General features: G+C 44.9%; 12 protein-coding genes and 1 long non-coding RNA gene across 19 annotated transcripts; 8 read left to right on the top strand and 5 right to left on the bottom strand.

Moving 5' to 3' along the window:
* On the top strand, positions 2,781 to 3,828 carry LOC8054319. The gene has a single exon (XM_002465490.2). It carries the CDS (start codon positions 3,006 to 3,008, stop codon positions 3,621 to 3,623), a length of 618 nt encoding a protein of 205 aa, XP_002465535.1. The 5' UTR covers positions 2,781 to 3,005; the 3' UTR covers positions 3,624 to 3,828.
* Positions 5,578 to 6,677, bottom strand: LOC8054320. The gene has a single exon (XM_002468117.2). The coding sequence runs from the start codon at positions 6,546 to 6,548 to the stop codon at positions 5,910 to 5,912; it is 639 nt and encodes a 212-aa protein (XP_002468162.1). The 5' UTR covers positions 6,549 to 6,677; the 3' UTR covers positions 5,578 to 5,909.
* Positions 33,145 to 38,270, top strand: LOC110433065 (phosphoenolpyruvate carboxykinase (ATP)). Of its 2 annotated transcripts, none has more exons than XM_021454674.1 (11): positions 33,145 to 33,225; positions 33,405 to 33,674; positions 35,033 to 35,235; positions 35,341 to 35,494; positions 35,588 to 35,773; positions 36,068 to 36,366; positions 36,626 to 36,799; positions 36,913 to 36,978; positions 37,095 to 37,443; positions 37,555 to 37,723; positions 37,846 to 38,270. In XM_021454674.1, the coding sequence occupies exons 2-11, from the start codon at positions 33,439 to 33,441 to the stop codon at positions 37,987 to 37,989; spliced, it is 1,980 nt and encodes a 659-aa protein (XP_021310349.1). In that variant the 5' UTR covers positions 33,145 to 33,225; positions 33,405 to 33,438; the 3' UTR covers positions 37,990 to 38,270. The 2 variants fall into 2 exon arrangements, with proteins under 2 accessions (XP_021310349.1, XP_021310352.1); XM_021454677.1 differs by having other exon boundaries at positions 33,166 to 33,248.
* Positions 39,269 to 44,714, bottom strand: LOC8078835. The gene is made up of 5 exons (XM_021454668.1): positions 44,227 to 44,714; positions 40,956 to 42,548; positions 40,792 to 40,868; positions 40,553 to 40,691; positions 39,269 to 40,020 (listed from the first exon to the last, which is right to left on the bottom strand). The coding sequence occupies exons 2-5, from the start codon at positions 42,376 to 42,378 to the stop codon at positions 39,557 to 39,559; spliced, it is 2,103 nt and encodes a 700-aa protein (XP_021310343.1). The 5' UTR covers positions 42,379 to 42,548; positions 44,227 to 44,714; the 3' UTR covers positions 39,269 to 39,556.
* On the top strand, positions 45,350 to 49,822 carry LOC110433070 (protein CHAPERONE-LIKE PROTEIN OF POR1, chloroplastic). The gene is made up of 5 exons (XM_021454683.1): positions 45,350 to 45,530; positions 46,416 to 46,608; positions 46,716 to 46,816; positions 47,174 to 47,618; positions 49,352 to 49,822. The coding sequence occupies exons 2-5, from the start codon at positions 46,457 to 46,459 to the stop codon at positions 49,500 to 49,502; spliced, it is 849 nt and encodes a 282-aa protein (XP_021310358.1). The 5' UTR covers positions 45,350 to 45,530; positions 46,416 to 46,456; the 3' UTR covers positions 49,503 to 49,822.
* LOC8078836 (beta-galactosidase 6) lies at positions 55,331 to 61,124 on the top strand. The gene is made up of 17 exons (XM_002465491.2): positions 55,331 to 55,716; positions 55,838 to 55,933; positions 56,230 to 56,342; positions 56,459 to 56,618; positions 56,768 to 56,911; positions 57,030 to 57,224; positions 57,421 to 57,508; positions 57,905 to 58,023; positions 58,202 to 58,363; positions 58,458 to 58,675; positions 58,770 to 58,876; positions 59,009 to 59,118; positions 59,234 to 59,341; positions 59,420 to 59,527; positions 59,701 to 59,912; positions 60,289 to 60,625; positions 60,710 to 61,124. The coding sequence occupies exons 1-17, from the start codon at positions 55,519 to 55,521 to the stop codon at positions 60,815 to 60,817; spliced, it is 2,583 nt and encodes an 860-aa protein (XP_002465536.1). The 5' UTR covers positions 55,331 to 55,518; the 3' UTR covers positions 60,818 to 61,124.
* On the bottom strand, positions 62,093 to 65,686 carry LOC8054321 (protein FAR1-RELATED SEQUENCE 6). The gene has a single exon (XM_002468119.2). The coding sequence runs from the start codon at positions 65,329 to 65,331 to the stop codon at positions 62,392 to 62,394; it is 2,940 nt and encodes a 979-aa protein (XP_002468164.1). The 5' UTR covers positions 65,332 to 65,686; the 3' UTR covers positions 62,093 to 62,391.
* LOC8078837 (probable E3 ubiquitin-protein ligase LUL2) lies at positions 72,941 to 76,620 on the top strand. Its single transcript, XM_002465492.2, has 3 exons — positions 72,941 to 73,846; positions 75,249 to 75,750; positions 76,039 to 76,620. The coding sequence occupies exons 1-3, from the start codon at positions 73,317 to 73,319 to the stop codon at positions 76,213 to 76,215; spliced, it is 1,209 nt and encodes a 402-aa protein (XP_002465537.1). The 5' UTR covers positions 72,941 to 73,316; the 3' UTR covers positions 76,216 to 76,620.
* LOC8054322 (zinc finger CCCH domain-containing protein 18) lies at positions 79,356 to 81,658 on the top strand. The gene is made up of 2 exons (XM_002465493.2): positions 79,356 to 79,503; positions 80,331 to 81,658. Exon 2 carries the CDS (start codon positions 80,363 to 80,365, stop codon positions 81,536 to 81,538), a length of 1,176 nt encoding a protein of 391 aa, XP_002465538.1. The 5' UTR covers positions 79,356 to 79,503; positions 80,331 to 80,362; the 3' UTR covers positions 81,539 to 81,658.
* Positions 86,949 to 89,159, bottom strand: LOC110433191. Of its 4 annotated transcripts, XR_002450618.1 has the most exons (6): positions 88,805 to 89,158; positions 88,566 to 88,732; positions 88,156 to 88,391; positions 87,837 to 88,074; positions 87,478 to 87,655; positions 86,949 to 87,347 (listed from the first exon to the last, which is right to left on the bottom strand). It is a non-coding gene; the product is annotated as an uncharacterized LOC110433191 (long non-coding RNA). The 4 variants fall into 4 exon arrangements; XR_002450614.1 differs by having other exon boundaries at positions 87,478 to 87,650; positions 87,837 to 88,391; positions 88,805 to 89,159; XR_002450616.1 differs by having other exon boundaries at positions 87,837 to 88,391; positions 88,566 to 88,714.
* On the top strand, positions 91,058 to 95,450 carry LOC8054323 (chorismate synthase 2, chloroplastic). Its single transcript, XM_002465494.2, has 13 exons — positions 91,058 to 91,370; positions 91,915 to 92,065; positions 92,402 to 92,478; positions 92,578 to 92,636; positions 92,757 to 92,840; positions 92,986 to 93,078; positions 93,791 to 93,871; positions 93,965 to 94,096; positions 94,232 to 94,334; positions 94,510 to 94,604; positions 94,716 to 94,781; positions 94,928 to 95,012; positions 95,100 to 95,450. Exons 1-13 carry the CDS (start codon positions 91,229 to 91,231, stop codon positions 95,252 to 95,254), a joined length of 1,323 nt encoding a protein of 440 aa, XP_002465539.1. The 5' UTR covers positions 91,058 to 91,228; the 3' UTR covers positions 95,255 to 95,450.
* LOC8054324 (protein TPR3) lies at positions 101,703 to 110,255 on the top strand. 3 transcript variants are annotated; one of them, XM_021450970.1, is made up of 28 exons: positions 101,703 to 101,859; positions 102,156 to 102,357; positions 102,511 to 102,653; positions 102,736 to 102,915; positions 103,000 to 103,113; positions 103,235 to 103,393; positions 104,119 to 104,296; positions 104,403 to 104,523; positions 104,624 to 104,739; positions 104,851 to 105,007; positions 105,107 to 105,216; positions 105,295 to 105,364; positions 105,444 to 105,517; positions 105,628 to 105,723; positions 105,801 to 105,896; positions 105,997 to 106,124; positions 106,229 to 106,463; positions 106,574 to 106,738; positions 106,813 to 106,890; positions 106,988 to 107,134; positions 107,513 to 107,620; positions 107,759 to 107,938; positions 108,016 to 108,144; positions 108,221 to 108,316; positions 108,410 to 108,595; positions 108,687 to 108,853; positions 109,386 to 109,644; positions 109,945 to 110,255. In XM_021450970.1, exons 3-27 carry the CDS (start codon positions 102,574 to 102,576, stop codon positions 109,594 to 109,596), a joined length of 3,381 nt encoding a protein of 1,126 aa, XP_021306645.1. In that variant the 5' UTR covers positions 101,703 to 101,859; positions 102,156 to 102,357; positions 102,511 to 102,573; the 3' UTR covers positions 109,597 to 109,644; positions 109,945 to 110,255. The 3 variants fall into 3 exon arrangements, with proteins under 3 accessions (XP_021306645.1, XP_002465540.1, XP_021306646.1); XM_002465495.2 differs by having other exon boundaries at positions 104,854 to 105,007; positions 109,945 to 110,254; XM_021450971.1 differs by lacking the exon at positions 109,945 to 110,255 and adding an exon at positions 109,799 to 109,874.
* LOC8054325 (patatin-like protein 7) lies at positions 117,029 to 119,368 on the bottom strand. The gene is made up of 2 exons (XM_002468120.2): positions 117,793 to 119,368; positions 117,029 to 117,697 (listed from the first exon to the last, which is right to left on the bottom strand). Exons 1-2 carry the CDS (start codon positions 118,906 to 118,908, stop codon positions 117,431 to 117,433), a joined length of 1,383 nt encoding a protein of 460 aa, XP_002468165.1. The 5' UTR covers positions 118,909 to 119,368; the 3' UTR covers positions 117,029 to 117,430.

Genomic DNA, 124,137 nt, shown 5'->3' on the forward strand with positions numbered 1-124,137 from the left:
TCTTTTTTATTTATATTTAATGTTTCATGCATGTGCCGCAAAATTCGATGTGACAGAATCTTGAAAAGTTTTGGAAACTAAATAAAGAGTAAGGAGACTACTACTAGGTAATAATAACAGAGAATCGGCAAAATGTCACTAGTACAGAGCAAACTGGAAAATGAGCCTAAGAAAAGACTATTTGGCGAGCCGCGAGCCCCAAAAGACTATTTGCCGCACGCGGGGCGGTCATGTTTTCCGCGGATGATTTGCCGTCGAGGAGTTTTTGGTGGATGCTTTGCCATCGAGGTCGTTGTCTCTTCCGGCAGATGCTTTGCTGTCGAGGTTGCTTGGACGGATGCTTTGCCGTCTGGAGGTTATCATCTACGGCTACACATCAATACTGGCGACCAACGTGTTGAGTTATTTTGTGTTAGGTTCAGTTGCTTGGGGTTGTCATGTGGAGGATCCCCCACCTTATGTTTCTTGATTTCATTTGTGTTGTGGACTTCGTTGGTAATCCATGAATTACTTACGAATCCATTGTTTTAGTTATTTTGTCGTTTCATCAGCTTTCCTGTTTAATGAAAAACGTGTAAAATCGCGGTCTCGAAAAAAAGATCAATATAGAGTTGGACACTGCTACACAGTACTATAAAGTCCAACTGTGCAACGCGCTATTGTGCCACTTGCAGACACGGTGACAAATGAAGCAGCGATTGATGGGTGTTCTGTTGTCTTTGCGTCATTGGTTTGGACATTCTGGAATAAAACGTTTTGCAATTTGGATTGCACGACATCTATCTTGAAATATTGAAGGAAACACAGCAAGAAATTCAGCCTCTCTTTTTTTCTCATGATTGCAAGGACGAATGGACGATTCATGCACGCTCACGCCAACACATTTACAGTGAGTACAACCTCCGTCTATGAATGATTGATGTTCCGAACAATAGGCTTGTCTTTGAAAATAGCACAAACTCTTTGATCGGGATGCCATACTGAACAAGTATGGCCCTGTTTAGATTGGAGATGAAAATTTTTTAGGTGTCACATCGGATATGTCGGAAGTATATCGGAAGAGGTTTTTAGAAACTAATAAAAAAACAAATTACATAGTTCGTTAGGAAACTGCAAGACAAATCTATTAAGCATAATCAATCTATCATTAGCACATATGGATTACTGTAGCACTTAAAGCTAATCGTGGAGTAACTATGCTTAAAAGATTTGTCTCGCGATTTTCAACTAAACTGTGTAATTAGTTTATTTTTTATATATATCTAATGTTTCATGCATGTGTTTAAAGATTCGATGGGATGGATGAAAAAATTCTGAGTGGGGGAACTAAACAGGGCCTAAATATTTATGGACCTGTATCCGCAACTTCTGGGCCCACATAAATAAAAACCACCAAGAATGCTCACTTGTGCTTGTGTTAGCGCAGCCTTCTTGAAACCAATTTGGCCAACTGCCAAGTAAACCAATTATTGACCCCTCGCCGAAGAAAGCTCTCCTTATTCCTTGGAAATGCTCGAGCAACGATAGATTGTAGCCGTCTACCAAAATATGGCATTACATTACTGTGACTTGCAACATTTGATCTCCATTGCAAGCGGCGCTTTTTTACCATAGTCTCATTCTCTTACCTGTCACTTTTTTACAATGACGAAGAAAACTAGAAGACGCCGTCTTGTGTTGATTGTGCTTCAGTTGAAACCGCGCATGAACGCTTTTGGTATGGCTGATAAGCCATGGTAGAAAGCACTGTTAGCTGATTTGTTGTGAGAGAAAAACACTGTTGAATAGCTGACAAATTCTTTCGCACAGAATTTCATGGTCTGACATGGCATAAAGTACTGTTGGCTGATTTGTTGTGAGAGAAAAATACTGCTGGATGACTGGCAGATTCTTCCGCACACAAGCTCTCTAACCCGTTAGCTTGTCTTATAAGCCGTACTTTTTCTATCAGTCAATAGTGTTTTTCTCTCACAATAAATTAGCGAAGTATTTTCAGCCATGAATTTTCATACCGGCTGAAAATACTACTTAAAAATAAATGATAAATAGTTATTTATCACTACTTAAAAATACTAGGAGAAATCAATCCTTTTGGTAGTGTATGGTAGACCTTTTGCTCCGACCACTACTTAGCTCGCGTAACAGTCCCTGGCTCAAACACAATTTCAAAATAAATGATAAATAGTTATTTCACAATTTGCGGAACCCAATTTGTTGGAAACAAACAACAAAATAAAACCTCATGTCCAATCTAGTTTGTTCTTTTCTGGTTATTAAGTTAGGACTGGGATCAAGTGGTCAACATGCTGTCGTATGCCCCTGGACCCTGGTTAACTAGACAGTCGTAAGACAAGAGTAAAACGTGTTCTGAAGTCTCGGAGAAGGAGATTTGCCGATAACTGGATGATGCATAATTCCATGGCGATAAAGCCACCGAAGACCTAGCTAGCGTCATAGTAAACTGCACAGGGTGGGAGACCCCGAGTCCACCCTTTGGTCAATCGCACACCAAACAGTCCAATGATTACGTTGGCTATGCATCGATCCTTCCTTTAGAGCAAATCAAGATTATTTTTATCGCGTTGCTAAGGCGACACAAACCTTTGCAAGTCGAGCTGTTCAATCTCAATTCGTCCCTAGCAAAAAGGAAAAAGATCTCAATTCCTCCACACTCAGCAGCGGTACGGTCATCATCTAATCTGTGCACTGTCCGTGTGCACTGAGTACAGAGGAATATATGATACGCAAGTGGCAAAAGCGGCTACGAGGTAGGGGGCAAAAAAAATTGACTTCGACAACTTGACCTGGAGATAGGAACACAGAGGGAGTCGTGTATATATACGTGCCATGGATCATTTGCTGCCTTCATCACTCCATCGAAAACCAACAACGAGACACCACAAGGATCGATAGCCACAGCACTCAGTAACTGCATCCCCTAGCTAGCTAGTTTCAGATCATCCAACAAATTCGCGTTAGCTCCTGGATCAATCCATCGATAGCCCATGGATCAGCAGCAGTATTACCCGAGCGCACCACCGACCCCGGGCAACATGGAGGCGGGCCTCGTCGCCACGGGCCTGCCTGTGCGGCGGCATCAGCAGCTCGGCGAGGCGGCGGCGCCCGCGGACGACAGCAGGGACGGCTGGGCGGGCAACGACCCCAACACGCTGATCGTGGTGGCAACGCTGATCACGGCGCTCAACTTCCTGCTCGGCCTCAGCATGCCCGGCGGCTACTGGCAGGCCGACCAGACGTTCGTGAGCGACGGCGGCAGGATGGTGTACCACCGCGCCGGCGACCCCATCATGCGTGACCTGCACCGGCCGAGGTACTGGGTGTTCAGGGGCGCGAGCTGGGTCGGGGTGGCGAGCTCCATGGTGATGACGCTGAGCCTGCTGGTGCGGATGCCCGTGGGCTCGCGCCACGTGCTGTGGTCGTTCGCGGTGGCCTACTCCAGCCTCGTGCTCACCTTCGTCGTGTCGCAGTCCAGGACGCACCTGTCGCTGGACATCATCATCTGGGTGGCCGTCCTCGCCTTCATCTGGCTCGTCATCGGCCTCCACCCGGACCACCGGGCGCGCATCATCCGGGTGATCTTCTGCTGCAACCGCGACAACTGAAGCCTCTTGCTGCTTTGCCTGCCTGTCTCCTATCGTCTTCGGATCATGTTCGGATTCGGACAGTGGATTGAAACTACTACGTAGTATTAGCACTCAGTAGTTGCTTGCTTTAATATGCTTATCGGTTATGCGATGTTTGACTGGCTTGCTGGTGAACTCAATGTAAACTATATATGACCATCTGTGTGATGAAATTTGAAATGCAATGCGTGTGGAGCACTGAAACCGAAATCTGTCCTTGCACGAGCGGTGTAGGACAATCGTACATATACTTTACGATATCTGAGAAAGAAACCTCATATATCACTTTTTTTCTCAACCGTTGTTACGGAGCATCAAGTAATAAGCACCAAAAGACTAATCTGTTGTCTTCTGAGCGCACTAAAATATAATTAGTTAAAATAAGATAAAATTTCACATTGGTAGTTTACGGAGAATCTTGAAAAGTTTACGGAGCATCAATGTGCTGCTGACCAGGTGCAACGCGCTAATGATCACGGCCACAACCGAGAGCTCCTGCTGCAATAGCTGTGAGAAATCGAAGCAAATAAAAATTACTGATGTAACTTACTGCACGTGCAGTACGTAACTGAATCTCTGTCCAGAAAATGGAGCGACAAATTAACATCTAGCACACTGCTACCCTTGTATTGTATAGCAAGCAGTAGGCCAGTAGCACATTGGTAGTGCGATTTGATTGGCTCACAATATGCCAATCAAAGCAAACAGTACTATGGAAGCTTCAAATCCAGGGATCCCAGTCCTCATTTCTTTTCTTCTAGACATGTGTCATTGCATCATCAAAGCATCTATAGTAGAAAGAATAGCATGATCGATTAGGCAAGCTTTCCTAAAACCGAGAGTGGGGTAAAAGAAGTGGCAGGGCAATCATGATTACATTGCAATTGTCAACAGAACAGTAGATAAATGCTTTTATCTTGAGTAACACTGTTGTTTTACTAATCGGCTAAGAAACAAGATTGTAGGGCCAGTAAGAAAAATAAAATAAATATACGATATTCATCCATTTTGCCATTACCCTGTCGACATCTTGACTTAATCAAAGTTAGGTCAATAAGAACGTGATAAATGTTTTCTGTTTTTGCTCTTACATACCAGACTATATAGATGTACAACGGGTCGGGCCGGCACGGCCCGCAGCCCGATCGGACCGGGCCGGGCCAACACGGGGCGGGCCACGTCGGGCCACGGGCCGACCGGGCCGGGCCACCACCGTGCTGCGGACCGAGGGTGCGGCCCATGGTCCGGCCCGTGGGCCATTTTCCCGGGCCGTGCAGCCCGTTCAGCCCGGTCAGGCCGGGCCGGCCCACAGCCCAACAAGCATCTCATGTCTTAATTTACCAGTTTTTTTTAACAAAGGTCAATTTTTTTCACAAATCACAACATATGAAAGAAGCAGCATACAATTTCATTGTTTCAAGCAAAACATATCTCAATTCACAAGTTATATCAAAGAGAAAGAGCACAAAATCACAACATATAGAACAAAATGAGCGGGCCATGTCGGGCCACGGGCCGACCGGGCCGGGCCACCACCGTGCTGCGGGCCGAGGGTGCGGCCCATGGCCCGGTCCGACAACGGGCCAGGCCGCCCGTGGCCCGCAAACACCGGACCGGGCCGTGCCACGGACCGGGCCAAAAGGCCGGGCCACGGACCGGGCCAAATTTAACGGGCCAAATGTACATCTATACCAGACTAAGAATGAAGGCAATAAATGAAATCAAGAAGACAAAAACAGAAAACGTTGAACCTAGTTAATCCATGATTGGACAATATTTCTGTTTTTGCGCTTGCAAAATTTCTTATAACAAGGCCTTGAAAAATCAAAAGCCAAAAGCAAGGTCCGAAATAACGTAAATATTGTACTGCACGAAAGCAATGGCTTCTGACATTATGAGGAACACCCCCATAAGACACGTGTACTCGATCAGAGAATAGTAAATCCAGATAATTTCAACAAACTCTTCTTTTCTTACATTTACATAACCACGCCAACTTATGTATATGGAAGCAGTAACACGCTCAAACAAGGATACAGTTTCGAATTTCGATATATATCAGATATCACAAGAAGGATAGGTAGAGTACAACACACCGCTTGCACATAAAATTTTACCACATATCTTTGCGGCTTCTCTCGTGCCTAACTATAATTTTCACTGAGCTCAGAGGAAATCCATTTAATTAAGCAAGCATCGCATCACCAACGAACAAGCAAAAGTTGAGAGGATTGAACGGTACTGCTGCCGAAAAAAAGGTTCTGTTTAGCTGTCCCGGCTGCTGCTGCTGCAGCAGAGCACCTTCATGACGCACGCGCGGTTCTCCTCGCGGACGCTGGTGATGAGCCAGGAAACGAGGAGGACGGCGAGGCAGAGGATGATGTCCAGCGACAGGTGCGTCCTGGTCTGCGACGCCGCGAAGGTGAGGAGCAGGCTAGCGTAGGCCACCGCGAACGACCACCGCACGTGGCGCGAGGCCACGGCCATCCTCACCAGCAGGCTCAGCGTCAGCACCATGGAGCTCGCGACCCCCGCCCAGCTCGCCACTCTGAACACCCAGTACCTCGGCCGGTGCAGGTCGCGCATGACGGGGTCTCCGGCGCGGTACATCCTGCTGCCGTTGCCGTCCCCCGACGGCGTGTCCTGCGGCCAGTACCCGCCGGGGACGCTGGAGCCGAGCAGGAACGCGAGCATCGTGATCAGCGTGGCACCCACGAGCAGCGCGCTGGGGTCAAGGTCCTCGCGGCTGTTCCTGTCAGGCGCGGCCCCGGCGCCGTGCCGCTGCTGGATCACGGTCACGGGCAGGACCTCCTCCGGCGGCAGCGGCGGTGGGTACGGAATAGTGTGGCCCATCTCAAGGTTGCCCGGGGCCGGCAGCGCGTCTGGGTTCACGCGCGGGTACATGGGCACACGACTATGGACGACAGGAGAGACGGTTTTTGGTCTGGCTGAAGCTGGCGGAGCGCCGGAGCCTACTGAGTGGTGACACGATCAATGGGCTAGATTTGGTTTCCAGGGAGCGAAACAGGGAAGAGAACAAGAGGGCACATATGTACACTCTGCCAGGGCTCCCAGCTCCAGGTCAAGTCAATATTTTTTTTGTCCCCTACCCCCAGCCACTTTTCCCACTTGTAGTTTTCTACTCTGCTGCGCGTCTAGACACGGTGTGAACTGCGAAAGGTGGACGAAATGTTCAACCTACCGCGCACGGAGGGACCAGCATATCTCTACTTTATCTGAGAAGGATTAAAGGTAATCATCAACACTCGTGATTAGGCATGCCTCATCAACAACAACAACAACAACAACAACAACAACAAATATCCCTACTCCCTGTGACTCTCAGGGACGAAAATGCTCATAGGGAAAATTCAGCCCAGCCCGGCCTGGCAACAACGCCACGGCCCACGGTGCAGGCTTCTGTTCAGCCGAGTTTCTCATTTGCTTCTTTTGGTCAGAAGCATAACAGTTAACATGCGCCTCGTTACGAGTGGTGTGGCCCAAGCGAGCTGGCCATGATAATGACATGATGAGACCTGCTGCGCTGCGGCCCGAACGCAGCGGCGAGGCCTTTTAACGTCTCATCAGTGGGCGACCTATTGAGATGAATCTTGGGCTGGGCCGACTATAAAGCTCGGCCTCGATCATGTGCGCACAGATTGGCTGCTGACAGAGTCACAGGTTCCAAGTGGAGACCATGACGAGGGCAAATGCAATGGTGGGTGTATAATGCCACAAAATTTTAAGATAACAAATAACATATACGATGGATAATGGTTATCTCTTGAATTATCTTATAGTAACTAGCAATTTTATAATTTATACAAAGAATAAATAAAGTTGTTAGTTGCATGGCAACAACTTATATAATGGTACAATATTTGTGTCATAATATACGATGGATAATGGTTATCTCTTGAATTATCTTATAGTAACTAGCAATTTTATAATTTATACAAAGAATAAAAATAAAGTTGTTAGTTGCATGGCAACAACTTATATAATGGTACAATATTTGTGTCATAGTCCTAAATTTTAGAACATGAGGTGGTTATTTTGCAAAATAACAACCTCTTCATTTTTGTTCTCTCTTTTCCTCTACAACACGGCGGCGGAGCTAGGAAGTAATACATAGCAGGACGGTCAAAAAGTTCTGATATATATGAACTAAGTGCAGCTCATCTGTTTAGGTTTTCTGAGATGCATTTGTTGCACTTACAACCTTGATTTTTATTATTAGTTAAACCTGTATCGATTAAAATGGAAAAAAATGATGAAATGCAAGTAAAAATTTTGGTAAAAACAAAAAAATATTAAATGCGTCCTAATATGATAGGTAAAAAAATTCATAGTTTATAATATTTTATTATAATTGCATTTTGTGTGATTGTATAGTCCAAAAGACATAAAAATATATATGGCAAGAGCCTTTTATCATATATTTCTAATATAAATATAGTAAAAAGTTTTTATTGTGATATCAGCGGGCCATGCACCCCCTCCTCGCCCCACACGGCCCCCTTGGCTCTGCCTTGTTATATCAACAAAAATTATGTGGCACTATATGAGAGGAGTGTGAGACCGCTAATGCAGCAATATACTTGCTTTGAGCGCTTTGAAGTCAAGAGCCTATGGAAGATCGCTGAGGAGAACAACTTTCACATGCAAGTTACATATAGGTGATGCAATGCTCTGGAAATTTTGGATCTCACCAAGGCAATTTTGTTCCCAACTTCGATCTAGCTTGCCTCACCACCGATATAGACCTGCTTTGTCACTGGACAACCTGGCTACGGCGTCCACGCCCCGCCCACCTACTCCCAATCAACGATGGTCACGACATCTCGCCAGTTAGCCGTCCTAGCGTCGTCAACCACATACTTTCAAAACCATAAGTTCCCTTCTAGGGTCTAAGCGTTGCTTAGGTTTTCGTAGAGTTGGAATCATGTTATGTCTGCATCTCGAGGGTGCAGTTTTGCCTGCGTTGTTTCCCCTGGCCTGATCACTGCCATGGCATTGTTTGGGAATGGAAGAAAGGGGATCGTGGGGGCTATGGAGTCAAAGATAGAAGTGCCAAGGATAACATTGTGGATCTCTTATTGAAACTTAACCTCATCGAGGAGGGGGGAGGAGGTCGTCCTATAGTTCAGTGATGACGAGGAGGAGGCTGAGACGCCGGTGGTGGAATGGGATGTGGTGGGGAAAGTTCTCTCATCATCGATCGTGAATGTGAATACTATCCACTCAGCCATGAGGCCTGCTCGGGGAATTCCTGCGTGCTCAAGCTCCAGGCGATTGGAGAGAGAAAAAATGACAATATGTTCGTTGCGGATGGAGATTGTGAGGATTATGGCGGGCACACCATGGATGGTGGGCAGGCACACCGTGATCTGCAGCCATACCTCAGCCATACGATGAACGCCTTAGTGTGTTGGAAATTGTGTTTGATCGGATGAAGATCTGGGTCAAGCTCTTAAACCTACCTTTGGGTTGGATGAATCAACAGAGGGTAAGTTGAGCCATGAGCCTGATGGGCAATGTCATGGATGTTGATGGAGATGGGAAAGCCATTGGGACATTCTTGCGAGTCCGAGTGGCAATTGAGATTGACAAACCTCTCTACCGAGGTGTTTTTTCTTTGGTGTATGCTAATAGATCTTGTAAACTCGTAGCTCATACTCTAGCTAAGCCTCAGATGACAACAGGGTGGGTGAGTGCCAATCGGCTCCGCTGCATTGCTAAGGCCTTGTTTAGTTCACCCTAAAAATTAAAAACTTTTCAACATTTTTCGTCACATCGAATCTTGCGGCACATGCATGGAGCACTAAATATAGACGAAAACAAAAACTAATTGTACAGTTATCTGTAAATTACGAGATAAATCTTTTGAGCTTAGTTAGTCCATGATTGGTCAATATTTGCCAAATAAAAACAAAATGGAAAAAGTCTACATAACCCCCCAAACTATCTAAGGTGGAATACTTCATCCCCCAAAGTATAAAACCGGATATTCTACCCCCTAAACTTTCAAAACCGGTCAAATAACTCCCTAAAGTGGTTTTAGAGGGTGGTTTTGTTTTTTCTTTTTTATTTATTTTCACGGAATCTTTGAAAAATCATAATAAATCACAGAAAAATCATAAATTGAAAATTTCAATTTTGTTGGACTTGTGATGAGTAGATCTACACAATGAATATATAATATGGTATACTTCAGTACAATGTTTTTGTTGTAGATTTAAATCTATGTTTTTCTATAATTAAAAAGAATAATTCATATATGTAGTTCCTATGGTTCAATTGTGGTAAATTTTTTATGGTGGGCTCACTATTGTATGCTTGAACTATGATAAAAGTTTCGTATCCATTGGATCAAGTATAATTTAGTTATAGATTTATTTAGCTTTATTCTTGTTAGATATATGCTTTATCTATAACTAAGTTATATATGATCCAATGAGTATGAAATTTTTACCATAGTTCAAGCATACAATAATGAGCCTACCATAAAAATTTTACCACAATTGACCATAGGAACTACATATATGAATTATTCTAATTAATTACAGAAAACATAGATTTAAAGCTACAGAAAAAACTTTGTACTAAAGTATATCATATTATATATTCACTATGTAGATCTACTCATTAGGAGTCCAAAAAAATTGAATTTTTTATTTTATGATTTTTCTGTGATTTATTATGATTTTTCAAAGATTCAGCGGAAATAAATAAAAAGAAAAAGACAAAACTACCCTTTAAAACCACTCGAGGGGGTTATTTGACCGGTTTTGAAAGTTCAGAGGGTAGAATATCTGGTTTTATAGTTTGGGGAGTTAGGTAGACTTTTTCCAAAACAAAATGTTACAGTATCCCAACAAAAAAAAATTGGGAACTAAACAAGGCCTAATCTATTGACCGAAGATTTGCCGTGTGAAACTGTGAGTACCCGTCGGGGAAAATGAGGCCCCGTTTAGTTCGCAAAAATTTTCAAGATTCTCCGTCACATCGAATCTTTGGTCGTATGCATGGAGCATTAAACAAAGATAAAAATAAAAACTAATTACACAGTTTATCTGAAATTTGTGAGATGAATCTTTTGAGCCTAGTTACTCCGTGATTGGACAATGTTTGTCAAATAAAAACGAAAGTGCTACAGTAGGCAAAAAGCCAAAATTTTGCGAACTAAACAAGGCCTCAGCAAGAGCCAACAGGTGACCTTCCCAGGGCAACGCCTTGTTCTGTTTTCCTGCCCAAACAGTGAGGGAAATAATGAAAACGAAGTTGTCAACAGCAAAGAAGACGGATGGGTCCTGTAACTTTGTGGTTGGTGCAGCGGAGAAATCACATTGATTTCTTGATTGTGCTTTTTTCACCGGCACTAGCAGCCCCTTCCACACGGACTAGTGTTGATAGGCAAGGGAGTAACTGCAGTTTTTCGGCGATACTATTCCTTGCTATCACGTTTATGTGATCGAGTACCTTGCGATGATACTGAGGCAGTCAGGTGATAGTAAACTGCAGAAGTCGCACATTATTCGTTTGGCTGATAAACCATGATAAAAAATATTGTTGATTGATTTGTTGCGAGAGTAAAGTACTGCTGAATAACTGATAGATTTGACTGATAAACTCAAACGAACAGGCTTCACTGAGATTTGATGCAATCTAAACAACCATTCCTGGTCCCGGCGGAGTTGAGCAACTGATCAACGCGGACAGCGACAGCGAGCAAATGAAGGCATTTCGCCTCCCCCGGTCTGCCTCCGCTCAGGTTCGGTATGCCGTTTCTTCTATGCGTGGCCAGCGTGCGTGGCCATAACTTTTGTATGTATACTACACGATAACAAAGGCAAGCAGAAGCAGAGGTGCCGTGCCTAGCCACTGAGGCTGACGTTTCTACGAACAACCATACCATGGTATGCCAAAAATTTTTGGATTTTAATGTTGTAACATTTTCGTTTTTATTTGACAAGTATCGTCCAATCATAAAGTAATTAGGCTTAAAAGATTTATCTCACGATTGACAGATAAACTGTGCAATTAATTTTTTTTATTTATATTTAATACTTCATACGTGTGTCGTAAATTTGATGTGATAAGAAATCTTTAAAAGTTTTTTATTTTCGGAATGAACTAAACAATGCCTGCATTCATGCAAGGCGTCCACGGCCAAATCCGGGGGAACAACGGGGAGTGCCCTGGTTTGGTAAAACCTGGAAAATATCTCGAGCCGCAGCAGCAGCACATCATCGACGCTTTATGTGCTTTTGTGCCTATAGTACACGGTGAGTGCAGGTGCCAGGTCGCGCCCACTGGCTTCCACTTTTTCCACGAGATCACCGGCAGCCAGCACGCTCCGAGCAGGCGAGCAGCAAGGCTGCACGCCTGAAGTACTGGGCGCTGCACCGCAAAGCCGTTCTCTGATCGCTTGTCGTCATTTTCATCGCATCGGGCTGGGCGTTTCCTCGGCTGTTCGGGGGCTCGGGGCCTCCCTTGGTTACGCCCTCTGCTGCTCTGCCGTCACGCGTGTCCCTTTCACCGGGCAGCAGGATCACTCGCTTGCAGAGTGACGCCGCCGATCCAGCGACGAAGCAAGGGAGGCAAGTACCTGGCGCTTGCACCCATTGAAAATTGGCTGGGATTCGATGCGTGTGAACGAATCGATTAGGTCTGGAAACTCGCGAGAGGCCCCGCCCGGGGGAGGCGCCACCGCGGCAGCCCGCCACCGGTCGGATTGGCCTGCTCTGCTCGAGGAAGAGGGACCCCGCCGTGTGCAGTTCATTTCGTGCCGTGCCATCAGCACATTAACAAAGGGGAGAAATATGGCGCCTCCTTTTACACTCGAAAATCTCTTTATCATTCAGCCAAGTGCGTGTCCCTGTTTTCGGCTACTGTACTTTCAAGCACTACTTGTGTTTATCTATTTGTGCAACGAGCCTGTGTTCTCTTCTCTGGGTGCGGAATTATTCCGGGTCGCGTTCGCCCGGGGACGCCAGTTCCGGTAACCGTGGGCGGGCGAGGGGATGCGCCACTCGCGTGATGCCCACGAAGGTACGCCTTGTGATTTCGGTAAAATCACCCATATATCCGTTCAGCGACGAAAATTACCGAGAGTTCTATCGTTTCTGCTGTTGAATCATTTGGCGCAAGCTACGATCGCAGAGCTTTGTTTTGCGCCTTGGTTGGTAGAACCCGCCCTAGATGGCGCCTCCCGGCCTAAAGGCCAAAACCAATCCTGGAAAACAGAGAAGGGCGTGCCGAGCTGACGCCCGTGCTCGCTCACCTGCGCTTTTGGTCTAGTAGTGCCCCAGTGCTAGGCCTTGTTTAGTTCCGAAAAATGAAAAGTTTTCGGTACTGTAGCACTTTCGTTTGTTTGTGATAAATATTATCCAATCATGGATTAACTAGGATCAAAAGATTCGTTTCGTGATTTACAGCTAAACTGTATAATTAGTTTATATTTTCGTCTATATTTAATATTTTATGCATGTGCTACAAGATTTGATGTGACGAGAAATCTTAAAAACTTTTTGGTTTTCAGGATGAACTAAACAAGGCCCTAGTATAAGAGTCCACGGCCGTCGCACGGATGGGAAATACTTGCCCGGCACACGCACGAAAAAAAAAGCCGATATGTACGTCGCCAGTATCATATCCAAGACAAACTTGGAGCTTGAAAAGGGCCTTTGCCGATCTTCTGAGATTTTGTACCGGTACTAGTTCCGGCTAAGATTGAGCTGTGCGGCAGGCTGAGGCGCTGGGTAGCTAATGTTAGATCCACCTACTCATCTTCAACTGTTTTTACAAAATTCATTTCTCAAATCTTGTTGTTTGCCACCTCCCAAAATAACATAGGAAGGAAGAAAAAAAATCTCATCTCCAATATTTTAGCAAATTCGTTTCCAAAAACTTTAAAATCCGCTAACGAAACAACGAGCTCCGCTAAGGAAACGAAAAGCCTCGCTAAACATGAGGAGAAAGACCAATATCAAGCATGTAGCCCGCGCTCATATTTACGCGCTAGATAAAGAGATATGTCAAGTTAGAAAAGATAAAAAATTAAGATACTAAACCGTTAAAAAGATTTTTTTTCTTATTTTACTAAAAAAAATTATAGATCATTCGCTAAACCGTTGGAGATCGCACCATCCCTGGGCCCTTGTGTGTACACAGCAACTTGTGCGATAGCATGCCATACTGCTCGAGCCGCAAGTTATGCGTAGGTGACGTCGCGCACCAAACCACACGCTTGTCCCACGCGAGCCTCGAATCGCCGGACGGCCGGGGCGGGCCGCTACACCGCATCGGCATGGCGCGAGCCGGGTCCGCACCGCACCCCCGTCAAGGCCATCAACAGCACCGGAACCGGAACGGATCCCTCCCTCGACGGCTCTCCGAGGGCGTTCGTGGCTCGCGGGGGGCGCGTCTGTCGCGGCCACGAAAGCGACCGCCGGCCGCTACCTGCCTCACCGCCGCGGCCCGCGGGCACCGACGCAGCATGCATGCGCGTATTCCCGTCTGCCGGCTCAGGCAAAACTTGTCCGTGATGTGATCGTCTCGTGCGTGTACCGGGCGGAACAAGTGCGGGGAGTTACCGCGCGTGCGCTGTAAAAGTCCAGGCCGCCCAATGACTTCCGTTTACCTACCCGAGCGGGCGCGGGCACGTCGGTAGTACGGTGCCTGCCTGGACCTGGTGGAAGACTAGTTCAGGTCGTCGAAGGAGTAGATCATGGCATGGAAGCCGCCTCGGCGAGGGCATCCGGTGGTTGAAGACGTCTCGTCTACCTGCAAGACGAACGAACGAAGCAGCCGCAGACGGAGAGGATGGTGGATGGATAATGTCAGGCACGGCGCGGTCCGATGCCATGCCGATGCCGATGCGGAATCTGACCAGGATAAGCGTCGGATACGACATGGATGGATTCTTCATTCTGACCTGCAACTTGACACCTCAATGGCTCAAATCATCTTTCTTTTTTTTTGTTTTACGAAACTGGCTCAATTCATTTAACCAAGCAACTTGATTATACTAATTGATAAAAACAAGGTAATCTGCACATGGGACATATTTGATGTGCATATACGTCCCGGGAGTACGGTGTTGGGGGAGTAATAAACACATTTCCTGGTCAAGCTCCCTTCGGCATAAATCAAGTGAAACACTCATAACACGGAGGCATGCGGTGCACGCATCCAGCTCGGCCACGTTTTCTTTTCGCTATATATTTTTTTTTCAGTCAGCTCCTGTAACAAAGGACACGCAGTTATAATTAATCACAAAGAAATGATCCTTCAGGCTATACGAAGAGTTAGTGATCGATCAAAATGTTTACCAAAAAAAAAAAATGCTACTTGAGAAGAGTCTGCTTGTCGAAAAGTCAAAATAGTTTACATATACTTCCGTTTCGCTTCTGCATCCAAATATACAATTAACAGAGATATTTTAAGAAATATCAGACCCAACAATGCATTGTCAATTGTCATTCACCGGATTGAGCTGGATTAATGGAGGCTTGGAGCCAATCAACCTGTTTACCTCTTTCCCGTGAACACCGTAATTGAGCCCCTGCTTTCCCGGTAGCATCCTCGTTCATGCATCTCAAATTCGTGAATAAAGTAAAGTTTTATCGGCCATTAGTTGTGCTGTTGATCGATGAAAACGATAGATCATAAATGAAAAGGGAAGAAACGAGAGCTGGGCTGTTTGACAAACCCCTGTCGAGTTAATTAAATATACTTGACACAGTTGGTTGACTTGATTATGCACAGCAAGTTCATCGCTTTTATACTGCTGGTTGTACACTTGTACCATGAAGTAGTACTGCATAGTATTCCAGCTGATGACAGATCAATTGCAGAAACCAGAAGGAGATTTAAATTTGCGAAGGGGCAATAGGTTGTCGTCCCTATCCATCCATCTCATACACACGTACGCAACTGCAAATCACGGACACACGCACACGGCTCATGTTAGCTGGGACTCGATCAAACGTTGACCCTGCTCCAGCTGGTAACATATATATCTTTTAAAAAATGGCATGCCGAGCTGCTCAACTGTGTATGCCTTGTTTGCTGGGTTATCCATCCTGGTGTTGGAGAACTAGCTAGGAATAATTAAGATGAACGCCGACCTGCGCCGACCCGGTATGGTCACATTATCTGTGATGATAATGCTCAAGGTCAAACGAGCTACCGTGATGGTATCGTGGTAATGCTAACGGCATTGTTTTTTTTAACAAAAACACTATTATTTTCATGAATTGTGTAGTACACCTGTTATTTTTAAAAGATACTAGCTAACGTTGTAAACACACATCAAGCTTATCAACTCAAAGAGGCATTAACCGAGGACAGATAGGGGAAATCTTTATTTTGGTAGTGTTCTAGATCCCGTAAAAAATGTTGTGGATCCAAAAACTCTCCGGTAATGTTCGGGGTGAAGAATCAGAAACATTTTATAAAATTATTTGGAAGTTAAGCCGGTTTTGGATTCCTGAAAGAGTATTTAAATGAAATATGCTTCAAAAAAATTCTGATTTTTTTTGTAAGTGAAAAACAACTTCACAACCCATTTTAACTTGTTACAAAAAAATATAATTGGGAAAATTATAATTGTTAATATAGAGTAGCAAAAGTAGAATCCATGCGAAACCAATATTCCGGCGTTTAAAGTTTCAAAGAAGAAACGTGAAGCGTTTCACTCCTAATAAAATGTTTCACGGTTTTTTGTGTTAGGCATAGATTCTAACACTTCTCGGTAGAATATGATGTTGAGTTTCACATCCAATAATTTTTATCAACGCTTTTGCAATCAATCCACTTTTCTCACAAACATGTCTGAGTAAGTATTTCATTAACAGAAGAAGAAAATGCAACCATACACAAGAGCAACATTACACCAAGAGCAACATAAAAGAGACCTCAACCCATGGTATCCTCTTATACACATCAACAAGGTTACTCCTTGATTTGATTATACAGACATCAACAAGGTTACCCCAAACCCACACCCGCACCCGTAACCCGCCACGGGTAGAAGTCTACACTCATGTCCGTACCTACGGGCACAAAATACCCACGGACGTACCCGCGAACCTATATAATAATAAATTAATAATACATACATAGATTATATAAAGGAGTCTAAGTATGAAAATAAAAAATACCTAGCATCATACCAACATAAAAATGGTTCTCTTATATATAAATAGATATGAGAGAGGAAATCTGTAACACTCTGGTGTTAAGCGAACTAAAACATGACATGTCATCATGAGCATTGCATCATAAATTCGTTAAGCACACACTAATGCATTAACTTAAAATAAGTTTAAATTGGATGAATGTGTTTAGGAAGTAAAGTGTGTTTATTTTATGTATGGATGTTTGTTTTGGAGTTTAAAAACCTTGGGTGAAAGTTTTTCCGAAAGGCTTAGGGGGGAAACCCTAGTTTTCAAAACCCTAGATTTGTCCCCTTTTGTGTAAATCAAAAACCAAGCAAAATTTGAAGTTAAGTTCAAAAGCAAAGTTGTAGATCTTGTCAAGATGTACAACTTTGGTGTTTTGAGTTTTTGAAGTTTCAGTACAAAATTCAAAGTAATTTTGAAAATACAGATTTCCGGAAAGTGTCCCCTTTTCAAACTTAAATCTCCAATTCAAAATCTGTTTGGAATTTTGAAAAATGGTTAACATGAAAGTTGTAGGGCTTGAAAAGTTGAACAACTTTCATGTTGGAAGTTTTTCAAGTTGTTTTGTAAAATCAAAAGTAATTTTAGAAATTCTGTTTTGCCCCAATTCAAAAATTTGGAATTAAGCTTGAATTTCAAACTGTTTGGCCAATTTAGCTATTTTTCCACTCAGAAATAGCTCTGGCCACCAAAAGATGTTTTGTAGTTCACAAATTTTTGCACCACTTTTATTTTGGTGAACTTTTGACTTTAGTTCAAACTTTGGCTGGTTTTCACAAAAGACAAAAAGGGGGGGGAAGGATAGAGTCGGCAACAGTGGCCGATGTGGACCTCGGTGACCTGTCCACCGCGGCCGCCGCCCGTGCAGCGCCGCCTGCGAGCGTGAGGGCACGCAGCTGCTTGGCTGCCAGAGTCGCCAGGCGACGTGGGCGCTCTGGGCTCGCTCTTCCCTCCACTTGAGCACCAACGTGGACGACGCCAGTCTTTTTCATCGACCACGGCCGAAGGAGCCCGACACCTTTCTCCTTGAAATTGGCCGTGCTCGATCCTCCTCGCATCAAATTGAGCCGTCCACGATGTTCGCCACCTCCTTGCGAACCCAACGCACCCCCAAGCTCGCTGCATAACTCACTCCAGCGCCGGAAATTCTCTTTCTTCTCCAAATCCGACCGAGCGCCGCCGTGATCGAGCTCCACCGTGGCCAGCATCACTCCGACCCTCTCCACTGCCACTCCTTGCTCCTTTGAAGTCTTGGTGAGCCCCTTAAGCTCGTGCGCCCTTTGGTTTGCTTTCTATCCGTTCGCAGTAGCCGGTGTCCGCACCGTAGGCCGCGTCGTCCGCCATGGACGTAGGCAAGGGGAGTAGGAGAGAGTAGCTTGGGCTTTGTATACCTTGGTAGGTGCGCAAGGGACCGGAGATGCTAACTCACCCCACCGCGGGAGCCGGGAGCTCACCGGCGCGGAGCCGGAGCTCATCGGAGCGACGGGCGAGAGGTGGAAGACGCCTCTGACGGGCGGGACCCGCCCGTCAGTGGCCACGTGAGGAGGAGCACGCGCAGTTCGCGCGGGAGAACAGCGCGCGGGCCAACTTGGGCCGTATCCAGGCAGGCCGGCCTGCGGCCCAGTTTCCGGGCCGTCCTCTGTGCACGCTGTTTTCTTTTCTTTTATGCAATTTATGATATATATGTTTGAAATTATGCTATAAATTGTATAATGATTCAAAAATCATGGAAATAATTGTGTAGGTTCCAGATAATGTAAAGAGTGTAGGAAAAATATTAAATTTTGTTTTATGATAGTTTGCATATATCTTTAAATTGCCTTTGTTTATTAATGAATAAACTTTCCATGATTTTTAATAATTCATAGGTATATCCAAAAATCATGAAATTTAATATGTGATCTTGTGTTAATATTATTTAGCTTCATGATTAATTCCAGCTCTGTTTGATCAAGTATGCTCTGTTTCTTAATAAAGCTATTTAAAATGCTTATAAAAGAAATAGAAATAATTAATCCCTTTAGGATTTGGGTGATATTTTGGATTGTTTGACAACCATGGTTACTTAGCATGATATGCTCCCTGGTTATGGTTTATTTTCATGTAAATGATCCTTGTGATATGATAGGTCAACAACATTGCTTAATAAAGATGATAAAACTTGTTTAGAAATAATCTATGTTTTTGGGTAGCTAAGTTAGTTGTTTTTATACCGTGAAGGTGATTTGTACTCAAGATAATCATATTTTGTCGTTATCATCCAAGAACATGTAACCTGTCTTTATCATGCCATGAGTATATCATAATCATGCATATGCACTTTTACGTATAGAATACGCTCCGGAAGAATCTGATCCCCAGTGGGTTGCTTCCGAGTTTGTGAATCCTTCGAGTGTTGTTGAATTGCCGAACGTCTTCTCCGACCAAGGCAAGCCCCGGACATTAAACCCTATCCTTGTATTTTCATAAAGTTATTTATATCACTTGAGTTAATATGATGCATTAGGTGAATAGGAGTTGAGTGAATCCTATTTGCTGCATTATCTACCTTGATGATTTCCATATTAACCTTGATACTTGCTTTATGAAAATGTTTAGTATGCTTAGTCCTGCTTATTAGATAAGTTTTCAAATGAGAAAGTTTGAAGGGTTGTTGTGGAATACTTTTAAGGTCAATAATGTTCAACTTGAGACCGGTCGGTGGACTTGCTTTAAGAATGGAGTCTTAAAGTAGTGTCTCCAACTGTGTCGATTAAGGACCGTACCGTTGATTGGCCTGTTGTGATTGAGACCTTTGAGTACAGCCCACATGCGGCGGTAAGCCTTACCTATAGCTATTCCGATACTTGAGAACGGCTAACCGCGTACTGGGAGTGGAAAGATGGCGAGAGTAGCGTGTACCCACCTTACGGATCTGAGATGACCGGGAAACATCTAGATTGGCTGTAGGATGGTGGTGTACTGTACTCTCGGGTGACGCTGGACCCGTTCTTGTATGGGAGGATCTATAGAAAAGGTTGACATATGCAAGATTAAGTTCTACATATGTCGTGTGGTACTGAATCCCCAGCTAGGTTTAATCGATTCGAATCGCCGTGTTTCCTCGGACATGGAGCCTCAATCCTCACACCATCATCGTAGTAATAAGTGAATCTTTGGTATAAGAAAGAGGTGTTTTGCTTATGAAAGTTGGATAATGATACTGGCTAGTTATAAGTGATAATCTTGAGTTAAAATTTGAAATTAGGCTTTACTCTAGTAAGCTTTTATGCAAAAGAAATACTTGATCTTGTTAAAGCTTTACCTTGAATCCCCATAGCCTGCATAACTGAGTCTTCACCTCTTTTATAGTCGGTTAAGTCTTGTTGAGTACTTTTGTACTCAGGGTTTTGTTAACCCATGTTGCAGGTGAATCTCTTGATTATCCTTTTGATGGTAATGGGTATTTTACTCTTGTGGAGGAGAGTGATGATGAGGAACCTGATGTGTGACCTTGGGCAAGTAAAAACTTGTTGTGTGATCTATGGTTTATGTAATATAAAGTTCCGAAACTTTTATGTATCAAATACTTATGGTTTGTAAACTATGAACTTAAGTTTCAATCTATGTTATGTAACCTTTCCGCTTTTACTCTGATTTCTCTTATCTATGAAATGTTGTAATATTGTGATACTTGATGAGGGAATTCCTGAAAAGAAAGTTTCGTGGATGATTCGGGTTTCCCGAGGACACCCGACAGACTTCTTGAGTCATTTGGAACTCGTGCACGTCGATCAGAAGTCTTTGGGACAATGATGTGTGCATGTGGGCCACTTAATTCAGGAGGTTCTGCCACAGCTGGTATCAGAGCAGGTTTCCCTTACAAAGTATAGCAGTATTCGATTTTGAAAACTTCAAAAGCTTTTGAGTCAAACCAAATTTCAAATTAGTTTGAGTCCAAGTTGCTTCTAAGCTTGTCTTATGCTTCTAACTTGTCTCAATTCATTCTGTAGACTTATCCTTCTATCCAAATGGATATGTTCTTAGTATAATTATGGTAATATTTATATATAAGGAACAATGCTTATGATATTATAATATTGCCCTAATTATGAAAAGAAAGTTTATGCACTTTTATGTTAAGTGACTAATTTAAAGCTAATTAATTGTTTGATGTATGCTTTGTTCGTAAGTACGTTTCATGCATCATTATTGATAACGTGTAATTAACTTTCCTCCTTAGAGTTGTTAATAATTAGAGGTAATATGTCCATCTAATTGTAAAACTCTATTCTTTAACCTTGGAACATATATAGTTCTAATATTCAAAATAAAAATATTTTGGCAGATGGCACGTACCCGCCTAACCGCCCGCAAGTCCACCGGAGGTCGTGTCCCCAGGCACCAGTTGGCATCAAGGGATCCGCCACCATCCGACAACAGCGACAGCAGCACTGACAACTCCAGCGACGGAAACGGGAGTGACACCAGCGGAGGTCCTCCTTCGCCAAGGACCTACAGGCTTATGAAGAATGATCTGCGCCTGATGCTCACTGACAACATCAATATGGAAGTTCAGCTGTACCATATGGCAGGGTATGTGGTTAATCTGGAGGCCTATACCAACACCCTCCATGAGGAAGTGCACCAGCTGCAGGATGCTCTCAATCCACCCGAGGCTCCTGAAGCAGCAGAGGAAGGACCAGTTGTCATCCAAGTGGATAGTGATACTTCTGAGGATGAAGCAGAGGAGCCAGGAACTCCCACTCCAGATGAGGGTGTTACCACCAGTGAGTCGGATATGGATGACGACTAGGTGATGAGTAGGCACGAAGTATGACCTAGTGTACTCTTCTGACTTTGTAACTTAGTTAGTCAGAAAACCTCTAGTATGGGAAGTTGTGTAAGATAGTGGTTTCAAGTAGTCCTGCCCGGGAGCGGACTTGTATGATAAATAAGATGAACGTGTTGGTGTTATATAAGTCATGATGTATGATGGTTAAGTAAGCATGTTAATTAAAGTGTGATGTGTTTTTTTAAACAGATGTCTGCTAACAACCATGGAGCTAGTTCTTCCCAGGGTGGGGATGATTTTCCTAATGCACCACCAGTTCCACCCTCTTTGGCTGATGCAATTGCAGCATTGGTCAATGCAACAACTCTGTTAGCACAAAACCAGAATGTTGGTCAGCGTGGCCGTGGTCGCCATAACCGAGAGGAAACCACATATGTTGACTTCACAGATACTCGTCCCCCAGTTTTCACAAAAGCTGATGAACCTCTTGAAGCTGAGGATTGGCTTCGCACTATGGAGCAAAAGTTCAGTCTCATCAACTGTACTGAAACCCAGAAGCCAGCTTTCGCCGCTCAGCAGCTGAGAGGAGCAGCAGGAGTTTGGTGGGAAAACTTACTGGCTGTTCAACCAGCCCGCCACCGAATCACTTGGGGAGAATTCAAGGAAGCCTTCAGGGCTCATTACATTCCCAAGGGAGTTATGAAAATGAAGCTCGAAGAGTTCTTAGCTCTCCGTCAGGGGGATGAACCAGTCATGCAGTATATTGGAAAGTTTAATCATCTGTCCCAATATGCAATTGAGCAAGTCAACACTGATGAAAAGAAGAAGGATTGTTTCATGAGAGGCTTGAATACAAAGCTTCAGCTGATGATGGCATCGTGTGGCAATATATCTTATCATGAGGCAGTAAACATCGCCATCTCCAGTGAAGAAAAGAATCGCAAACATAAGGAGGCTAAGAAGAAGAAGGGGTTTGTCTCAGGGTCTGGATCATCTGGCGGCAACAAGAAGCGTCAGAGGCTTGTATATCATCCAGCTCAACAGTTCCGATCATCTTATCGTCCTCCTTATCAGCCACCTCAGCAGCAGAATATGCAGAGGAGTTTTGCAAGGCCGACAATGCCATTCAATGTTCAACGTCAGCCAAATGTCCCTGCCATTCGTCCACCAATGCCACAAGCTGTCAACAACCCTTGTTACAATTGTGGGAAGAGTGGACATTTTTCTCGTGAATGTCCATATCCAAGGCAAAATGTTCCAAATGTCAATGCACCAAGACCAGTTGGAAATCAGCAAGCAAATCAAAACAAAGGTAATGCCCAGAATCAGCAGAAGGGTAAGGGTACTCAGAAAACAGGAAGGGTTTTCCATACTCAAGTTGAAGCTATACCTGAAGGAGAACCAGTGATGCTTGGTATGTTCCCCGTTGCCCAACACTCAGCGCTTACACTTTTTGATTCTGGTGCATCACATACTTTCATGAATAGAACATTTGCAGAAAAGCATAATATACCTATTGGTGCAACCAAAGATGAGTTCTTTATACAGTCACCTGGGGGTCGACTTTGCACTAAGGAAATGGTACACCAGGTACCAATAGACTTGGGTGGATATATATTTCCAACATCCATGATAGTGTTAAAAGATCCAAGTATAGATGTAATCTTGGGTATGAACTGGATGAGTCAGAGAGGTGCAATTATAGACACCTTAAATAGAACCATCAAGGTCAACTTACCTAATAGCAAGTCTCAACTTCTTATCCATCTTCCTACCCTTAAGAGAGCAGTTGAGCAAGTGTGTGCTATCTCTGTCAAGGAAATCAAGGATATTCCAGTGGTCTGTGAGTTTCCTGATGTGTTTCCAGAAGATTTACCTGGTCTGCCACCTGATCGTGATGTGGAGTTTGAGATAGAACTCAAGCCAGGGACAGCACCAATATCTAGAAGAGCTTATAGAATGCCACCAAAAGAATTAGCAGAATTAAAAACTCAGTTGCAAGAATTGATGGATAAAGGTTTCATTCGACCTAGTTCATCACCATGGGGTTGTCCGGCAATCTTTGTGAAGAAAAAGGACAATACCTTGAGGTTATGTGTGGACTATCGTCCTTTGAATGAAGTAACAATCAAGAATAAGTATCCTTTGCCCCGTATTGATCTTCTCTTTGATCAACTAACTGGTGCTAAGGTATTTTCAAAGATAGACTTGAGATCTGGATATCATCAAATTAAGATCAAGCCAAAAGATGTTCCGAAAACAGCATTCACTACCAGATATGGTTTGTATGAATATCTGGTCATGTCTTTTGGTCTGACAAATGCCCCAGCACATTTTATGTATCTGATGAATTCAGTGTTCATGCCAGAGTTAGATAAGTTCGTGGTGGTATTCATTGATGACATTCTCATCTATTCCAAAACTAAAGAAGAACATGAAGAGCATCTCAGGATAGTGTTGACTCGCCTGAGAGAACATCAATTATATGCTAAGTTTAGCAAGTGTGAATTCTGGATAGATGAAGTTCAATTTTTGGGTCATGTCCTGTCAGCTGAAGGTGTTGCAGTAGATCCAAGCAAAGTTCAGGAAGTTCTTGACTGGAAGTCACCAACTTCAGTACATCAAGTTCGGAGTTTCTTAGGATTAGCGGGGTATTATCGCAGGTTTATCCCTGACTTCTCCAAGATCTCTAAACCAATGACAACACTGCTGAAGAATGATACCAAGTTTGTGTGGTCATCCGAGTGTGAAGAAGCTTTTCGGACCTTGAAAAAGTTATTGACCACTGCACCAGTGCTAGCTCAACCTGATATTGAAAAATCTTTTGATGTGTATTGTGATGCTTCAGGCAAAGGCATTGGGTGTGTACTAATGCAAGAAGGCAGAGTCATTGCATATGCTTCACGATAACTTAAGCGTCATGAAGAGCATTATCCAACCCATGATCTAGAGTTGGCAGCTGTAGTCCATGCTCTCAAAATTTGGCGACACTATCTGCTGGGTAATACTTGTCACATATATACTGATCACAAGAGTTTGAAATACATCTTCACCCAGTCAGAATTGAATATGCGTCAGAGAAGATGGTTAGAACTGATAAAAGATTATGATATTGAAGTACACTATCACCCAGGCAAAGCCAATGTAGTGGCAGATGCACTCAGTCGAAAGAGTCATTGCAATTGTCTGGAAGTTAAGCCGATAAACCTTACCTTGTGTTATGAATTTGAGAAGTTAAGTCTTGAAATGATTCCACAAGGAAGTCTTGCAAATATGACAGTTCATTCATCTATCAAAGATCAGATTATTACAGCTCAGAAAGAAAATAAGGGTATGAGCTTTTTGAAAGAAAAGATCCAGTCTGAGCAGAATTCCAAGTTCAGGATAGATGAAGCTGGGGTAGTTTGGTTCAAGGATCGGTTAGTAGTCCCAAAAGTTCCTGAACTCAGAAAACAAATTCTTGATGAAGCTCATACAACAAGATTTTCAATCCATCCAGGCAGTAATAAGATGTATCATGATCTAAAACAAAGATTCTGGTGGACTAAGATGAAGCTTGAAATTGCTAGTTATGTGGCTAGATGTGATACTTGTCAAAAGGTGAAAGCAGTTCATCTTAGGTCTGCTGGAGAATTGCAACCGTTGCCAATTCCATCTTGGAAATGGGATGACATTAGTATGGACTTCATAGTGGGTCTACCCAGAACATCGAGAGGGTTTGATTCCATATGGGTCATTGTTGATCGTCTGACCAAATCAGCTCATTTCATTCCAGTAAGAAAGGATTATCGAGCTTCTGAATATGCTAAGATATACTTTAACAGAATTGTGAGTCTACATGGTGTTCCAAAGACTATTGTATCTGATAGAGGGACACAATTTGTAAATGCTTTCTGGAAGCATCTGCATAAGTCCTTGGGTACCAAACTTCTGCATAGTACAGCTTATCATCCACAGACTGGGGGTCAGACTGAAAGAGTCAACCAGATCTTAGAAGATATGTTAAGGTCTTGTGTGCTCAGTTATTCAGAGAAGTGGCATGAATGTTTGCCTTTAGCAGAATTCTCTTATAATAATAGTTATCAAGAGAGCATTAAGATGGCACCATTTGAAGCTCTATATGGCAGAAGGTGCAGAACACCCTTGAATTGGTCAGAACCTGGAGAACATAGTCTCTTCGGGGTTGACTTAGTCAAAGAAACCGAAGAAAAAGTCAGGCTCATTCGAGAGAACATGAAGATAGCATAGTCCAGGCAAAAGAGTTATGCTGATAAGAGACGTCGATCTCTTACCTTTGAGGCTGGTGATTATGTATACCTCAAAGTGTCACCTATGAAAGGAGTAACTCGTTTTGGAGTAAAAGGAAAGTTGGCACCTCGATATATAGGTCCATATCAAATCCTTGAAAGATGTGGAAAGGTGGCATATCGTTTAGATTTACCACCACAGTTGTTATCAGTACACAATGTGTTCCATGTCTCTCAATTGAAGAAATGTCTTCGAGTGCCTGATCATATCATTCATGTTGAAGAAATTGAGTTAAAGCCTGATCTGACATATTCAGAGTATCCTATCAAGGTTCTGGATCAAAAAGATCGAGTCACTCGTAGAAGAACTATCAAATACTACAAGGTGCAATGGAATCAACATACTGAAGATGAAGCTACGTGGGAATCCGAAGAGTTTCTCTTAGAAAGTTTTCCTGAGTTCTTTTCTTCTGTCTTATCCTTGTAATCTATAGTATAATGATCTACCCCTGTTTTTGTAAAGGTTGGTTTTGGAAGTGCTTGACAAACTTCCTTTTCCATTAGTTAGACTTTAAGGTAAATCTCGGGACGAGATTTCTTTAAGGGGGAAAGAGCTGTAACACTCTGGTGTTAAGCGAACTAAAACATGACATGTCATCATGAGCATTGCATCATAAATTCGTTAAGCACACACTAATGCATTAACTTAAAATAAGTTTAAATTGGATGAATGTGTTTAGGAAGTAAAGTGTGTTTATTTTATGTATGGATGTTTGTTTTGGAGTTTAAAAACCTTGGGTGAAAGTTTTTCCGAAAGGCTTAGGGGGGAAACCCTAGTTTTCAAAACCCTAGATTTGTCCCCTTTTGTGTAAATCAAAAACCAAGCAAAATTTGAAGTTAAGTTCAAAAGCAAAGTTGTAGATCTTGTCAAGATGTACAACTTTGGTGTTTTGAGTTTTTGAAGTTTCAGTACAAAATTCAAAGTAATTTTGAAAATACAGATTTCCGGAAAGTGTCCCCTTTTCAAACTTAAATCTCCAATTCAAAATCTGTTTGGAATTTTGAAAAATGGTTAACATGAAAGTTGTAGGGCTTGAAAAGTTGAACAACTTTCATGTTGGAAGTTTTTCAAGTTGTTTTGTAAAATCAAAAGTAATTTTAGAAATTCTGTTTTGCCCCAATTCAAAAATTTGGAATTAAGCTTGAATTTCAAACTGTTTGGCCAATTTAGCTATTTTTCCACTCAGAAATAGCTCTGGCCACCAAAAGATGTTTTGTAGTTCACAAATTTTTGCACCACTTTTATTTTGGTGAACTTTTGACTTTAGTTCAAACTTTGGCTGGTTTTCACAAAAGACAAAAAGGGGGGGGAAGGATAGAGTCGGCAACAGTGGCCGATGTGGACCTCGGTGACCTGTCCACCGCGGCCGCCGCCCGTGCAGCGCCGCCTGCGAGCGTGAGGGCACGCAGCTGCTTGGCTGCCAGAGTCGCCAGGCGACGTGGGCGCTCTGGGCTCGCTCTTCCCTCCACTTGAGCACCAACGTGGACGACGCCAGTCTTTTTCATCGACCACGGCCGAAGGAGCCCGACACCTTTCTCCTTGAAATTGGCCGTGCTCGATCCTCCTCGCATCAAATTGAGCCGTCCACGATGTTCGCCACCTCCTTGCGAACCCAACGCACCCCCAAGCTCGCTGCATAACTCACTCCAGCGCCGGAAATTCTCTTTCTTCTCCAAATCCGACCGAGCGCCGCCGTGATCGAGCTCCACCGTGGCCAGCATCACTCCGACCCTCTCCACTGCCACTCCTTGCTCCTTTGAAGTCTTGGTGAGCCCCTTAAGCTCGTGCGCCCTTTGGTTTGCTTTCTATCCGTTCGCAGTAGCCGGTGTCCGCACCGTAGGCCGCGTCGTCCGCCATGGACGTAGGCAAGGGGAGTAGGAGAGAGTAGCTTGGGCTTTGTATACCTTGGTAGGTGCGCAAGGGACCGGAGATGCTAACTCACCCCACCGCGGGAGCCGGGAGCTCACCGGCGCGGAGCCGGAGCTCATCGGAGCGACGGGCGAGAGGTGGAAGACGCCTCTGACGGGCGGGACCCGCCCGTCAGTGGCCACGTGAGGAGGAGCACGCGCAGTTCGCGCGGGAGAACAGCGCGCGGGCCAACTTGGGCCGTATCCAGGCAGGCCGGCCTGCGGCCCAGTTTCCGGGCCGTCCTCTGTGCATGCTGTTTTCTTTTCTTTTATGCAATTTATGATATATATGTTTGAAATTATGCTATAAATTGTATAATGATTCAAAAATCATGGAAATAATTGTGTAGGTTCCAGATAATGTAAAGAGTGTAGGAAAAATATTAAATTTTGTTTTATGATAGTTTGCATATATCTTTAAATTGCCTTTGTTTATTAATGAATAAACTTTCCATGATTTTTAATAATTCATAGGTATATCCAAAAATCATGAAATTTAATATGTGATCTTGTGTTAATATTATTTAGCTTCATGATTAATTCCAGCTCTGTTTGATCAAGTATGCTCTGTTTCTTAATAAAGCTATTTAAAATGCTTATAAAAGAAATAGAAATAATTAATCCCTTTAGGATTTGGGTGATATTTTGGATTGTTTGACAACCATGGTTACTTAGCATGATATGCTCCCTGGTTATGGTTTATTTTCATGTAAATGATCCTTGTGATATGATAGGTCAACAACATTGCTTAATAAAGATGATAAAACTTGTTTAGAAATAATCTATGTTTTTGGGTAGCTAAGTTAGTTGTTTTTATACCGTGAAGGTGATTTGTACTCAAGATAATCATATTTTGTCGTTATCATCCAAGAACATGTAACCTGTCTTTATCATGCCATGAGTATATCATAATCATGCATATGCACTTTTACGTATAGAATACGCTCCGGAAGAATCTGATCCCCAGTGGGTTGCTTCCGAGTTTGTGAATCCTTCGAGTGTTGTTGAATTGCCGAACGTCTCCTCCGACCAAGGCAAGCCCCGGACATTAAACCCTATCCTTGTATTTTCATAAAGTTATTTATATCACTTGAGTTAATATGATGCATTAGGTGAATAGGAGTTGAGTGAATCCTATTTGCTGCATTATCTACCTTGATGATTTCCATATTAACCTTGATACTTGCTTTATGAAAATGTTTAGTATGCTTAGTCCTGCTTATTAGATAAGTTTTCAAATGAGAAAGTTTGAAGGGTTGTTGTGGAATACTTTTAAGGTCAATAATGTTCAACTTGAGACCGGTCGGTGGACTTGCTTTAAGAATGGAGTCTTAAAGTAGTGTCTCCAACTGTGTCGATTAAGGACCGTACCGTTGATTGGCCTGTTGTGATTGAGACCTTTGAGTACAGCCCACATGCGGCGGTAAGCCTTACCTATAGCTATTCCGATACTTGAGAACGGCTAACCGCGTACTGGGAGTGGAAAGATGGCGAGAGTAGCGTGTACCCACCTTACGGATCTGAGATGACCGGGAAACATCTAGATTGGCTGTAGGATGGTGGTGTACTGTACTCTCGGGTGACGCTGGACCCGTTCTTGTATGGGAGGATCTATAGAAAAGGTTGACATATGCAAGATTAAGTTCTACATATGTCGTGTGGTACTGAATCCCCAGCTGGGTTTAATCGATTCGAATCGCCGTGTTTCCTCGGACATGGAGCCTCAATCCTCACACCATCATCGTAGTAATAAGTGAATCTTTGGTATAAGAAAGAGGTGTTTTGCTTATGAAAGTTGGATAATGATACTGGCTAGTTATAAGTGATAATCTTGAGTTAAAATTTGAAATTAGGCTTTACTCTAGTAAGCTTTTATGCAAAAGAAATACTTGATCTTGTTAAAGCTTTACCTTGAATCCCCATAGCCTGCATAACTGAGTCTTCACCTCTTTTATAGTCGGTTAAGTCTTGTTGAGTACTTTTGTACTCAGGGTTTTGTTAACCCATGTTGCAGGTGAATCTCTTGATTATCCTTTTGATGGTAATGGGTATTTTACTCTTGTGGAGGAGAGTGATGATGAGGAACCTGATGTGTGACCTTGGGCAAGTAAAAACTTGTTGTGTGATCTATGGTTTATGTAATATAAAGTTCCGAAACTTTTATGTATCAAATACTTATGGTTTGTAAACTATGAACTTAAGTTTCAATCTATGTTATGTAACCTTTCCGCTTTTACTCTGATTTCTCTTATCTATGAAATGTTGTAATACTGTGATACTTGATGAGGGAATTCCTGAAAAGAAAGTTTCGTGGATGATTCGGGTTTCCCGAGGACACCCGACAGACTTCTTGAGTCATTTGGAACTCGTGCACGTCGATCAGAAGTCTTTGGGACAATGATGTGTGCATGTGGGCCACTTAATTCAGGAGGTTCTGCCACAGAAATCATAAAGCCATGTTGTTTTTTTATCTATAGTATAAGAAGGGACCTACGTATCACGAGGTTGGAGCGGGTTTGCGGGCACGGGTACAAGTTTTCTATGCCCACAAGTTTTTATCTGTTGGGTTCAACTACAAACCCGCATCCACACATAGGCGGATCCACCACTAGGGCGAGCCAGGGCGGCCGCCCTAGTTCCTCTTAGGACTCATCTGACACTCTATGGAAATTTTAGACATTAGTGCGAAATAAAAATAGGCTCCTCGAGTATCCGACGGAGGTTAAAGATAAACTTAGACGTCTTGGACTATCATGTGTGGTTCAGCCCATATAGAAAACCACAACCCACAAAGTGCAATAAGAATACGATCGGCCTTTCTCATGTTTCTCGCTATTCTCGACTTCTGACTTTCTGGTCGTCTTTCTCGCTAATTCACAAACTTGCGGAACCTAAGAACCTGCGCCGGGCTGCAGGTATCTTTATTTTTTATTTTTCCTTTTCACATAGTTAATTGTTTAAAATTTGATTAAGGATGAACCATCGAATGATTTTGTGAAGTCAGTTTAGAACTATTAGTATTAGTATGTATGGCTTCTCTTAATTTAAGGAACAAACTTCTCTAGTTTTGGTGTGGAAAATATATGCTAAAAACTTTAATATTGGTCAAATTATTATGTTGCCAAAGCAACTTATGGAATTTGTTAGCTTATATTACCATTGGTTTGCCAAAATTTTATGGTATAAGTCCGCCCTAGGTCATTTCTCGAGCTGGATTCGCCACTCCACACCAGCGGGCACAAAGTTGTATCCGTACCCTCACTCTACCGGGTTTTCACCCACAGGCACGCGAGTAATCTGTACTCGTTGCCATCTTTACAATAGACCATGTCCCGGCAAGCCATGGCCCTACTAGGCGACACCCTTGTGAGCCATACTCCTGGCGCCGCTCCAGCTGGCTGTGCTCTAGTGAGCCGCGCCCTAGAAGCCATCCACCACGCGAGCCGCGACCCTGTAAGTGCAATCAAGCCTATTGTGGGTTTTGGCGTTGATGACCACCGAATTAGGGAACTAATGAGATTTGCTGAGATAACAAGCAGGGAATATAGCAAAGAGGTTGTTGAATACCATGGAGGATCCCCCATTTCTAAAGGATGGTTTTCCTAGCTCCAAAGGAGGTTTAATTCTTTTTCGGTTTGAATTTGAGTATAGGAAAAGCCGTACTATAAAGAGGGACTCCAAGGTTGTTGATCAAATTGTGAACCAAAGGCTCAAAAGCTCATCAACATCCTCAGACCCAAGCCTAGCCAGCATATCCTTCTCTCTACACTTTGGTGTTTTCAGGCTGGTTCAGGCAAGGGCGGCACTGCCGCCCTACCCTGTGACAGTTGGAGAGCTGGGTATAAATACCCTTTCAGACCGTCTCAAACGGCAACCTGCTCATCTTCCTCGCTCCCAACCGTTGCAAACTGACCAGAGCTCACTTCTCTCTCCCTCCATTGTTGCTCCTCAATCCCCCAAGCCAATCCTTGATTCCAACCATCAAAACTTGAGGGAAAAGGCAGCAAACTTCGATTGGAGAGCAGATCCATTGATTCCCAGCGTCAAAAAGAGCTTTTGGTTCACGTTTGGCCGGCAACCTTGAGTTTGTTACTCTTGGAGCTTGCTCCTAGCCGGCTAGGCGTCGCCCTAGAGCTTGCCAACTTGTGTGGCAGCCAAGGGAAGGTTTGTAAAGTTACCCTTGCAGCTAATACATTATTCACTCTTTGCAAGGGGTAAAATCCTTGCTTTGAGAACGAGGAGAAGGTAAGCCTGTGTGGCTAAGCCGGTCCTAGTGTGGGCGCCTCAACAACGTGGAGTAGACCAAGCCTTGTTGTGGCAACAGCTGAACCACGGTAAAAATCGTGTGTCTTGTGTGCTTTCACTTGTGTATAAGTTTGTGTTAGGATTTGAGGCCGATCTACTTGGTGGGGAGGCTCCAGCACTTTCTAGCCACATACTTGTGCTCTAACATCTTGCAGGAAGCTTGGAAATTTAGTCGATCTAAATTTCTGTGGGTAAACTTTGAATCATTTCAATTAAGCTTCTACCTGTTTTTCTGTAGAGGCCGGCAGTGCCGCCCTGGGAGGGCCTCACTGCCGCCCTTGCCTGTGTGACTGATAAACTTTGCTGAAAAAGTTTGAACAGGCCTATTCACCCCCCCTCTAGGCCACTTCCTGTACGTCCAGAGATCCTACAGACCCTAGCTGGCGGCACTCGGCAAGCCACGCTCCCGGTGGTCGCACCCCTGGTTCCCGAGCCCTGGCAACGGCACCCATAGCGATCCGCGCCCCTAGTGACCATTCCTCGGCCAGCCGTGCCCCTGGTCATCTCGGAAGGATTCTCTTTTGGGTCTTGTTGTTAGAGAAGATTTAAAATGATATAGAACCTTTTATTTATAGCACTATCCAAACTTCAAATAAATCTTACATTTTGGGTAAGGGTTGTTGGAGACAGTCTTAGCAAACATACAAGAGTAACTTTAGTTTCTTTGAGAGGGGTCAAAGTGGTGAAGAACCAACATCTTCACCAACATCGTTGTAGTTGATACTACGAACAAGTACTGCAATAATGCAAATATTATGTTAAGCCGACGATGGTATTAACAGATAATAAACAGGTAAAAAAAATGTAGTAGGTCCTGCACAGAGAAGGAGAAAAGAAGGGGCGAATTTTGTTGTAAAAAAATGTTATAAAAAAAAGGGGAGGAATTTCAAAAAAGATAAGCTCCAGAGTGCAGAAACCCAAACCCAACCCGGAACCTAACCACCGCCGCCGTTGAATGGTCGGGTAGAAAACGTAACCATGGTTAACTCCGGGACCCTTTAAAAGCCGAGCCGGGCTCGTCCCATCCGCCCCACACCGCTTCACTCGTCTCCTTTCGATACATACATACACCCCCGCGCACGTACGTCGTTCGTCCCGTACGTGCTCGTCTCTCCTTCTTGTGTGTGTCTCCACTCCCTTGCCTTGTGCAATCTTTGCACGCAGCAAACGCCATGATGATGCTCTCCGTGCATCAATGGCAGGCTTTGGTCCCAAGAAGCTAGGTTGCTAATGCGCGGTCGTCGCTGCTGTTGTGTCGTTCTCTGTTTGATTGCAGGCAGCTGGTTCACGCACGACCTCGAGCGAGAAAGATGGCGACGCCGAACGGGCTTGCGCGGATCGAGACGAACGGGAAGAAGAAGCACGACAACGGCGTGTGCCACGACGACAGCTCGGCGCCGGTGCGCGCGCAGACCATCGACGAGCTGCACTCGCTGCAGCGGAAGCGGTCGGCGCCCACCACGCCCATCAAGGACGGCGCCGCCTCGCCCTTCGCCGCCGCGCTCTCCGAGGAGGAGAGACACAGGCAGCAGCTGCAGTCCATCAGGTGACGACGCCCGGAGCCAGCCTTTCTCGCTTTTTCTCTTTTTTCCTCGGCCGTATTGTTCTGCCGCTATTAGCTATATAAACGAATTGGTGAAAACGATCTATTCATGGGATGGGTTTTGTTCGTTACCGAAAAAAGAGCTTAACGACAATGGCCAACCCAGGAACATGAAAAGTGAGAGGAGATGAATTCCCTTTCCTTTCTGGAGAGAAAAAAAAACAAAAAAAAATGACGTTTGCTGGACTTGTCCTGGGAGAAGAAGAACGAACGGAACACATCAGAGTTCAGAGCTCTCTGCCTCCGACGGCCACGGGCCACCCCACCGACATCATAGCCCGGTCCGCTTACTTTGACAACATACACTGCCGCGTGGGCCCTCCTTTAATACTACTTAGCATAGCTACAGTCCTAAAAAAATCTCTACAGATAATAAATAAAATATAAATGAATGCTAAAAGGAGAAGCAAAACTATGGTGACGCTTGCAGTTACAGTGCCCTTCTCCACACGACACTGCTACGGTGGCCAGATTAGTTTACCTGCCGTCCCACGTCGTTTTCCACCCAAAAACACCCGCACGAGAAAGGCGTCGCGCCACCACGGGCGCTCCGCGTGGAGCGCGCGCCCGGGTGCATCCACGCGGCATGGCATCACGTAACCTCCCCTGCACTGCACAGCACAAAAACACCGTCATGTTGTATCCATCCACATGCTCGCATCGAACTCGGTCTTATCGCATCGAATAGGTTCCCTTATTTCCATTCCCTATAAGGTGTAGGAGTAGCCCATTTGATGTGAATTATGGACTTGTGGGGCTCAATCCTATATCTGCGGTGGTTAAAAAAGAATTAGATTTCTTATCACATCGAATCTTGCGGCGTATGCATGAAACATTAAATATAGATAAAAATATTAACTAATTGTACAGTTTATCTGTAATTTACAAGACGAATCTTTTGAGCTTAGTTAGTCTATGATTGGATAATATTTGTCAAATACAAACGAAAGTGCTACCGTGTCCATTTTGCAAAATTTTTTAAAACTAAACAAGGTCTTTATATATAAAAAAAGGAAAGAAAGAAAAAGAAAAGGGTGGAGGAGGGGATAGAAATTTGATGGCTGATGTGGTCGTTCGCACGAACAAGCTAACGTACACACACGCACCTGCTGAACGGCTGAACCTGACGTGGCACCGCTGTCGCCATAGGGCTTCACTTTGCTCATACAGATACCAGTGTCCTCCCGGTCTTGCGCATCACTTTGCGGTTTGGTGCTGATAATCCGGAGCCGTAATTAACATGCCAGATCGCTAAGCATTAACATGATTTTTTTTTTCTGATTTCGTGATGGATGCTGCAGTGCGTCGTTGGCGTCTCTGACACGTGAAACCGGGCCGAAAGTGGTGAAGGGCGACCCGGCCAGGAAGGGCGAGGCCGCCGCCAAGGGCGCGCCACCGACGCCGCAGAAGCACCACCAGCACCACCACCCCGCCGCACCCACCATCGCCGTCAGCGACAGCTCTCTCAAGTTCACTCATGTCCTCTACAACCTCTCGCCTGCTGGTACGCATCGCAGTTCGCATCGCATGCATGTGTGCACAACTTCTCTGCGGATGGATGCTTAATTTGCCCCTTGTGGTGCTTGTCATCAAATAAAAAAAAAAACAGAGCTGTACGAGCAGGCGATCAAGTACGAGAAGGGGTCGTTCATCACGTCCAACGGCGCGCTGGCGACGCTGTCGGGCGCCAAGACCGGGCGGTCGCCCAGGGACAAGCGCGTCGTCAAGGACGAGGCCGCCGCGCAGGAGCTGTGGTGGGGCAAGTGAGTGTGCTCTCTCGTTCTGCTCCGCCGTTGCTAGCCTCTGGTTCGCTGCTGGCACACCCTGATCCTGATGATCGCCTCGCGTGCATGCAGGGGGTCGCCCAACATCGAGATGGACGAGCACACGTTCCTGACCAACAGGGAGAGGGCCGTGGACTACCTCAACTCCCTGGACAAGGTGTTCGTGAACGACCAGTTCCTCAACTGGGACCCCGAGAACCGCATCAAGGTCCGCATCATCTCCGCCAGGGCCTACCACTCCCTCTTCATGCACAACATGTAAGCCAACCTGCCGCCCGATCGACACGCTGCCAATCTGTCAATACTAGTAGTATAGTTTTGTTGCAGTATTAGGTCGTTGCTCGTGACACACTCCTCCAACGCCCAGATAAGTTCATCTCCACGACGACCCATGATGAAACTTCATACATATATATAAATAATTATATCTTTGTTGCATGTAGTAATCAATCTTGTTGCCTTCCAAGTAACATAATTGGCCGCCGGGGAGCTAGTCCCTAGCGAAGTAAGCTGTAGAAGTAAGCAAGTAACTGGATGGGGGGTCGCCCGCAGGTGCATCCGGCCGACGGACGAGGAGCTGGAGAGCTTCGGCACGCCGGACTTCACCATTTACAACGCCGGGCAGTTCCCCTGTAACCGTTACACGCACTACATGACGTCGTCGACGAGCGTAGACATCAACCTCGCTAGGAGGGAGATGGTGATCCTGGGCACGCAGTACGCCGGCGAGATGAAGAAGGGCCTCTTCGGCGTCATGCACTACCTCATGCCCAAGCGGGGCATCCTCTCGCTGCACTCCGGCTGCAATATGGGCAAGGACGGTGACGTCGCCCTCTTCTTTGGGCTCTCAGGTAACAAGACCCCAAGAGGATTGTGGTGCCGTCACCTGCCCATGTCGCATCTGACGTCCTCCGCTTAGCTTATCCTTTATTCCTGTCTTATCTTATCTGTATCTGTTACATACTACTCCGCATAGCAGTAGGTGCCTCAGATTTGCTGTTATGTGATGTCAGCGTCGTCACTGACCAACTTGCTATATGTGTTCTGAATGCGTTGCCATGTATATCTATCTGCTGATTTTCGAATTCTGGATTTAATTCCTCACAACAGGTACCGGGAAGACGACGCTGTCGACGGATCACAATAGGCTGCTGATCGGCGACGATGAGCACTGCTGGAGCAACAATGGCGTGTCCAACATTGAGGGCGGCTGCTATGCCAAGTGCATAGACCTCTCCCAGGAGAAAGAACCTGATATTTGGAATGCCATCAAGTTTGGAACTGGTACTTGTCTCAACTTTCGGTTTCTTCATCAAACGAGTGGCATTTCAAACCTAAGCATGCTCTGTCCTTGCACTGGCTGAAGCTGAATTGGTAACTGAATGCTTCTGTTGCAGTGCTGGAGAACGTTGTCTTCGATGAGCATACTCGTGAAGTTGACTACACCGACAAATCTGTCACCGGTAAATGCCATGTCCCTACTACACGGACTCAATTGCTTTTCAATCACAAGCATCACAAAAAAAAAAAAATGTGTGTGTTCTCATCATCTCATGGCGCTGCTGGTCTTGCATTGCAGAGAACACTCGGGCTGCTTACCCGATCGAGTACATCCCCAACGCCAAGATACCATGCGTCGGTCCGCACCCCAAGAACGTGATCCTCCTGGCGTGCGACGCCTTCGGCGTGCTCCCGCCGGTGAGCAAGCTGAACCTGGCGCAGACCATGTACCACTTCATCAGTGGCTACACTGCCCTGGTCGCCGGCACGGAGGACGGCATCAAGGAGCCACAGGCCACCTTCTCCGCCTGCTTTGGCGCGGCCTTCATCATGCTCCACCCGACCAAGTACGCCGCCATGCTCGCCGAGAAGATGCAGAAGTACGGCGCCACCGGGTGGCTTGTCAACACCGGCTGGTCTGGTGGCAGGTACGTGCGACGTCGTCATGGTCTGCTTCCGTCCTGCAGTTGCAAAGCTTGTGTTCGTTCGTTGTGTAAATTAACCAACCATACGTTCGTTGTGGATGGGTCGCTTGTCAGGTACGGCGTGGGCAAGAGGATCAGGCTTCCCTACACCAGGAAGATCATCGACGCCATCCACTCCGGCGAGCTCCTCACTGCCAACTACCAGAAGACCGAGGTCTTTGGCCTTGAGATCCCCACTGAGATCAAGGGCGTGCCGTCGGAAATCCTTGACCCAATCAACACCGTATGCTCCTCTGACACTAATCATCTAGCTTCATCAGTCATCTTGAACTATATATATACAACCTATTGAGAACAGACTACAGAGCACTGACAGATTTCGAACTTGACAAATGCTGTGTGCAGTGGACGGACAAGGCCGCGTACAAGGAGACGCTCCTGAGGCTTGCCGGGCTCTTCAAGAAGAACTTCGAGGTGTTCGCCAGCTACAAGATCGGGGACGACAGCAGCCTGACTGACGAGATCCTCGCCGCAGGCCCCAACTTCTGAACTACAGCAGTGGATCCGGATGAATAAAACGGTGGTGTGCGTGCGTGTGTGCGTGTGATGTGTGAAGATGATGATGATGACGAAAAAAGTGTTGGATCGATGAGCCAGCATAGTATAGACTAGTTCGGTATATTGTCATGGGTGCGTCTGGTGTTGTTACCTTGGTTTGTTCCATCAGCTTGTTCAGAACAGTTTGCGCGTGCTTGCATCTTGCCCCTGTATGTCTCTGGTTTCAGAATTTGAATATACGAAACAGCAAGATCGGGTTCATGTTCTGGTCAGTGGTTCTCCAATTTGCTCGCAGTATCGCACCAACATATAGCAGTTGATTCTGCCTGAAACTGCCATATTTTGTGGCCATCGCCAAGGAAGCTCCAGATTTGACCCAAGCTCAATAGCTCATGCTTCTTGTTGAACACAACTTGGAAGTGCGGGGCTATTAGGCATGCAGACGCTTTCCCAAATGCATCGTTCTACATTGACAAGTTGAGACATGACGTTGTGTAAATCCATTGAAGATCAGTTGAATCATGAAGCAATTGAAAATTTGCCAAGAAATGGCAGCCAGATTTGGACTAAACAACAAGAACCGTACACCAGTACAATTTTGGTACGATAAACCTTTGACAATATGATGCTATATTAGCTTTCCTTTTCAATGTGATGGCATGGCACGAGCATACCTGGGCGGCTGTTGGTCTGAAGAGCTCAAGGTCAGCGATAATGTCAGTTTAACAGGTGACTCTGCAGCCTGCGGGGTTTTGACTTTGACAACTGCAAACCTTTTTGTTTTCATATCGGCAGCCTTCAAGATAGTAGATATGTAGTGTACGACAGCACAACTATTTTTGTTGATGAGAGGATTGAAAGCGACCTGTCTGAATACTGAACCCCAATATGATAAGCACTAGTAGTTTTATTTTTACACGGGTGCCCCGGGTTATATACATCAAGTTTAGCTCAGCTGGATTTTAAACACTCAACTGGATTTTAACTCTAAACTCGGCCGGTGGGGGAAAGACCGCCCCACGGTATTGTACTTAAGAGAGAATCTCAGTACCCCGACCGAGAAAACCCCCGAACCCTCACCCCATCCGTACACAGGGAGACGTTACCCCGGGGTGTGGGCCGATCTCTTTACCTGTGCTTTGTGGTCTGGGGCGAGCGAGGGGATTTTTTTAACCACAACCTGAAATTCGCTCCCACGGGGATTCGAACTCAGGACCTGTGAAGTGCCGCTCGGGTGTCTTAGCCACTAGACCAAGCACCCTTTGGCAACTGGATTTTAACTTATCGCCTTTCTTTTACTCAGAAGACATGTACATAGCATGGTTCGTCCTTTCTACCAATTCTCCACTGGAGGTATTTACTTGAGTTAATCTAGTTACAATATAAACTCAACAAAAATAAGTGACTAGAATCCTAATTGAATCTTACAAAAATGTCTCAAATCATAGAATAAATCTGCCGCCTTGAAGGGAAGCTTTGATCTTTAGAGCAACTTCAATAGTTCACTTCGTATCTGTTAGCAAACAATATCATAGTTTTCATCTTCACACCACACAGGTCAGTTGTCAGCTTCAGTTTCCGACTCTGATGGCTCGCTTTGGAGCTTCATTTCGTCAGAGCTCTGCTGATTAAAATTGCGATCGATGTCCACCATCAAGGGCTCACTGGGGTCATGCTCCTCATCTTCACTAGAAGATGACATAGCGATAGACGGAGGAACTGGAGATGTCAGGTTGCTTGAAGGCACTTTTGCTATTATGGCCCCTCCGGATCTGATCTTGGATTCAATGGCATTAATAAGCGAAGCTGCCTCCTCAAGAGGAACAACACGAGCACCACAAGCAAGAGCAGTAGCATGAACCAGAGATTTGGGACCTGTTCCATGGTTGTTCAGTTCAGACAGAACACCTCCAAATGGACTTAAAGCACAAATACCCTTTTGTGGTTGTCTTATGGGTTCTGCAGGACAGTATGAAATTGGAACTGCTTGAATAGGTGCAGCCAGCAATCTGTATGGCACCTCTGTGGTCCAGGAAAATGAACAGGTATCAGAATAGTGTCTATCAAGGTGCTAAAATTTTCCACTGACCATCTTGCATTAACCTTAATCCTATGCTTGCTAACCAAATAAAACTGCTGTGATCTGAATTGAACAAAAAATAAATTGTGGCCCAGATGGTCAATGCCTCAATGGTTCAAAAAAATGTACACAATGGGAATGTCAACACAAATCTGAAATAATGGGCTACTATCAAGCACCACTGCGTGCATAGGTCTATATTGGACAAAAAAATTGGAAATTTCAGTCGCTCAAGGGGACAGATCATATATCGTTTGGTCACAAAAGATGCTGAATGTAACCACTGGTATAAATAACGAACCATTCCATGGTAATATGTTCATTTTCGTTTGCAACAGCAGACCAACAGATAAGCCGTTTAGAAGATTTGAAACTTAGACAGCAATGCACAAGGAATTGAGTTATTGACATGACGCTATCAGGAAGTTTGAGTTTTTTTTCTTGAAACAAGAAGTTTGAGTTAATTAGAGCTACCTGCAGAAGATCCAGGTAAGTTCTGCGTTACAGGCATGCACAGTGCAAGAGGTATTGCAGGAATAGCAACCATGGAATCTTCGGAACTTCCATGGATAACTTGCTCCTTTCCATGGATGAGTTTATTAGAACAAGTGTTCTGCGGTCACAGCAACAAATAAACATCTTCTGGTTCAAAATGAAATACTAAAAACTGCTGCATCCATGGAAAGGAGATAGGTAAGCATGTAACAAATTACCTGAGATTTTTGTGAAGAGGTCTTTGTGGTCTCAAAATGCATAACAGAACTTTCTGATGTATGTGTACCTTGTCTCCCTGTTGATGGAACAAGCAACAGTCATAAAGAAAACAATAGCTGTGGAAAGGTGTTGGATTATTTGATCATTACCATAGCAGATTTACCATTTTTGGGAAAACCTCTTGATAGAGGAACGACAGTGTCAACACCATCATATAATCCTGAATCAGTCAAAATTTTGGTTGGTATCAGCAGAAGATTGGAGGCAGGATCTTGAGCAGGCCTGGACCCGGGACTGGGAGATGTTGTTGTCAGTTCAACCTGATTTGAACATTGCAAAGCACTCGTTGTTTTCAGCTGTAAGACATCATGTTTGCTTTCACTAATAAAACCACAATGTGGCAATGTTGGACGACTCCTTTTGACTTCAGCAACCTTTTCTGCAGCCTCTTTCAAGGCAGAAACTGCCACATGGTAAATTTCTTCTGTGACGGAACCTTCTTTTGCAAATTTTATGGCCTCCTGACATAAATTATTATAAAGGACAGTGAGGGAATCTGCAGGATTACATTGTGTTCCTGCACCAAATCCTTCATTTTTAACTTCATTGGGATCTGCACTCTTTGCAGCAAAATCAGCAACTTCTCTAGAAGTAATGTTTGAGGTACCAGGGATCATTTTAGAATGTGATAGTGAATGGTTATGCTCCTTCTCAAATTTAGAAACCATCCATTTTCCAGAGTTCATCTTTTTCACTACAATCATGGCTTTGCAACCGACTCTAGTTATCATTCTCGGACGCTTTGTTTTCCCTTCATCTGTCATCACTTTCTTGGTCCGAAGTTCACGGAAGCCTTCCTTGGAACACACAATCTGGCGAGAAATAATTGAATTATCACGCCTTGAACGGCAGTATCTACTAATACGTGCACGAAAACCAGTTAGCCTTGCATAGTTTACATAGAAAAATTTTGCAGCTTCTTCCGATTCAAATTCCATACCCTCAAATGGCTCCTGAACAGGGTCCGCTTCAATAGAATGTGGCTTCTCGATTTGATCGCAGTCCTGATCAGCTGGCCTAGAATCAAGTCTTCTTGGTGGAACTGGTCCATGATTGTGGTTCTTTACGAATTTGGTAACCATCCATTTGCCAGGATCAAACTTTTTAATTAATATCATTGCCTTGCAACCAACTCTAGTACCTGCCCGTTCTTTCTGTTTTTGTTCAGAATGGAGGCCATCACAAGCACGGGTTTCATGAAATCCCTCTTTTGAACACACAATTCGACGAGAAATAACTGAATTATCACGTCTGGAGCGAGTATACCTGCTTATCCGAATTCGAAAACCTGCACTTCTTGCATATGTGCTGTAGAAATCCCTTGCGGCATCTTCAGACTCAAATTCCATTCCTTCATAAGGTGTTAATTCTGTGTCATCTTCAAGTCCAATTAATTTTTCAACTTCACAATCACGTGCCACTAAAGTCTCAGTAGTTCTAAGCACCTCTGTTAAGGAGTCCTTTTGCTCATTGCCTGGTTTTGACTCAATAGCTGTTCCGATTGCTGTCCCTTCCATGACCACCATCCACCGTCACAGAACTATGTAGATTTTCTAAACATCTCTTTCATGAACTTTCAGAAAAAGAGTGCAAGTCCAAAATCACCAAAACAGCGTACTAGTTACACATCAGGACACTCACGGTGCGCAGAGGTCGTTCAGATGTGGCCCTACCCGATGGTATGAGGAGTGAGGCACTGTAAGAAGATTCAAATAGTAAATGGTATTGATCAGATATTGGAGCAAGTGCCAAGTGGAACAAGCCTTGCAAAGTAGTAAAGGGAAACAACTGAATAGACATAAACTAAAAAGGCAACAAACTTTCTCAAACACATTAAAAGCAAAGGTAATTCAGAGGTATGCACAAAGTCTATTTGGGGGATCCCATCCAAGAACAGAAAATAGAGAATAATTATATCAGGTGGGGAGCTCAGATGCAAAATGCAACTGAAGTCTTTGCCACAAACTACAGAGACGTTACACTGAGTTAATGCACATCCGATGACAATATTTCAAAAGAGAAGGCACAATTTTTTACTGTTCACCTGGGTGGGGTGGGGAGGATTACTCTCCCACCTGAATTTATTCAGATTTTTTCTGGACAGGCAACCTGGGGGGCTGGGGGGATTTGAGCCCAGTTTTGGCATGGCGCCATAGTTACAAATGAAGTGAAGTGGGAAAGAATGGATCCCCAAAAGGTAGATAAGTCGGTGCATCTTCTCGGCAATCGGCATTGCCAAATGGCTGCAGTAGCTTTTATTCATATTTTGGCCCCAAACCGGCCTTGTCAGGATACAAGTTACAAAGATCAGAACCTAACAGTGGATGATTGTCCATCTAGAGGAAAAGAATTTGAAGAGGTTACAATGGTTCACATTGCCGAATCAAAAACTAGGCACAATTGCACATTGTGACTACTGCCGCATCCAGAACTACACTAAACATGACTAGTTGACTACCATCACACTGAAGATGAAGGTCCTACGGCAAGTGAAGTTAGGCCTTGTTTAGTTCGCAAAAATTTTCAAGATTCCCCGTCACATCGAATCTTCGGTCGTATGCATGGAGTATTAAATATAGACAAAAATAAAAACTAATTGCACAGTTTACCTGTAATTTGTGAGATGAATCTTTTGAGCCTAGTTACTCCATGATTGAACAATGTTTGTCAAATAAAAACAAAATGCTACAGTAGCCAAAAACCAAAAATTTCGCGAACTAAACAAGGCCTAAATCACCTTTTTGTGCTGTCAGAACCCCAGAGGCACAAAGCAGTGTCTATTAAATGCCACATCTTCATACAAGGCCATGAATTGTGCAAAATGTCTGTTCAAAGGCTTCAGTTTAAGCATCATGCTTCTGTTTCAACGGGACAGCGTCTAGTCAAAGGCCATTTTATGTCTTCTGGGTGGCTTTTCTAGGAAAGGAAAGATACAGAGGAAACATCCTTACTATTGAAGTTGCACCCTTTTCTGTTACTTTTTCTGAAAGTCACTGCTTCCGGTGGGTACTATTCATCAGATTGCAATAGTTGCATGATTCCATAAGGTGAACATGCCACTTGTCTGACATGTACGTTATTCTGGTGCTACCTAAAACCGCAGAAGATTCTACTGTCTCTGCTCCTCCAGAGTTCTTATCAAGAAGCATAGAATCGATCAATACTTAATTGTAAACTGTTGTATTAGGTTTGAGTATGTGAACGAAAGTAAAATGGTACAACTCGACCATCCAAAAAAAATATTTATTGCCATGCATGGAACGAAGATATCACGCTTAAAGCGAGAAAGCAACGAGCTTTATGAGCTCTTAATCAGGAAAAGGCGATATCTGTTGAAAAACCAAAGGGAGTAATCAGAAACGAACAGCACCTACCTTTTCCCGAGAAGATCGTCGGGTACCCTCGACAAGCATAGCTGAGGCGTGTCCCGATCGCCCCAGAACCCAGACCAGCGCCAAGAACACCGAGAACGGAACCAGGAACCAGCACGACGGCAGGTCGAGGCGGTCTAATCGAACTCACAGGCTACCGAGAAACCCGCACGGCGCCGCAAGAACCGCCGGTGCAGCAACCCGACGCGGTGAGATCGCCGCCACCGTCCATTGTTGCCACCGCCAGGAAAGGAAAGGGAAGGGGACGACGATTAGTGGGGGTTGCTTGGGGTTGTGGGGGCGCGGGGGATCGATTAAAGAAAGCGGACGAGACGGGGAGTGGGGAGGGCGGAGGAGACGACGAGGGCGAGCGGGGAGGATGAGGCCGGATCTCCGGAGCCACGAAACGGACGGCGGAGAACCGCGCGCGCGGGCGGAGGGCGGGGATGCCAAGGAGGCGGAGGGAGGCGCGCGGGAGGTACGTGTAGCCGTCACGCTCGAGTCAAGTGGCGCGGCTGCCCAAGTGGATAAACGAGTCGTGGTGAGGCGGGCCATGACGCTGACGTGGGCCTACCGGGCCCCGCCTGCAGCGAGAGGGACGGGAAACGGACGGCCGCGTCGTCGTGCAATCGCGTCCTTGTCATCCGCCCGCCGGAGGGAGATTTCTTTTTTCATGAAAAAATTCATATGCATAGTTCAAGCATACTACAATAATTAGTCCATCATAAAAATTTCATCACAATTAAATCATAGAAATTGCAACTATGTACTAATTATTAAAAAGCTTTAGATCTAAAGTTATAAAAAATAATACTAAAATATACCATATTATATATTTACTGCGTAGATATACTCATATGGAGTCAAAAAAATTAGACTTTTTATTTTATAATTTTCTGTGATTTACTATGGCTCTTCAAATATTTAGACGAATTAAACAGTTTTAGAGTTAAAGGAGGAAAAAACAATTTGCAAAAGTTAAGAAAAGTAACGTGGACTTTTTGCTTTAGCTGAAAACAGGTGCGCCTGCAAACTGCAATTCAGTTTTAGGTGGGCTGGACCAACTGCGTACTGGGCCTCAAATTGGGCCTTTTTCTCATGTATGCGCGAGGACCGAGGATTCTCCAGCCCGTCCCCGCCCCACTGCTGCCCCTTCCTCATCCCAGCGAACGACCCTGCACGCAATCTGCTGAGCCGCCCCGGAGGGACGCCCCTTGCAATCGTCGCCGTCGTCGCCGTCCACCTCCTCTCCCGGCGTGGAGCGGGAGAGAACCTGTCCGCACTCAGAGCCTGGTTGTCATTCCGTGGTATGAGACCTAACTTGCCTCGATGGATTTTTCTCAAAGTTTCGTTTTCCGGGCAATTAAATCCAAACGTTTGTTTCTCCCCATCGGTTCCTCATTGTTTATTTGATGCTTAGTGGAGCACTGATCTGGCAATTAATCCATCCGCGGTTCTGTTGGGCTCGATTAACCTATTCAGCACGCGCTAGGTCCATCTCAGATGTGCCCCATAGGGTTTTGGGTGCGGTTTAAGTCCCAGATAAGGAAAAATGTGGGTTCAACTGCTCCTGTTCATTTCCAATTAGTATGAATCTATGGCTTGGTTGTTGCATTGATTGAGATGGTCTAGATATTGTATTGGGTAGTAGCTGTACATTCAAGAGAAACAATTGGGCCCTTTCATCCCAAAAAATTTTGGGTTTGGGTCTTTCATTTTGCATAATGGAACTAAACACCATGCAAATATTTTGGCAAAAAGGTGGCTATTCTCCATTTTAGATTTTGGCCTCAAGAGGCCAAACCCCCCACCACCACCACCAAAAAAAGCCTCAAGAGGCCCTCATGGAACTAAACAGTAAACATAACCCTAAAAATTTTGGCATTTTGCATTCCATCATTCCAAAGTAGTTGCCATTTTGTATTTTGCATTTTGTGGGGGAACTAACACCCCCTGAATACAAAGGTGCATATTCTCAAAAAAAATGTATGTGATCATGTGTTTTAAGTCCCCATTCTCCTTAGAATCAAAGACAACAGAGGTGCATTTGTTTATGGGTGCTCTAAGGCATGGACATTTGGCCACAGAGAAATACACCGTAGTCCGTAGATATGCATTTTTTCCCCAAGTGGTGTTGTCCATTTTCCTTTCTTGTCTACTTGTTCTTGATATACTGTTGTTTTGCTTCGTAGGGAGCTCAACTTGAGTCTAAAATATTCAGATATTGCTAGAGATGTTGGGTCATGGTCTAGCCACCGATGCCTCAAGAACCTTGCAATGTCCAGCTACTTCAAGGGTATCAAGTGCACCCTTGGGGCTTGTTTCTTCGATGAGTTTCAACAGGAGATGCAAGGAAAAGAACAAAATCTTCACCAATGTGGATAGGTATAGTTTCTTACACGTCTTGCGAGTTGCGACTCAGCCTCAAAGCTTTTGTCTAATTTCTGCTGTGATTGAGAAATACAATTTCTCATCCAAATCCTTCAATGCAGATACACAAAGTACAGTACTTCTTTCTGTTATGCACCAAGAAATGCCAGAATCACACCACTGGCAACTGCATCGTTTGGGGATATGGCTGATTCTTCAACTCGTGAGTATTTGTTACCCATGTCTATGGCAAAAGAATCTTACATAATTAGTTTATATATACTTGAGATTGTGTGGCTCTCTTTTCATATTGAATTTCAGTAGTAACTTGTTCTCCAGAGTCCAGAATAATTGATCTTACATAAACATTGAATGTTGTCATTGCCAAGTGCACCGCATTTGACATTCGTGTATGTAGGGAACGAGTAATTTCGGTAATCAGTATCACCTGTTTCTGTCCCCCACCTTCTTTTACAGATTACATGTACCTGTGATTGACCTTTTGATTTTGTTTTTTTGTAACAGTTCTTCTGTATAATAATCATTGAGCATCCTTTTTGACTGCTTGATTTTATTTCAGCTATCTTTCCCAGAATCCATGTAAAAGATCCATATCAGCGTCTCGGAATCAGCAGGGAAGCATCGGAAGAAGAAATCCGTGCTGCTAGGAACTATCTGATAAGCAAGTATGCAGGCCACAAGCCAAGTGTTGATGCAATTGAGTCTGCCCATGACAGGATTATCATGCAGAGTTTCTTTGATAGGAAAAAGCCAAAAATGAATCTCAAGAAAAAATTTAGGGAACTTAGTCAGTCACGTGCAGTGAAGGCTATTCAAGGCAGATTTCAAACACCACGTAGCAAAGTCATTTGGCAGACAGCTATTGCATTTGTCTTGCTTGGAGTGCTTACCCTTGCTTTCCCTACTGAAGAAGGGCCAACCCTCCAGGTTGCTCTCTCTTGTGCAGCAAATATCTATTTCATTTATCAGAGGGTCAAAAGTGGATGGCGAGCATTCTTTTTTGGGTATGTTTTCTTCTTATTCTAGGATTTTAGTTTATTGAGTATACATCTGCATTGGCTTATGATTTTCTCTACAATTGCATTTGTTTTGGATTCATTTACTCTGTATATATATTAGATATGGTGCAACCATTTTTAATCTGTAGCATTTTCTTCCCATTGAGAAAAGTATTTTTTTCATCAATAAATCCTATTGTGGTACTTGAGCCACAGTAGGACATCCCACCACCAGAATATTTTTCTAGCTCCTGCAGCGGTGCTAAGTATGTCTGTTCTGGTGCCAATGGTCTGCCCGCCAATGTCTTCAGGCTGTACAAGCCAGATATGTGGTGGCGCATATTTTCTCACCGCATGCGTATGCAGTGGCAGATCCAGAAACAACTCAGAGGGGGGGGGGCTAAAAATAGTGCAAGGTATTTTTAGGGCACATCAGATAGGACTAAATCTATATTTTTATGGGTTATCTTAGGCTGGATAAAGGAACTATTAAAGGGATTTCTGGGCCGCGCCCCGGGCTGCAGCCCGGGCAGCCTGGGGCCTGGATCCGCCCCTATGCGTATGGTTCATAAAAGAAGTAAAGAACCTTTGCATTCTCATATCCTGTAAGCAAGCAAATGCAAAATAGATGATCTCCTTGTCTAATCCTTATCTGGTAGTCATGAACTTCTTCCACTGACAGGTCCATTATTTCAAAATATGCTGGGAGATGTATTTATGTTCCTGTGACTGTATTGCAGTGGTCAATGGTAGAGCTTGGACGTAACAACTTAGCACTTTGGTTTGGAAGTAAAAATTATTGTAAACATATATATTTTAGCATTGTAGGTTAGCCTGCAGATATATTGTTGTTCTGATATTTACAAGTTAAGATTTTAGCTGTGTGATAGAAGTTAAGAGGCTACTGAATGGAGTAGAAAATGCACCCTAGGTCCTTAAACTTTTCATGGATTCTCAGTTGGGTGCGCAAACTCAAAAGTGCATATCTGGGTCCTCAATGTACTGCTAATTCTCACTTGGGTCCTCGAACTAAAAAAGTGACCTGCTGGGTCCAAAATCTACTGTAGTGATCGATTAAAGGTCCAAGCCACCGCTAGCTGCCTACGTGGCCATGCGCCCATGCTCTTGCAATCCTCTCTCTTGCAGTTCACCTCTCTTTGTATGTTCCATGGCCACTGAGTGTGCCTCCAGAGTGCAGACGTAGCTGCAAGACCCACGGGCAAGTCACACAGGCGCAACTGTGAGGCAGGTGTGGGACCAAAGGGAGACATAGGAGGGTGTGGACATGGAGGAGATGGGGGAGGGAGAGGGGTGTTTTCTGAGGCAGATACACCAGATTGGCCCAGAGACCAGAGGGTATATATTTGTTATTGAACACTGCATGAACTGGCATTTTTCAGAATTTGTTTAGATTGGTTTGGACCAGAGGGTAGATATTTGGCTTGATAATAATAAGCAGAGTATAACTGTTTTGGCTGAATAGCGTCTTCTAAGTGGGCCCACCAACATTTCCTGTCAAGTCATCGCAATTGCTATAGCTGAGATTAACATACACTATTCTCAGTGCTTGCTTTAGTATTTTTTTTAAGTAAGCAGTCTTTGGCATCTTAAGTTGTGAATATTAACCTTTGTGTACATTGCTTTAGGTGATTCTTTTAAAATAAAACTTTAGTTGTTTTTTTAAATATTGTTTTCTGCTTTAGATGGTTCCTGATGCTGAGATTTATGTGATCTTTCAGGTTTGGTTCTTTCTTTGCTTCCTGGTTCCTTGGCACTTTCTTGATGGTATCTGTAATTCCTCCTATACTCCCGGGTCCAAGAAACTTGGAAGTGAGCACCGCGTGTGTTACTTATGTGCTCCTTTTCATATCATCGACCTTCTTGAAGTAAGAGATTCATCGTGTTTCCATGTTAGCCCAATGTCCTGCAGAAGTTATAAACATGGTATCCTACTTCAAATAGCTTGTACAATCCATCGGCTTTTTCTTTGTTTGTTTCACGTTCGTGGAGTTGGAAATGCTAGTTCCTTGGTGATTTGATAGTAGTTTTAAGGTTACAATATGAGATGTAGAACGTTTTTGGCCTTGGCCCATGAGGTCTTAATCAGAGTCTAACACCTCTTGATGGCATTTTCGGTTGATGTATTCAATACATTTTGTTTTTGAATAGATCGTATAAGATATATCCATGCGATTGAACTGCTGAAGTCATCGGTCGTCTTTTGGATGGACATCGCGTCACCTCGGAACATTACAAACCGTTCTCCCTGAATGCTGCGGCTCAACTGTTCTGATCGCGTTTGCAAAGATAGGAACTGGAGAAGAATATCTTAGGTTGCTACGCCTGATCTGATCTTTCGTATCGCTCGAGTTGTTGAGCCGGCTTTGTCGTCTCATAATAATTTGCAGCCCATCAGTGCACTGGTGATTGGCGGATCGTCATCTGTTACGGCTATCCATCCATTATCTAAGGAGTCTGAAAGTCCGTGACCCGGGGCCAGTAGTGTTTAGAACAATTGGTGCAACTTAGTACTAGTGGGGCTTTTGTCATTGGACTATTAAATCGCCTGATCCGGCCTATATATAAGATCACTATTGTACTCATTAGACTATAGTACATCACTTGATTTGGCAATAATAATATCGCTGGTGGTACTCGACTGCTATTCTTTTCTATGAACAAATACTCGACTGCTAATGGCCTACTACCGCTACACATGGTCCACCTAGGACATAATCAATAGCTTCTGTGGCAGGCAGTCATGTTGCATGTGTAGCATGTCCTGATGTCGCAGGAGATGCCGATGTTGACACCTTGATCTTTTGCAGTTGCAGTAGGCACATTGCACAGCATAGGCGTCAGTCACAGGGAAGGATGTCCTCCCCCAAATCATCTGCTCTCTGAGACCATCTTGTACTATTTTACTAACATAACAGGCAAGCAGTGTGGATGCTAGAGGATAGAGGGTAGTAGTTGCCACACGGTGGTGTCCGTTTCGGTCAGCTACTTTTCGCGCGTACCCACCAATGATCCAAGTCACAAAGGAATGGTTTCCTTTCGTTGATCGTTGCAATTTGTGTTGACCACGTCTGCTTGGGCACTGTGGTCCTCTGCGGATCTGTGCTCGAATCTCCAGCGCTTCGTCGAGTGCAGATTGCGTTTGACGAGTGTCACTATTGTGCTTATCATCGTGGAATTCGGCTTTAGGAACAGTGGCATTTCCGCCATGTTTCAGCGACAAGATAGCTAGACGATAGGCATATGCTCGCACATTGCTTTCTTATCTAGAAGACTGCATCTCTTGCACGGCGCGAGTACCTGGCTGTGCTTGCGTGACACCAGTTTTGTACATCCCAATAGGTTATGTGCACTCCAAAACTAGATAATACACTATTAAAACTTTAAAAGCGACGGACGGAGGTAATATCTATTATGTGCAAATTGCAATGACACACAGATGCCATCTTGCTTGTTCATCCTATACGTTTTCTTTTTTCCCCTTCAGATTCAGATATCGTTCTGATACCTTCTGCGACATGGCCACCAAAGCGATCTCGTCTGTCGCCTTCGATGATCTGGCCATGCCTCTCTTTTTTTTCCCCTCCCTTCTCTTGCCATCCATTCATTCGTCCGCTCGTGGCCTCATCAGGCAGCAGTGGTGTGGTGGTGCGGCAGCGGTACTCTATATAGGAACCAGTGTTTTCAGCGACGTCCACTGAAGAACACGAGGAATGTGGCCTACAAGCCTTTCGGCGTCCCATTTCATCTCGAAGAAAAAGAGGTGGTGGTCGATGGCGAGTCAGATGCCGTCGCAGTCGCCATTTCGGCGCACGGCGCTGCGAATCCGTCACGCATGCAGTGGATCGATCGGCCGTGCGTGCCCGTGCGGCGCCGGTCCTGTCCTGTCGCGCGGCCTCCAAGGGACGCTAGCTAAGCCTGAGCCCTCCGCGCCCGTGCCGTGCCGTGCTACGGCGCTGCCATGCCGTCACGGTCCCCCGGCCGGCCCCCATCCGTGTCGGTGTCGCGGCGCCCCGGATGATCTTGCAAATAAGCATGTGTCCGCGTCACCCTCATCACCCGCGCGCCCGCCGTGCTCATCCGCTTTTGCCGGATTCGTCTGGGACGCGGATAGAATAGATGCTATGCTACTCTCGTTCGTCGCGCGGAACGATCTGCCGAGAAAGGGAGTGTTTTCGACCTGATCTGACCTCCCTGTCCGAGCTTGGCTTGCTAACCCTTCCAAGCAAAAACTCTGTGGTGTGATGGTGTCTACTCTGATCCAATCCAACCCACGCGAGCGACTAATCGCGTTCGCTGACATCACTTGCCCCAGCTTCCACGCCCGAACGTCCGTACCCAGCTCAGCTATCTGGTTGATGATGATAAGGCTAATCGGAACTAAATTAAACGCGTTGGTAAACAATCAAGAGAAGAAGAGCGTGACGTGCAGCAACAGTCCAAAAGCGTGTCCAGGCCGGCCGCGGCCAACTGCGTTGGCTTCCTCCGCACCGCACCGCACCGCGGTGTTCCGGCGAGTGGCATCAGCCGGTCGGCATCGCCGGCGCGCGCGCACGCCGCCAAGGGACACGAGTCGAGTTGACACCGAGAGAGAGTCTGGCGCTGTACACGTCCACACGACGAGACTGGTAACCGCCGGAGGATGCCACCGTCGCACAGGACACCGGGGAGTGCTTCAGCTCCGCGTGTCAGGACGCGGAGCGGATGTGGATGCGAGGCACAGCGACGCAGTAACGACTGAGAATTAGCGTTAGCAGGATGGGGGGCAACGGTGACGCCGCACCCGCAGCTGAGCAGCAAGCTGTTGGTTTGCAGCGGCGTCAGGGCGGCTCGTGCGACCTCTGAACATTCTGCATGCGTAGTCGCGTTGTCTATCCGTCTCGGAAGGAACAGACTGCAGTGACGGGCGGGTGGTGAATACCGTCAGAGTATCTGGCCGTCCAGACTAATATTTTTTTCTTCATCTAATGTAATACTCTGTCTGATTCTTGTTAAGAAACTACGGAATATATATGATCAGGTTCTCCTGTAAATAATACTGTAATAAAAAAACTCGACTGCTTCAGAATACGGTGGACCCACCAGGACTACTGATATGGACGAATAGTCTTGACGAGTAGTCGCAGTGGAGTGGATAATTTTTGTTGCGCGGACGTGGATACGCTTCAGCGTGTGGTGTTTCAGACGTATGGAATGGAATGTGTCTATTATTGGCAGCAACGAGCACCGACCGCCATCACTAGTACCTTGGTTGGGAGCTGCGGCTGCAACCACCACGGTTCGCGGCTGTTCTTGGTTTCTGGCACGAGGTCGTGGTGCCATTTGACTCTGGAGACGAGCAGAGCTTGAGTGGGTTAGGCGCCTACCAGGTCAGGATTCGCTGCCGCCATTCTCCGTTCTCGGACAAACAAGCAGACACGTCCTGTGGCCACCGTGAACGTGATGACGGGTCAGAGCTGGTTTCGGACAGGTCAACGTGATAGACGGGGACAAGATACACATAGGCACTGCTCCTACGAGGCATGCTTTTGACAAGTGATGAGTTGTGAGATCGAGAGCGGGTGACTTTTCGTTTTTCCTTCAGTTTATTATAAATATATAGTTAGATAAGAGATCAGAAAGTGGGAGCATTTCCTAGTGCAATCGATTATCGTACCACACTCATCACACTTGTATACGCAATCAGCGAACCAGGTGTGCGTAGTGCATCTCCCAGAAGTTCATGTAAGTTGGCGTGTTTGGTTTATGATATAAATGCAGCCTCTTGAAAATTCAAGTACTGCTTTGGTGAGAGTAGCAGTTGCATCACAGGATTCCCATGAAAAGAGACAAAAGTGCCGACGGAAAAAGAATCACATAAGTACGAGGTGTTCATCTAACTTTCTTGATTTGAGTCCTCTCCAACTCAAATTCAGATGTCTATTTTCCCTTTTAACATAATAAGAACCATCTAATAAAGTTATGACGACCCAACTAAGTTTGTCACGCTTTTTCTTTTATGACGACCCAACTCAAAAGAATCACACTGCATGCTCTTATATATGTTTGCGATATGACGACCCAACTTTCTATCTTACGAACTTAAGAGCTGTTATAAACCGTTTTGCGTGTGAAGGAACAGCCTTTTGATACAAAAAGAAGCATCCCAAAAAGTGCAGTAACCCAGATAGCCAAATCCACATCCACATTAGTACATACTATATATACTAGTATTGACGTATTCTAGGGCAAGTAATTGGCGTATGTACGGAGAATGAAAGCACCAAGTCGCGCTCGTGCGGACCTTCCTCTATCGTTCATTCTTCTTCCGTGTGCTTTCACTCCCCCCGGCCCTGTGGACGTGCCACAATTCAGAGGCCATTTTCGCTTCCTTCTTTCCCCTGACCTGACCTGACGGCACGAGTGCTCCTGCTTTCGTACGTCGCGTCCACCATTTTCCACCGCCCTAATAACAACCTACCCTCCTTTTACTCCGGGGGGTCGTTTACTCCGGCCAAGTTCAGACCCCAGACGAAAGCTACGACGAGGCAGGGCAGACAAGATGAGGGCCGGGGTCGTGCCACTGTCACAGGCCACAGCTCGCAACACTAGCAGCGGTGCAGCGTATGATATGCATCACCACTACTGGTAGTTGTTGTAGGCTATAGCGAGACGGGAAGCGACAGCGCCGTCCAGTTCTTTAGTCTTTTGTTTACTTTTATTTACCCCGCAACTAGTGCTAGCACAGTAGTAGAGCTTTGCAGAGCAGAGCAACAAGGTATATACAGACAAGCGACAACGCCGGTCGGTCACGGCTCGCGACCCCTGTCTGTCGGTCGCCCACTCGCGGCCGGCGGCAGACACACCGAGCCGAGCGCGACCGCGACCGCGAGCGGCAGTAGCCCTTTTTCCTCTTCCAATTTTCAATCCAATTTGTTTATTTATTCTCGATGAGAATGCGAGGCCACTGGCCACACCGTGCAATGCAATGCGGACGACACATGCGGGGAGGGGACAGTGAGCGGCCAGCGTCACTGCGGGATGAGCAACAAAGATGTGGCAGCGTTACCGGGCACCCACGCCGTGTGTACCACCCAACCATCGCGCGCGCCACCATTAACTTTCTACTGCCCCCTCCTTGGCTGGCAGCCTCGCCCCATTTCTTCTCGCCGCCGCCGGAGAAGTGGGGTGATTTCGCCTTGCTCCATCCCATCCCATACAGCGGCAGCATTTGCTGTTGCTTGCAAGAAGCTGCAGCCCTCTTTTTTGCTTTGCCCAGACGCCGGGGCAGAGGCCGCCGGAGAAGGAAAGCTGAAAGCAGGGAGAGATCCTCACCCAAACTAAGTGACCAACCCGCGCCGCTCCACTTTTTAACCGCGGCGCCGGCGCAGCGCGGCTAGGCACGCTTCAAGAGAAGCATAGCGTATAGTAGCATCCAGCCCCCATCTCCCACGTCCACCTCCACAACACGCCGCGCGGCAAAGGAACAACGCCAGAAAGCGATCGGATCGGATCGGTCGCGGCGGCAGCAGGAGCTAGCAGTACAGTGCTCCGTCCCGTGGCAGCCGGGTCGCCCCGGGGCCGGCCGGCCACGGCCGGTCAGTCAGTCAGTCCAATCCAGGCCAGGCCCGCCCGCGCCGGGGCGTTTTCTTTTTTTCCTTTCCCTGGCGTGCCGCCCCCACCAGTCACCAGTCACCACCGAGCGCGAGCGAGCAACTCCTCCTCGCGCTCACTCCACCTCCAGGGCTCCAGCTACTACCACGACTACTACTAATACCCGGGCGGTGCGAGCTTTGCCTTTAGCTAGTACACCGAACGCGCCAAGTCCCGGCGGAGGCGGTGGTCTTTGTTCGTCTCCTCACCTCACCTCTCCTCTCCTTCCCTTGTCCCGCGGGCGGGCGGCGAGGCAATGGCGGCCACCGCGCGGCTTCTTCCTGCCTTCGCCGATGCTGCTGCGGCGGCGGCGGCGCTGCTGGTGGTGGTGCTCTGCCTCGCGGGCGGCGCGCGGGCGACCAACGTGACGTACGACCACCGCGCGCTGGTCATCGACGGCGTGCGGCGCGTGCTCGTCTCCGGCTCCATCCACTACCCACGGAGCACGCCCGACGTGCGCATTCTTCTCCCTCTGTTTATTTCACCGCTCTCTTCCAGCCACTAGCAGCACGCTCCTTCCTCTGTTCTTGGCAAGCGAGATACGTACTGACGCTGGCATGGCTTGTCGTCGGCAGATGTGGCCGGGGATCATCCAGAAGGCCAAGGACGGCGGCCTGGACGTCATCGAGACCTACGTCTTCTGGGACATCCACGAGCCCGTCAGGGGACAGGCACGTAGAGAAATACTAACATCATCAATCCCCTCAGTGCTGTTATTCCATCGTATATTTACTTTTCCTAATCATCTTATGCTCCTGCCATGCCATCATCGCCGTCTGTCAAAGGGCGGGCCGTGTTGGCGTTTGCTTCCTCTGCACCCTATGCTTTATTCTCTTCTACTATTACCTGCTCCGATCCTGGTTTCTTTGCTTCTCGTGCCGTGCTGTTATTGCTTTCTTTTACAAGGGTTAGTATTTTACCTACACTACACCAAGTCTGACGGCAAAGAGGTTTACCGACATGGCAGTACGACTTCGAGGGCCGCAAGGACCTGGCCGCGTTCGTCAAGACCGTCGCCGACGCCGGCCTCTACGTGCACCTCCGCATCGGTCCCTACGTCTGCGCCGAGTGGAACTACGGGTCAGCAGCCTCGCCTCATCACTTCACTTACCACTAGTGCTGTAGTGGTCGTCGCCTCATCATCTTCATGAAAATGAACCCAAAAAAAAAAACAATGGATGAATGCTTTGCTGCAGAGGCTTCCCGCTGTGGCTGCACTTCATCCCCGGCATCAAGTTCCGCACCGACAACGAGCCTTTCAAGACGGAGATGCAGCGCTTCACCGCCAAGGTGGTGGACACCATGAAGGGGGCGGGGCTGTACGCGTCGCAGGGCGGGCCCATCATCCTGTCCCAGGTCCATCCCGGTGCTTAATTTCGCTACGTACCACCACTGATAGATCGAGATAATATACAATTGCATTGCCTGCCGTGTCCGTGTGTGTGTGTGTGTTCATGTGCGTGCTGAGTGAGTCCTGACCCGGCCCCTTTGGCACGGCGTGGCAGATCGAAAACGAGTACGGCAACATCGACTCGGCGTACGGGGCGGCCGGGAAGGCGTACATGCGGTGGGCGGCCGGCATGGCCATCTCGCTCGACACCGGCGTGCCCTGGGTCATGTGCCAGCAGACCGACGCGCCGGACCCACTCGTACGTGGCTTCTTGACCCCTCCTCGCCCGATCAATGCCCCTGCTTTTACAGTCACAGCCTGCTCTTTTTTGAGATGGATTGGCCAGCCTGCCTGACCACCGCCGGGGGTGAATGCAGATCAACACCTGCAACGGCTTCTACTGCGACCAGTTCACGCCCAACTCCGCCGCCAAGCCCAAGATGTGGACCGAGAACTGGAGCGGCTGGTTCCTCTCATTCGGCGGCGCCGTCCCCTACCGCCCCGTCGAGGACCTGGCCTTCGCCGTCGCCAGGTTCTACCAGCGCGGCGGCACCTTCCAGAACTACTACATGGTAACCTTTTTTTATCCTGCATTGCGCACCGTGCGAGGATATCTGCCCTCCCATTTCACCGTGACAGCTGCTCTGCTGTGCCAGCCTGCGTGGCCACAAAATGCTGGACTGCAGCACTCAGGGTGTCTATTGATGCTGCCAGTCGGCCCTGCATTCCTGCTGCAGCATTTCTAAACTCTGAATCTTGTCGTTGCAGTATCATGGAGGGACCAACCTCGACCGCAGCTCAGGGGGACCCTTCATCGCTACGAGCTACGACTACGATGCCCCCATCGACGAGTACGGTAAGAATTATAGGAAGCTTTCGGTTTGCCTCGGCAGCCCTGCTTTTGTTTTGAGCTCGTGAACCTCTTTCAACATGTATGGTGGTCCCTTCGACACTGCTGCTGTGCTGCAGCAGTGTTATGACACTTCAGTTAGAATATTTCATCACCTATCTCTTTTTAGAATCCTTGTGTACGATGCCTTAACTACTCCCACCCACCCACGTTAGACGAAGACATTTTCGCGGGGCAAAATAAATGTTCGGCTATAACAATACCGTAAGAAATTTTATGTTAGGGGATCATGGCATGTCTCACATTAGCATGGATGAAATCAACGAGACATATTTTATCACTCCACCCCACACAAAAAATCGCTGTTGATTTATTTGCCCCCCACTTCTTGTGATGATTCAGGACTAGTCAGGGAACCAAAGTGGGGCCACTTAAGGGATGTGCACAAAGCCATCAAGCTCTGCGAACCAGCGCTCATAGCAACTGATCCATCATACACTTCTCTAGGTCAAAATGCTGAGGTATGTCCACCTTTACAAAAGCATCTTCATTTTTCAACAAAAAGTGTCTTTGAGATGACAAAACAAGCAAACGTTCAGCAGCATTGCAGAAATATAGCAAAAATCTTGTTCTGAAAAAAGATATTTAGCTTCATTGTCTGGTCCGTATAAAATGATGTCTGCATTCTTCAATCTTCAGGCAGCGGTATACAAGACTGGTTCAGTTTGCGCAGCATTCCTTGCCAACATAGATGGTCAATCTGATAAAACCGTCACCTTCAATGGGAGAATGTACAGGCTCCCTGCGTGGTCTGTCAGCATCCTTCCTGACTGCAAGAATGTGGTGCTTAACACAGCACAGGTACATATAACTACACATAAGTTGCTCGCACTTGTGTTGGAAAAGAAAGATTGACCATTAATCTGATTCAGATATACGTGGCCACAATTTGCAGATCAATTCTCAAGTGACGAGTTCAGAAATGAGATACTTGGAATCGAGCAACATGGCATCAGATGGCTCATTCATCACGCCAGAACTGGCAGTATCTGGCTGGAGCTATGCCATAGAGCCTGTAGGTATTACAAAGGACAATGCACTAACAAAGGCTGGACTGATGGAGCAGATAAACACCACAGCAGATGCCAGTGATTTCCTCTGGTACTCAACAAGGTACACATGCCTTATTACAGTTAAGCATATGGTAATGTGCACTGACAAAACAAATTTTTACTAACCGTTTGTGCTACTAATGTAATTTGTGCAGCATCACAGTTAAAGGTGATGAACCCTATCTAAATGGCAGCCAGTCCAATCTGGTTGTCAACTCACTTGGACATGTTCTTCAGGTCTACATCAATGGTAAAATTGCAGGTACTGCTCGAGAAGATAGCACCAATTCCTTCGTCTGGCATTTGAATTGTGGTTCTGATTTTCTTAACATGGGTCTTTCATGCATAAATCAAATTTGTGTTCTGAGATATATATGTGTTAAAATCTTAACAGGAAGCGCACAAGGTAGTGCGAGCAGCTCACTCATCTCATGGCAGAAACCAATTGAACTTGTACCTGGGAAGAACAAAATAGATCTTCTAAGTGCAACAGTTGGGCTGTCGGTAAATAACCTTCACTATGGAAAACATGAAATATGCCACTCCATTTCCCAATATGTGACTTGCTGCAACAGATTTTATAACATAAAATTTACCCCCGCCTTCTCTGTTCGTACAGAATTATGGTGCATTCTTCGACCTGGTAGGTGCTGGAATTACTGGGCCAGTAAAGCTGAGTGGAACAAATGGTGCACTCGATCTGTCTTCTGCAGAATGGACATACCAGGTAGCCTAAACTCTACTTTGAGCTCCATTTGACCAAAGATGCATCATGATTCACGTTTATTAATCATACTTTGATCAGATTGGACTCAGAGGAGAAGATCTGCACCTATATGATCCTTCAGAAGCCTCACCAGAATGGGTCTCAGCCAATGCTTATCCAATCAATCAACCACTGATTTGGTACAAGGTCAGTATGAATGTATGATCATCTGACCATGTAACAAATCCGTATACGGCATTTGAACACAGCCACTATGGGCTTAAAAGACAATATATATACATTCTATTTGTTTGGCTAACCCATTTTCCCTATAATTGCTGCCTTGGGTTGATGTGCTAACTGCAATTCTCCAAACACAGACCAAGTTCACGCCTCCTGCTGGTGATGATCCTGTTGCAATTGACTTCACGGGAATGGGTAAAGGCGAAGCATGGGTGAACGGACAGAGCATTGGTCGATACTGGCCAACAAATCTGGCTCCACAGAGTGGCTGTGTCAACTCGTGCAACTACAGAGGAAGCTACAATTCAAACAAATGCCTGAAGAAGTGTGGCCAGCCATCACAGACTTTGTAAGGCTTCCATATAGCCCTGCCCCCCCCCCCCCACCCCCCTAATGCTCTATAATATTTATAATATTTTCATTAGTTCCTTTTGTTCCCTACATGCAAAGGCAGTTCTAGTATTTCGTCTATGTCAATTTTATATGTTCAGATCTGTCTGTAACATATAGGTCTTAATACCGATTTACATTTCTGAAGATGTACGCCCTGCTAGATTTTTAAGTACTGAAACTATGGCACATAAAGCATGCATTTTCAAAATTGTAATACTAGTGCACACTGTGACGCTGAGCACTTTAGCAGTGTGTTCTGATATTGCCCAACAATATAGCAACTACAGGAACTGAAGACTATTGATTAATTGGATTCTTACCTTGTTAAACAGGTACCATGTTCCCCGTTCGTTTCTTCAACCAGGCAGCAATGATATAGTCCTTTTCGAGCAATTTGGTGGTGACCCAAGCAAGATATCCTTTGTGATAAGGCAGACAGGAAGTGTGTGCGCACAAGTATCAGAGGAACATCCAGCCCAAATTGATAGTTGGAATTCTTCTCAACAGACAATGCAAAGATATGGACCTGAACTTCGCCTGGAATGCCCAAAAGATGGCCAGGTCATCAGCAGCATCAAGTTTGCAAGCTTTGGGACACCGAGCGGCACGTGTGGAAGCTACAGCCACGGCGAATGCAGCAGCACTCAGGCTCTCTCAGTTGTTCAGGAGGTAACTACAAGCTGCTCCATTCTCATGTCTCAATGTATCAACTGATTCTTATGGGTTGCTAATAGTGTTACTGGGATTCTGCAGGCTTGCATTGGAGTGAGCAGCTGCAGCGTGCCAGTGTCGTCGAATTACTTTGGAAATCCATGCACAGGGGTCACAAAAAGCCTTGCGGTTGAAGCTGCATGTTCGTGACAAGTCTGATTAACATTGGTTCATAGGAAGCAAAATCAGTGGGGAGAAGGTGAAACCTTCTCTGTGTAGGCAAGCAGGCAAAAAGGAATAAGTGTTCCCATCCTGGTCAAAAGGAATAAAAATATTCCCAATATTGCTATATCCAAGCTATTAGATGGTATGATTAGAAAGCATTGTTCTTGTTAAGATGTAAATTCATCCATCATGACAAAGAAGGTGATCCTTTTGTAATCCTTCTTGAAAAAATAGAATGGATTGAATTTCAATCAATTTTAATTATACATACTTGCAAAAAAGGAAGTTTGAATTACACTTCTCAATGAATGGATAGTTTTGTCATACCAAGAGACACCTGGAATCCTGAAGACCAAGCAACATTGGAGTCAGCACTCGCATGTAGTTGGTTCTGTACTCCAGAGAATAAAAAAAATACCTTACTAAGACCTCTAGGTTCCCATGATCTTTGTAGCATAATGGTTCAGCACTTCAGCTTGCAGTACCTTCCTTCAGCCTCTAAGTGGCTTAACCTCTAGGGACAGCCCACTTGGAATGGGAAGACTTTCAGAGATTGATGAAGCCCGTTTAGCAGTGCATGTCACAACGATGATCATCCATTTCTATCTTGCTGCTAACCTCAATGATAGAAGAACACAAATTGACAAGGAAGTTTCAATGGGATTTCGAAATATCCCAAAAGGAACCAACAAGAGATCAAGGACATCATAATACATTCAACTTGTTTAAACCAAAGGAGTCCAGGACAACATTTTTAACCAAACATGGAAAACTGCAGTCAATATTAACTGGAAATGGATCAAAAGTGGTATATCAATATAAAAACAGGGCAAATATTGCCTTACAGCTCATTAAAAAGAAAGCAAACAGCAACAAGCAATAATAGGACATGTCCACTGATGATCTAGAGCCTTTATGTGCAATGGAGAGCTGTAAAAATCACCATCCCTGAACAATAAAAATTAGCAAGGTACATCTTGTTGTAACACAGCTGCACCCAAAATTTCCCTTTCCTTATCTCTCACCAATTGTCTCATAAGAAACACATTACCAAGAAAGAGATAGAGAAGCCAGTCAACTTATAATGGACTGCCAACAGACTATCAAGTTGCATAATCATAGTAAACAAAAAATAATCTTTCGTTTCCCATGCACAGATTATGGGCTCAATAAATGTAAAATTGCAGGTCAAATGACACATGCACTAACCATAACGAACAGGTTGCAAGATAGACATGCAGCAAAAATGTCAACAAAAGAAACAAGAAATGTCAGCAGAATCTTGCAACTAAAGGTGTCTCACTTCCAAATTGCTAACAAGATGATACGACGGCTTATTCATTATGCACAAGATAATGGGCATCCGGCTTGCTACAACTGCTAAAAAGGTAACAGGTTACAATAGAGCTATCAACAGTCAAGTCTTATCTGCAATACTAAAGCCTAGCTGTTTAGTTGTACTGCCAGCTCTAAGAACATACATGATTACATGTTGATGTAAAAGAAGGATGCCCTCTCTGAATTCTGAACATAAAGGATTACAGAAGTAGACAATCAAACTACCCCACATGCATACCGCCTCCCATAAAATAAGTGTTAGTTTCCATATTTGGTCTCTTATTTGCATCCATCACCTGATCTCTCATATCAAGAAGTTGTTTGGGATGGTAAACTGCTGGGTGTGGGTGCATTTGCATAAAATCTGTTGCGGCCATCGGCAAAGAGCCACTCTCCAGGTTTATATTCACCAAATCAAAAGTGTGCATCCCATTCTGAGAAGTTGATACCATATTCATATCCACTCTGGCGTCGCCCTGCATCAGGTGAGGGGATGCCATGTTCATATCAACCCTTCTATCCCCATGTATCAAATGCGGAGATGCCAGGTTCATATCAACCCTTCTGTCACTGTGTATAAAATGGGGTGATGCCAAGTTCATATCAACTCTTCTGTCCCCCTGTATCAGGTGAGGTGACGCCATGTTCATGTCCACTCTCCTTTCCCTCTGCATCAAGTGAGGAGATGCCATGTTCATGTCAAGTCTTCCCTCTCCATGAATAAGGTGACTTGTCGGCATTTTCATCTCTACTCTTCTGTCCCTATGAATCAGGGCAGTGGCATTTGATGTCATGGTATCACCATGGACTAAGGCTGGCGCATTTGGTGCTATATCCACATCAACCCTTCTATCCCCCTGAATCAGAGCTGAGGTGTGTGAGGCCATGTTCATATCGACTCTTGTATCTGCAGACACCTGACCAGTCACAGTCATATTTACATCAACCCGTTGATCATCTTGCTGGCTGTGATCAGGCCTAATCAGTCTGTCCTTTGCTTCCTTCATGGCTGACAACACAAACTCCTTCAGCTCAGGTTCTCTTGCTCCAATGTCAATGACATCTTCAAAATACTCATGGCCACGGAAATAGAGGTCGTCATAAATACCCAGATTCCTATCTGATTCCATACAATTAGCATTTGCAGATGAATTAAGTATCCTAAAATCCTTCCTCCAGCGGTTCAGGATGTACTTTGACGGCAGCATCAGTACATTCTCTTGCTTCAGAACAGCCAGAGCATGGCTGCAAAGAATACCCCTCGAGGGAAAGGAGCGACAAATGCACCAAACATCCTTGTCAGAATTGTCGTAAACAACTGTATAGTCAACCTTCTTTCCCTGTATTAACTCACTGACCATGTAAGTAATTGAGTTCCCACTTCTGTCTACCTCTTTACAAATAACATGCATCAATTGCTTAATCTCATCTTGGAACGTTTGAAACATGGTTACTGTGTAGAGCTCCACAAGTTGCTCCTCAAAGGGCAATCCTGACAACAAAGTGAGTCTAGAATAGTATGAGCGCAAATCATCATATGCTTCTCTTTCCAACTTCTCTTTCAGAGTAGTCTCGTATTGCTCAAGGAAAACTGGAAGAGTGGTCTTACTCACAACACTATCAAAGTATGGATCAGTTTTTTCAGCCTTCCTGATAGCAGAGGTGCCAGCCCAGAATGAATGATTGACATACCCAGGTGCCCACTGCTTTCGGCAGCTGTACAAAGCAGAGAACCACTCGTTGTCTTTGAGATTATACTGGTCGACCATTGCTCCCCACTCTTTTTCAAAATCAGTAAGAGTGACACTATCATATACAACCTCCTTAAACCTTGAGGAAATTGCCTCTTTCTCATGTGTGCGTCCCACGTTTTCAAGTAGCTTCTTCAAGATATGCCAAAAGCAGAAGCGGTGCCTTGCATTTGGAAACACCTCAGCCACGGCCTCTGAAATAACATCGGAATAGCCAGTCGTGATTGCTTCTGGCGATTTGCCATTCATACAGCTCAACCACCTCTTCAACAACCAAACATAGTTCTCCTTGCTGTCACCGGACAGGAGACCACAGCCAAGAAGCACAAGGTGGCCATGGTTATTCACCCCAAGGAGTGTGGCTAATGGGAGGCTGGCGCGTGAGTGCTGTAAATACATCACGTCAAGTGTAATGACGTCACCAAAATAGCGGTATTGTGCCTGGGCCCTAGAATCAGTCCAAAAGAAATTCTTCACATGACTTTCCCGATCAAGATCCCAGCTGTGGATAAAGTTTGGTTTCCTGTGTTGCATCTTCTCAATGAACTTCTTGAGTGAATTGAGGTCATCCTCCCCGAAACGCTGCATAAAACTCTCGAGCCTGCTAAACCTCTGGCTACCAACAGCAGCCCCAACACTAGCACCCCTCTTGGGTCGTGTCGGGAACTTCCTTGTCTCAGCAATCTCGCTCAGCGACTTCTCCACCATCTCATCCATCTCATCGGTAATCTTGGCCTTCTTCTTTGCTGACTCAGGCATCTCCCTGTACGCCTTTAGGAACCTCACCATATCAGGAGTACAAGGATGGTTATGCTCCAATTCTACAGACTCCACCTTCCACCTTCCATCCACCCGCTTGTCCCGGATGATCAGCATCGCCTTACATCCCGTCTTCTCGGTGGTGCCACGGCGAGACTTCTTCTCCTTGGCAGCCGACCCCCGCTTGCTGCGGAGTGGGTAGCGGGTACCTGGGACGTCAGATGGGGCAGCACCCGTCCCAGATTTGCCGCCGTAAGTGCAGGTGAAGGTGGAGCGGTAGCGTTGCCCCTCGTAGTTGTGGCAAGTGCGGCGCACGGCGTGGAACCCCGTGCGGTAGGCGTAGGCCTTGTATAGCGCGAAGGCCTCGTCGACAGAGTCGAAGACCATGCCCACCCGCGGCACAAGGGCCTCCTCCAGCGTGTTGGGGACGAAGACGATGTCCCCGCCGCCGCCGTCCTCCTCGTCGTCGGAGGGGATGACCACCTCATCGTCCTCCACGACCACCTCGTCCTCCTCCTCCTCCTCCTCCTCCGCAGGGTATCCGTTGAGGTCGTCGGCAAGCTCCTCCTTGACCCGCCGCGCCTCCTCCTCGTCGGACTCGAGGCTAGGGTTTTGAGCCCCGGTGGCCCGCCTCTTCGAACCCGCCCCCATGCTCTGCCCCTAGTAGACTATTTACACACACCCTCTTGCGCGCGCGTGCGCCACACCACCGCACCCCCGAAAAGCATTAACACTAGAGGTACAGTGGGGCGGATACCTCGCGGCGTGGAATGGCGAGGGTTCGGCGCAGGCGACGGTACGGGGGAGCGGGGGAGGTGGCGTGGGGCACGGGAGGGGCAGCGTAGCGGCGCAGAGGACGTCGATCTGGGCGGGGCGGCGGGCGTGGGGACGTCGCCGGGGAAGAGAAGGGAAATTGGGGGTGACTCGGGCTGGGTTGCTTTTGCTTTGGTGGGCGGAGCGGAGCGGAGGGGGTGTGCGTGTGGTGTGGGTGTGTGTGGGTGTGGGGAGGAAGACGGGGAGTTCGTTCCTGGGTGAGCTTAGGATTTGCGCCTGTGCGGATGTGGCGATGAGTGATGCCGTGGATCGGCGGGTGGATGAGTCTGACACCTGGGTCCTTTGGCCTTTTGCAGCCGAACACGTGATGCTGTGTTCACGCAATGACGCAGGAGTAGGATTTTGTTGGAGTTGTCATGATTTTTATGTGTTTGGTACAGCTCGCAACAACTTCATGAGCTGTTGTAAGTTGTTTTTTTGCCAAAAACTTATTTCCAAAATAGTTTTATAGGTGAAGCTGTTTTTTCTCTCCTCTCACAAAGACATGAGTTGGGATGAAGCTGGAAAAAAGTAGCTTATCGCAGCTCTCTCTCCCTCATTTCTCTCTCTCAACTATGCATGAAATAGTTAGTGAAGCTATTTTACCAAATATTTTTTCCAAAACAGCTTAGCTTCATCTAGAAAGTTGTTCATGAAGTTATTTTCTAAAAAACAGCTTTACTAGTGAAGTTGAGCTGTGCCAAACAAACCCTATATGTGTCTCCTAGATTGGGCTGCGATTTAGGCCTTGTTCGGCTCCGTTTAGTTTCTCCGATAAACTTTAACTCATGTCACATCAAATTTTTAGACACATACATAAAATATTAAATATAGACTAATATAGTTAGGAAGTAATTTGCGAGACGAATTTTTTAAAACTATGATTGGACAGTAACTGTAAAATAAAACGAAAATGTTACAGTAGTTGTTAAACTTTGACACCCTCAACCAAACATCCCCTTAGTTCCTCCCAAAAATAAAAAAAAATTCAAGATTTTCCGTCATATCGAATCTTGCAGCACATACATAAAGCATTAAATATAGGTAAAAAGATAATCAATTACACAGTTTGACTACAATTTGTGAAACAAATCTTTTGACTTTAATTATCCAAAATTGAACAATAATTGTCACATACAAACGAAAATGCTACAGTAACCCGAAAAGTTTTCACAAGCGGACTAAACAAGGCCTAGTTACACCCAAAATTCAAAAACTTTTTTAAATTTTCCCATCACATCAAATCTTGTGACACATGCATGTAATATTAAATATAGAAAAAATAAATAATTACAAGATTTATCTGTAATTTGCGATACAAATCTTTGGAGCTTAGTTTGTTTATGATTGGATAATAATTAGCAAATACAAATGAAAGTATTACGGTGCTCAAATCTAAAAAGTTTTTTTAATCTAAACAAGGCCTTAGGAGCGTCTAGCTCCATGACACGTTTTGCATTTCGTGATCCAATGGAGAATTTGATGTCGACAAGTATAGAGTGAGGTTCTAGGAGCCAAACTTGGTAGACGTAAGGTAGAGCGACGACCGACGAGATAATAGATATAGAGGTAAAGATAATATCATATATGAAAGATGGATACTTGAGGATGAGTTTTCCTCTAGCTTTTCTTTTTTTCTAAGCAAGACTTATTTTTTTAGAAGTTCCTACTTTTGCAAAGCTTCAATTAGAGTCTAAAGAAGGCACTTTCTATTTATATTGAAGAACATCTTACATGATGACCAACATTATAAATCAATTTTTTCTACCTCCATATGTGGAAGTATTCCAAACTTGATGTGATCCTATGTTAAAGTAGAGCAATAGTGATAGTGAACTACTATTATCACTAATAATAAGGGGCTTTCTTCTGATCTTATCCAGTTAGTTATATTTCACGCTACCTTCTAATCCATAAATTTCAAAATTGACAATGCCTTGTTTATATGGGTAAAATGGCACCAACAGCATCCTTGCCACCAACAATGAGGAAGGCAACATAGGAACAAGCCTAATATGCGTAGAAGAGAGGGTTGTGAACTTGTAACATTATCGAAGAGAAGGTCGTAAGGGAGACGATGAATATTGCTGCTAGTTGCGGTGTTAGATTTCATCAAGTGATGGTAACTGGTGTGACTACTAATATGTTTCTTTCTAGGTTTGTAGTTTTTGGGTTTATGAAACCTATGAAAAAATAATTATTATCACCTTTTTAATTTTGTCACGTGTATTTCTATCAAACAAGCGATTGATGGGCTCTTTTGTTTAAAAAGATTTGTATATTAAAGATACAGAGTATCTTATGTACAATGATCTATAAAATCATGTTATTACTCGTGAGAATATTAAATATAGTTATTAGCCATGTAATGTTAACTATATTTATTAACCCTCTTGTGTTTTCAACTGTTTTTACCGTATAGGTAAAAATATGAAAAGGACTAAAACGGAGTGTTCGCATGTGCCCTTGTAAAATAAAAATGGTTTGCATGCAAAAGAAAAGAGGGACATAAGGGAGCTATTTATAGAAATTCATCTTCATCGTTTTCACTATTAAATAAAACAAAAGACATTATCTTTTTGGCGCCTAAACATACATGTTTTTGCCATATGTAGTCTACCTTCAAATTAAAGTCATTCCCACTCTACATGATATAAATGTATATTTGTAATTAATTTGTCGATTTTGGCTTTTAAGTGAAAAAACATACATGATGATGGCAAAACCAAGTTCAAAATACATTACAGAAGGATGTCGATATTTTGGCCAACCTTCTTCACATGCGCGCACACACACCGATACCATTAGAACATGCGCTGCTTTTTATATCTAGGATGGTGGGTAGTGTTCACTTAGAATGAAATCTAGGATGGTAGTGATGTTTAGAGCAGGTACAATGACTGATATGTTGACAAATGGCTCAATACTCTAGATGCATGGAAGATAGAAGGAAGGACAAACATGCAAGCTCGGCGCTACATGCGTCAACCGGCACAACACAAATGCCAATGCAACTCTACAACTTTTGCACCATGCATCTTAAAGAAGTTGAATTGAATGAGATCGACTTATAGCAAGCTCAAAATATGCACATAAACATACATTGAATGATTGGGACATGCCTAGCTGATCATTTGATGGAACCCTACATAGCTCTTTTTGAACTTGGCCACGATATTGTGTTGTGCCACATGATCTAGTGAGGTCGAGTGTCTCATGACAGACCATCCAATAGAGCTATGACATGATTGTGCATCAAGTGGTCAAGGTAATATGTTCCACCTCTGTTTTAGTGCACCTGCATGGAGCCTAACAAATCATCTAGTGTTTGTGTGTTGAGTAGCCAAGTTACTGGACTATGGCATATAATTCAGTGGTACTTGTGTGACCCACGACTAATCATCTCATGAGGCATATATTCCCTTATGACCGTTGGGAAACTAGCATGTGTGGGATCACCAGGTGATCTGGTGCACCTAGGTGGAGCATGGAGGATCATCTGATGGTATATACATATGTAGATCTATTCCAACGACTATTGAAGCCTTCATACACCATATGTGCATTCCCTAGTTCACTTTGAGCTGTTATTTAAACCTATATGCTAGACACATGTAGAGAGAGTATGTGAAGTGTGTAAGCATTGGCGGATCAAGAGGGGAAATAAATGGGAGCAACTATACATATATAGTAAAATACAAAAGTGGAGCATGCAATTCAAGGTGCAAACAAGGATAAAGTTGTTACAAAGATTTATACTTTTGGCTTCTTAAGAGAAGATTGATGGGATACGAGAGCTTAAAGATTGATGGGACAAGAGAGCTTGAAGATTGATGGATGGGTAGAGGTATTAAAATTTCTTTTCAAATCATTCAATCAAGAGAATTCTCAAGAGAATATTGATAGGATAGGATAGGATAGGATAGGATAGCTTGGAGATTATGGATGGGCACTCGTATTGAAATTTTCTTTCATATCCACTGATAGGGGTGTTGTGAAAGGAGTCCAGTATCGCCTCCATAAGGAATTGAGGATCCTCCATTATGTGTGAGGTCATCCAAGTCAATATTCATACTGTTGTTGAAGGTTTGTTACTCTTGGTATTTGCTACCACCTAGACGGACCAGTGGAGGACTAGATGACCTTTCTAGTGGAATTTCTCGAGGGGGAGGATGGATGGGAGCTTCTATTGGGTATGCTCGATTGGATATCTGGTGATCCGGAGTGAAGATGTATTCACTAATGGAAGCTTGAGCAGCCTTAGTGATTCAAGGGAGCTAAAACGAGTCTTGGTGACTCCTTGGTGCTCCAACATGAACTAGGGAAAGTAATCTTTCATAAGGACATAGTTAGCTTGTTGGCTATGTGTGATCTTTTTAGTCCCAAGAGCTCACTGTGCAAGTGGGTGAGTAAAATTATTGCAGAGGAGGGGTAGCCGATGTCAGGGGGGCCATGAAGCTGGGGGGGCAAGATCATATAGGTGATAGTAGATATATTTTTATATTTGGCATAAGCCTTTGAAGGCCCAACAAACATAGCCCCATTGCACGCACACATACCTCTTTCTATTCTACGTAACAATTGAGCGCAGACGCGGAGTGAGAAGCCAATGAAGTTTCATTTTCCACTGGTGCCGCCGCTTTCTATTCTCGCATCTCGCCCATTTAGGCATCGATGCGCTATTCTCATTGAGGAGACGTTGTTCATCACACACTAGTCGTCGACTCGCCGGCACACCGCCGTGATGCCACGATGGCGTGAGCTGCAAGGGCGGCGAACGACAGATGTGATCACGGTCACAGTAAGCAACACGCCAAACCCCCATGATCGATTAGACGATTAGTACTTTCCAAAATTCCAATTTTTAACTTGGATCGCTAGAAGCTAGTGCTAGGGACATCATTGTACTGAAGCAATGGAATCTATTTTTTATTTGTTTTTTGTATGCACTTTGCTTGTTATAAATTTCTTGTTCAATGTTTTTATTTAAATACGTTAGATGTTTCTAAGAAGCATTTGTTGGGTGCTAAAAAGAAAAGAAAAAATAAAAAAAAGAAAACAAGAAGGGTCCTCTACATAATAAAACAAGGAAAAAAGTTAGTTCAATAGGCCTTTTTATCTTCTTGCTTGCTCAAGGCCCTTAAAATTATAGAGTCGGTTCTACTTAAGATTGTCACATTATTTATTTTTGAATCCAATAGACCCAACTCTTAAGACATTAGGTCCTTTCACTAGGTTTGGCATGGTTTTTTTGTATTCCTTGTTTATTTTAAGAAAAAAATAGCATTATCGGTGTTTTATCAATCTCAATCTTCAAACTTATTATTCGAGAAGTGCTCATAAATATAGCGTGTGAATAGTGTGACTGTACATGTATTCATAATAATGAGCTGCTTAGGGCACTCACAATGCAGACTTTATCATAGAGTCTAAAGTTATTTATTACCTCGAACAATGGGGACTTAGAGTCTAAATAAGACTTGTAGTCTTATTTTTTCTACCTTTTTTTCAATAAATATGCTGCCACATCAGCAAAATACCATAAACAATATGTAATTAATTGACTTGGACTCTGTGATAGAGTCTTGCATTGTGAGTGCCCAGAGCAACTCCAACCCACCTCCTAAACAAGTCCCTATTCTAAATCTCAAAAAAATCAACTCCAACCCACCTCCTATTTGGGCTTCCATTTTCCATGCTCTCCCAAATTATAGTTTCAGCCCATCATATCTAGAACCCTCTATCCTACTTGTTTAGGAGGTGGGTCTTAATTTGAGCCCCTACTTTTTTTTTATCATAGCATATAAATAAAAATTTAAGAGCTTAATTTAGAGACTTGGGCTGGAGTTGCTATTACATGTATGTGACATTTTTTTTGCCATGTTGTCGGAAAATAGCTACAAACTAGCCTACAACTACAAGCCTTGCTACCTTAAGCCTTGCTACCTTACTGAGAGGATGGCTGGACCCATGGTTTCCTGGATCCGTAGTTATCTTATTTAGGGCATGCACAAAACATAGTCTATATGATAATTATGCCCAAGTACATGCATGTTAATCATGCAATGCAATACTAGAGCATCCACAGTAACATGTTTAGTCGTCATCCTTGTTTCACCTACCAAGCACAACAAGAACGCTGTATTGCACTAGCTAGTGGCTTCGATCCAACTTTTTGTTCAACCATGAATCATTAGCATTTGCACAAAAGCTTTATTCTGAAACAAATTGGTGTATTTAATCATAATTTGAATGCCACTAGTAGTTGTATAAAGCAGAACAGGGACACCTTTGGTTTGGCTCAAAGCCTCAAACCTGACCCTGCCACTTCCCACTAGAAATATATCTTTTCATAAAGCTGGAATGGAAAACAAAAACATGACAATATGCATGTAGCACCTCCAATTTTGACTATATCATCAAAACTTGTATGAAGGTTTATAGTAAGCACAAGTTTAAGGCATTTTATTCAATTGCAGATATTATTTATTGCAGTAAAGTTTCCATTCATCCTATTTGGGAACGTGGAAGTTTCACTCTAGAAATATATGGAATTTAGTTAGCATACACCTTGAAAATATTTTTTTAATCTTTCATCCTTTTTCTTTTAATTAATGAAACACAACGCAAAAGTGTGCACATATCATAAAAGATTGTCAAAGTTACCATAAATGAAAATATGAGCATCCATACAAGTTAGATATTCTATCATAGGCAACATGTTTCACCATGAGAAACATAATCAAGCAAACATAGCTCGCGATGCTATAAAAGTTTGATGTCAACAGGTTATATTCAAACCTCTCTAGTGATTCAGAGCCATGTGAATGTGATAAATGCTAATCTCTCCAACGAACAATGTCAATCATTAGATAAACCAATCAATACAGTACACTTCATGGTGTTATGCCTCTGCATGGTTAGAAACTGGATGATTTTTTTTAAAAAAACTAATTGGATGAAACTTAGATGCGGCTAGCATTAAGATTATGTTATTGTAATCCTAAAAGGCAAAACTCAGATGACATGCGGTGTCATAGCAACATTAACAAATAGTTATTAAAAATTTGTTAGTCATATAAGAACTCCGCGATATGCAAAGCAAGATCTAGTTGTAAAAAACACACCCATAGAAGCTTGCCTTAAGAAACTCCATTTTGCGTAAGTCAGTGCCTTGGTTACAATGTTTGCACACGTGGTTCTTAGATGTTTATCCTACACTTCAGAGAGAGAAAAAAAAATCCATATCTGTCTTAAGTCGCGCTTCAGTCGGAGTATACAAGATCACACACACGCGGTCGATAGAATTTTTTTTGCCGTAAGTCACGGATGCATGTAAAAAACAAGATGCATGTGGAGAAAATGATGAGGACCTCATGGTAATTATATTTTCTTTGCGTGTGCCAAACCTTAACCACCGGAAAAGCAACGGAGGACAGTGCTGGTGCTTTCCGCGCAACCCTCCATTATAACGCCCAAAATACACGCGGAAAAGCAAGAAGCGTGAGCACTTCCCTTATCGTCTCCTCTCCCTTTCCTCCCCTCGCAACCCCGATCGAATCGCCCGAACCATTTCACAGGTTTGTGCATCGATCTAGGCTTGCGCGAGGATCCAATTCCATCCCCCCTCCCCCCTTTGAGCTTGCGTTCCTCGGAGTCGGAGTTCTTCGCGAGCCTTTTTTCCCCCCACCGATTTCTTTTTGGCTTATTTGTGCGAGCTTTCTCAAGAGCAGAAGAGGCAGTTTGCAATTCCGATGCGCCCAGGCCTCAAGATCCAATCCTGAGGCCTTTTCCGAGCTATCCGCATCGATCTGTGCAAGAGGATGGGTAACGCGGGTAGCAACGGTGGAGGCGCCGCCGCTGGTCACCGCCGTCGGAGCTCCAGCCACGGCCATGGCCACCACCACCAGGCGCCGCCGCCTCCCCAGCCGCAGGAGACTGCGCCCAACCGCTACGTGTTCGCGGCCGCCACGCCGTATCCGCCCCAGTACCCTAACCCCAACCCGCCGCAGTACTACCCGCAGTACGGGAACTACTACCCGCCGCCGCCGCCATCCGTGCCGGTGCCCCTTCCGGCGCCGTACGACCACCACCACAGGCCACCCACCGCCGCCCCCGGCGAGTTCCCGCCCCCGCCCCCCGCCCACCCCCACCACTACCCCGGCTGGGCTGGGCGGTATCCCTCCTACGGACCGCATCTGCCTATGCCGACGCCCTACGTTGAGCACCAGAAGGCTGTCACTATCCGCAACGACGTCAACCTTAAGAAGGAAACGCTTCGGATCGAGCCTGATGAAGAGTGCCCTGGCCACTTCCTCGTCGCCTTCACCTTTGATGCCACCGTCGCCGGCAGGTGATTATTCACTTATTCAGCCCACTTAACATTAAACATGTGTTGTATTTTAATTTGTATTTCATGTATGCATGTGAATCTCCTTCCCTGTTATCTACTTTGCTAGGTCATGTATGAAATTGCTGCAATCTATATTGTTTTGTTTTCTGTATTGATGTATATTGTTTTACTTCGTGTATTGATGTTGATGTTCTGAGGAATCAGCCTCTTGTGATGGTGATGCTTTCAGTCCTTGAGGTTGGGGACCTTTCTTAGTTATCATTGACCTTCGTTTATTTGTTGACTGAAAATTCAATTTGTACTAATAAAAGAAATTTGATAGAACTATACAAACCCTGTCCCCTCCTAGAGACCTGTTCTTTATGGAAGCATACAAGCCAACAATAAGTCAATAAGTTGTCCATTATGCATTAACCTATCACAGTATTGCCTTAATGTTTAGTTTCTCCTCTTTTCCCAATCCGAGTATCTATTTATCCTTGTTAGTAGATTAGCGCTAGCCCTTGCAAAGGACTCTGCAGTATGCTAGCCCTAGCTACGACCTTCTGCATAAATTCTTCGCTGTAGACCTGTAGGGTGATCGTGCCTTGAAACTTGATTGGAGAGATAACACACTTTTATCGTTATTTATAAAAATGAAAATTTGATGTCAATCGTCTAGTTTACACTAGATGCGCTGCCGTCAAATGAATTGTCAGCAGTTAACACTAGAGATTCTGTATGCCCTAATGTCTACCACTTTTCTTCTCGTGTATCATTTCCTGTTCATTGATTCTGAACTTGATTGGTGCTGCATTTAAATATTTCCTTCATTGCCAGGCATGTACTAAATACTTAAGCTTTCAACAGCCTCAGGTTGGAGGGCAGCATTATTAGTTACTATAGTGTCAACGACATTATAAAGCTATTAGCCTTGCTGTAGTATTATTTCTAATCATTTTTCCTAAAAACAATTTTGCAATATGTTGACCGCAACCATTTTTGCAACGAGTCAGTTGTTTGTTAGAAGTTGGTACTTATTGCTGTTGTTGTTCTTGCCAGTTAGATGTTTTAATTTATCCTAAAGCTTACAGTGTAATGGGGTCCTAATTTTTTAATGGCAGAAGAATCTGTGCATTTATATTGATTGAAATATTTCTTGAATCATAGTTTTCATAATTTGATCACAACTCCCTACTCAACTAACTTACCCTTTGTTCAAACATAGTATACTTCTACTTAGTTTTTGGTTGTAGTGCTTTGTGCTAAAAGCTGCACAACTATTTACTATATAGGATATTCACCTATCTTTATAGCATCAGACAAACCTTGCAGCTTGAATTTCTTATTATTAATAACAAAAACAGTTCTATTCTTGCTGTCATGTAAGGTGACCATTTTTTTTGTTTGCTTCCTTGAACAGCATGACTGTTTACTTCTTTGCAAAGGAAGAGCTCAACTGCAATCTAGCAGCAATGAAAGAAGACCTAATTAAGCCCGTTACTGTTAGCTTCAAAGAGGGTCTTGGTCAAAAATTCAGGCAACCTTCAGGAACAGGAATTGACTTTTCAGTGTTTGAAGAATCAGATTTATTAAAGCAGGGGGACATGGATGTATATCCACTTGTAGTTAAAGCTGAAACAGCATTGTCTGCTGATCACCCATCAGAAGGGGATGACCAAAAGATGAAAACTCCTAACTCACAGATCACCCAGGCGGTGTTTGAAAAGAAAGAAAATGGGGATTATCAAGTAAGAGTTGTTTGCCAGATCCTTTGGGTCAATGGAACTAGGTATGAACTGCAAGAAATATATGGCATAGGGAACTCCATGGAAGGTGATGCTGATGCAAATGATCCAGGGAAAGAATGTGTTATTTGCCTCTCAGAGCCAAGGGATACTACTGTCCTCCCATGTAGGCATATGGTAAGTCTGTTAGCAATCTATTCAAGGACTGCACTTTTTTAAGAAACTAGCAGTCTATTATTGAACATGGTATAAGTTTCATTATTTGACTGCATTCCAGATTAAACACAGAGTTATCTTTTGATAATACATGCTTCCCAGATTCCCAACTGTATGATCTAATATTGGTCCAGAAAAGCGGGTAGTACCATACTGATGTCTAAGCAACTTCCATTTTCTCAGAACTGATTTAATGTTGCATTAGCATATGTGCTAAAGCCTGACATTTTATTCCTGTCTTTACTGCAGTGCATGTGCAGTGAGTGTGCCAAGGTCCTGAGGTACCAAACCACTCGGTGCCCCATCTGCAGGCAGCCTGTTGAGCGTCTCCTCGAGATCAAAGTGAACAACAAATCTGAAGAGCAGCAGCAGACGCCCCAATCGCCACCGCTCCCAGCCCCGGCTCCGCAGCAGGAAGAGGTGTAGCTGTGATCAAAGTCAGTTCTGAGACATTATATGGCTCTAGTTTGCGGCCCTTCAGGCCTTTCCCTAAAGGTTTGTTCTCTCATCTGAGCAACGGGGAATGTAACCGGTACTTTACCTTTAGCCTATGTAAGCTTCTGGCATCGCATGGCTTTGCCGACCTCTGCTGTACCTGACTATCTGGAGGTCGGGAGACCAAGATGCCAAGGAGAGTGTGTACCATATATATGCACCATGCATGCGTGTGCCGTGGCTACCTGAAGAAGTGTAGCGAGGAGGTTTCCTCATGCCTCCAGGGGAAAAAGGGCAAGAGAAGGTGGTCTCTTGAATTTGTACAAAAATGACTGTATTTCACCTTGATTCCATACCTTCTCTGTGATGCCCTGAAAAGTCGATGAGTATTTTACTTGTGTGCGAGTCAAAACAAGTTCAATAGCTCGCCTGGTGGTGAGAGATTTGTGTGGCCTAAGTGCCTAACTGTCGAGTCCTTTCAGCTACGCGCAATCTTGTGCCGTTTGGATAGACGGTGGATATATTAGTAACGTCCATGCTGGGGGACTACATGACGGCCCGTTTGGATTCAAGAAGTCCTTTTGTTGATAATAACTTGGCTCGATTGCACCAAATCGTTTGTCTCCGTCTCCAAAGATGCTCCAAATCATGCTGGGGGACTACAGAACGCCGTTGAATCATGCTGGGAGACTACTGGCTGGGGGACTACAGAACGCCGTTGAATCATGCTGGAAGACTACTGGACGTCGTTGTAGATGTTGGGAGCTTGTACTTTCCACCCCTCCCGCGCCCACCCTCCATAAAAAGAAAGAAAATAGACCCAAAATATAAAATAGATATCCAAAATAGAAAATAAACACGTACTACTCGCGATTAGTGACGGTAAAAAAAGAAAAGAAAAGTGTGCGTTAGAAGGTCTCGGCGCACGCGCGCTGTATAAGAATTGGGCCTTGTCGTGCCAATCCACCAAAGCCCAATACGACATGTAACGGCATCATCATAACTGAAAAAACGTATCTTAATGTCCCATAAATCACTGTTGTGGTTCAGTCATCATCTCCTGGCCAGTTCGTTTGTCCGTCCCTTGCTGGTTCCCCGCGCACATACCTTCCATCGCGGCTTCCAAAGAACCGACGACATCATATATGAAATAGGCCATATATATGTTCTCTCTTCGTCTCTTATATCCACCTTGGCATGAGAACATTATCTCTGATTCCGTCACTGGCGCAGCCGCAGCGCCGGCCTTCGCGCCGCCGAACGGCTCCTGGACAGCGTGCCCGACGTCACGTACCTCCCGCTGCCTGGTGGCGGCGATCTGTCGTGGCACGTGATATGCTTGGGCGGAGAATGGGCGCAGTGATGGAGCGCTTCGTCATGTCTGAGCTGCGGCCACGCGTTCCGTAGAGGGTGGATAGGGGAGGGACTACGCCAAGGCAAGACCACTTGCCCAATATGCAGGGCCACCTTAGGCCCGTTCGTTTGCAGCCCGGAATGGCCTAGAACTATTCTGAGCTTGAAACCATTCGATAAATTGTATTGGGCTAGAATTATTTCGGATCGTTTCAGGCCAAGAACGTTTAACTGAACGGGTATTTAGGCTTGTTCGTTTCACCTTAATTCCACGAGGAACCATTCCAGGTGATCAAAATATAGTTTAAATTAACATTGCATTTCTGGTTGGAATGGTTCTGGGATATATTCCCTGCCAACCCAATAACCCCTTATTCTGCCGGCGATGGCCAGCTTCGTAATTCTCCAACTTCACATTGGTACGTAAGCTCTCATATCTTAATTTTCTTATTTACATTAGATAAACAAATGTGTTTTCTACTTCTTTTTACCTTTACACTCATAGTCCACCTCGATTTATTTTGTTATACTAATTATTGAGTTGCATGCACCGACCAATTCAACCCAAAAACTTAAGCTGATGGGGAGAGGTGGACAATTCACTTATATTCCAACACTCCCCCTCACGTGGAGGCTCCCTTAGGCCTCAGACGTGGAATAGATTCCAACACTAATGAGCACATGTAGCTTCCATTTGCTTCAATATGTATTAGCTAGTAGTGGAGCACATCTTACGAATGTGCTCCATTGAATTCTTCTGTGCAATGTCTTCTGCTCAAATAGATTGGCGATATCATCTTCCTTTTAAGACTTGAGTTTATTCGTTTGTCTGAAAAATCATGGTTAAAAGTATTATTCGCTAAATTGTTGTGAGAGAAATTTGGCAGATAAACTCAAGCGAACAAGATCTGTTTGTATGATATGAAAAAGATGTATTGACTTTGAAAATTGTTAGAACAATCCTTTTGGCGGAGCTACCTGGCGACGAACCTAGGCGGTTGGCCTCCTGCTCTACCAGTGCATAGCCTTGCTTTTTGTAGTCTGTGTGCATAGTAGAGTGCATGCATTAGTCATCAACGGTGCACGAGTTGAGGTCACATGCTTGCTGGCTTCTGGCCGCACTCTCATCCCACGGAAAGCTGGTCGTTGCCCTCCTGATTGTGGCACTAGTCCACCTTTATTACCCGGAGATAAGCATTTACGTATGTTACTCTACAGTGATGTTTGCCTTTTCTGTTCATATATGTTCACAATCCCCCGCCTCCCTTCATTTTAATTCTAGCTCCACCACTGATCTTATGTCCCGTTTCTTACAGGTAGAGTACAAGTTTAACTTTCTAATCATCCTATTTTTCAGCACAAGCATGAAGTTGGGAGCCACACATGCATGTCCCACAAACTACACGGGCAAACCACTTACGTACGGCAAAACCATTTAAAGTACATGTAGAGTGACCAATATTATATGTATTTGTTACAACCAACAATTGCAATCCAAATACTCTCATTTGGTAATTTGGACAAGTTCTATTTTTTCACTGAATAGCAATTAACAGAGACAAGAAATCTTAGAAGACTCTTAAGTTGTGCATAATAACCACTTTTCTGCTCCTACGTGGCTCTATGAGATCTCTGCACCAACACACCAGGAATCATCTAGTTATAGAAGACAGAGCGCGCAATGCAGGGCCATGTCGCTCATGCCATCCTGCGCTGCCCCTCCATCCTCGCCCCGCTTTGGCCCTCCCCACCCACAAGACCAACACCGCACAACTTCCGTCCAAATCGCCGCATATAATGTAGCCCAGCCATGCAGACTTTCCTCTTCCCCTCCCCCTCCCCCTCCCTGCCAGCCCCGTGTGTGGCCCGGATTAGCCACCTCCGGCTCCCCTCCACAGATCGCCCCATGCACCGCCAGCCTTCCAGGTATGTCCCGTGTTCCCTCGCCTTGACGCTTCTCCCTTCTTGGCACCCGCTTCATTGGCTACCATCATTGGATGCTGCCGATTCGGCTCTCTTTGTTGTTCGTTGCCGCGCCTCGCAACAGATGATGCCACAATCCACAAGTTGATCGATTAGATGGGGGCACACACTGTTTTGTGGTTCTTGTGGTCGACTAGGGCCATCTCGGCTCTAAAACTCTAAAAAAATTAGAAAAGTTCATGTCTGTAGTTGCTACCATTGCTCTACTCTCTACGTTGGTATTTTGTTTGTGGGAATAATTGTTAAAATGTTGGTAGGGACAACCTAAAACAAAGGGAGAACCAGGGGGTTTTTGAATTGGGTTGGAGACTGCGCCGGCCTTGTTTAGTTCGTAAAAATTTTGGTTTTTGGTTACTGTAGCATTTTCGTTTTAATTTGACAAACATTGTCCAATCACGGAGTAACTAGGCTCAAAAGATTTATCTCATAAATTACAGGTGAACTGTGCAATTACTTTTTATTTTTGTCTATATTTAATGCTCCATGCATGCGACCAAAGATTCGATGTGATGGGAAATCTTGAAAATTTTTGCGAACTAAACAAGACCTTAACTTCCAAATTCGTATGATATGGTTCTTTTTCGGATCTATTTGTTTCCTTCCTCTTTTTGCTGGAGCCACCAACTTTGATGGCACCATGTCTTTATTGCATCCCCTTTTCACTCAACTGGGGGCAAGATCTGCCTATGTGTTTTCAAGTCTTGATTCTATTTATGTAATTGGAAGCTTTGGGCCCAGCTAGCTGATTTGTGTTGTGTTGTTTCTCGTAGAGCTGATCTAAGCCAAGCGCGATTGTGAAACAATGGCGACATCCAAGAAGGATCCCCCAAATCCTAGCAGAGGCAGGATGTCACCCAACCTCAGGCCATCCAGCAGTGAGTCCTCTGGGTATGGATACGGTGCTAGGCGGGCGCGGTCTGTCCCAAGCTCCCCCGACCGCAAATTCAGCTCATCATCGTCATCTGTGACTGCCTCTAGCTCCAAGGATGTGCAGCGTCCATCATTGTCCAGCGCTGGTCGGTCCATCTCATCGCGGACCATGGGCTCATCCATCCATGGCACCAAGGCCCAACCATTCCCAGGTGCAGCCTCACCTACACTAGCGAGGGCGAAATCCGACAAGGTCAGCACCACCTCGCAACGGCCTCCGGTGCTTGCTGTGCCACCGAGCAACTCTTTTAAGGACATGACCAAGACAGCAACTAAGGCACCTCCAACTCCAACCACCTCGCTGAGGAGTAAGCCATCTCCAAGGCCTACTGCTGATAGTTGCAAGGCAGCAGCATCACCTAAACCTAGCAACCAGAAGGTCTTGTTGCCAGGTGCTTCTCGAGGAGACAAAGTTCAGCCATTGTCTACCACACACTCACCTGGTGTAGCCGCAAGAAAGAGATTGGATACTGTTACTGGTGCTACTACTAGCTCTCAGAAGGCAATGGGGGCATCTGCAACCAGGAAGGAGAAACATAAGGACCCATCGATGCAAATTAAGGGAACAAAGTGCATAAACACCACCCTATCCACAGAAGAGCACTTGCACAAGGAGCTCACTGATCCAGTTGATTTGAAATCCATGGAGATGACCGTACCTGATCAGCATGAGCCATCTTCCAATCAACCAGAACAAGTATTCAAAGATGATGAGGAATCCAAGAGGCATTTCTCTGAAGGGAAAGTAGATGCCGGAACTAATGGGATCCATAATGGAGGGCAAGATATCAATGGTGGCGTCAAGACTATATATGAATGTGGGATTGTTGAGAAGGAGGAGGCTGATCTCTCAAAAAAGAAGGAGGAGGCTGACCGAAGTGCAGATAAGGTAGTGCCGAGGACTGAAGTGGCTCAGGTGTGGAGGAAGGATGATCCAAGGGGCAACGACGTGATTGAGGAAACCAAAAGCAAACTTCTGGAGGAGAGGAAGAGCCGGGTGAAGGCCTTGGTGGGGGCCTTCGAAACTGTATTGTCATTCAAGGAATAGTGCTCAACCTTGTCTTTGGATCTATTGTGTCCATCTCTATATTGAGTACATCCTGTCATGAATATATATGTGATCATGAGGAGCTGAGTGTTTATATGATGACTTCCTTGGTTCGCTGTACTCGATATCCTATTTCATTTTTTCTGAATCGTCGTTGCATTTGATGTGGATTTGTCTATTTGTTGTTGTTTAATTATGTAGAGTTAAATTAAATTCTGGTGCTTATGGAGAGAACATTTGGATTATGTAGGAATATTCATACTTGCAATTTTCTTATATCTTTTAAAAAATATGCTATATAATTTTGTCATGTCAATACTAGTTCTAATTGCTAAAAGCTAATACTGTACATGTCAGACCTAGGAGGGTTCCCTGTATATCCTATAAAATAAAAATTCTATAATTTTGTATGGAATGTCATGGAGAAGTTTCAGTTGCTATGTTCTTCTCTTTAATTGATAACCCAATGCACACTTGTACAAAGCGATTATGCTCTTTAATTGATAACCCAAAAGTATATGTACATTTAAAATTTCATATGCACATTTGTATAAAGCGATTCAAAATGTTAAGTTAAATTGTGTCTATTTTCTATAAGTTGATGATACTTACCATTGTACATCCTTATGTAGACAACAAATTGTATATTATATAGTAAAATAAAAGAGTAAATTTCATTGCTAGTCCTTAAACTTATTCTTTAGTACAAGGGAAAAAAGTAGTTCGTTTTGTGCCCACTGCGCAGCTGCGTGTCCTTCCCAAGGCGCCCGGGACCCTTGTAAATAGCAGCGCTCTCTGCTACCGTTAGCTTCGGCAAGCAGTTTTTTTTGCACTAAAAGTGGAAGTGCTGGCTGCGCCATGCCGTGCGCACTCATTTGCTGTCTATGCTAGCTAAGACGGTCTCCAACAACAACGACCAAAACACGATACCCATCCTCTAATATAGGTTACTTACAATGAAAAGGTCCCCACCCAAATTTCGCCTTCTTCGACGGAGCTCGCCTCAGATCCTGTCGTCCGCCTCCCTCACCGCTAACCCCACTTCAAATCCCCTGACTGCCTCTCTCCCTGTTGGGCCTGCCCCAAATCCTACCGCTTGCCTCCCTCTCCGCCGAGGGCTTGCCTCTGCCGCGTTGTCTCCCTCCTCCTACGGTGGCAACGTCGTCCGCGGGCTAGCCACGCCCCGCTCCTCGCCTAGAAGCACCAGCGGTGCCTTGCTGCGGCGCTCGTCACCACGTCCGACTCCCTACCATAGGCTTGCCTCGCCGAGCGGCCACCCATCGAGGGCCCTGCGTCACCATGGGCCCACCACTCGGAGGCCAGTGATTCGCGTCACCATGCCTCGAGGACACTTATTTGCGTCTCGAGGCAAAATATGTCTGGTGTTTGGGTTTTTTATTGAAGGATGCTTTTGATGTGCAAAAACACTATAAATCACCTATTTTATGTTTGAATTGCCTTGCTGAAGTCAGTCTAACATGAAAATGGTGGACTGCAAATCAAGGCCTTGTTTAGTTCACCCCGAAATCCAAAAAGTTTTCAAAATTCCTTGTCACATCGAATCTTGCGGCACATGCATAAAGCATTAAATATAGACGAAAATAAAAACCAATCACACAGTTTGACTATAAAATCGCGAGACAAATCTTTTGATCTTAGTTGGTATATGATTGGACAATATTTACCACAAACAAACAAAAGTGCTACAGTTCCGAAAACTTTTCAGTTTTCGGAACTAAACAAGGCCCAAGGCCTAGGGCCAGGGCCTTGTTTAGTTCACCCTGAAAACCAAAAAGTTTTCAAGATTCCCCGTCACATCGAATCTTATGGCACATGCATGAAACACTAAATATAGACGAAAACAAAAACTAGTTACACAGTTTAGCTGTAAATCACGAGACGAATCTTTTGATCTAGTTAGTACATGATTGAATAATATTTGTCACAAACAAACGAAAGTGCTACAGTACCGAAAACTTTTCACTAAGGTCTTGTTTAGTTCGCAAAAAATTTCAAGATTCCCCGTCATATCGAATCTTTGGTCGCATACATAGAGCATTAAATATAGACGAAAATAAAAACTAACTGCACAGTTTACCTGTAATTTGTGAGATGAATCTTTTGAGCCTAGTTACTCCGTGATTGGACAATGTTTGTCAAATAAAAACGAAATGCTACGGTACCTTAAAAACAAAAATTTTTACAAACTAAACAAAGCCTAAACAAGGCCTAGGCCGTGGATTCCCTTTTGCAGGCCAGAGTCAGACGCAGTGATGATGCCCACTGGCCCAGAGAACTGCGTGGCCGAGGCCCTAGGCAGAAGTTCCGAGTTCCGACGTGTGTATCGTCGGGCTTCCATGAAGAAATCCAGGCACTGGATCGTGTCATTGGATTGGTCCTCGTTTCCACGCTTTCTCAGTTCCCTCGAGCTCCGTTTAGTCTGAGCAGGTCAATGATTAATTTAAACGAGGTCTAGCTGCACGTCCAGTGCGATGGATTGGACAACTTCTTTCAGACGTCCAGTGCAGGGACACGAAATTTGCTTGCACAAAGCACTATAGGCGAGTGCCAGAGTGCAAAGGCCGGTATCGTATCCCATTTTCTAAGATTGTCTCGTTAACTTTACATATTTGACTATTAAGTGAAGTAGTCTCTCTCAACACACAATTTTATTTTACTATTTTATAGGCTAGTCATATTTGATGTTTTGATCGAACTCTAACGTTTTGTCATTCTAGTTTGTCATTTGTGTTATTTGGCAAAAAGGTAAAAATCACTCCTTCAACGGTTTTGCAAACGAGTTTGCCATTTTAGTAAACTTGACATTTGAGAGGCTCCCCTTGGCATATTTGGGAGTTGGCTTTTGATTTGGCAAACACTTGCGGCCGGTTTTCCTGCGTCAATTCCGTGCGCGGCCTGGTCTCTTTGGCGTTGTTTTCTTCGTCGTAGGGAGTCCTCGCGCCAAATAGAGTCCGCGCCGCCATTGGTTTGCCGCGACTCAAAGACGCAGATCGAGTCTGCTACGTCGTCCCTCCCTGAACGCGATTGAAATACGCAGATCGAGTCTGCTACATCCCTCCCTGAAGATCGCGCGCGTCTGGACAGAAACACGCGAGCGGCCATTGCATCCACGCAGCCGAGCGATCTCCACTAGGTATTGCCAAGTCCAAAATGCCAAACCATTGAGGATGGCCATATTTTTTCCTTTGCATTTGCAATTGGGAGTTGGCAAACAACAACAAATGCCAAACCAAAATTGCCAAACCATTGGAGGTGCTCTTATATGAACTATACAACCCTTTGAGTGAGGATAAGAGAGTAGGCTTAGTGAATATACACACACTCAATCCTTTCTCTTCTATAAAGATGTACACACATATTAAGAACCGAGTTGGTTTCTAAATCAGTTTTGGATTTATTTTGGACGTGGGAAACTTGGAGAACGTGTTTTGAACTTATTTTCTTTCAGGATAAAACTACCCCTCTATATAAATACACGAGCAGATCATGGCCGATTGAGAATCCAACTTACAATATCGTAAAAACAAAACAAAAAACACATACCTTTTTTGCCCTACTTTCTCTCTATTTCGTTGTTCGCCACGTCTCTCGACAAGATTTGAAGTTGTTTTTTTTGTGGCCTTGCTGATTCTAGGACAACCTCTATATGTTCTCCTCAACGGGTCTTTTTCTGGAGGTGTTTGGAAGTCTACTACATGTAGAACGGGTTCAAAATCGACCTACAACCTCTTGGTTGGTTTCGTCGATTTGTTGTGTTCTTGTTGCGATTGAGGTTCATTCAACCTCGGACTTGCTAGCCTTTAGTGGTGTGTGATTTAATTTGGCGTCACTACGTGAGGAAGTTAGAGTGAAATAAATTCCAAATACTCAGTTGCAACAACGAGGCTGGTGGTGATGGAAGAACGTCGCCATTTCAAAAAAAAAAGGGGGCAAATCGCTATGTACTTCTGCAGTGGCGTGTCCCAATCTGCTGCTGGCGTCACGTTTCTTTACGTGTTTCATCGGTCAAATTAGGCCTGTTTAAATTGTTGATGAAATTTTTTTGTGTCACATCGAATGTGTCGGAAGGATGTCGGGAGAGGTTTTTAGAAACTAATAAAAAAACAAATTACATAGCTCGTCACGAAACTGCAAGACAAATTTATTAAGCATAATTAATCTGTCATTAGCATATATGGGTTACTGTAGCACTTAAGGCTAATCATGGAGTAAGTAGACTTAAAAGATTCGTCTCGCGATTCTCAACTAAACTGTGTAATTAGTTTATTTTTTTATCTACATTTAATGTTCCATGTATGTGTCTAAAGATTTGATGGGATGGATGAAAAATTTTTAGAAGGGACGTGACAAACCTTTTATATAGGATTGCGTGTGGTAAGCGCCTCACACCATCCTCGATGCAGTGAGGCCACTAATCGCTATCGCTATGTCTACTGGTCTACTGTTATATAAATTACTAGGTAGTATGACCGTGCGTTGCTACGGGACAAGTAAACTTTTGTATAAAAACACACGTATCACATGATAAGATAATAATATTGTGAAATTAAATACTAACGATAAAGTGACATTTAATCCAAAACGCAAAGTTTGTGAAATTAACAGAGTCACAAAGAGCAGTGTCATAGGCACACAAACTCTACTGTATAGACTTTTTGTGATGCAACTAAGATAATGTTTTATATTAACATGTAATATCCATTTCTCTCGTGTGCCAATAAATCTACAAATGAGTTCCGTCGCATCTTCATACACAGTTTCAATTATATGTAAATAGTGGACATGCACTTGCGTCACGCATGTGTCTATATTTTTTTTGAGAAAAAGGAGAAATAACAATAAAATCTTCTAGTTCCAACTTACATCAAGTTTACTCTCCTTTTTTATTGTAATATATATAAAGAGAAATAAAAATAAAGGGATGATCTTTGTGAGTTTGTAGAAACTGAAATTTGCTCCTTTTTATTGTAATATATATAGTTATAACTTATGAGTTTGCTTTGATGTTTGTAAGTTTGTAGAAATTTTGAAATTTCTTCTTTTTCGTTTACTGTAATATAATATATTTGTACTATACTTGAATCATCCCTATAATTATAGTATTTTTATATTTGTACTATACTTGAATCATCCCTATAATTATAGTATTTGATGTTGAGCTGCAGGCTAACCTCATTTGGACACACCTATTGCTGATTCTAGATAGTGAGATTTAGAAACACATGATCCTAGATGATGTAAACACTTCACACTTTCTTCTCGTGGAAGGTTATTGCTGATTCTAGATAGTGAGATTTAGGAACATAAAAAATAGCTAATATGAGTTTTTTTAGAACTGCAAGCAAAGTTTAGCAGATTACCAATAGGCAATTCGTCACACAGAAGCATGTGAAGGGCAGCTCAGGACTCCTGTATATATACTTAGCTACGGTCTTGTATATAACATTCAGATTATGTTAAAAAAGAGAAATATGACTGACTGTACCTTAGTACTTTCAGTAAGTTATACTCTCGGTGCAACAACGAAGAGCATTTCTAAAAGTATCTAATATTTTATTCCTCAAAACATGAATTGGTAGAAAACTGATACTTTAGAGCCCCTCAACGAAGTGGTGATCTCTATCGCCTTCATTGCAACAATTGCCTGGGAAACAAGTATGGCAGAAGCAGTAGAAGATGATAAGGAGTAGTACATGCTCCAGCTCATATTAAAACTTTTTTTTACAAACATGAATGTAGGTTGAATGTGATATTGGTGCTTGTCTTTGCCTTTATTCAGAGCAGAAATCTGTACAAAATGAGAATACACAATCAACTTTCTTAAATTGTTAGATTTTGTATGATATTGTTAGTTTTCTAACAAATGGTGGAAAAACATACTGAAATGTAAAAAACAGTGGCCACGGGTTGAAACATACATTACTCGGAGCATGCAGAACATATTGCTGCTACATTTTGTGTCCCCTTCTCAGCGTCTCTGACAACAAGACAGGCGCGTACCGACCCATATATATCTTCTTGCTTCTATTTGAGTCAACATTTTTTTTATTTCTTTTCCCTTTTCTTCAAGGCATAATTCTTTCTCCGAATTCTGTACTGGAAAGGTAAGGCATAGTCCTTTCACTGAATTATGTTCTCGAAAGCTGGATAATATGTCTATTTGTTCCAATTTTGTTGAGGATTGCCAAACTATATATCTTTGCATAGTTCAGTTTTCATATACTAATTTATGCCTGATGAATGAGTAGCTGAATTTAAAGAAACATGTAGGAATTACCATGAGGGATTTTCCTACTGCGGACGTAGTCTTGGGTGGCAAACTGGCAAGCAAGACTGTACGGAGAAGGGCACCAGGTAGTAGTTGTTCACGAAACCATTGCTGCCGACAGGGAAGGCACACTGCGTGTGTGAGGTGGCTGAATCACCACAGCCTCCTTCGTCTGGCTGTCCGGCTGTCTCCATAGGCACGAGCCGCGCCCATGACTTAGAGTTGTTTTCTTTGTCCAGCTTCCCACCTGTGGAGGCAGAGGTGGGGACATGGAGATAGAACCGCTCTCTGGCTGCACAGGCGGCGACGGTGGCAATGAGTTGCTTACGCTTGGGTGGGTGGATCTTGGGTTCCTGTCGCTCCCTGGCCTCCGGCTGGATTTGCGCCGCTTTGTTAGATCTCGCCGTCGGCGCAGCACCATGCCCAAGTAGGGCCATCGCGGATGAATCGAAGGGCTCCGTCCCCATTGAATCCGCGCTGCTCGTGTCGGATTAGAGCGCCACCCCATGCCCGAGCACGGCCATCATAGGTGAATCGAAGGGCCTCATCCTCGTCGAATCCGCCCTGCTCGCGCCGGATTGGAGCGCCACCATGTCAGATCGAGACACCGACATCGATGTAACCAGCATAGGGAGGTGAAAGGGTGGCGTGGACGAGAACCTCGGAGGCGATCCTTGCCAATAAATGAAGAAGAACAAACACAAACAATAGATAGGGGTCGGCGAAAGGAACACGTACTGCTGTCCTTGCCAACGGCGAGGGTGTTGAGGCTGCCGGTGCACTGATGCCGAGTTACCCGTCCTTCACAGATCCAGCCTTGAGCGATTCCCTGCCTCCACAGCCAGAGATCCGCTCCTCAATGTGGCATGCACTGGTGGGCTTCTCCTCTGTGCAACGCCCTTGGCCTGAGGCCTAGTCTTTAGCGCACCTCTGCGGATTCAATTTCACACAGCAGGACGAGAGAAGGGATGGCGTACCTCATCAGCAGGGAAGGGCCAACGAAAATGGCAGTGGCGGCGCAAGCCCGGCACGCGAGCAGCAGCGCGCCAAGGCGAAGGCTTGCCGTGCAAGATGCGAAGCACCGGAGGTGGTTGCTAGGTGCAGGGCAGGAACCAGGAGGCGAGGTTGGAGAGCGAGCTTTCGATAGGATTGCGAGCAGAAAGCGAGATGGGGCCGTGATTGCCGTGGGGGAAGGATCAGGGGCGGAGGGATCAATTGCCGCAGGTGATGGGGGCGTGATTGCCGCTGGCCGCGCGTGGGATCGCAGGGGCAGACGGACGAACGAAGGCAGAATGTCGCACCAAAATATGTCCACTCTTTAGTCTTTTTAGTTGTTGTAGGAGAAAATAAAATAAATTCAACCAATTTGAGTGGAGCGTCAGCCCGTGGAAGGAATTTTGTTTTCAGACTCGGGCCTCGTTTAGTTCCCAATATTTTTTTAGTAGATGTATTGTAGCACTTTTGTTTTTATTTGATAAACATTATCTAATTATGAAGTAACTAGGCTCAAGATTCATCTCGCGATTTATAGATAAACTGTGCAATTAGTTTTTTATTTTTATCTATATTTAATGCTCCATGTATGTGTCGCAAGATTCGATGTGACAGGAAATCTTGAATTTTTTTTTGTTTTTAGGTGAACTTAGGCCTTGTTTAGATACATCCAAAAACCTAAAACTTTACAAGATTCTCCATCACATCGAATCTTGCGGCACATAACATTAAATATAGATAAAAAAGATAACTAATTGCACAGTTTACCTGTAAATCATGAGACGAATCTTTTAAGCCTAGTTTCTTCATAATTAGATAATGTTTGTCAAATAAAAACGAAAGTGCTACAGTGTCAAAATCCAAAAAGTTTTTGGATCTGAACAAGGCCAGACCTTATTTAGTTCCGAAAAAATTCGGATTTCGGCACTGTAGCATTTTCGTTTTTATTTGACAAATATTATCCAATCATGGACTAACTAGGCTCAAAAGATTCATCTCGTGATTTACAGGCAAATTGTGCAATTAATTTTTATTTTCGTCTATATCTAATGCTTCATGCATGTGCTTCAAGATTTGATGTGACGGAGAATCTTGAAAAGTTTTTGGTTTTCGGGTGAACTAAACAAGGCCTTAAGGCCAGTCTCAATACATGTTTCATGAGAGTGTCATGCACATTAAATAGGGTGCTACATAAGCAAAATTGCTGACTTGGCAGGGTCATTAAATGAAGGAGTTTCATCAGATGAGAGAGGAGTTTCATCCCCATGAAACTCTTATGGCTCGGTTACCTAGTTTATAGTCTTGATAACTGTGCCATAAAACTATGCATTGAGACTGACGTAAGAGCAACTCCAACCATTATGCAAATGGACTTGGCATTTACCAAAATATATAAAACTCCAAAAAAAACCCCTGCAATCGTTATGCATTTGGACTTTGCATTTTACATAGCTATGCATTTGGAGGGGGAAACTTGGCATATATGCCAAAGGAGTCCGGCTATCCAAATAGAGATCACGGGATTCTCGGTTCCACCTCGCGGGCTTTTTTCTTCCCTTCGCGCCGCCACCACTTCGCGCGATAGGAGAAGCATCGCGCGTCCTCCTTCGCCAGCTTCGCGCGCGCGTTTGGACGAAGCAGCGCACAATAGGACGACGCAGCGCGCGACAGGACGAATCTACGACGCCTTTCTCATCAACGCCGGCCAGGTACGGCTAGATCCATTTTCCGGTACCCTCGATCCCATGTTGGCTTCACGAAATTCTGCTGCTCGTGAGCTGCAACGGCTTGACTGATGGCGGCGACCTGCCTTGACGACGAACTGATGGCGGTGACCGAAAACTGATGGGGAACCGGACCTGATGGAGATCGGTACTGGAGCCAAGGAGCGGGAATTGGTGAACGGGAGACGACGGCGGGCTGTTTGGCGCGGGATCGATTGGCCGCGCGGGAAGGAGTGCCGCGAAACAAAATTTCCGAGAAAAAAAAGATGATGGACTTGGCATTTTGCATAACTGTTGGAGATCATCCGATTTTAGCCTTGTATTTTCATTTGGGGGTTTGCAATTTGTCTAAAATACATAACTTCAAATACATAATTGTTGGAGATGCTGTAAGCAACTTTTGTTTTCTGTCCGTGGTTGGTTGTGGTTACCAGATCCGATCCGATCCCACTGACTGGTGGGGTCAGGCGGTCAGCATCCAAGTCAGAACCCGGGCGGAGCGGAACCATAGCTCGTAGTAGGTGCTGCAGCCCGGGCGGGTGGATCGGACCGGAGGCCCCGACGACGCCGGGGTAGGTGGCGACTCCGCGCCGTGTATTAAACCACTCCCTGCAACCTCCCTCCACGGCTCCACTTCACCGTTCTTTCTCCCTCACCAACCCGCCAACCAAACCTTCATCTCCAATGGCCGCGCCCGTGTCGCAGCCGCCGGTGGCCGCCAGGGCGTCCACGCGGTTCCTCCCGCGCGGGATAGGCGCGCTCCCGGAGTCCGCCCCCGCGTCGCTCCGCTTCTCCGTCGGCCGCCGCCGCCGCGCCGCTCGCCTAGGTCCGCGTGGATGCCCTCCTTTCACCTCGTATATTACTTACTGGAATTTGTTTGTTTCGTATGAACGGCGTTGAGCGGATAAGCATGGCGCGTCTGTGGCGCAATTGGGTTGGAGATTGCCGGGCGGGAACCCTGGGTTGCTTAATTGCAATTCGGTGGATTGCAGCGTGTCCGTCTCGTGGGTGGTTAGAAGGGTTCCGAAAACCTTCCCGTCTGGAGAGGGAATAACCCGCCTTATGATGACGGCATGTACATGTTTTGTTGTGATTCGTTTAGAAATGATCCAATGAATATAGGATTCCAAGGTTCTGGTGCTAGTTGGCTTAGTTCAGTGTATTCAATTAATCAGCAAGTGTTTTAGATCTAGTGGGTATCACAACTGTTTCTAAAGTTTGTTATCTTTGTCAATTTCCATCATTGATTTCCATGCCGCGATTCTTATACTCTAGCAAATGGCTTCTTAATCTGCTAGTACATGACTGGCATTTTCTTAGAACAAGAATGGAAAAGGAGCCGACTCTTAAATGTGTGCTTTTGAGAACAGAGGTGAAGGCATCGGGAAATGTGTTCGGGAACTACTTCCAGGTTGCAACCTATGGCGAATCCCATGGAGGGGGTGTTGGTTGTGTTATCAGTGGCTGCCCACCCAGAATTCCTCTCTCTGAGGCAGACATGCAAGTAGAACTCGATAGAAGGTATGTCTCTTACTCTCTTCCACATCATTAGTTTTAAGTTAGTTTACTACTGGAGTTACTATTTCAGAAGTATATATGTTTGCTAAAATATAGCAGAATACAGTTCTCATATGGAATTTTTTGGGATATGTCACTCCCACTGCCCACTAACATGGTAGTAACATGTGGAATGACATCATCAAACTCATATTAGGGTGGACCGGTAGTAGCATATATTCTTATATACATTGCTAGATTATTTCTTTGGTGTTCACTGATGCCGAAGGATGAATTTCCTCGATATATTGCTAAACTATTTCTGTAATGTTCACTGATGCCAAAGGTTGATTTGTGCAGACGTCCGGGTCAAAGTAGAATAACAACCCCAAGAAAGGAGACTGATACATGCAAAATTCTATCAGGGACACATGATGGTATGCTACCTACCAGAATAGAGGACAAAAATTCTAGAACTAAGAATGCATTAGCTTTTCTCAGTAGCATGATAATACTTATGTTATTTTTTTCTCCAGGGATGACTACTGGCACACCAATTCACGTCTTTGTCCCGAACACAGATCAAAGAGGCGGTGTAAGTATCTAATTTTCTGGATGTATATTTTCTTTATGAATGGAAGCTATGGAAGCTGAACATTTATAAGGGAGAGTATCAGTACTATATTTTGTTTCATAAACATATTCGCTTCTACAGGATTACAGTGAAATGGCTAAGGCGTACAGACCATCCCATGCAGATGCAACCTATGACTTCAAGTATGGTGTCAGAGCTGTGCAGGTACCTTGTTTTATGCACATATAAGTATCAAGTAGCTATCACACTGTACAACCAGTTCTTACACATTTTGTGCTGGAACTTATGTAAGTAATGACTCTCAGACTTTAATATTTGAGTCAAAATATTTGTGCTTGACGAATGGTAGGGAGGCGGAAGGTCATCGGCCAGAGAAACCATTGGCAGGGTGGCTGCAGGAGCTCTTGCAAAGAAAATTCTGAAGCTCAAATCAGGAGTGGAGGTGTGGCCCTACTTAGCAACATTTTTCTTGAACCATTATACTCTTGTGATTAACCATTGTAGTTAGCCTGGTTACTTCGCCATAGAAAAATGCAACGCTAAAGAAAACGGAAGCTTGTTTTTTGGAGTTTTTTTATATGTAAAAGCTATAAGACCGAACATTGTTAGATCCTTGTCAAACAGTGCTCCTCAGATTTCTTGGACTTGAATCCTGGTTTTTGTTTGACCTATACAAAGCATGCAGACGGTTGCAGGACAGCAGATGGTGTCATATGATGGTTGATCCACAAAGTTGTTGACGTCACTTAGTCTCTTTGGAGGGTGCTGTAGTAGTTTTCTAGTCATGTGGTTAGCCGTTCTGGGCTTTCAAACTTGGTTTGCTGTGTTGCAGCAACGCTGTTGCTGGTGTTTTGGTCGTGCGCTTTGGATAGGTTCCCTTGGTGATCCTAGGCCTCAGTGCTGTTTTTCTTTCGTTTTTTTTTCTTTGAGTTGGGCTGACTGAACTTGTTTTGAAATACCTCTGTAATTTTGTTGCTGCGGTAATGAAATTCGGTTTTACCGGTGTGGGAAAAAAAACGTGTAGTTCAGTCAATGCAAGTATTCACCTAGAGTAATAAACTATCCTTTTGCATTTTCATTTACACTGCAAAAAGGCAGTCCCTCCCTCTCCCTTTTATAGATAATCCTGATGGAAGAACATCATCTACATGCAGATCTTGGCATTTGTTTCTAAAGTGCATCAAGTCGTACTTCCAGAAGATGCAGTTGATTATGAGACTGTAGCCTTGGAACAGGTATCTTCTTTTCACCACCTCCCCCTCCAAAGCATTACAGGGATAGTCTTCACATGTATTTGCTGAATTTTATCTTATTCTTGTAAATTTCAGATAGAGAGCAACATTGTTAGATGTCCTGATCCAGAATATGCAGAGAAGATGATTGCTGCCATTGATAAAGTACGAGTTAGAGGAGACTCAATTGGTGGGGTTGTCACATGCATTGCAAGAAATGTTCCTCGTGTAAGTGTTGAAACTCTATGGTTATTTTTATTTTGCTTTAGTTTTGATCGCATCATGTCCTTTAAGGTTGATCATCCATTTCAAATTTGTTTTGAATCTGATAACTGAGTTGTTTGGGGCAACAACAATTTGTAGGGTCTTGGCTCTCCTGTTTTTGATAAACTTGAAGCTGAACTGGCAAAAGCAATGCTTTCTCTTCCTGCAAGCAAGGGGTTTGAGATTGGCAGTGGGTTTGCTGGTAAGGAATCATTTCATTTCATTTATGTGCCAGGAAAGAGGAATCATTTTGTTTCCTTGAGTACAAAAGGAATCATTTACATTTTGCACAGGACTAGTTGGCGTTGTTTGCAAATAGTTGACGGGCTATGCAGCCTACTCTACAGCTTGACTAATCCCTAATAACTTGTGCCCAGGTACGGACTTTACTGGAAGTGAGCATAATGATGAGTTCTATATGGATGAGGCTGGAAATGTGAGGACACGAACTAATCGCTCAGGCGGTGTTCAGGTTTTTATCCTAAAATCCTATTACTCTACTTCTACATTTTTGTGTGATATATAGTTGTAGTTCATACGAAATTGTTGACTTACTATTTTTAACTTGTATATGTCCATGCAGGGAGGGATATCGAATGGTGAAATTATTTACTTCAAAGTGGCTTTTAAGCCAACAGCAACTATCGGAGTAAGGCATCCCCAGTTCAAAACTTCCTTTCTTTGCTTCCTTAAAACGTTAGCACATATAATGCGTTTTGAATGATAATACAGCATAATGCTGTGAATACAGTTGGAACCACTAATTTGTCTGATATATTGATTTCACTTTTCCAGAAGAAACAAAATACTGTGTCAAGGGAGCATGAGGATGTGGAACTTTTGGCAAGGGGGCGCCATGACCCGTGTGTTGTCCCTCGAGGTAATGGCTCCACCAAAAATTTCCTACCATTTATCATCACTTTTGGTCCCTATGATCTGATGTTTTCTAATTCTGTTACTTCTGTAGCTGTTCCTATGGTGGAATCCATGGCTGCGCTGGTCCTTATGGACCAGCTCATGGCGCATATTGCTCAGTGTGAGATGTTTCCGCTGAACCTTGCCCTACAAGAGCCCATTGGCTCTGCTAGCAGTGCATCTGAACTGGAACCAAACCTATCATAATGTCTGTCGTGGAGCATGGCCCTCTAGTTTTCCTTGTATCGAAATTCTGGGCTTTGCTAAGCAGTTTGCAGTTTTGAACCAGCATAAACCCTCGATCATTGTATCTAGATATTATAAAGTGAATGAATATATCGAGACTGAAATGCATTAATGTTTTTGTGATGTTTAGACATTTATTATAACAGATATTTAGCCATTTCTTTTTTGGTGAGAGGACGCATGATGTCGTTTGAGCAATAAAGTTCTTTTTTTAAAAAAATTGGGAGAGATAATAGTGTCTTCCATACGATGAGCACTTGAACAGCCTATTAAGGAATTTTGCTAAGACCACGTGTATGTCGCTTGGAGTTTGAGATTTCCACCATATAAGTCTGTTTTGCTGCATCGTCAACCCCTGCTTAGTTTTGATGAAAAAACGCCCCCGCCACACTTAATTGATTTTGTTTTTTATATGTATAGCCACGAGAGGCCAAGTTTTTTTAAAGTGCTAGAATTGAGTTTAATCATCATGCTGTGAACATTTTATGGGAATAGCAAAAATCGGGGTAACAATGTTTAAGCTCTTATCGGTGATTCTTTTGGTGGAATATCTAAAAGGTGTAGCGGGTATATTGTGGCAAGCTTCTACTAACCCTGACATAGACTGAACTGGTGGCTCCAGTTTGATGAGAACGTGTTGAATTGGTTAAGGGTGTGTTTGGAAGGAAGAATTGGAGCTTATGTACTAAATATGTCAATCATTCAGCAGTATTTTTCTCTCACGATAAATTAGCGAATAGTATATTAAACTATGATTTTTTCAGACAAGCAAATTTTTCTAGGAAGAATCGGTGGAAACAGGTTTCTAGCTCAAAGATTCGAAGGGGAACTGTTCCCCTTACCTTTGTAAGGTCTCAAAACGGTGGTGGGGTGGTTTCGCACCGATTTGCTCTCCTTTTTTATCCCATCTGCTCTGTTGCATTGAAAATTATCAACATTTTTGCTTGGCTGAAAATGCATGACTGAAAGTATTATTTACTAATTTATTGTGAGAGAAAAACACTGACGAATGACTGATAGATTTTGGAACAGGTTGTATCGCAAGTGCCATCGCCTCCCTTATCTGACTGACCCGAGGGATGGACACTACGCTCTAGCGAGGGGCTGACACCATAGACATCGAGATGCGCCGCCTCCTTTGCACCTCTTCCTCCAGGTTTCTGATGGTCTTCTCCCTCGACGAAGATCGCATGCCCTCCCTCGAGAACAAACCTCCTTTGTGTGCCCTCCCCTACCGATGGCCCCTCCACTGACGGCGACTGCCTCCTCCCTAGATGACAACCTCGTGTCGCGCCCCTTTATGCCCTGCTCTGCTTGGTGAAGCCAAGCAAGGCCACACCCATCAGGGACGAAGGCAGAACCTTTATGCCCTGCTCTGCTTGGTGAAGCCAAGCAAGGCCACACCCATCAGGGACGAAGGCAGAAAAAAATTAGGAGCTGAGCAGTGGCATCGATGTGCCCGCCAGGCGCCGGCCGCCAGCGTGAAAGCCCAAGTTTGGTTTTGGTAATTAATGACACCAAGTTGCTAATGCCTTGTGTTTAAGTGATTTGAGTTAGGCATAGCAACACATGTGATGAAGGTGTATAGTGGCATGGAAAGGTGGCCACATGATCACAAAGGGATGAAGCATAATGTGGAGTTCATGATGATAGACGAGGAGCAAAGTTATCAAGGCAAAGGTATAAACATAGGGTTTTTACTTTTGCCGGTCTAAGATGAGTAGAGAAGTGATTGACCGGGTTTAGGATAGATAGCCGACTATCAAGAGGGGAAATCACGGTCATCTCTCGAATCAAGTGCTACTAGGTCTATATCTTGAGCATATGCATTAGGATCTAGTAAAGTGCTAACTTAACTCCTTTGGGAAAATGTTTGTGAAAAGCTAACACACGTGCACTTTGGTGGTGGACACTTGTTAGTGTTAGCACATTTACAAAGGAGGTGGAGTTCCTAGGGTTGAGAGGGGTGTGGGCTCCTCTCTCCCTCCCGCCGAGCTTGCGAGGCGGGATTCGGCGCTTTTGAGAAAATTAAGTGTATATTTTCTATTGCGCCGGTGGGAAATTTGGAGAAGTAGCGGAAGTGTTTCTCAGTGTGAAACACTCACCGGACGCTCAGTGCGGAGGCACTGGACGCTGGCCCGAGCGTCCGGTGTGCTGTCAGAGCTTGACTCTGCTAGGGTTGAGCACCGGACGCACTCTGGTAGCGTCCGGTGGTTAGCGTCCGGTGTGAGGGGTTTTTGCAACCCTCTCTGCGCACGAGTCCGGTGAGCATCGGACCGTCCGGTGCCCAGCGTCCGGTGAGGTCGCGAGTTTGACAAACTCTCTGCGCATGAGTCCGGTGAGCACCGGACGCGTCCGGTGTGGACTTGCAGAGCGTCCGGTGGTCCGCAGATGACCGTTAGAATCTGACACGTGAGATTCAAAGAGGACACGTGGCCTATCCCTGAGCACCGGACGCTGGGGGTCGAGCGTCCGGTGATCACTTAGTAGCGTCCGGTGCCCCCGATTTCAGCCCAGTGAAAGTGCCCAACGACTAGTTTTTTTGAGGGGCTTATAAATAGTTGGTGGCCGGCTTTAGGGGGCACTCTCTTGCACTTTTGAATACTTGAGGCATACTTTGAGCTAGAGAACACTCCCTCCACTCATATCCTTGCTTGATTGCTAATCCTAGTGAGATTGAGTGAGATTCAAGTGCATTGCTTTGAGAGCTGCATTTAGTGGCACTTGATTCTTGAGTTTGTTGCGGATTTCTTGTTACTCTTGGGTGTTTCCCGACGCCCTAGACGGCTTGGAGCAGCGGTGGTGTTGAGCTCGTGATTGGAGATTGTTTCGAGCCTCGCCAAGTGATTTGTGAGGGGTTCTTGAGCCTTCCCCGCGGGAGATCGCAATTGGCTACTCTAGTGGATTGCTCGTGGCTTGGAGGATCCCCATCTTGTGAGTGGATGTGCGGCACCCGCTGAGGGTTTGGCTTTGGATTGCCAATTAGCTCGTGATCCATCAAGTGGGTGTATCGCCACAACGAGGAAGCAAGTGAACCTCGGTAAAAAATCTTGTGTCATCTCTTGCCGAGGATTCTCTTGTGATTGTGAGTGATTGGTTGGATATATCTCTACTCTACAACGTTGGTATAACAATCACTCTCTACTCCTTTACTTACTTGTATACCTAGCTAGTTGTTTAGCTTGTTTAGATTACTCTTCTTGTTTAGGAGTGTAACTAGCCTTATCTTGTTGTTGTGCTTTAGTGTTTAGCTTTGAACTAGTTGGTATAGGTGGCTTGCATAGCTTAGTTGAGCTAGTGCTAGAATTGCTTCGCCATTTGTTTTACTAACTCACTTGCTTAGTAAAGTTTGTAGAATTTTTAAATAGGCTATTCACCCCCCCTCTAGCCATTTGGACCTTTCACAGCGCCCTCTCACCCGCCCACCCACCGCATCTGGGTGTCCGCTCACTTCTCGCCAACCGTGTCCGACGCTGCCTGGCTGCTCGGTCACTCGCTCGTGACCTTGTGTGGCCGCAACATTGTAGGAGTAGCGTGTTCGCCCCTGAAGCTGTCGCTCGATGGGTTGGAGACGGGCATCATGGATTGAGAACTTGGGATAGGGTTTGTTTCAATGATTGGACCTTGGATTAGTCCTTGCCTGGGTAATCCTCAGCCTCTATAGATTTGGCCCAATTAGGTCTTATTTAGTTTCGTGGGTGAAAAGTTTTGGGTACATTTTGTTTGTATTTGGTAATTATTGTTTTACTATGGACTAACTAGGTCCAAAAAATTCGTCTCGCAAATTACAGGCAAATTGTACAATTAGTTATTTTTATCTATATTTAATGCTCGATGCATATGCCGCGAGATTTAATGTGATGGAGAATCTTAAAAAGTTTTTGAATTTTAGGTGTAACTAAATAACGCCGTGAGAAAAAAGTTCTAGCAAATCTTAGCCCCTCCTACCTATACATCTACGGCTGAAATTTTAGATGGGGACTCTAGGGGGCTTCGCTGGCTCCGTGCCTTACACCCATGATACCCTAGCCGTTCAAAATTATTATGGGCAAGCTCTACGCCCAAAGAAGAATGGTTGATTAAGAAGAGCATTTGACTTCTGTGACCATGAACATAGTTATTTGATCAGAGTTGAGGTAGAACAAATTACGGTATATCCCAGATGTTCTTGCGTATGGTAACGCAAGTGCAATTGAAGCAATTTAATCCGTCATATTGTTGGGAGTTTTTGTTGCCGAGTGATTTGTTTGTCCAAACTCAAAGGAGGAAAATGAAACAAATGATGTGGATGGTGAACTAGTGCCACACGCGTGTACACATGCTGTAGTGTCAGATTTGGATAGTGTTTGGTTGGTTCAACTGTAATGTAAACGTAAATAAAATTAGTTCATTTGCACTTCCCAATTTGGTCTTCAACTTTAAATCGTTTGCGTTTACATTACTGTCGGTAGAATCAAATTCTTGAATATATTCTAAATTCAGCTATACATTATAAAGATCGACTTCTGATGGAACAAATCGGATACCCGTCTATACCTAAATTAGGATTCCACTGAGGTTACAATTTTGTAAGTCAGCGCACGGCGTTGTAACTCGACTCTTCATAATAATAAGAGTATTTGCTGGCTGTCGTCCGTAATTTTTTTCCTTTATATTAGAAAGATTTTCCACGTTAAATCTTGTGTCTCCGTTGTGATTGATATTGTGTTCTTTGTCATTTATTCGCTGTTATTTACAACACAAACAACTCTAGACTGCTCTGGTCCGACCATCATAGCTTTAACAAGCTTCCTTGCTCATGCTTACAATAACGAAGCTGTATGATCGGGAAAAAAAAAGTAGGTGGAGCCGATATGCACTTGCGCGTCTGTGCATACAGACTCCGATTGCTACCACACGTGGACATAAAAAAAATAAAAAAAATCGGACGAACACCATTAGTCGAGCCACCGGGATCGCTGCAGCCGAGAGCTTTATATGCGTTCGCGTGGGGGTGTGGGAGCCAGCAAGGAGCGTTCGTCAGTTCGTGGGATTTCCAGCAATTCCACGCGCACGCGGCACAAAAACTACAGCCCTATGGCATTGTTTAGATGTAAAAAGTTTTTGGATTTCGCTACTGTAGCACTTTCGTTTGTTTATGACAAATATTGTCCAATCATAGACTAATTAGTGTCAAAATATGGGTTTTCGTTACGCTTTCTAATAAAGCTGGGTGGAAGCCTTTGGTCTAAAAATTAGTGTCAAAAGATTCGTCTCGAGATTTACAGTCAAACTGTGTAATTAGTTTTTATTTTTGTCTATATTTAGTGCTTTATGCATGTGACACAAAATTCGATGTGACGAAAAATCTTAAAAACTTTTTGGATTTTGGTGGGAACTAAACAAGACCTATATGTACGAAGACTTGAGTGCATACTGGCTCTACATAATTTTTTTTCGATATGATCTAGTTGTCCAATCTCATAAATTATTATATACTTATTCGTTGGTCTTAAAAGTCATAGCTAAAAATATCGTTCGCTGATTTATTAAGAGAGAAAAATACTGTTGGCCGACAGAAAAAATATAGTTGATAAAACAAGCAAACGGGCTCAATGCATTTTATACTTTCCGAAAAGACAGGACGAAACACTGTACTTATATACTCAATTTATGCTAAATTATAAAATCGTTGATTTTTTAACATCAAGTTTAACCACTCGTTTTATTTATAAACTTGTATAAGAGAACTACTTCTTTTTATCGTGGTTTGGTTTATTAATAAAAGTTTTTTAAAAATAATTTAAATTTGATTATATTTAACTAATTTTTTAAATAAGATAAATGATCAAACTTGAAATTTAAAAAGTCAAATATTTTATAATTTAGGATGGATAGAATACTTAACTATAACACAAACGAAAGTAGTAAAATATATATCGTGAAGCTCTAGTACTAGTAACTTAACCTTGGAACGATACACTAAATTACTATAGAGGAGCCGCTGATCACAGTTTCGTGTTTCATAGTTTTTCTTTTTGTTTTTAAGAAAAAAAAAAGATTCTTTTATCTTTCAAAGCCACCGATGTACTGCTAAGATTTATTTTCGTATCATGTGCACGTTTTCCTTTCTAACCAAAATATAAATAAAATCATGTAAGTGTGAAAATGTCTCTCGGATCCTTTTAAAAGAAAATCATTCTGTTGGGTGGGAAAGATCTCTTCATTAAAAGCAAATCCAGCCACAGCCACCCCCTGATTCCCCCGCCCCGCGTCAATGGCCATAGCCCACCGCGGGCCCACCACCATCTCTAACTTGGCTTATCAGCTATCACATCCCATGCACTTATCACTGGAGATAAGGAGATAAGCAGATTGATAAACCAACGCGCGTATCAGACAGCCTTATTAGCCTATATAAATTAAGGATTATCGCTCAACTCGGCGTCCGAACAGTTTCTACTCCCCAACCTGGTTCGGTGGTGATTTCATCTCCCTCTACCCGGTTCCGTGCTGATCAACTGCATCCAGGATCGTCGCCGGCGGCCGTTCCCACGCCGAGATCGGATCGATCGAAAGCTTCCTAGGTGATCGCTTAATTCCCCGTCTAAGTTTATATGCATGTAGGTTTTGGCTGCTCTTATTTTATTTACAGATTACAGATCTGAGGCTGAGTAAAAATTAGGGCAAAATCTTTCCGCGGTTCTGTGGAGTTCCGTGCTCTTGCCCAGCCCAGCCGGCTTCGGGCAATATCGATGTTTATTTTGAAGTTTCTGCTCACAAGGCTGCCATGGCTTTGTTTTTTTTTCCTCTGCCATGGAAAACATTTCTTGGGAAAGCTATTTGTACTAACCGTTCTGGGCTTCCGGGCTCACCATGTCAGGTCTGGACCTGCGGTAGACCTCAAAGCCTCGATCGCACCGCATCTTCTCTCTCTGCTGCTCGTCCGCTCCGTCGCCGCCGACCCCGCCGCCAGCTTCCCCTTCCACCTAAAAGGACGGCCGCTGGCGGCCTGCCCCGCCCCCGACGCGTCGGTTTCCACTGGATAGGCGTGGGGCGGCGATCCGTCCGGACCTAGGGTTGCGGTAAGGAACCCTAACTTGCTTCGATGTTTTTTTTCCTCTGAGATTTATTTGTCGTGGGAGAGATCTCTTGCTCGCTGTGGGCAGTCAGATCCTAATTCTCCGGGGGGTGAAGTGGGGGGAGCTATACTCTGACTCAGCCCTGGTACTGTGCAGAGACCCTATAGGGTACTACCCTAGGAGCAGCCGCCTCCACGTGGGTGAGGCGGAGGAGGGAGGATGTCGTCGCTCAGCCGGGAGCTAGTTTTCCTCATCCTGCAGTTCCTTGATGAGGAAAAATTCAAAGAGACCGTTCACAAGTGAGTGATTTGGACCAAAAATGAAAATGGACCTGTCTGTAGTCTCTATTTTTTCTCACTTGGCGTCCTTGTTGCTGTTTAGGCTGGAGCAGGAGTCCGGATTCTATTTCAACATGAAGTACTTTGAGGACGAGGTCATCAATGGGAATTGGGATGAGGTGGAGCGCTACCTCGGTGGATTCACCAAGGTCGACGACAACCGCTACTCCATGAAGATATTCTTCGAGATCCGCAAGCAGAAGTATCTCGAGGCCCTTGATAAGTAAGTGGAGGGGGTTGTGCAGCGTTGATTATGATGCTAGAGTGGAGTGCAGTTCTGACCAGGGTTTCTTTGCTTTCCTATCAGGCATGATCGGTCAAAGGCTGTTGAAATCTTGGTCAAGGACCTTAAGGTCTTTGCATCCTTCAATGAGGAGTTGTTTAAGGAGATCACACAGCTTCTGACCTTGGAAAACTTTAGGTAAAGAGCTGACTGGCCACCCTTGTTTTTTGTATGAATTGATCTGTGATCATTATTATCATGGCTTTTAGCTGTTTCTGGATTGCTCAGAGAGTCACTTATGCTTTTGCCTTGTTATTAGGGAAAATGAACAGCTCTCTAAGTATGGCGATACAAAATCTGCAAGAGCAATAATGCTTGTTGAGCTGAAGAAGCTGATTGAAGCTAACCCTTTGTTCCGCGACAAGCTACAATTTCCCAACCTGAAGAATTCTAGGCTGCGGACACTTATTAACCAGAGGTAGTCCCATGGAAAAGAATTATCTCTGTGCTCTTTGTTCAGCCATTACAGCATTTTGTTTCTTTCTGTGACCTTACACTTATGCAAGTAAGGACAGAGCCTTAGAAACTGAAATGTTTTAGATTACGTTGCCTGGATACAGTGGAAGGTGGAACCAGCACGTGATTTGTATACATATGAACTGGCGCTGGCTGCTATTTATTTAATAGAACAGTACGTGTATATATAATAAAAATGAAATAATATATTGATGATTCGCACACGTGAATCACAATATCAATTTCAATTTTGGTTTAGAATATTGGTTTATTAGAGCAACACAACATTTGAAACCTGAAAAGTAGGCCAACTTTAAAGTACATGAATAGCTAAAGCGGCTGTTGATATGTGCTTCAGAAGAAGTTTTGATGATTCGGGAGTTCACAGACCAAGCATGAAAATTGGGACTAATTTGTTTAATTTTAACAGTTTTTTCCCAAACACATCTGCATCTGGTACATTTCATCTTTAAAAGTACCTGTGTAATACATATTTTTGGTTCACCACAACTAGTTATTACTTAAACACATTTAGCTTCGTATCTTGTTTTTACATTGTAAAGACGATTAATTTTTCATGCTGATTCTTATTGACATTGCGCTCATGAATTCTAATGTTTAACTACTTATTTTTCTTGTATTCGCATTTTATATGGTGGGTAACCTTATTTTGTTCATGTTTGACAGCTTAAACTGGCAGCACCAGCTTTGCAAAAACCCTAGGCCTAATCCTGACATCAAGACTCTTTTTGTTGATCATTCGTGTGGACAACCAAATGGTGCACGTGCTCCATCACCAGCAAACAATCCGTTACTCGGATCTATGCCCAAACCTGGAGGTTTCCCTCCATTGGGTGCCCATGGAGTAAGTTTGTCAATCATATTTGGATTTGGTTGCTTCATATGTACAATTGTTTAGAGCTTGTTTGGTTCAGTTGTTTAGAATATGATATGACTTATGTCCTTTACAGCCTTTTCAACCTGCACCAACGCCTGTCCCACCTCTGGCTGGGTGGATGTCAAACCCTCCAGCAGTAACACATCCTGCTGTGTCTGGTGGTGCCATTGGATTTGGCACTCCTACAAATCCTGGTATTTATGTCATCTTGTTGCAAAGAATAATGAAATGGCCTGAATCGAAGGCAGTGTGTATGTCTGTTGACTAATATCTATCTGTCTTTACATCTTGTAGCCGCTTTGTTGAAGCATCCTAGAACACCCACAACTGCTAATCCTGGTATGGATTATCCATCAGGAGATTCTGATCACATCTCCAAGAGAACTAGACCAGTTGGCATGTCTGAGGAGGTGTTTGTGATATCTTGCCCTGAAATATGAATTGCCATTACTAGATTCTTGCTCTGAGTACTTGATACTGTTTATTACACCTAATCATGCACTTATGATGATCTAACGTAGCAGGTGAATCTTCCGGTGAACATGCTGCCTGTGACTTATCCGCAGAGCCATAATTACCAACAAGATGATTTCCACAAAACTGTTGCACGGACCTTGACTCAAGGATCAACACCGATGAGCATGGATTTCCATCCACTTCAACAAACTCTTCTTCTTGGTAAATTCTTACTGTCTTAATGCTTTTTTATTATATAAGTTCGGATTAGCCCCTTTCCTGCCATCTCAGTGTGATGTATTTACCCTTGGCTCGTTACAGTTGGTACCAATGTTGGCGACATTGGATTGTGGGATGTTGGTACCAAAGAGAGACTTGTTGTAAGAAACTTCAAGGTCTGGGACCTTAGTAAATGTACAATGACCCTCCAGGTTTGTTTGTTGCTCTCTGTGTTTCAGTAGCTTGTTGCATTTTGTTAGCCTTCATATAACGCATGAATTGATCAACAGGCATCACTGGTTAAGGATCCAGCTGTGTCAGTTAATCGCATAATATGGAGTCCTGATGGAACCTTGTTTGGTAAGATAAGATGATTTAATCAGTGTTTTTGTTGTCCTTTTATGGCTGCATCTCTCTAATGTATTTATCATTTTAATAGGTGTTGCTTATTCAAGGCATATTGTACAGATTTATTCCTATAACGGCGGTGATGATCTTAGGCAACACTTGGAGGTTTAACTGCATGTTCTTAGTTCTTTCTACCTCATAGTTGTTTGGTGTGTTTTCTTTTGTACAATTGACTATCTTGGTTCCTATATTTGACTAATACTTGCTTTCTTCAGATTGATGCACATATTGGTGGTGTAAATGACATCGCATTTGCTCATCCAAATAAGCAGCTATGTATAATTACATGTGGAGATGATAAGACAATTAAGGTGAGTTCGGTGATGGTTTATCTCTCGGACTAATCATTTTGTTCAAATATGAAGCTCTGAATGTTGTATATTTCTAGGTATGGGAGGCCACTAGTGGAACTAAGCAATTTACCTTTGAAGGACATGAAGCTCCTGTTTATTCTGTTTGTCCACATTACAAGGAAAATATTCAGGTATTTGTCCAGTTATTATCACAGACAATTGATAAATGTTTTGGTTTTTGTACCATCGAAAACTAATGGTTTTATATCTTATTATTTTCTTATTGTTCAGTTCATCTTCTCGACTGCTTTAGATGGGAAGATTAAGGCATGGCTATATGATAATTTGGGATCTAGAGTTGACTATGATGCACCAGGTCATTGGTGCACTACAATGGCATATAGCGCAGATGGTTCAAGGTTCCTGCTTTTCTTTTTCTGTTCTTGATGTTAGGAGTATGTGTGGGTGTTTTGTATTTTAATTCTAGCCTTCCACTAATTTTTTTGTCATTTATTATGCATAGGTTATTTTCCTGTGGCACTAGCAAGGATGGTGAATCACATCTAGTAGAATGGAATGAAAGTGAAGGAGCAGTGAAGAGGACATATCAGGGATTCCGTAAGCGATCCATGGGTGTTGTGCAATTTGATACCACCCGGAACAGGTTTTTGGCCGCTGGGGATGAATTCATGATTAAGATATGGGACATGGACAGCACAGGTCTTCTGACTACCATTGATGCTGATGGTGGCTTACCTGTGAGTTGTTTTTCTTATCCTCTTGTGTGCTCCCGTTTGTTGAATGGTTGATTGCATACAATGAAGTATGGAATTTCGTCGTTGTATTAACATGGCCCCATAATCATCAGGCAAGTCCACGGATACGCTTCAACAAGGAAGGAACTCTATTGGCTGTCTCTACTCTTGACAATGGTATCAAGATCTTAGCAAATGCTGATGGACTTAGGTTGCTGCGCACTCTGGAAAATCGCTCTTTTGATGCTTCTCGTAATGCAACTGAGACTGTAACAAAGGTAATTACTTGTAATAACAAAATTCCGAGAAGAATATTTGCAATCATGAATCTAATCAATCCTTGTTTATGCAGCCTCTAATATTGACTGCGGCAAATGCGGCTGCAGCAAGCAGTTCAGTAGCTGCTGCTCCGTCAGCTATAACTGCAATGGTCTGCATATATTACCTCTTCAGATGATCTTGTATTCTTCTATTACAAAAACAACTATGATCCCAACTAACTTCGTTGTACTCTGGAAAATGAACAGAATGGTGATAGCAGAAGTTTGGTTGATGTAAAACCTAGAATAGCTGATGAGTCCCTGGACAAGTCAAAGGTATGGAAGCTTATGGAGATAACTGAGTCAACTCAGTGCAGATCAATCAAACTGGCGGATAACATGAGAACAAGCAAGGTAATAATACTTTAACCCCTCCACTTTTCCATTAATCTATAAAATGTCTGTTTACAACTTATTTCATTTTGTGACGCATAATTATTTGGGCTCGGTTTTCATGTATACATGAATACATCTTTTGGTGTGTCAGCTCTTTCATTCATTTGGGCTTGGAACATTAACTAATTACACTAAGCTCCTGCCTACATGTTTACCTTATTTTTCAGTTCAATATATGTGATGCTTGTCCAAAATGGATGGCATCTCATATGACTTGTATTCTTGATTTTGGATGGCATCTCATATATGACTTGTATTCTTGATTTCTCCATTATCCTTGGCATTGACTATGCTGATTTTATCATAAGGTTTGATGTTTTTTCTCTCTAATTGCAGATCTCGAGATTGATTTACACAAATTCTGGTCTTGCTATCTTGGCTTTAACTTCAAGCGCTGTTCATCTACTCTGGAAATGGCCACGCAGTGATCGCAATTCTGGAAAGGTGAGATATGTTTTCTTATGTTCCCAGATGTGCATAAATAGTGTTCAGATTGCTCATCTTCTCTGCATATCATAGGTGAAAATTTTTGTGGTAGATTGTTACTAAATTGTTCAATTTTGCTATTCATCAATCTTATAGGCGACCGCGAGTGTGTCTCCCACCCTATGGCAACCACCAAGTGGCATCTTCATGACTAATGACACAACTGATAATAATCCTGAAGAAGCTGTTCACTGCTTTGCTTTGTCGAAGAATGATTCATATGTCATGTCTGCTTCTGGAGGGAAAATCTCTCTGTTCAACATGATGACCTTCAAGGTTGGTAAATCTTTACACTTTGATACATTTAGCTTTTTTTCTTGTAGAAACAATCTTTGATTTTGTATTTGCTGCAGACGATGACAACATTTATGCCTGCACCGCCAGCAGCAACTTTTCTTGCATTTCACCCCCAAGATAACAACATAATTGCAATTGGAATGGATGACTCGACCATCCAAATCTATAATGTCCGAATTGATGAGGTATTCACAGTGGCTTTGTTTTTCTTTCCATTGAACAGGACGCAGTTAAAATATGCCTTATTTGTTCTTTGTACAGGTCAAAAGCAAGCTCAGAGGTCACTCTAAGAGAATCACGGGTCTTGCCTTTTCAAATGTGCTAAATGTGCTAGTCTCTTCAGGAGCTGATGCCCAGGTTAGTTACTGAACTGTCAATTCAGAATTTCAGATCATATCTGACATACTTCTTAAATTAAATTTTCACCATTTTAATTATTTCCTCTTTTAGTTATGTGTTTGGAACACGGATGGATGGGAGAAGCAAAAGACCAGATTTTTGCAGATACCATCAGGTCGCCAATCCAATATCTTGGACACTCGTGTTCAGTTCCACCAAGATCAAATGCATTTTCTTGTTGTGCATGAAACCCAGATTGCCATCTATGAAACTACAAAACTAGAACCAGTGAAGCAGGTAAACTGTCTCCCCTCATTTGTCTGCAGATTACACTTGCAATGGAGTTCAGTATGAAGGTTCTCATTTCCCAACATAACTTCACTTACAGTGGCCTGTTCGAGAGAATTCACCTCCAATCACACATGCCACATTCTCGTGTGATAGTCAACTGATCTATGCAAGCTTTATGGATGCTACTGTTGGCATATTTAATGCATCAAGTTTGAGACTTCAATGTCGGATTCTTCCTGCTTCATATCTTCCTCCAAATATCAGGTATTCTATAAAACACATAATTTGTTTCTAGCATTGTTTTTTTGGAATGGTGTCTGTCTTTTATTGTATCGGAAATGATGTCTGTCTTTGATTGAATTGGCATTCTTGTTCCAAATTTATAAAACTTAAGATCAAGTTGAGCGCACATACTGGTAACACCTGCCTGTTCTAGTTTCCACATTACCTTGTGTGTGTGCCTCTAGGACTGCGTGCCAAAACTCCTGCATGTGCTGCAGCGCTGGTGGGGTGGGGGTGGGGGTTATAATTTTATATTACTCCTTATTCAAAAAAGGTATAGTGAGTGTATTGAAATGAGTTGTAAAAGGTCTTGGGAAGAAGAAATTAAAACACAAACGTTGCGATTCATTGAAGCCACAAACTGCCACTTGATTTTCTGCAGCATGTTTTTGCTTCTTATGCAATCTGTATAAGTCTTTAGTCTTTGAAATGTTTCTGTAATAAGCAACTCATATGTTTAGCGCACAACTTTTAACAAATTTTTGATGGTTGCTTCAATATCTTTCTCTTGTAGTCCGAGTGTTCATCCTGTTGTGGTTGCGGCACACCCTTCGGAAGCAAGCCAGTTTGCTCTAGGGCTGACTGATGGTGGTGTTTTTGTGTTGGAACCTTTGGAATCTGAGAGAAAATGGGGAAATCCTCCACCAGTAGAGAATGGGTCTGCTAGCAACTTGTCCACGCCGCCTCCTAATGGAGCTTCAAGTTCTGACCAACCAGAAAGATGATTAAGAAGTTGGAACTGGTAGATTTTTCGTGGCATGAGTCTAACCAAGGTACCTTTCTAAGTCGATGAAACAAATTGAACTTTTTTATTTTTAAATTCCTTGCCTTGATATGTATAGAGCATTTATAATGGATTGGTGCAGTTTAGAAGTTTGGCCAATAAACTGCTATGATTTAGGCTGAAACATATCAACACAATCGCAGGAACAAAGAATATACTGTACTCTTTGGTCGACATATTAATTTCAACTGTCAAACAAAGCCCCTGATGAATACCAAAGGGAACATTGTCAATACAGATCAGCGGGGAAGAGTTTTTGTTCAGTTCATAACATCATCTTGTTCTGCAGATGGGCTTCAAAGGGTGGTGCAACTAACCTTGGCAGATCGGTTCCAAGGGAGTCAGACAATGCGCTCAATAAAAACAAGCTCAACAGCAGTTTATCCGTTGCTTATATATATTTCTAATGACTGTATCGAGTGAGGAGGATAGTCCTAGTATTTCATTTTGCTTTGTTTACCGTGCTGTGAAGAGTTTTTATCAGTAGATAAGATGTAGTACAACTATCAGTAGATAAGATGTAGTACAACTATCAGTTTGGGTGTGCTTGGTACCTATATTTATTATGACTTAGTGAAAGTATCTTGTTTCGTTTGCCTCTTGGCCCTGTTCCGCCGTTTTTGCTATCTTAATTAAAAAATGCTGTTTCTGACTTGCATCCAGCGAGTATCTCTTCATTTTTATAAACGAGGCTTAACTGCCTCACCAGGTCACCATGGTGATTTTTGCCTCGTGATTTGATCTGTAGTTTTTCTAGCAAGGGGTTGTAACTGTATCTTGAAAAAAGATGTATACTCTCGTAGCATACATGAAATTTGGAGTGTTGAGTGGTCCATCTACCATCCTTGAATATACATGGTGGTGGGATCATATCGTGGCACTGATGACGCTCGGCACAGCGACCTACCCCCGCAAAGGAACAAAACGTACTCGCTGGTGACTTGCTGAATGCGGCTGCCACTCTGACCGCTTTCGGCATCTAATGGAAAGCTACCTCTGCTGGCTCGCCTCTGCCAAGCACAAGGGCTTGTAGACGTGCACCAATGAGAAGTGGCTTAGCAAGGAGACGCTGGAAACAGAGGACAGAAGATTCAGCCACAGCCAGCCTACTCTTCAGTCACTGAGCAGGTGTAGGTCAGCGCTCGTCTCGGTGGACGGTGTTGAAACTGAGGGAGGTGGTGTCATGGTTACTGCCCGACGGCCACCACATGTGAGCCGGTGAGTCACACGGCCAGCCCCATGCAACTGGCATGGTGCATGGCGGGGATTTGGAAGCCAGCGGCGACTGCCCAGCGGCCCAGCCCATGCCTGCCCCCCTCTGGCCTGTGCGTCGTGGCACGTACAAGCCCTTCGTGGATGCAAGCTAAGCACGTAGTACGACGTTGTACGTGACATTCGCTGGCCGGGTCCGGGGGGAAATCGACCTCCGTTGCTTTGCCGAGCTGAGGCGCTGCAGGCTGCAGCGGGCGGCGGGCGAGCTCGAACAGGCAGGCAATCGCGTGGTGGTACCTGCGCCCGTGCAGTCGTGCACGGCCAGGGCATAGCACAGGGATGTGGACCGGGGCGCATCGCCCGGGAAGATGCCCCTGACATATCATGCCAGTACGCCAGTAGGCAACCGACCAGGCTAGTGATAGTACTAGAGCTTCGCAGTTGTACAGCTGGCCGATGCAATCCCACATCAAAGTTATTTCTCATAAGTAAAAACGACAGTTATTTTGGAACGGAGAGAGAGAGTATAAGAGCATCTTTAAGAGATTAGCTAAATCATTTTCTAAAGGTAAATTTAGCTATTGTTGAAGGAAAAACGTTTCCAACAGACTCTATAAATGACTCTTCAAATTTAGTAGCTCTCCATTCTACCTTATTTGCTCTCTACTTTTGGATAGCCTACCTCACTAGCCATCCTTTTACAGAGTCTGTTGGAGTACTCTAATATTTTTTGTAAAATCTATTTTAGAGAGTAGCTAAATCAGTAAATTTGGCTAGTGTTTTTGGCTAATCTCTTGGAGATGCTAACAAGCGAACGGAACCATTTTCCTTTTTATTTTTTTTAACTCCTATCACATCAAATGTTTAGACACATACATAGAATACTAAACATATATTATTTACAAAACTTAAAACACAACTAGAGAATAATTTATGAGACGAGTCATTTGAGCCTAATTAGTTCATGATTGGACGCTAATTTTCAAATAAAACGAAAATATTACAATACCTGTTAAATTTTTAACACCCCGTGTATAGTGTGTGATGATGTTGTTTTTATATACATGTTGATGTTGTATATGCATGTTTTTTTAAATTAATCTAGTAAACATATTTGAATAGCAATAAGCAATTGATAATTATCTTCAAATATGTTTGTTAATTTGCTCCACTAGATTAATTATAAAATATTTTAATAGTAAATATATTTGAACATATACATATATCTAGTCAAACATAGGGAATTCTCCGTAAACGAGGTTTTTATTCCTTCAGGGAGAGTAGAAAAGAAGTGGTAACTGTTGCAAGTTGCAAAACCACCACACTGAAGGCCCGGCAAAGCTGGCGCAGACCGCATGCTGCATTCAGTAGCACAGCCAGTGCAGCAGCCAGCAGTGGTAGCAGTAGCAGGAGGCTAGGTGCCGCCCTCCTGACAGCGTTTCGGCAGCAAAGCAGAGCTACCCCCTGCCGGTGCCGGGCCGGCAGACGCCGAGGGGCCGGGGGGACAGGACAGGCGCTAGTGCGGTAGTGCCACCGCTAAAACGAGCAAAGCTATCGTCCGCCGTCGCCGCCCGCGCCGCGCCACTCGGCTCTCGCCTACTCCCGACCTCAAACATCGTAGGGGACAAGCGTTCCAGCAGCAGCGGACTAGCGGAGGCGGAGCAGCCTCACCCCCACCCTCGCTTCATGTCTCCTGTCCTCCTCCTCCTCCTCCGGCGGGACGTGAGCGCCCTACAGGCCACAGCTCGCCGCCCATGCATGGCGTGCAGGAATGCAGCAACGCGGCCCTCGGCAATGCGGCAGCATCGTGGGGGCTAGCCGCCTAGCCTCACAAGGAAACAGCGAATCGGACCAGGCCGGCTGGGGCATGGAAGGACGGAGATGCATGGGCATGGGCAGCACAGCGGTTCCAGACAGGTTGTAAAAGTGGCCGGCGGGGAGCGGGGCGTGAAGAATCGCATCGGCGGGCGACCGGACGATCCATCGCCTAGCGCCTGGCGAGATGGGTGCGCCACGTACACGGGACAGGCGTTCCATCACTCTGCACTCCTACAGTACTGTGGTGTCGTCGTACATGCGCCGCACTACCAAATGTCACAGGTCGCGTTGCGTTACACTGTAGTAGTACCACACACCCCTATCCCGTCTCGTGACGGCGCAGCGCTCTCTGTGTCACTCTCCTGCTCACTCTCTGCTCTCTGCTCTCGACTGGAGAAGTGGAGATGAACAATGGGAGAACAGCAGTCAGCAGAGCTGAGCTGACCTGGTGCTGCAGCGCAAGCGCTAGCGCAGCACACAGGCAGCAGTCCACAGGCTGTTCTTCAGCTGGGCACCTGAGATGATGAGGCCTTGTTTAGTTCCAAAATATTTTGCAAAATCGACACTGTAGCTTATTCGTTTGTATTTGACAAATATTGTCCAATTATGGACTAACTAGGTTTAAAAGATTCATCTCGTCAATTTCGACCAAACTGTGTAATTAGTTTTTATTTTTGTCTATATTTAATACTTCATGCATGTGTCTAAAGATTCGATGTGACGGGGAATCTGAAAAATTTTGCAAAATTTTTTGGGAACTAAACAAGGCCTCAGGCAAACTGGAAAGGGTAGCTGGCGTGGCCGGCGTCGGAGCAGCCGAGCAGGACTTCTGGGCGACACAAAGAAAGTTGCCGCGCCGTCTCTCAGGCAGAAGTCAGGACACCACACGAGGATTTTTCATGATCGCGTCGCACCATTGGTGGCCACTGACCGCCCGCGCTGGCACACCGCACACCTCACGGTCAGGGCCGAAACCTGCATCGCACTTGCCAGAGACCAGAGTACTACTGTACAAGACACAAAAAGAAATGCTTAGATTTCCCTTTATATATAATCCTGATAAGGGAAACCAAATTAAAGCTAAAGAAAGCAGCAGCGGCAGGCTTTTGAAATCTACAATAGACTTAGGTCAAATCAATCCCCATCGATAGGTTCCTGTCCAAATAATTTGGCCGGAGGCACATCAAAGGGCACAAAGGCTGCTCGACCTTCTGCCCTCTTTTGTCTGTTCAGTGTCCAGAAGAATGGACGGCGCTCGCTTCCTCAAATTTAGCGCCAAAACTTCTGAGCATCGTTTCCATTTCTTGAAAAATCCATTCAAAAATTCTTGAAAAAAATGACGACTAATAATGCTAAGTTTGCAGCATTTTCTTTATGCTTCTTAATGAGGTGTTTAGTTCCCCTTTTATCCCAAAAATTCTAAATTTTAGTCCGTTAATAGAATTAAACCCATATAAATTTTTTAGCAAAATGATTGTCTTTTTTTAATTTTGGATTTTGCCTTCAAAATGCTAAAAAAAAAGTCTAAAAAGGACCCAAAGAGGTCATAATAAAAGTAATAAATTCTATATTTTAGATGAAACTAAATATAACCTTAAAACTTTAAGTATTTTGTATTTCATAATTTCAAAGTAGTTCTTACAGTAGTGCACTCATTCACAAAAACTGGTTTTGATCATATACTCGCTGGCGGTAAAGTTCTCATCACACAAACTATGCACATTTACAGGCGTTGTTCAAAAAAACAAAAAAAATCTAGTATGCACATTTTGATGACTTGACAACACAAACCAACATTTCAGAGTGCTGGCAACTCGAGGTCAAAGAATTTGGGACCGTTCCTCTCACCTCTATTCGCATAATGCATCCGCACATTTGTGGAGGAAGTACTATTACAGCAAGGGTGGCCCTACCAAATTTCACATCCTCTGGCACAGCCGCACAGAGGACTTTTTCCCGGGCTGCTCCACTCCTACTCTGTGCCGTTACAACTTGTCAACATATGCCTGGATATTTAGCGACAGGGTGATGAAACTACTCCTACGGAGTACGTACTCGTAGTACAGAAAACATACGATTATGGGATGTGTAACCCGGTTCTCAACGAGATTACGATTAGGTCAATGGTTATTGTCTCCTTTGTCCTTTCTTTTTTTCGGAAATGCTATCTGTTCTTTTTGTGTGTGTATATTCAGGACATGGCCTTGCCCACAACTAAGTAATATAATATCGTGAAAGCATAACAACGACGTGAAAAGGAATATAATTTAGGCCTTGTTTAGTTCCAAAATATTTTGTAAAATCGACACTGTAGCTCTTTCGTTTGTATTTGACAAATATTGTTTAATTATGGACTAACTAGACTCCAAAGATTCATCTCGTCAATTTCGAACAAACTGTGCAATTAGTTTTTATTTTTGTCTATATTTAATACTTCATGCATGTGTCTAAAGATTCGATGTGACGGGAATCTGAAAAATTTTGCAAAATTTTTTGCAAAGGTCCCCAGGCTCGAAACCATGTAGTTTTGGTCAGGGTCTCGTGGACCGTTCCTCATTCGGAGGAAGCTGTGTACGAGCGCCCTCCACTGGCCGGAGAGCAACTCCATTTAAGGCAGAGAGACGACCGGCGGAGGAGGGCACCGTCCTAACCAACCACGAACCACCGCGCGGTCTCCAAGCTAAGCAACGGGTCGTGCCCAGTAATCATTCGTGCCGGCCGCCGCCTCGGCGTCATGGACGCAAGACGAGACGGTCGACGACCGAGCCCTCCAGCCGCCGACGAGACGACGACAGGGAGGGAAGGGAGGGGTCGTCCCTCGTCCAGCACGGGAGCACGGGCACGGACCAGAGCCTGGAGCTAGCGCACGCCGCGCGCCTCCGAACAAAGGCGGTGCACCAAACTCCGTGCGACCCCCCATAACTTCACGCGCTAGCTGCAGGGAGCGCTTACGCAGCAGTAGCAGCTGTACGGGGAGCACGATCCGGTCCGGGAACATCATCCTGGCATGACTCAATCTATGCATCCAGGCAGGTCTCTCACAGCAGCATAGCACAAATGTACGCCACGACAGAAACCGGTTGCCCGCCTGCAGGTGTGCGGCGTGCGTGCGTGCGTTAGCGATCGATAGTATCTATATGACCGGAGACAGAAGAGAAACGTAACCTAACGCCCAGCATCCTGGTCTGGGTTGGTACATCTAACCATGATGGACGTCGAAAATCCCTGGCTGAAAAGTGTAAAACCACATCTGTATGTTCTTCACGCTACTGATGATTACTCAGCAGCAGCACTCCCCGAGCACTACTGATGAGCACCCGCGGTGCCGCTAATGATCCCTGTCTGTCGGTTGACACAGGTAAAACGGGGAGCGCCCTGATCTCGGTGGCGAGGGCGAGGGCGATGTGATCGTCCGCGACAGCGAAATGCTAGATGCTCCAAATCCAACAACCGTCAATCATGGAGCGCCGCCTGTTCACTGACAGCGCCCATCAGAAGACGAACAACGTCTACGCTCCCGTCCCGTTTCATCAGGCGGATTAAATATCAACATGGTTAAAGCGAGACCTCGACGACACAGATGCGCGCCCACCGGATCCTCTCCCCCGTCGTCGACACGGAGATGAGGCCGGCCGGCCGGCAACAGCGACCGCCCGTGACCGTTTGTGCAATGGTGGGAGCTGCTGCTACCAACTGTTGCAGAGGCTTCACGGTGGACTGACTGACGAGACGGCGGTGTGGTGTGGTGTGGTGAGTGGCGAGTGGCGACAACTGTGCCCGAGCAGCTTTGTTGCTAGTTCTCTCGCTATCAAGGAGGGCTTAAGTTTCAGGTGCCCGTGTCCCGTGTGTGTTTAGGGCATGCTGTCAAAACAAAGGTTACTTCATTTAGTGGCGTGGAGGAATCTTTTGGCGCTTCGTTGGACAGAGGTACAGTACATCCTGCTGACTAGTTTCAAGATGGTGACAGCACTTGCGCCTACAGTTTCTTGCTTTTTTTTTTCCCTTCAGCCTGGAAAGATGTCTAGGATGTCCCTCTCAAGTTTGCTCAAATATGTACACAATTTTCCTAATATTTAGATACTAATAAGTATGATATATCTATTTGGAGACAGAAAAGTCCATACAATTTTCAATAATTCTATTTAACTTAAGAATGTGTGACTCCAAACTTAATATTAAATTAATTTTGGGGCAGAGGTAGTAAGAAACATCAGTTAATAATCCCACAAAACCCTACAAGTACAAAACATATTCCAACATCAAGAATCAAGGATGGTGGTACTCTGACAAGGTAGAAAAGGTATCATTCACACGGACTATTCATCTACAGTTTAAACATTCAGTAAACACTAACGACTGATTTTTATCTGCGTAATTGCAAGGTAGAAGCCGTCTCCGTTGTATCTCCAACATTTTTAAGCAAAAGCTCTACCGACACTAGAGTCCAAACACCTTGTAACCACGAACCTACACTCGATAGTACCAACAAGGACAGCAAAAATCTGCGTAAAGAAAAGCTGCATTTATCTCCTAAGCTGAACTGAAGATCAAGCTATTATATATAATCGCGAACGTTCCTTTCATATTCCATCCTCCCTTAAAAAGATTTCACAGCGGCAAATGCTTCCGGGAGCAATGCCATATTGCTATGCCATGCTGCCGCGTCAAAAATATGCAGCAGGATTCCAGCCGCCGCCAGCCCAAGCAAGAAGAAAGAGAGGTCTGCACGTCCTTAACGCCAGGGTCTACGGCTTCTGCGGCGCCTGCTTGAACGCAACGGTGGGTGCGATCCGGGAGCCTCTGCAGCGGTGCTCCGCGACGAGCTCGGCCGCGAACCAGTCCAGCTTCTCCGCGTTCGTCTGCTCCCCGACTCGCCTCCCCTCGAACAGCACCGACTCCACGTTCCGCTGCTTGAGCATCTCGTCCGCCGCCGCGAGAAGCGCGCGCACGTTCCCTGGGCTCGGATCGTACTCCCCGTCCGGACCGCACGGCGGCATGCTCTCCCGCTTCGCCTGATCACGCGCCCAGTTTTTTTTTTAGCAGAGTTGATACGAACAGAGCGATAATAAAGACAAGAAACAGGAATCAAATGCACGAATTGGCTCACCTGGATGCGCAGGTAGTTGGATGAGCGGCATTGCCCGAAGGCGCGCGCCACGGCGTGGTCGACCAGGTCGGCGGCGCCGTCGGCAGCGATACGGGCGATGGGGCGCGCCCATTCCTTGGGACCCCACCGACGCATGCGCCGGAGTTCCGCCTCGCCAGCGGCGCCGGAGCCTCCGCCAGAGCAGCCGCCGATGGAGAGCACGAGGAGGTCCTCGACCCCGCGCACGAACGGGAACTCGTGCTTGTTGTGGAGCACGTGCGTGATGGCGGCGGCCGCCGGGCTACCCATGGTGGGCCCGCCGTCTACAGCGGCGCAGGACGTGGCGCCGTCGACCGAGGCCACCTCGGCGGGCTCGAAGCGGCCGGCCTCAGACCACGCGGCGCGCCCGACCTCGCACAGGCGGAAGTCGTAGCTCTCGTTCTCCAGGGCGTCGGCGCGCGAGAACACCAGCGGCGCGGACGTCTTGAGGTCGTAGCAGGAGATGAGCACGGGCTTGATGGTGTCCCGCAGGGTGAGCTCCTCGCCGAACGCGGACTTCATCGCCGCCTCCAGCGCCGCCGTGGGCGCGGCCAGGGGCCGCTTCTTGCCGCGGCAGAACAGGGACGTGGACGAGGAGGACCCGGGCCTGCGGAACATCCGCGGCGCGTGGTCCGCCACGAGCCGCCACGTGTCGTCGGCGTGGAACAGCGGCGCACCACGCGAGTGCGTGGAGAAGAGCATCGCGGCGAACACGCCGCCGGCGCCGGTGCCTGCAGCGAGGTCGAAGTAGTCGGCGACGCGGGCGTCGGGGTCCCCCGACGCGCGACGGAGCGCGGCCTCCAGGTGCGCCAGCGCGCGTCCCGCCAGCAGCGCGCGCAGGCCGCCGCCACCGCCGTCCACGCAGAGCACGCAGACCTTCCCCCGCTGCGCCGCCGCCGATGGCTTACCCGGCGCCGCGGCCGACGCCTGCGGCGTCGGCGGCTTGGGCAGCCAGAGCTGGTGCGGGTCGGTGTAGCCGAACAGGAACTTGCTCTCGAGGATGGAGAATATCTCGTAGCTGAGCTTGTCCGTGTCGGCACCCCCCGCGTCGGCCTCCTCTTGCAGCCTCTCCACCTGCATCTCCTCCGCGTCGTCCATGCCCCCACCGAGAGCGAGTGGCAACACGGTCAACCGGTTGGCGAATTATACCACTTCCGGCGGGCAGGAAAGCGGGAAGCAGCGCTGCAGAGGACAGAATCCCGCGCGGATTCGCAACGATTGCTGCCCGCCACGACCTGCCCCGCTTCCTTTGTCTCTCGCTCCCTTTTGAGATCACAGCGCCGAGCGAGCGGTCGGCCGTTTACATGCCACTCACTCACTCGCCTCTAGTGGCCGGCGCCTTTTGATCCTTGCGCGCGCCAGAGCACGCGAAGAAAGGAAGGAGGCGGCTCGGAAAGGTGCGCGAGCGAGAGGAGGGAGGGAGACGAAGATAGGCGACGGGGGAGAGTGGAAGGTTAAAGAGGGAAGAAGGCCGAGGAGGCGAAGAGAAAGGGCCTGCGCGAGCGAGCGAGGGGGGTCGTCGTCGTCTCCTCTGTGGCTTTTCTCCTCTCTGGTCGTTCGTGTCGTGGTGCTGCGCCGTAACCGATGGAGCGGCTCCAGGCTTCCAGCCGCGCGAGCTGGCCCTGGACACCGCTCCCCCGGTGCACGGCGAGCGGACGGTACCGCGGGCGTACGTTGCCGCCTCGAGATCCGTGAGGCGGCGCGGCAGCGGTGGAACGGGTCCACGGAGCTTGGTTGGCGTCACGCCGCGGTCGTCACCTGGGCTCGTGCTGGATTAATAAATTACGTATAAACAGGCGAGCTGTGATTAATCCAAGCTGTGGGGCCAGGAAAAGCCAAAGCGGGGAAGTAATTCATACTAGGTTGATTCCCCTCCACGGCCGTTCTAGTTCTAGAGCCTGATGGGATTAGCACGATCGAGGACGGAGACTGCGGTTGCGCGTCTCTGCGTCTGCGTGGAGGCGGTCCACGGCTGCAACGCCGAGGAGCGCGACCATATGTGCCTGCACTTTTGCCTGTCGTGAAGATATCTCTTTTTCCCATGAGAATCATCAGAGGGCGCGGGTGGCAGTATTTCTGCCACGGACTTAACAGCAGGCAGGAGGGTCGCAGTGCTGCTACAAGGCTGAGCTCGGGATTAGGCCCTGCACGTTACGGGTACAGCTGCGTCTTCAGGTCTTCAGGTGCCACTGCAACAGCCACTCCACTGGCACGTTCCAGGCCTCCAGCTAGCAGGGTTTGCACACGATTCACAGCAGTGTTTCAGAAAGAAAGAAAGAAATACAGTAGTACTCTGGTGTGCGTAAAATAAAAAATCGTAAAACGGCGAGTATTTGATGGTGTACAGGAGTAGGTCCACCTGGCTCCTTGCAGCAGCGTGGACATGAGCTCAGATGGAGCCAAACCGCCCCTGCCGCTCATGTACGGACGGCCCACGGGCCCAAACCTCCCCTAAAGCCTCCAGCGAGTTGCCAGGTCCGCGACGAAACTTTCATCGGTCAAACGCAGGGGGAGAGCTGGACGGCGGGCCGCCGGAATGGACGCTGAACGCCCGGCAGAAAACTTTCCTTCCCCAGTTCCCCTTCACACCCCCTCTCACTGCTATGCGGGCCCGCACCCTCTTGGTGACGATGCCCGTTGGGCGGGCTGGGCTGCGTGCCACCACGCTCGCCGCCGCGCCGCCTGTAACGCTCTCCGCCGCCCATCATTCCTTTCCCACCCTGCTGTGTGCCGTGGACCGGCCTGAAGAGGAGCAAGCCCATGGCTCAAGGCACATGTCCGTGTGGTCGCTCCGTCGCCATCCACACGACCGAACCGAGACTGGGACGCGGACTTCAGTGCTGCCTGCCTGCCAGCCATGAGGCACCGCCTGGCTGCGCGGCATGGCGAGGCTCACGTGTGCCGCGGGCTTCGGGAACGGGACAAGAGAGAACTCACGGGTGCCGCCGTGCGAAACGGCAGGTCGATCAAGGGGAAATGGTCAATGTACAGAACTCGACTCGTACATTATTTTTTGAGCATGAAAACAAATTGAGCATGAGGCTCCTACATGATCAGTTTATTTACTACTCCATCCATCATAAATTGCAAGTCATTCCAAAAACTTTATACAGTTAAAACATCTCAAGTTTAGCTAAAACTATAAAAAAAAATATAAAATATGAAGATATAATTAAAAAAACTTAGCTAATATCATAAATGTTATTATCCTATCATATAATTGATGAAGTAGTACACTTGCACAATAAACACGTGGCAGCAGTTGCTTGCCACTGGCGAGAAGCGGACCCCGAAGTTGGAACTGACCAATGGCCTTCTACGAACTGAAGTCAGAGTTCCGATAGCTTGCTTGGTGATCTGATTTTGCAGTTTTTCTTTTGACAGAGTCGAGCTCATTTAATTTGCACGACCTACATTACAAAATACTTACATCACTGACAGGAACGATTGCGTTTGTATTATTGTATATACGTTGCTTAATCCAAGGGTAACCTGCTAGTAGTATCCTTGGACAGGTACGTAGACAGGGACAGGCAGGACGTACATTATCCTCCTCCGTTTCGCAACGTTCAGAGATGCAGGTGGCGCCCAACGCTCGGCGAAACTGACCGCTCGATTTTCCTTTTCGGTGCCATGTAGAGACACGTATTGCGATATGGACAGGAGAGGACTTGGAGTTTCTTTACTTGAGGCAGGGTGAGTATTACTACGATTTTGGACACGCGGTCGTTGGAATAATCCCACCGCGTCGTGCTTAAAATACTTCCCAGGAAATGCACCACGCGCTCCTGTATTTGGAGCACTTTTTGTTTGGTTCGGGGTTTCGGGCCTGGCCGACGTGTTGGCTCGCGCACGCACCCGCGCAATACTATACGCAAATAAAGCAGCCCACTTCTTTTTTTTTTTTGTATTACTACATTGGAGGTGTTGATCGATTAGATTAGGCGATTAGGCGATTAGGTTAGATGTCAAGTTGGGCAGATACCTTTCTTCCCTACAGCTGCGTAGCTGCCCATGCGGCCATGCCTTCCACGAACAGTGCCAAATGGGAGGTCCAGATTTTCAGGCGGGAGAGGAATGTGAATAGTGCACTCAGCTTGCTCAGGACATCCATGCACTACTGAAAACTAAAATTCCAAGTCGGCATTAGCCTCCACCGACAAGAAATATTTCTGGGCATGAAACGGAAAGAATTGTTACATCTCAGATTAAACTAGTACAAAAATTGAAAAGTAGGTCTAGAGTAGTTTGGTTCTATTGCTTCTCTCTTGTTTGTTTGGAACTGATTATAATCAGAGTTCCTGAGAGAAAATCCCACCAAACGCCTTGCAAGCAAAGAAACTTCTTGCCATGACACGAGACCAATCCTTCCGTACTTTCTAAAAAGTCATGACTGATATATTGTGAAAGAAAAATAATACAAAGTGGCTGATAGATTCGGCAGATAAGCTTAAGCGAACATGATTAGGCTTAGAGCAAAGGTGGTTTGGGGATTTTAGACCTTGGAAGATTCGCATGTGCTCTACGCTTTCGTTGGCTTTGGTTTTAGTGGCGCCAAAAAAAGCGTGGAATGACCTGGATCTCCCGTGCGATAGTAGAGACAGAGATCTCTTCGCTGCCTCGACAGTGGTCTCAATAGGCGATGGTAAAACAGCCCAATTTTGGTCCTCGTTGTGGACAAATGGTAGGACCCTGAAGAGTATGGCACCTACTTTATTCAAAAAGGCCAAAAAAATCTCAGTCCACAAAGCGATGCAGCAAAATAGATGGCTAACACACATCATGCCACTATCGAACGAGATTAAAATATAGGAATATACAGTAGTATGGGAGGCAGTTCAACATATTCATTTTGACGATACCGGGGAAGACACTATCGCATGGCGCTGGACAGGAGATGGTGAGTATACAACTCAAAGTGCATATCGCATCCAATTCGAACGGACTTTTTGTAAACTGAAGATCACATCGATCTAGAAAGCTAAAGATGAACCAAAATGCAGATTTTTTACTTGGACCTTGCTTCAAAAAAAAGATACTCACAACAAACAAACTGATCAAAAGAAACTGGCCAAACGATCCCATATGCAAACTTTGTAGAAATGAGCCGAAAACTCCAACGCATCTGTGCAAAGCCTGCACTTTTTCAAAGCAAGTCTAGCTCATCTTGAGGTCCTGGTTTGGATTTTCGATCATTGATACAGTTGGGGTAAGCGATTCCATTCACAACTACTGGCGAAGTTGTCACGCAAAGATAGATAAACCCAACAAAAGAAAAATTGATGTATTGTTTATCTATTTCTGGTGGAATATTTGGAAGGAGAGAAACAAAATGATCTTTTAGAACATCAGTATTCAGCCAAGTGAGGTGGCCTTTCTCTGTAAAGAGGAGTTTGATCAGTTCTAGTATACCACCCGTTCAGATGTTGATCTTCAGTAGTAGTTTTTTCTTTGTTTTTTTCTTTTCTACACTTCGGTTTCTCGGGTCATCCTCTCTTTTGTGGTGGCATAGTCCTTTTTTTAGTGTTTTCCTAAAAGTTTGTGTACTATCTTTCGTCTAAGGCCTTGTTCAGTTCCTAAGAAAATTTGCAAAACTTTTCAGATTCACCGTCACATCAAATCTTTAGACGCATGAAGTATTAAATATAGATAAAAATAAAAAACTAATTTCACAGTTTAGTCGAAACTGACGAGACGAGTCTTTTGAATCTAGTTAATCCATTGTGGGGGTATAAACCCCTATACCCTCATGGGCCTATATGGGCCGCACCATCAGAGGTGGCTCGGCCCACAGGATGAAGACGTGCGGCGCGCGACTGGTCGGCGTGCACCGCAAGACTACAAGATATTGTACCAAATAGGATACTTTGCTTGTAACTCTGTCCCTTCAGGATATATAAGGAGGGGCAGGGTCCCCTAGAGGACACATCACATCATATTCTCTCAACACAAATCAATACAACCAGACGCAGGACGTAGGTATTACGCCAACTCGGCGGCCGAACCTGGATAAAAAGCTTGTCCGTGTCTTGCGTCACCATCGAGTTCGTAGTTTGCGCACCGTCTACCGATAAACTACTACCGTGGGTATACCCCAAGGTAGACTGCCGACCAGCTTTCGTCGACAGTGGCGCGCCAGGTAGGGGGTGTGCGTACAGCTCTCCTAGACGAACAAGATGGCCATCATCCCAAACTTCGTGGCCATGGCGGGCGGCTTCACGTTCACCGTCAGCTTCAACAGCTTCACCACCACGACCGCGAAGGAGGCGTAGATCCAATCTGTGCCGATCACTTCTTCACCGACGTCGGCTGCAGCTCCAACCACGC

Source organism: Sorghum bicolor, chromosome 1 (assembly GCF_000003195.3).
Source record: "Sorghum bicolor cultivar BTx623 chromosome 1, Sorghum_bicolor_NCBIv3, whole genome shotgun sequence".
Lineage (NCBI taxonomy): Eukaryota > Viridiplantae > Streptophyta > Magnoliopsida > Poales > Poaceae > Sorghum > Sorghum bicolor.

What these genes read in the sequence shown, in the direction of transcription:
- LOC8054323 (XM_002465494.2), top strand. Translation starts at nt 91,229, where the DNA reads ATGGCCGCGCCCGTGTCGCAGCCGCCGGTGGCCGCCAGGGCGTCCACG. An exon ending in CAAGTAGAACTCGATAGAAG is followed by an intron (nt 92,066 to 92,401) that starts GTATGTCTCTTA and finishes TGATTTGTGCAG; the next exon opens with ACGTCCGGGTCAAAGTAGAA. An exon ending in AGCCAACAGCAACTATCGGA is followed by an intron (nt 94,782 to 94,927) that starts GTAAGGCATCCC and finishes TCACTTTTCCAG; the next exon opens with AAGAAACAAAATACTGTGTC.
- LOC8078835 (XM_021454668.1), bottom strand. Translation starts at nt 42,378, where the DNA reads ATGGTGGTCATGGAAGGGACAGCAATCGGAACAGCTATTGAGTCAAAA. An exon ending in AAGAGGTTTTCCCAAAAATG is followed by an intron (nt 40,869 to 40,955) that starts GTAAATCTGCTA and finishes TTCCATCAACAG; the next exon opens with GGAGACAAGGTACACATACA. An exon ending in CTTACCTGGATCTTCTGCAG is followed by an intron (nt 40,021 to 40,552) that starts GTAGCTCTAATT and finishes CCTGGACCACAG; the next exon opens with AGGTGCCATACAGATTGCTG.
- LOC8054321 (XM_002468119.2), bottom strand. Translation starts at nt 65,331, where the DNA reads ATGGGGGCGGGTTCGAAGAGGCGGGCCACCGGGGCTCAAAACCCTAGC.
- LOC110433070 (XM_021454683.1), top strand. Translation starts at nt 46,457, where the DNA reads ATGTTGGGTCATGGTCTAGCCACCGATGCCTCAAGAACCTTGCAATGT. An exon ending in ATCTTCACCAATGTGGATAG is followed by an intron (nt 46,609 to 46,715) that starts GTATAGTTTCTT and finishes CCTTCAATGCAG; the next exon opens with ATACACAAAGTACAGTACTT. An exon ending in TGGCGAGCATTCTTTTTTGG is followed by an intron (nt 47,619 to 49,351) that starts GTATGTTTTCTT and finishes GTGATCTTTCAG; the next exon opens with GTTTGGTTCTTTCTTTGCTT.
- LOC8054320 (XM_002468117.2), bottom strand. Translation starts at nt 6,548, where the DNA reads ATGTACCCGCGCGTGAACCCAGACGCGCTGCCGGCCCCGGGCAACCTT.
- LOC8054319 (XM_002465490.2), top strand. Translation starts at nt 3,006, where the DNA reads ATGGATCAGCAGCAGTATTACCCGAGCGCACCACCGACCCCGGGCAAC.
- LOC110433065 (XM_021454674.1), top strand. Translation starts at nt 33,439, where the DNA reads ATGGCGACGCCGAACGGGCTTGCGCGGATCGAGACGAACGGGAAGAAG. An exon ending in TCCCTCTTCATGCACAACAT is followed by an intron (nt 35,774 to 36,067) that starts GTAAGCCAACCT and finishes GGTCGCCCGCAG; the next exon opens with GTGCATCCGGCCGACGGACG. An exon ending in TCCTTGACCCAATCAACACC is followed by an intron (nt 37,724 to 37,845) that starts GTATGCTCCTCT and finishes TGCTGTGTGCAG; the next exon opens with TGGACGGACAAGGCCGCGTA.
- LOC8078837 (XM_002465492.2), top strand. Translation starts at nt 73,317, where the DNA reads ATGGGTAACGCGGGTAGCAACGGTGGAGGCGCCGCCGCTGGTCACCGC. An exon ending in GATGCCACCGTCGCCGGCAG is followed by an intron (nt 73,847 to 75,248) that starts GTGATTATTCAC and finishes TTCCTTGAACAG; the next exon opens with CATGACTGTTTACTTCTTTG. An exon ending in TCCTCCCATGTAGGCATATG is followed by an intron (nt 75,751 to 76,038) that starts GTAAGTCTGTTA and finishes TCTTTACTGCAG; the next exon opens with TGCATGTGCAGTGAGTGTGC.
- LOC8078836 (XM_002465491.2), top strand. Translation starts at nt 55,519, where the DNA reads ATGGCGGCCACCGCGCGGCTTCTTCCTGCCTTCGCCGATGCTGCTGCG. An exon ending in ACCCACGGAGCACGCCCGAC is followed by an intron (nt 55,717 to 55,837) that starts GTGCGCATTCTT and finishes TGTCGTCGGCAG; the next exon opens with ATGTGGCCGGGGATCATCCA. An exon ending in ACGAGCCCGTCAGGGGACAG is followed by an intron (nt 55,934 to 56,229) that starts GCACGTAGAGAA and finishes CCGACATGGCAG; the next exon opens with TACGACTTCGAGGGCCGCAA.
- LOC8054322 (XM_002465493.2), top strand. Translation starts at nt 80,363, where the DNA reads ATGGCGACATCCAAGAAGGATCCCCCAAATCCTAGCAGAGGCAGGATG.
- LOC8054324 (XM_021450970.1), top strand. Translation starts at nt 102,574, where the DNA reads ATGTCGTCGCTCAGCCGGGAGCTAGTTTTCCTCATCCTGCAGTTCCTT. An exon ending in TATAGCGCAGATGGTTCAAG is followed by an intron (nt 106,125 to 106,228) that starts GTTCCTGCTTTT and finishes TATTATGCATAG; the next exon opens with GTTATTTTCCTGTGGCACTA. An exon ending in TCAACATGATGACCTTCAAG is followed by an intron (nt 107,939 to 108,015) that starts GTTGGTAAATCT and finishes TATTTGCTGCAG; the next exon opens with ACGATGACAACATTTATGCC.
- LOC8054325 (XM_002468120.2), bottom strand. Translation starts at nt 118,908, where the DNA reads ATGGACGACGCGGAGGAGATGCAGGTGGAGAGGCTGCAAGAGGAGGCC. An exon ending in CCAACTACCTGCGCATCCAG is followed by an intron (nt 117,698 to 117,792) that starts GTGAGCCAATTC and finishes GCGCGTGATCAG; the next exon opens with GCGAAGCGGGAGAGCATGCC.